We start from the raw sequence: 144,179 nt of genomic DNA, 5'->3' as shown, positions 1-144,179 counted from the left end.
AATCACCTTCAGCTGTCCCTGCTGCATTGGCCTCACCACTGCTTCAAGCCAGCCCAACATTCTGCTTAGGACAGAGAGAGCATCTTGGTCTCTCCTGGCTAAGGCATACAGTTTTGCCACTGATCTAAAAACAGAAGCTTCAGTGTTAAATCCACTCCTTTCCCTACCTATGGTTCTTGCTAATCCTGATTACAGAAACATTGAGTCCACTTGTCTATCAGACATTATTTGCAAGGTCAGCCCACTCCCCTCTGCCATGATTCTAAAGCATTCCAGTCAAGAATCTGTTTTGCATCTTACTGAAATAAAGAACTCTGAGTCTGAATTCAGTTACATGCCTGTTCTAACCCTGTACCCCCAAACCTGCTGACGAGTGCTGCGCTCAGCATCACACCGCTCAACATTGTGGGTCAGCGTATGGGGGTTCAAGAAGAAACAAAGAGGTACCAAAGTTGTCAACCGACAGCCATCCACAGCTTTGCTGAGACCTTAAAGTGTCACTGCAGTAGGTTTCTTCAATGTGAGTGTTTCTGCCTCCAGCACAGATTGATGAAAGTACAGAGCTCAGAGGCATTGTATCCAAGAGACAGCTTTGCGTTCCAGTGGCAGATGCAAAAGGACATGGAAAGATGAAGAAATGGCCACTCACAACTATGAGTAACTTCTGCCTTCAGTATTTGTAATAATGTTTGTCACTGATCCTGAGAATAGCCTGGTCACCAAGAAGGTGGTGGCGGAACAGACTAGAAGACCATCTGGGCTAAAACAAAATGCTGTTGATTGTCATTCCTTCTCTACGGGACTTCATGTGAACCAAGAAGCTCACACTGAGTAGTGTCCTTGACTGGAGAGAGACCATGTAATATGAAATCACTTCCTACAGTGTCGGCGACAGTTCCAGACCACAATCGTGGCTGCATGAAGAAGCCAGCCGTGCATTCTGAAAAGACTACACTTGAGACTGGCTGCTTGCTCAAGACTCAATCTATCCTCCAAGCAATAGAGTTTCCAAGGTGAAGCTCCCTTAAGACTTCTGGGAAACAACCAATATCCAGTATCCCGAAGAGAAGAGGATCCGGATCAGCCAATGCTGTCCTCCCTTTGCCGCATTTCACAAAATCCTTCCGGCTTGTGAAACGTTGCGGATTATATTCCTTGTTGGTACATGTTGGACACTAAGGGTGGAATTTTGGGGGGAAGACACTGTCAAGATTCTGCAATCCTGCCTATAGATGTCGCTCTTGAGGGCCGCTTGAGACCCATCCTTTACATCCATATAGAAAATGAAACATATCTATGCTTCACATACTTAGATTTTCTTCACCTTCCAGCCCTGGGTTTTTATCCCACTTGCTTGATGCATTATGGTCCTCATAATTCCCTCTATCATCAAACCCTTCCTAGATCACTTCCTGGTGGTGATGCTCTGTCCACTAGCTTGGTTGGTGGATCGAACAGGTATTCTGACCCTTTTATGTTTGCATTCTGGGCTTTTCTCTCTCTTGGCTCTGATACGTACTCCATTCCTCCGTTTCTTACGTCTCCTGGTTTTTCTAGTCTTCCCTTTTACAAGCCCCAGTTCAGCCTTCTCTTCCTTGGTGGTTTCCCAATTCCTTGCACCTGGTTTATTCTTTGCACCTAGGTGAGCCCTCCAGATGTGCTCCTCGAGGCTATTTCAGCCTGGTGAGCGCAGCGTACAGCAGCTCGCAATGACTCCGTTTTTGAGTCTGCTCATGTTCTGTTGTGTCCTTGCCGCTGTGTTTCCAGGCTTGCCTTTTGATTCAGTTTTTATCTCTAGCTTTCCTGACTCTTTGTTTCTGTGATAGTCATTTTTCTCAGCCTTCAGTCCTGAACCTGATCTTCTCAAATCTTGTATAAAATTAAAATCCACCCTATTAATAAAGATCCCTCTGTCGGGAGTTCCAAATTAAAAATTTGCTCCAAATCTCGGTTTCTTCAGACAGGGGGCATTGTAATTAAAGAAGTCCAACACCTCATCTGCAACAGTAACTTTCAACCAAATCCACCTTCCCTTGCTGTCCCTCGCGATCGACTTGACTCCTTGGGCTATAGAATTGGAGAGCACTATGGCCCCTCCCCGCACCCCCACACCAGCTGAGCCATGCAACGCCAGGGGGTATTTACCAGAGAGATAAGAATTGGGCATGTTACTTTTGAAATGTGTTTCCTGGAGGAAGATAGCCTCCGGATTAAAAGAGGGTAGCCGCTTAATCAAAGCCCCACTCTTCCGCCTATTCGACAGCCATTCACATAACAGGTCATCATTTTAATTTGTTGACCCCTTATTTCTAGCTGTTGCTGTCTTGATCCTTCGTAACACTCTTTTACAACCCGCGCTCCTGCACACTTGTTGCTTGATATTCATGGTTACATTAAGAAATGCAACCAAACCTGTATCCTGCTCACTTTCTCTGCACACCAAACCTACCCCATCACACATTTCCCTCCCCTTCCTTGGACCCGGGAATTACCTCCCTTCCCTTCCCAAGGCGCCCTACCCTCACTGGGGGACCTGTTGCTGCACCTGGGGTCCCACATGCGACCCTTCCTCGCTGACCACTGTGAAAAGAAAAAAACAAGGAAAAAATGAAATATAATTAAAGGTGGTGATGACCATCCCTTTGTCACAACACTCTCTACCCTCACACCGACGTCTTACTAAATATTAACATTTTGCAATTTTGGACATTTTGAGAGAAGAGCCTTTGCCTCCTCAACCACCATGAAAACATAAAATAGACCATCGGCAAGGACCTTTCATTTAGATTGCTGGTCTAGCGAGGATTGCACCCCAAAAGTTCACATTCTCAAGCCAGTCCGTGAAAGGTTTTTCGCCGTAGAGCGGATGTAATGGACAAACCCAAGAACACCCTCATATAAGTATTATCCACCAGAGGAAACGGCTTTCTTTCAATTGCTAAGGTCAGAATCTGTTCCTTAATTCTATAATCTGAAGTTAACCAAGATTGTTCGTGGATATCTCATGTCTGCAGATTGATGTGCCGCAACCCTACAAGCCCTCATGTTTGTCAGATCCACAGGGGCTTCGGGAAGACTATGTTCCCAAGTTAATTAATCTATTAGCTGCAACACACTCTAAACCGAGCCTTGGACTCACTGCCCTCCGGTATACCAGTAAACTGGAGATTTGAAGGCCTCGCATGATTCTCAATTTCTTCAAGTTTATTTTCAATCTGGCAGGCCTTTTCTGACTCAATCAGAGCTTCTTTATTAAATGACATCACTCTTCCAGGTCAGAAATTCTTTGTTCATCCTCTTGAAACCTTTGCGGCACCTGTCCAAGACTTTGCACGATCTTAGTCAGACTTTGATTTAGCATTTCAATCTAGTGGCCCGTTGCTGCTTAAGGCCCCTTATTTCTATCAATATTGTCTCAAACAATGCTTTAGTGTCTCAGGATGTAATACTGGGGCTCAATTGCTATCCATGTTACTGCAATTAGCAAATTCGGCAGACATGGCTACATCCAAAGGCAGGGAGCATCCTTGGTTCTCGCTCCCTGCAAGAGTTTTCACACCCAGGGCTACTCCATCGCTCTGGATTGCATCTGCCCTTGGGTGAACCAGTGCTTGACTGACTGAGTCCCCCGCTTGGGAGCTCTCTCCCTGCTCGACATTTGACTTGTTGGGTTGCTCCCTTTGCTTGTGTTGCACATTGGTTTTCTTCCCTCTCTCCGACTGACTAGTTACTGACATATGGAAAAGGGGGTATCCTTTAAGCACATTTGACGGATTTTGGCTCGGGACTGAGACGGGGCCTCGCTCCCCATCTTCAATTGTGTGAACTGATCCTAAGACACTTTGTTCTGGTCGCCCCGCCGTGCATCCTTCTGCTCACGATTAAACCCCCTCCAGGCGGCGAGTCGTCCCGCCAAGTTCCTTCCCACTGTTACCATCCACTGCGCGCTTTCCCTTAAATCACCGCTGACGACTTTCTTTGGTGCCTCAAAAGGTCGCAGTTTATTCAGCCACATAAAATTGTATACATAAAATATTTCCATATCAAACGTTCATGGTCATAACTTTGTTTAATGTCCATGTTCTATCTTTTCATCTATTGTACTACTTTCTTTCGTCCTGCGAGGGGGGAATGTGCTTTACTCGGGCCGTTGGCCCCGTTTTTAACCTCCCCCTCCCGCTTCTCCCCTCGCCCCCTGTTTGGGGGGGGTGGCTTGCTTTGTTTGAAGGTGGCCAATTCTGGCCCCCGCCGGTCCTGCCGGCATGCTGTGGGCCGAGGGTAGGGCTCCCGCCTCCGGTTGGCGTTCTACCCGGGCCCCTATTGGTCCGGCTTTGCCTTCCCGGCCCGGGTCCATACTGGTTTGCCATGGGCGCTTGCAGAGGAAGAACTGAATGGTGCATTACACTCAGAGGCGCAACTAGAGCTAAATTTCGGGGGGGGCTAAGAAAAAATTTCAGGGGGGGCTGAATCTTTTAAGCCATAGGCAGAGTGGAGCTGCAGGGGCTCTTAGAAGGGGTGAAACACCAGCGAGGCCTCATTAACATGCAAATGGTCTTTTAAAGACCCGTGAAGTGCTCGGGTGCGGCTGTGTGTGTGCCCGGGAAACTGTCTCATCCCGGGCTGCCACACACGACGGGGGGGGGGGGCTGAAGCCCTGTGAGTCCAATGGGTGTTGCGCGCCTGATTACACTCCATCTTATCTGACGGTTCTAGTTGGTCTTGGTGAGTCTCTGCATTAGAAAACAAAAGCTGTTCTGACATATTGAGACAGTCTTTCTGGCCCGCCTTTCTACGAGCCATGGTAGCCAGACGACCTTGTGTTGCCCGTTGCTTTGATTTCTGGGCTGCACGACTACTATGATTCGGAGTTGCCATATTAAGCCCTCGCCCAAACCAACACACATGGCTCTCTGAAATCTCTTGAACGGCTCTCTCTGCCACAGCTCCTCTTGGCCGACACTCCCTTCCTTCAGGTCATCGAGGGGGTTGGCCAGCTGTGTACTGTTGTTTACTGCCATTCACTGCTTCTCCACCCCATTCACAAGAAACGGAGACGCAGGGCCTACGCACAAGCGCTGGTCTCTCGACTGAGATGCCTGCCCTCCTCTTCTGCTCTGTGCCGAGTCCGGAGCCCTCTCTGCACCTCCACACCTCTAGGTAAGTTCCAAAGAAGCCAAAAGCTGCCAGGGCTCCGGGCTCGCAAACCGCCACCACCAATCAGCGAGTCCGGCAGCCAGTGAAGGCGTGCACGAGTGCGAGTACGAAGGGTGGGTCACACATGCAACGGACGCTAGCAGCAAGCCACGTCAGCTCCGCCTGCTGGTCCTGAACCTGGTCGTGATTCCAGTCCTGCTTTTCCCTGAGCCTAGGTCCTGTTTCTTCGTTCTTTTCTAATCTATTTTAATACATGCAAACTCATTCCCTCATATTCTGTATATTCCCCTTTGTCTTGTTGAGTTTTTATGTTATAATCTTGATTATCACTGCCAGTAAAGGTGCCAGCTCGATTTTGAGCCCTGTATATCTGGCACAGAGAACCGCTCAGTTCTCTTTTTCAATAGGAGCTGCTGGGTGCTCCCCCGAACTTTGTAGATTAATTTGCTCCCTGCTTTTAAGCAAGATCTTTTCATCTCACAGCGAGATCACTTATCACAAACAGGGACATCTTAAGGATTTTGGGGGCCCTGGGCCAAACATATTTTGGGGGCCCCTGTTCAGAACAGCTTTGAATTTATGATCCAATTTGAGCCCCTGTGTCCCACGCCGTTTCAGCTTCCGCTTCCTCAGCTGCGTTAGCGATCCATTTTGCATAATAGGCATTAGCCTATATATTCCTGATGTAAACAGATGCGCACAGCTGACAGCAGTAGGATTTAGTGTTTCCTGCCCTGCTACTAGGTTTTTAATACTTTTTAAATTGTATATGTGTGGCTGAATTACTCTGTGCTTTTCAACAATTTCTCCTACCTACGCGCACTTGCACTTTACGTGATTTTGCTTGCCTACACCTACTTAGCTGCTCTGATACGCAACTCGCTTTTCCTCCAGTCCTGGTCCGCCGTGGCTGATACACCGATTGTGCGGAGGGCTGGGGCTACTATCGGGCTCCTCACTTTTGCCCACGCAGTTTCCGCTTCCTCAGCTGCATTAGCGATCCAGTTTGCATCATAGGCATTAGCAACTCACACCTATTATCCTCCCACGCAACAATAAGTGTAAAAACAATAAGAAAACAGAGGACTTAAAGGTCACCCTTTTAAATTGTCGCTCTATGCAAAAGCATGAACCACACATTTATGACCTACTTTCAGACGAACAGCCCGATCTTTTATTTTCACTGACACCTGGCTGTCTCAAGCCTCCAACCCTATCACCTCAGCCATCCCTACGGGTTATAAAATCCTTAGGAGGGACCGACCGAGTGGGAAGGGGGGGCGGTGTTGCCATAATTTACAATCAAAAACTAGACTGCTCTCCCATCCTGATGGAAAACATCGAGGGTGCAGAGTCCTTAGGCTTCTGCTGTACCTTATCCCCCCATCATAGCATAGCTGTTTTTCTGATTTACAGACCTCCTGGTGCAATTGGAAATATTATTACTACACTTAATACAGCCACCACCTCCCTGGAATTAAAATATAACAACTGCCTTATTCTGGTAGATTTCAATATACATATGGACAATGGAAAAGACCCTCAAACAATTTCCTTGCTGGAGACACTGCAGGCCTGTAACATGTTTCCATCTATTTCTTCTGCCACCCATGAGAAGGACCACATCTTTCACAACTTTTACATATCAGTAAGCCTAGCTCTTCCCATTACCTGGTCTGACCACCTCCTATTAAAATTCGTCATTCCCAACTCTGCCACAGCTCCTTCAGCTAACGCAGGGCAGAGGATCCCTAATTACAGGATGTTCCATGAAATATCCATACCGATGTTAGCAGACGCCCTTGGTTGTTCCTCACCGGAGCTGTCAGGCTGCCCCGACTCGGACGCCCTCTCAATAGATTAATGGCTCCGAACCAACATTGGTGCAGCGGTACCGGTTGTTTCCCGCTCCTCAAAGAGGTTGGCCCCATCATCTCCATGGTTTAACGATTCCCTTAGATCTAGCAAATAAATTGTAGAAAAATGGAACGGAAATGGTGTAAATCCTATCTACCTAAGGACAGGAAGGTGTGTAAAGACACCTTACATTCTCGTGAAGGCAGCAAAGAAAAACTTCTTATAATCCAAGATAGAAAATGCCCAAAATAAGAGTAAGAAAATCATTAGCATAGTTAAATCCTTCACCGCCCCGAAAGCCGGCACAAAGAAAGGGCCATGCACGGAAGAATTGTCTAAGCAAAAAGCTCAATTCTTCCACAAAAAGATCTCTGTGATCCAACAAGCCTTAACTAACATCTCAGAGGAAGAACTGACCTTCTACCATAGTTCTAATAGCAATTTTCACCTCTTGGATCCTCCATCTTCACTAGCGTTCCCTGAGTTTCAGCTTGAAGAGTCACTGACCCTTCTCCAAAGCATTAAGTCTGGCTCTCCTACCAACCCATGGCCTGTGAATATCCTGCACCTATTAGCTCCCACCATAAACCCCACGGTAAACCAGCTCTTTAATGCTTCCCTCCTTCCCTCTCCTAAGTCAACATGCCGAAATTATGGAAGAATGCTAAGATTCTTCCACTGATAAAAAAGGCTAATGCCAAACCGACAGACCCTGCCAACTACAGGCCAAACTCCCTTCTTTTGACCCTCTCCAAAGTATTAGAGAAGCATGTAAACAAGGCCCTGCAAAAACACGTTAAAGATGGGAAGCTCCTTCATGAGTCCCAATCCGGTTTTAGGGCTAAGTACAGTACGGAATCCACTCTGCTGGAAGTGACTGAATTTCTTAAGGGTAAGCTGGACCAGGGAGGCAAGGCTGTTCTTTTACTGCTCGATCTGTCGGCGGCCTTCGATATGGTCCCACATGAGAGGCTCCTGGAGAGACTTGTTAACATCGGCCTGGGGGGGACCGCCTTAACATGGATGTCATCCTTCTTGGCGAATAGATCTCAGGCCATCTGACCCCTCCTTTCCCATCCCCAGATCTGGGCATGAATGTAGGTGTCCCTCAGGGCTCCATTCTCAGTCCTGCCCTTTTTAATATATATCTATCCCCCTTGCATTTCTGGTAGAGGAAGAGGGCGCCAAAAATGTTTCTTATGTTGATGACACTCAGCTGATTTTTACATGTGAAAAAGGAACCCACTTTGACTGGGCAATGATTAGGTCTTGCCTCACAAAGGTTTTTAACTGGCTTAAGATCAATCAGCTGAAGTGCAATCCTGACAAAACTGAAGTTGTTTTCTTTGGTAATCCAGAAATGCCTGACTGGAGCTCTTGATGGCAAAAAGATCTGCCGCCCCGCCCGTGGAAAAAGACGAAAGTAAAAAACTTAGGAATTGTCATAGACAAGACACTCTCCATGCGCTTTCAAATCCAAAATCTAACTGGCGCTTGCTTTGGCATACTCCGTATGCAAAATAAATTCCTGCTACTGTCACCGCTTGAGAGCAGAAAGATCGTGGTGCTGGCTCTGATGACATCAAAGCTCGACTATGTCAACAGCTTGTACCTCGGTCTTCTCAAATCCCTTATCCAGCTCCTAGAAGTGGTACAGAACGCGGCGGCCAGAGCCATCCTGAAACCTAAACCCAGATCTAGTATGACCCCTATTCTTAAGTCTCTAAACTGGCTCCGCAAAACAGAACAGATTGACTTCAAAGCGATGACCATCTTCTTTAACCCCTTCAGTGCTCATGACGAGCTGGACTCGTCATGGGCTGCGGTGGCGCTGTGCCCATGACGAGTCCAGCTCGTCATGAACTCCGCCCGCTAATGTTAAGCGCGGCACTGGGCGGGGAAAGGGGCGGGCATGCAAGGGGTTAAAGCTTTCCACGGCTTAGGAGCCGGCTACCTAAATAAGCGCTTTAATCACTACACAACATCTAGACCCCTAAGATCTTCCAATGCCAACCTGGCCATTGTGCCTAAAATATGCCGTGCCCGCACTGGATGCAGATCCCTCGGCTTTCTAGGCGCAAAATTGTGGAAGAGACTCCCTGAGTCTCTGAGACTAATCACAGACTCGTTCAGGAAGAACTTAAAAACCCGGCTTTTTAAGAACATATGGGTATTTTACGCACATTTTCCTCCTGCTGTCACGCGCTAGGACACTCTAGTCTGAGTAGCTGCGCGCTTTATTAAATACACTATTTCATTTCATTTCATTAGGTCCCTGACAGTGCAAAAGAACACTCGTCCAAATTCTAAGGGCCTTATTTATGAGGCCTTGCTTTACTTTTATGTCGCCGGTGCGTCACTTTTTGTGACGCACGGGCAGCGTCAAAAATGTGCCATGTTGCGCCCTATTTACAAAGTGACGCATCTAGGCAGATGCGTCACTTTGTAAACCCCTGCACCACATTATACCTGCGCCAGGTATAATGTATGCAGGGTGGGTGTTCCCCCGCAAAAAGCCTTGTAGAAGTGGTGCATTGAAATATATGAGAACTCAGTGCGCCACTTCTAGGACGCCATTGCGTCAATATCTTACACCTGCCTCACAGCAGGCGTAATGCAGGCCCTTTCACATGGGGCTTGCCCCATGTGAAAAGACACATTGCTGGAGTTGCGTCTATTTTCAGGCACACCCCAGCAATGCATCACTTTTGCACCAACAGATCCGTCAGAAATACTGACGTATCTGTAACTCCTTGCGACATGATGCGTCATACAGTAAATATGACGCATGTATCATATCGCAAGCAGGGCGCACTAAGAAGTGACGCATCCCTGTTTTCACACAGCAGTGCATCACTTCTCATAAATAAGACCCTAAATGTGTTTACATCTAATATTCAGGGATAGTTATGTGTGTTTTCAATATTGTAACACAGCAACAGCTCACCAATATTACTGCAAATAGTCTCTGTGATACCTTCCCATTTCTTATATGTTAGGCCTTGTTTTAATCTAAAAGAAACTTTTTTATGTATATTGCATGAAACATAAGTACAATTCTCTGCAAAATGGCTGTACTAGACTCTCACACATCAGGCACGTAAAAAATAAATTAAAGGAAAACAGTATTTAAAACAATCTGTTTAAGAAATATTCAAGGTCATTAGGGCAAAACTCTGGAGAACGTAGCTGACTCTGTCAGGGGGCCCCCTGAAAGGCTGGGGCCCTGGGCCAGAGCCCACTTTGCCCATGCATTAAAACGTCTCTGATCACAAACTATGAATTCTCTTGTACCTCATTATTGTAGTCTTCATGTTCTCTTTGCAGTCTTTAATTTTCCTGTTTACAACCTGATCCACTTTCCTAAGCTTCTGTCCTTCCTTCCTTTTCAGCTTTCCGGGATATCATTATGTTTAGCTCTTTTCTGGCCATTCCTTCCATTTCTGACAGCACACACCATCTGTTCTCCAGTCTTCGCCCCAACTCACCCAGCTAGTCCCCTGACAGCGGCAACAGTCGATCTAAGGATGAAGCAGCCTGGAGGCCCCTTACATGGATGATGTACAGAACCATGACCTGTGGACACATGTCGGCTACAGATGAGGAGGATCTGAGGATGAAGCAGCCTGGAAGCACTGTACATAGATACTGTGCAGAATCATGATCTGTAGACACATGTTGGCTAGAGATGAGGAGGATCTAAGGATGAAGTAGCCTGGAGGCCCCTTACATCGATGATGTACAGAACCATGACCTGTGGACACATGTCGGCTAGAGAGGAGGAGGATCTAAGGATGAAGCAGCCTGGAAGCACTGTACATAGATACTGTGCAGAATCATCATGACCTGTGGACACATGTCGGCTAGGGATGAGGAGGATCTGAGGCTGAAGCATCCTGGAAGCACTGTACATAGATACTGTGCAGAATCATGACCTGTGGACACATGTCGGCTAGAGATGAGGAAGATCTAAGGATTAAGCAGCCTGGAGGCCCCTTACATGGATGATGTGCAGAGCCATGACCTGTGGACACATGTCAGCTACAGATGAGGAGGATCTGAGGATGAAGCAGCCTGGAAGCACTGTACATAGATACTGTGCGGAATCATGACCTGTGGACACATGTCGGCTAGAGATGAGGAGGATCTGAGGATGATGCTGCCTGGAAGCACTGTACATAGATACTGTGCAGAATCATGACCTGTGGACACCTGTCGGCTAGAGATGAGGAGGATCTGAGGATGAAGCAGCCTGGAAGCACTGTACATAGATACTGTGCAGAATCATGACCTGTGGACACATGTCGGCTCGAGAATAGGAGGATCTGAGGATGAAGCAGCCTGGAAGCACTGTACATAGATACTGTGCAGAATCATGACCTGTGGACACCTGTCGGCTAGAGATGAGGAGGATCTGAGGATGAAGCAGCCTGGAAGCACTGTACATAGATACTGTGCAGAATCATGACCTGTGGACACATGTCGGCTAGAGATGAGGAGGATCTGAGGATGAAGCAGCCTGGAAGCACTGTACATAGATACTGTGCAGAATCATGACCTGTGGACACATGTCGGCTAGAGATGAGGAGGATCTGAGGATGAAGCAGCCTGGAAGCACTGTACATAGATACTGTGCAGAATCATGACCTGTGGACACATGTCGGCTAGAGATGAGGATATAAGGATGAAGCACCCTGCAGGCCCCTTACATGGATGATGTGCAGAACCATGACCTGTGGACACATGTCAGCTAGAGATGAGGATATAAGGATGAAGCATCCTGCAGGCCTCTTACATGGATGATGTGCAGAACCATGACCTGTGGACATATGTCAGCTAGAGATGAGGAGGATCTGAGGATGAAGGAGCCTGGAAGTACTGTGCATAGATACTGTGCAGAATCATGACCTGTGGACACATGTCGGCTCGAGAATAGGAGGATCTGAGGATGAAGCAGCCTGGAAGCACTGTACATAGATACTGTGCAGAATCATGACCTGTGGACACATGTCGGCTAGAGATGAGGAGGATCTGAGGATGAAGCTGCCTGGAAGCACTGTACATAGATACTGTGCAGAATCATGACCTGTGGACACCTGTCGGCTAGAGATGAGGAGGATCTGAGGATGAAGAAGCCTGGAAGCACTGTACATAGATACTGTGCAGAATCATGACCTGTGGACACATGTCGGCTAGAGATGAGGAGGATCTAAGGATGAAGCAGCCTGGAGGCCCCTTACATGGATGATATGCAGAACCATGGCCTGTGGACACATGTCGGCTAGAGATGAGGAGGATCTGAGGATGAAGGAGCCTGGAAGTACTGTACGTAGATACTGTGTAGAATCATAACCTGTGGACACATGTCGGATAGAGAATAGGAGGATCTGAGGATGAAGCAGCCTGGAAGCACTGTACATAGATGCTGTGCAGAATCATGATGGCTAGAGATGAGGACTGTCAGGCTCCATGATAGCATGGCCGCCGTTATTGTGTTCACGAGCGAATACGCCGCTATCCGGCGTATATGACGAGCAAAACTACATTTCCCAGAGGCAGGAGCGGCAAGACGAAGGCAGCACGCAGAAGCGGAAGGCTTCAAAGAGAGCTTCCGCCAGCACTGCAGAGCCGATTATTATCTGTACGTATCGGTACACGAGAAGGGAGAGTCGGGTGCATTCCGGCTTTGTATATTCATGACCCGCACCACGGATATTTGAAGACCTTGGCCCTTACAGACTTCTGGTGAGGCGGGAGCGGGAACTTCAGATTCCGGTGGCCTTTGGTAGTCCTTACGGTAAGGGGGCAGTGCACACGGTGTTCCTCCTCGTTGGAGAGCCACACGTTTGTCGGCTCATGCGAGTCGACGGAATACCAGTGCCCGTTTCTATGCAACAATATCTGGTGATTGCTGTATGAACCTTTGGGTGAGACAATAACTTAACCAGCAACACGGAAAGAGAGTGTGAAAAGCGAGGGCTTTAGGAAAAGCGCCTCGTTCAGGACCAGCTATTTTGTTTAGTTCACTGAGCATTCCTCATCGTTGGGGAGCCACACGTTTGTCGGAAGTGCGCGAGAGAATACCAGTGCTCAAGCTTTATATGTTTGTTGCTGTCTAAAAAACATCCCGATACAAAACGAACCTTGCTGAGTATAAACCCAGACTGATTGTGTGTTCTGCTTGTGTGGTACAATAACCAAGGGACGTTGTCCCGGTTCATCTACAAGGATGAGTGACACATAAACCTAATTTTCGTTATGTTTATTTAACAGAGGATTGTGGATGAGATGACGTAATCTCATACAACCCGTGTGATGTAAGGTCCATCATAAGCCAGGGTAGGTTTGACAAAGAAGCGCAGGTCACACAGGGGGCCAGAGTTAAGCAAGTACAAACCTGGTATTCACGCTGTTTCTTTTCATCTTAAAACTCTAAGTATGCAGTGACATTCTAGAGGCCTGGTTTACTCGGTCTCAGGTTCTAGGGCAGAGAGTGAGAGCCACGCCCAGGGGCCACACTTACCCTTCTTTTCTTCACAGGTAATTACATCCAAACACAATTATAGATCTTCTGGAGTAGGCTAGAAAGAGAGTAAAGGGGATGAGAGGATTATAACATTGTTGTTCTCTTGTGTCTTTTCAGGTCTCCCTCCCCGCTGTCCCCTTCCTTTCCTTCCATCGCTCGATCACTTCACTGATCTGCGCTATAATAGCTCACAGACTTGAAGCGATCGAGAGGTGGACCAAATTGAGCATCGATCCGATCCCGAGGAGTGGAGGAGCTCGACAGAATAATCGGCCCACGGGTTTTACTCCTCCTGATCGAATACTCAGCTCTAGGATGGCTACCCTCGAGGAAGTGGTGGCTGCTTTACAGATAGTGCAGCAAGAGCTAGCAGCCTCCAGAGTAGAAACCGCGAATCTACACGCTAAGGTAGATCGGATACAAAGGAATCCGTTTGATGCAGGAGGGACCTCCTTGTTTCAATCACATCCCATTACAGTTGAGGTACCCACTAAAAAAGGGGAACCCCTAGGTAGATGAAGGTAGAGCAGCAGGGGATAAATCACAAGTAAACACGAAAAAATCTGCTGTACCTATAATTATTTAGTTGATGCATCTAAGTCATTTTTTAAGGCAGAAAAACCACTCTGTCTAGACCGTGTAAAGATTACATTACAAGTCAAAATATGGTGTTAATCCATTTTTTTAATTTTGAAATTAATTGAAAAAACCTGCTTAATAAATACGCAGAATTTATAAATTACAGCAACAATTCAACAAAGCAAAAAACATAATAGTCCTACAAGACATTGGTACCCATGGACAGTCTGTGATATAAAATTATTCAAACATTCTCATTCATACTAAGATCCATTCACACCATAACAACAAATAACACATACACCCTAAAATCTTAAAAGATGAACAATATACAGGCCCAAAATGGTAGGCGAGTCTTCTTAGGCGTAAAGCATACACAAGTAGGTACAATCAAGAATGACCGAGTATGGAAAGAAGAATGGAACAACAAAGGGATTATTCTTGTGAAATTGTAGGGTCTTAGTGGATCTGTGTAACGAACAGTTCAGTTCGAGACGCCGACGGGCGTTTCGGTGTGACACCCCCTTTCCCTGGGGTAACACCTTCTTCAGGGTGAGAAATTATTCAAATGCGATTTCCATGGGACCTACCAAGTGATAAACAAAAATTATAAACGAAATACGCTAATTCTAAATATATACATTTGAGAATCTGATTTTTTAGACAATTACACATAACAATATTCATTCTGAATAGGCACTGGTCTAGGCAGATGAGTGGTTGAGCATCGGCTACATGATTTATATTTTGAAGTTGCACACATAATGAGAATGAAATAGACCAAGTGGAAAGAATACATGAAACGAAATAAAAAATAATTTTCTCAAAACAACAATCAAGAAAACTTCTAAATGTATTAATTCATCTAGGTAACGTTATACAAGATCTGAGGAAGGAAATTCAGTTGGGGACGGTTAATCAAAAGACACATACGTTGACCATAATTGTGTAACCAATGAAACAGTTAGGAGGATAGTTCCAAGCAGTCTGGAAGCAAGAGAAAAGGACAGTTTGGAGTAGAGTGCCAATGCATGAAATAAGGGCCCTACTTCTGTATGGAACTAATGGTTCAGCGAGAGGGAATAATAAACATGCTCACCAAAAAACCAGTTGAAAAGATATATATATATCCTCACGTTCAATGACACGACTTCGAAGGTTCTTACAGGGGGCGAGTATAACGATAGAGTGAAGCTCGTCCACTAGAGGGAGTGCTGGATCTAAAGACGAAAACAAACCTGAAAGGAGTTAGCATTTCAGTTATAACGCATATTTTGTAAGGCTTATGAGTGAAACATGAGCCACGTCCAATGGACCAGATCTACCTGGGGTTAGCGGTTCAAGGATTTTCTTTGTTGGTGCTTCTAGGTCGATAAGTAGAGATCATATGCCTAAAAACAACGAAGACACATGGACTGGTAAAGAGCTGTTCTAGCAGATGCTCCGGATGATGCACGACCGAACTAATTAGTGTGATGGATCACCTACTTGAATTAGGAAAAGGCATCTCGCTGCTCTGACTGGGCGTGCAACCTGCTGCAATGCTCCAGGGCTGATACGAAAAAGGTATGGACTTGGCCGCAAGGTCTGGGAGTGAAACAAAATAATTAATGTTAGCGTTCGAGGAGAACGCATGGGGTCGAGAATACTTATATTTGGACCATGACTCCGGTTTTCGAAGCGCTTACCGTAGAGAGGTTTCCTAATCGTTTCGATCCTTCGTCTTCGTCAGATTCTCAAATGTATATATTTAGAATTAGCGTATTTCGTTTATAATTTTTGTTTATCACTTGGTAGGTCCCATGGAAATCGCATTTGAATAATTTCTAGCCCTGAAGAAGGTGTTACCCCAGGGAAAGGGGGTGTCACACCGAAACGCGCGTCGGCGTCTCGAACTGAACTGTTCGTTACACAGATCCACTAAGACCCTACAATTTCACAAGAATAATCCCTTTGTTGTTCCATTCTTCTTTCCATACTCGGTCATTCTTGATTGTACCTACTTGTGTATGCTTTACGCCTAAGAAGACTCGCCTACCATTTTGGGCCTGTATATTGTTCATCCTTTAAGATTTTAGGGTGTATGTGTTATTTGTTGTTATGGTGTGAATGGATCTTAGTATGAATGAGAATGTTTGAATAATTTTATATCACAGACTGTCCATGGGTACCAATGTCTTGTAGGACTATTATGTTTTTTGCTTTGTTGAATTGTTGCTGTAATTTATAAATTCTGCGTATTTATTAAGCAGGTTTTTTCAATTAATTTCAAAATTAAAAAAATGGATTAACACCATATTTTGACTTGTAATGTAATCTTTACACGGTCTAGACAGAGTGGTTTTTCTGCCTTAAAAAATGACTTAGATGCATCAACTAAATAATTATAGGTACAGCAGATTTTTTCGTGTTTACTTGTGATTTATCCCCTGCTGCTCTACCTTCATCTACCTAGGGGTTCCCCTTTTTTAGTGGTTTTTCCTTCCCAGCCTTGCTTGTTGTGGGGTCTATTTATAGTTCTTTTTATTCATCTTGGGCAGTTGCACATATTCCTTGTCTCCAAGAACTCTTTTTTCTATATTAGCCCTAAGGAAGCATTTGTTACTCTTTTGTTTTTTCTTTTCTTTCTATATTCTTCTTATATTCTCTCCTTCTCTAACAGATTGTCATTTAAATTTTCTCTATGGACAGTATTAAAACCTTTGGTTTTTCTGATGAGGATTATGCACGCCTTATAGGCCAAACACCTAACCCTGATAGACCTTTCTCACTCTCTAAAGGCCCTAATGAAGATTGGGCTAAATTGTTTAACTTAAAGAAAAAAACTAAACGTACTGAGTCACATGCCAACTTTATGTTGGAGTATCTCAAAGCAGGAACTATCCCCATTGGCCTTAGAGTTAGGAACATACCCGGTTTATTTGTTGAGATTAGGCAATTCCTTGAAAAATGGGCCTTGATATCCAACAGATGTTCTAGGGACTGGATGATCCTTATTGTCGAAACAGCCAGGGAGGTAATCCAACTATTGAATAAGGAAATCCAGGACCTAGAGGACAAACTCAAAGCATCTAGCGCCCTCGAGGAAGGTAAGAAAAGATTGGAAGAGATTGCGATAGAGTTAGATTCATTTAGTGAATATCTATTCAAAAGAAAGACGGACAAGCTAAGAAAGGATATTAGACTCTTCTCGCAGGAAAGGGCCTACCCTTATCTATCCAAAAACTTCTATACCTCAACTAATGACAACCTAACTGGCAACCCTACTGTCCAGTGGAGCAGCAAACGTATCATAACATTCTCAGATACCACTGACTCAGACAGCGAGGGGCCATCTTACCAAACCCCCCAATATAGATCAGACGCGGAGAGATATCAAAGTGAGAACCGTTTTTTAGGGAACCGAAGGGGCGGATCCCGCCCACGATTTCAAAACCAATATCGAAATCAATATCAGAATACTCATCAAAGAAACCAGTACCAGGAACCAGTACAACAACAGAGATACCAGGAACAAGCTCAACCACAAAGGTACATCAGGACTCGCCAGAACCAATACTGGCGAACATAGCCAAAATCCCAGTGTTCAATCTATCAGCACATACGATGGATGACCCCACTGAAACACTACTTACCAAAGGACTTTCTTTCGTCCCTTCAGTTACAATGAACAAATTTGAATTCATGACAGACTTGCATGCTTTCTTCCGGAAAATCAGACTTAAAAAATTCTTCCAGAACAGAGGTATCACTGATGACAATGGGAATCGTTCCGGTCTCAAACCTCTGTCCAATTTTACACCTACCATTGACCAAATTGGTAAAGAAGTAGACCTTTTTGAGAAAGCCGTCCTCAACAAGATTGAAAAAATAACGACCTTTGTACCCTTTCCTATTAATAACATCACTATGGAAGAAAAGAACGCCCTATCTATCTTAAAGAAAAACAAAGATATCACATTGAAACCATGTGATAAAGGGGGAGGCATAGTCATTTTTGACACCGGTGACTATAAGGACAGAATGAATTCGCTTTTGAGGTCACCCAGGCACTATCTAAAAATCACTACCAACCCAGAACCAAGACTGAAACGCAGAATCCTTCAAGTGGTTGTGTCAGCCGTAGAGAGGGGAGAAATATGCGAAAAAGAAGCAGAGTATCTTACCCCTACTCACACTCGGATCCCCATCATTTATGGAGTTCCCAAAACTCATAAAAATCAGAAGGACCCCCCAATGAGACCCATTGTATCCACCATAGGATCGGCGACAGAACCACTTTCAAAATATATCGATCGGTTCCTCCAACCTTTGGTCACCACGCTCCAATCTTATGTTAAGGACACAGGACACTTCATCTCCAAAATAGAAGGCCTGCAATATGATCCTGAACGAGAGATATTAGTCACCATGGACATTGAGTCCCTATACTCCAACATTCCACAAGGAGATGCCTTGAGAGTAGTTAAGAACAAAATCGAATCAGTGACATCATTACATAACAACATATTCCTAACTCAATGTTTGGAAATAGTCCTGGAAGAAAACTTTTTCGAATTTGATGGTGATTTTTATCATCAAGTCCAGGGAGTCAGCATGGGGGCAGCCTGTGCGCCCAGTGTCGCCTGCCTGTATATGGGACACTTCGAAGAGCGAAACATCTATAACGAGGTGGCCCCCTTTTATGAGAACATTCGTCACTGGTCACGCTTCATTGACAATATATTCTTCGTCTGGAGCGGTGACCAAGAATCCCTCAATGAATTCATCTCCTGGATCAATCTAGCTGACTCTAATCTCCGATTTACGGCACAAAGCAGTGTTGAAAAACTAGAATTTCTGGATGTTTATGTTAAACATGAAGACCACCAACTACAGGTATCACTTTTTACAAAACCTACCTCTAGGAATACCCTGCTCCACTTTGAAAGCTTTCATCCCAACAGCCAAAAATCGAGTATACCATTCAGTCAGTTTTTACGATTGTGCAGAAACTGTACTTCAGTCAAAGATTATCTACTACATGCAGAGTCAATGAAACAAAAATTCATTCTAAGAGGATATCCCAACAGGCTTGTTAGGGATGCTCTCAAGAGAGCTAGATATTCCAATCGGGATACTTTGTTCACCCCCAAGGAGAAAGAAAACAAGGTGGAAAAACTGGTCTGTGTTATCAAACACTCATCTATAAACCATAAAGTACGTCAAATTGTTAATTCACAATGGCATCTTCTAAATCTAGACAATCAGATACCCAGGATACCCAAACCCATCTTTGCATTCCGTAGGAACAAAAACTTGAAAAACATATTGGTGAGGGCTAAACTTCCAGAACGAAATATAGCGACACAGAGATCCATCATAGGCAATACCCCTATTTTGGGACATTATCAATGTGGAGGCTGTCAGGCATGCCCTAATGTCATCGTCGATGACATCATCGTAATTAACAACAGGACAATCAACCTCAAAGAGATGACAAATTGTAAAACATCAAACTGTATATATGTCATCCTATGCCCCTGTGATATCCCCTATGTAGGAGAGACCGGCAGAGAATGCAAAATACGCATAGGGGAACACAAGTCTAACATCAGGCGGAATAACCTCACAGCACCATTGGTCAAACATTGGATGGAGTCCAACCACACCGAAAAGGACCTACGTTGGACTATCTTAGAAAAGGTCCGCACTCAAAAGGGCACTGACAGTACTCGCATTCGTAAAAAGCGAGAAGTCTTTTGGATTTATTTTTTGGACTCCAAAACAAGGGGGTTAAATGAGGAATTACCCTGGGAAAATGCTATTATATAAGCATCACTGTTAAATGGTAGCGGCAGTTTCAGTCGATAACCTTTCAAGTATTTGCCCGGCGGTAATCGCCTCTCATACCACTCGATAATTTACCAATGAAAGAGGCAGGCGCCGGAGACTGGAAGGCAGGAAACAAAGTTTTATTCCGTCGGAGCAGAACACATCAGATCAGACAGCAAGGTATCGTCACGAGGTGCTCTAACCGCATCTCTGAGACCTGGTCTCTTATACACCGGTTTATTGCTTTATTACTCATAGTACATTCTTGAGATTCTCTTGATGCATGAAAGAACATCCCCAGAAGCCCCGGCTCAGATCCGATCCCACACATAGTTACAGTAGAGGTTCCCACCCTAGCCGCAGTGGGAGATGGCTATCGCGCAGCAGGGAATTCCGCCAATTCCCGGGGGTGTGTGCGACCGGCCGGGTCTCAGGGGGTAGGGGCTTTGATCCACTGTAATCCCTTTGATGTGGGGTGTTTCCCTTACAGTAGGGGCAATAAACTGCATCCGCAGGGCTAGGTGATGGCCTGGGACCAGTTCGGACAATGGGGCGCAGAGGAAGGGGGTTATCACAGGAGAGGCATGACCATGTATGGGATGTCGGTCGGATGTGGTTCCGTAGCAGGGTCGCGCAGAAGGAGAGGGTTTATGGCCTGTATGAGAGAGCGGGGGTGGCCGGCGCGCGGGGGATGCTCGCAGCGCCAGGGGAAAGCGCTGGCGATCGAGAGTGAGCGGGGAGAGAGTGGGGTGCCTAAAATGGCGGCCGTGCATTCGCTGTGCGTGGCGCTGGGGAGAGGCAAGATGGCGCAGATAATGTTCAGTTTGCAAGCTAAATTTCCACAGTCCTCCCTTTTAACATATCTCGCCAGCTTGTCTAGTTCGGATTTATCCCCATAATACTGCGGACTTCCACCTCATAAAGGGCTTTCATCCGCTCTGTTTCAAAGTTCAAAGTCTTAGGGCAGATGCAGTTCATAAAAAGCGAACATAAAGGTGGCAGACACTGAATCCCCAAACAACATCCACATAGTATCACAATCGGTATTAGGATAAATGAAAACAGCCTCCATCCCCAACTTTTAATAGTGTCCCAAAACCAACTCCCCAGCGACCATTCTTCTTGCTCTTGATGGACCTCTGTGGACAGTCTGTGGAGGTGTTCAATTGCTTTGTAGACTGAGGGTGAGTTATCTGGTATGTAGGTACAACAGCTGGACCCAATGATGCGGCATGCTCCTCCACGATCAGCCAGAACCACATCTAGAACAAGGCGGTTCTGAAGAGCCACCAGCCGGACGGCCTGAAGCTCAGCGGTGTTGTTGGCGAGGGCGCCAGCTGTAATGTTCATTGCTGTTTCGACTGCCTGGGTTCAGTGGCGGATGGCACGGCTGTTTGCCATTGGACCCCAGAGCGGAACAAGACCTTTTACTGCGTCCATGAACTGTGCTCCGGCGGAGTCGGCTTATACAATGTCTTTGGCACGTTTCTGTCGGTGATGGTTTGCTGGAGCCACATATGTCGGGGGAAGGATGAAGGCGATGTAGCAGGTGCCTCCCCAACCTTTCGGGAGCCAGGTGTAGGCCTTAGTACCACAGACGAAGTACATATTCGGGGAGGCAACAAAGGAGGGTGGGTCAACTGAGTCCAATGTTCGGGTGATGAGGCAGGAGCTGTGGCCCACCAGCTGTGCCCCCAGGCCTTCGAGGCATACAGATCCAGTGATGTTGATGACGGACAGGGCCACTGTTAGGGTGGCGGCCGTCCGTTTTCGGAGGTAAGAGAAGGTGGGTCTGGCTGGATTGTTGAACACTTGCATTTCAACTCGTTCTTTGGCGGGGATGTCCATGTGAAAGGAAGTGTTCGATCTCAGAGGGCAGAAGAGGGCGGAAGTTCTACCAGTTTTGTTCAGCCAGAACCCATGGTAGAAGTGTGACATGGTTCTGCCGGAAGTGGCATTGTCCTTGTAACTCTCCTGCAGGAGGATCAGCCAGGCGAGGCAGGAACCATGGACAGAAAAAGGTGAAGGGATGAAAGGGATTGAGTGCCCAGTGGCATGGGGTAGCAATCCACAGATCCAGCAGTTAGTGGCGTTGGTGGCAAGATTGTGTTGGTGGAGCAACTGCACAAAAGAGTTATTCCAGAACTCCTTATGCCTTTCTCGGAGTTGGGGTGAAAGTGAGATCAGATGGTGTTCTTTCGTGGTGGTAGGTTGAACGGTGGTCAGCAATGTCTTATGAGGGGGTGTGCTCTCCTCCATGATCCAGAAGGTGACCACGAGGAGAAGGCAAAAGAGAAGGGTAATGAAAAGTGCTATAGTCTTAAAGCTGTGCATTCGGTCAGTCTTTGGGTTTTTGTAGTGGATCTTCGGACGTCCGGTTGCTTCCATCATCTTCATGTCGGGCGCTTCCATCACCTTCAAGAGACTCGGTAGCGGGCAGAACCACAGACTTTGTTTTAGTTTCTCTCCTGGTGGCCTTTGAGGTGACTAGGCTACCGCTCTGAGATTTCAACTTAGCCTGTGGTCTGCTTAGCCGAAGTTCTCTCCTTTCGTCGCAAGTTATACCCTTCTTGGGATGGCACAGTGGGATCGGGATATTCAATCAATTCAAGTGTCTCTGTATCCGGGCAGCGGCTCAGGGATGGTCGGTCTTTGTCCAGAAGTTCCTCTTGGGCGGCGATGTTGTCCGTGGTTGTCAGGGTCGGTGATACCTTCTTGCAGTGGTGTGCATGCAGCCAATTGCGTTTCCCCTCCACTCGAAGAGCTGTTCGGGTGGTGATCAGGACTTGCAGGGGGCCCGTCCACCGGGGCTCCAGACTCTTGGTGCGCTGGAAGTTACGCACTAAGACGAAGTCACCGGGTTGGATGTCGTGCCCGGGGCCCCTGGAAACATCGGGAATGGCGTGCAGCACCTGCTGATGGATAATAGACAACGTTTTAGTTAGATTGTACAGATAATCAGACATGAGGACGTCCGGGACGTCGTGGAGGGATGTCGGTTTTGGTGCAGTCCAAAGGTTCATGGGCCGCCCGAAGACGACCTCGTAGGGGGTTAAGTGGTGTTTGGTGGGGGTGGAACGCATCGATAGCAATGCTAGTGGGAGAGCGTCTGGCCATCTTAGTCCTGTGGTGGCGACTATTTTTGCTATCTTAAGCTTCAATGTGGCATTGTGTCGCTCAACCAGGCCTGCAGATTGGGGATGGAAGACCGCATGGAATTTCTGTTTTACACCCAACCCTTTTAAGATGAGTTGGATAACTTCGGCTACGAAGTGGGGGCCGTTGTCGCTCCACAAAATTCGACAAAGGCCGTATCGGGGGAAGAATTCCTTCAGTAGTACTTTTGCGGTAGTCATGGCGGTGTTGTCATGGGTTGGGTAGGCTTCCACCCACTTGCTGAAGGCACACACAACGACAAGTACATACTTTAAACCTTGGCACCTTTCTAGCTGGACATAGTCCATTTGTAGGACTTCAAAGGGGTGATTGGGGACCCCAAACCCTCCCCGGGGTACAGCAGTTCCTTTCCCAGGGTTGTGTTGGAGGCATACTAGGCATTGTTGGACCAGACGTTTGGCTGAGTCTGGTATTCTGTCGTTGTGCCAGACTTTGGAGATGAGTTCGATCATGGGGGCAGACCCTATGTGTGCGGCGGAGTGTGCCATGGTCAGCATGGGGATCAAGTATGAGTCGGGTAGCAACCATTTGTTCGAGTCTTTAGTTCGCCAACAACCGTCATCGTCCTTCAATCCCACCCGGGCCCATTCAGTTAATTCGTGTGGTGTGCTGGCTAGTTGGATATCCCTAATCGTTTCCCTAGCATCCTTCCATTTCTCAGTTTGTGACCTGGTCACGTACATGCGGGTCGTGGACCTATTCTCGGCTGTGGTTCGGGCAGTAATGTCAGCTAGTGCATTTCCCTGTCCTATAATGTCTGTCACCTTCTTGTGTGCCTGGCATTTGATCACAGCTAACCGTGTGGGGAGGAGGACTGCTTCGGTCAGGGCAGAGACTAGATCTCCATGCAGGATGGGTGTGCCATGAGAAGTCAAGAATCCCCTCTCTTTCCATAAGAGCCCAAAGTGGTGAACTACCCCAAAGGCGTACTGACTGTCTGTGTAAATGTTTGCGGTTGTCCCTGCTGCCAGGATGCAGGCTCGTGTGAGGGCAATTAGTTCCGCCGCCTGTGCGGATCGCTGTGTGATGCGGGCTGTCTCAACAACTGTTCGAGCTGTGGTGACTGCATAGGCAGCTGAGGTGGTGCCATCGGGGAGCTTGATGCATGAGCCATCCACCCACAGTTCTCCGTCAGGGTCCGGGAAGGCAGTATCCCGGAGGTCAACCCTACTCTTGGTTTGTTCGTCGGTGAGGGTCACGCAATCATGTATAGGGGATGCATTGGGGTCAGCGTCAGGGAGAGGTAGTAGAGTAGCTGGATTCAGAGTGGTGCATCGTTTCAATGTGATGTGGGGTGCAAGCAGAGTCAGTTCATATCCAGTCAGTCGTGCGCTAGTCAGGTGTTGAGTCTTGGTTTGGTTCAGGAGGGTATCAACAGCATGGGGTACCAATACTGTGAGGGGGTTCGAGAGCACGATCCCCTCACTTTGCCGGATAGAGACAGCAGCGGCGGCTACTGCTCGAAGGCAGGCGGGCAAAGCTCTGGCTACGGGGTCAAGAGTGGCAGAGAAGTAGGCACAAGGGCGTTGCTTAGGGCCTATGGACTGGGTTAGGAGAGACAACGCACATCCCTCCCTTTCGTGGGTGTAGAGGGAGAAAGGTTTAGTGTAGTCTGGGGTTCCTAGGACTGGGGCCGAGCAGAGGGCGTCTCGTAATTCTTTGAAGGAGGATTGACATTCGGGTGTCCAGGGGAGGGGGAAGGGGGTATCTTTAGCCAGCAGGGAAAGCAGAGGTTTTACGTATGACTACTTTGTTAACCTCTCGCAAGTCAACAATGAAACGGTAGGCTTTCTCATCCCCCTCGCCTTGCTTCTTTACAATGGGTAGGATAGGGCTGTTGCAAACATTACTGACTACTTCTTCTACCACTCCTGCCTCGACTAGGGACTCGATGATTTCCACCAATGCCTTCTCGCCTTCGGGTGATATCCGATACTGTGGAAGCTTTGGGAGCACTGCGTCCGGTCGGACGGTTATGTGTACCGGGTCGATCACCATGCGCCCTACATCTGAGTCGGTTTTAGCCCATAGATGTGAAGGTAATGTGTCGAGTAGGGACATGTCAGCATCGGTTATAGAGAGCATACGCCGTGTGTGACAGGGTCTGGACAGATCTGGGTTATCGTGTAGGATGACTCGAACTCCGTCTGGGGAGCATCTGATGGTAGCTCGAAAATGTTTTAGCAAATCAAGTCCCATAATAGCATCGGGGGTGTTGGAGGAGAGTAGAAAGGTCGTGTCAGTGGTGTTATCTTCTAAGTCAAAGGAGATTGGTGCTGATAAGGGGTTAGTGGAGGGCGTTCCGTCAAAGCCTATTGAGGTTACGTGTGAGCCAGACAAGGGTGCTCTAGGAATCAGTCGTTTAGATAACGCACTACGTGTCGCCCCAGTATCTACCAGGAATGGAGATTTTGTGCCCAAGACCTTAGCGGTGATGTAAGGACCTTGCTGGTCAACACGGAGTTCGACTGGATCCCTCCCTTGCCCCTGGCGGTCCTATGCGAAGTCATGAGTGCTTTCGTAGTCGGACTGCTGACACTGGTTTTGTCGGGGGCGATCAAAGGTGTTTGGTCTGCCTGGCCTGTCGTTGATGGCGTTGTTCGTGTGCCCTCGTCCCTGTCCTCTATTTCTGGGGTCATATGCTGTGTCTCTGGGGTCCCTATTTTTGTTCATTTCCAGAAGGACCGGGCACTGGGATTTCCAGTGCCCGAACCCTCTACAGAACGCACATTGATTCCCATCTAAGTCTCTCCGTCCGTTGTAGGGTGTAGGTGTATGGTCTCTAGGGGGTAGCTTTCTAGGGGCTGTTGGTTGGTAATTCTCTTTCGGGGGTTCCCTTCCCATGGTCACCCCTTGCAACTGTGCTATCATTACCCTCTCCTTTAATTCCTTTTTCTTCTTCTCTGATGCCCTATCGTTCTCGTTCTTCTGGTTTTCGTAGTATTGGGCCATCTGGAGAATTGCTGCGGGTTTGGAGGCTGCCCAACTACTCTCGCTGGTCTGTAGCTTCTGGGAAACTTCTTGTGACAGACCCTTTACATAATTCTGGACAAAGAGGTGGTGTCCGGTTGCGGTGGTCATGTCTTGGCCACTGTAATCGGAAAACACAGTCTCGAATCGGGAGAAGTACTCAGACACATCCTCCTGGGGTTTCTGGCGGCAAGCCGTCACTATCGACCAGTCTACCTTTCTTTCTGGGATTAGAGTCTTCAGCTTTTGTACAATCTTGTCTGGTAGTTCTAATATGGCTTTCGGGGGTTTCTATCCTGCTTCTCGCTGTTTATCTATGGTATCGAGTTGTACCCAGGTATATCCGAACGGCTCAGCGTGGTCAACTTTCCGGATTTGTTTCCACACATCAGCCGGCAGGCATAGCCCAAAGAACAAGTCGATATCTGCTAACGTCATTATCGTTGAGCCCAAGGCTGTACCCAATTCAGTGTAGAAGGCAGTCGGGTTCTTTCTTAAGTCGGGTAGAGTCTTTCTAAAGGTCAAAATATCTTGCCGGTCCCACGGCTGGTAGACCCAGTTATATACAACCCTTCCCTTCGCATCTTGGTGGTTGATGTCGTCATGTGTTCCCAGACCTCGTGGGGGGACCCAGTAGGGGGCAGCTTCTTTAATGGGCATCATGGCATCAGCCCTTCCTTCCTGGGGCTTAGTCGATATGGGGGTTTCTGCTTTGGTGGTCTGTCCATGTTCTTTAAGGTGTCGGTAGACCTCGAGTGTACGAGTGAAGAGGTTCGTAACGTCGCCCTCTCTTTCCTCTCCGATGTCTACCTTCCTATATAGGGCTGCTAAGCCTTCGGGACCTTTATCGTGGTATCTTTCCTCATATGCATTCAGGGCGTGATAACAGAGCCGTACGACGAAGTGTCGTCTGCGGCTGTCGGCATACGAGTTATACACGTCTGTTATATACTCCTCACTTTCTTTTCGCTCCACCAGTGTCCCTACTATCTTATCAATTCCTGCTCGTTCATCCTTTGTTAATCGATTCATTCTGGTGGACTCTTTCTTTCCCATCTCATGGTCATCTAGCGTTGTAACCGACATTGGGTTCAGTACAAGAGGCTCAGCCGGCGCGGGGGCCGTGAGGGCCGAGGCCCCTGTACTGCTTTCGATCGTGTTCGGGGGTTGTGGGTGTTGCACTACTGACTGGGAGGGTGCATATGGAGGGGGCATGTAAATGATCGGGGGACCTAACAGTAATTCATCATTTGTTCGCTGCTTGGAGGACAACTCAGGGTAGAGCAAAGAAGGGGTCCTAACAGCGTACTGGCCTGAGGTTTCGGGCTCCTGTCTTAGTTTAGTTTCCCTTCTCTCCTTTATGTCTTCTTCTAACCTTCTAGCGGCAAGGTGAGCTGCCTTTCGTAATTCCTTTTCTGCTTTTACTTCTTCCCTCTTTTTCCATTGCGTTGCTTCTTTGCGCCACATGCCGATACTGTCAAGCATAGTAGGCGTCGTCTTATTGCTACGCAGAGCTACTTCTAGCGCTTCTATCTTATGGTCGTCGAAGGATCCCATCAGTGGCCACTGACTCTCGGGGTCCTTCTTTGTATATTTATGCCATAGCTTGGTATAAGCTACGGCGACTAGTCCATATTTAGTGAACATGTCCTTATTAGGGGTGCCTTCCAGTGGAGCCGGGTGGTTCACCTCTAATAAGCGGTCCGGGCAGAACCAACTACCAATCAGTGGGGAGAAGATAGGCATGACGGGTTTCAACGGGGACAAAAGTCAGCACTACCTATCTTTTCACTGCTTGCAAAGACTAGACAGAATATCTCTATTCTTCGTTATTTGCAAGCAGAGAATACCTCCAAAGAACAATATCGAACAACTAGTGTTCGGACAATCAATCAATCAATCAATCAATGGGAGATAAAGATAGGCATGACGGGTTTCAACGGGGACAAAAGTCAGCATTACCTACCCTTCACTATTTGCAAAGACTAGACAGAATATTTCTATTCTACGTTATTTGCAAACAGAGAATATCTCAAAGAGCACTATTCTTCAAAACAATCAATGTTCGGACAATCAATCAGTGGGGTGATAAAGATAGGCACGACGGGTTTCAACGGGGACAAAAGTCTGTGTTACCTACCCTTCACTATCTGCAAAGGGAGAGAGAGAGAGTATTTCTACTCCTCCCCGTTTGTAGACAGCGAATATCTCAAAGAGAACAATCAATGAGCACAATCAATGAGCAATACTAGTATTCAAAAAGCTTCGGACAATCAATCAATTATTTCGCAATTTGTCGTGTATCACGACCTTACCCGGACCGCGTGGACAGTTTCTCGTCTTCCGCCTCCAGCGCCCGATCGTCCTCTACTCTCCGTATTTGCCGCGGCACTCCTGATGGTTCCCAGTCAGGACCGTAGATCACTCGAGAGAGGTCTGCTCGGAACCAGTGAAGTTCGGATGATCGGCTGCCAGACGAGGGTCTATTGGGCAGGAGCTCTCCCGATCGTTGCAGTCGTTCACTCTGTCGTCGGGACCTCTCCCACTGGATCCACGTGTCGCTGATGGGCCCCACGTTTGGGACGCCAATTGTTAAATGGTAGCGGCAGTTTCAGTCGATAACCTTTCAAGTATTTGCCCGGCGGTAATCGCCTCTCATACCACTCGATAATTTACCAATGAAAGAGGCAGGCGCCGGAGACTGGAAGGCAGGAAACAAAGTTTTATTCCGTCGGAGCAGAACACATCAGATCAGACAGCAAGGTATCGTCACGAGGTGCTCTAACCGCATCTCTGAGACCCGGTCTCTTATACACCGGTTTATTGCTTTATTACACATAGTACATTCTTGAGATTCTCTTGATGCATGAAAGAACATCCCCTGAAGCCCCGGCTCAGATCCGATCCCACACATAGTTACAGTAGAGGTTCCCACCCTACCCGCAGTGGGAGATGGCTATCGCGCAGCAGGGAATTCCGCCAATTCCCGGGGGCGTGTGCGACCGGCCGGGTCTCAAGGGGTAGGGGCTTTGATCCACTGTAATCCCTTTGATGTGGGGTGTTTCCCTTACAGTAGGGGCAATAAACTGCATCCGCAGGGCTAGGTGATGGCCTGGGACCAGTTCGGACAATGGGGCGCAGAGGAAGGGGGTTATCAAAGGAGAGGCATGACCATGTATGGGTTGTCGGTCGGATGTGGTTCCGTAGCAGGGTCGCGCAGAAGGAGAGGGTTTATGGCCTGTATGAGAGAGCGGGGGTGGCCGGCGCGCGGGGGATGCTCGCAGCGCCAGGGGAAAGCGCTGGCGATCGAGAGTGAGCGGGGAGAGAGTGGGGTGCCTAAAATGGCGGCCGTGCATTCGCTGTGCGTGGCGCTGGGGAGAGGCAAGATGGCGCAGATAATGTTCAGTTTGCAAGCTAAATTTCCACATCACGATATAGCTACTTATCTGTCTGAGAAGACGAATTTTTTCGTCATCATGCCCTACAGTGATCTGCAGTAATAAAACCCCTTTAGAATTTTTTTTTTTTTTCCCTGTCCTCTTCCAAGTTGATGGGCTTCAATAGAATTCCATTGGGAGGTTTCCCACATCTTTCATCTGAGCTACCTTCATTAGGGCCCTCAAGCTCCCCGTCATTGACCACGCGATCCGAGATGCCCCCACCTTGATGTCTGGCTAATGCTAGTTCCGACAGTACTATTTTTAGCAATCGCAGTTGCGAACTTAGAATACTCCGCTCCGATGTCCTTTGTGGAATCCATAGCCACTCTTTATATATTACACTATGACGTGGCTTGTGCACTGCCCCTGACGGTATTTAAGCAGCTGTGTTCTATCAGGCCGTTTCGTTTCTCTTTCTACGGAGAGGGGCCAACCGGTAGAGGAGAAGCTTCAGCCGTCCATGCATCCTGAACGAACTAAGACGAAGGATCGAAACGATTAGGAAACCTCTCTACGGTAAGCGCTTCGAAAACCGGCGTCATGGTCCAAATATAAGTATTCTCGACCCCATGCGTTCTCCTCGAACGCTAACATTAATTGTTTTGTTTCACTCCCAGACCTTGCGGCCAAGTCCATACCTTTTTCGTATCAGCCCTGGAGCATTGCAGCAGGTTGCACGCCCAATCAGAGCAGCGAGATGCCTTTTCCTAATTCAAGTAGGTGATCCATTACACTAATTAGTTCGGTCGTGCATCATCCGGAGCATCTGCTAGAACAGCTCTTTACCAGTCCATGTGTCTTCGTTGTTTTTAGGCATATGATCTCTACTTATCGACCTAGAAGCACCAACAAAGAAAATCCTTGAACCGCTAACCCCAGGTAGATCTGGTCCATTGGACGTGGCTCATGTTTCACTCATAAGCCTTACAAAATATGCGTTATAACTGAAATGCTAACTCCTTTCAGGTTTGTTTTCATCTTTAGATCCAGCACTCCCTCTAGTGGACGAGCTTCACTCTATCGTTATACTCGCCCCCTGTAAGAACCTTCGAAGTCGTGTCATTGAACGTGAGGATATATATATATCTTTTCAACTGGTTTTTTGGTGAGCATGTTTATTATTCCTTCTCGCTGAACCATTAGTTCCATACAGAAGTAGGGCCCTTATTTCATGCATTGGCACTCTACTTCAAACTGTCCTTTTCTCTTGCTTCCAGACTGCTTGGAACTATCCTCCTAACTGTTTCATTGGTTACACAATTATGGTCAACGTATGTGTCTTTTGATTAACCGTCCCCAACTGAATTTCCTTCCTCAGATCTTGTATAACGTTACCTAGATGAATTAATACATTTAGAAGTTTTCTTGATTGTTGTTTTGAGAAAATTATTTTTTATTTCGTTTCATGTATTCTTTCCACTTGGTCTATTTCATTCTCATTATGTGTGCAACTTCCAAATATAAATCATGTATCCGATGCTCAACCACTCATCTGCCTAGACCAGTGCCTATTCAGTATGAATATTGTTATGTGTAATTGTCTAAAAAATCAGATTCTCAAATGTATATATTTAGAATTAGCGTATTTCGTTTATAATTTTTGTTTATCACTTGGTAGGTCCCATGGAAATCGCATTTGAATAATTTCTTGCCCTGAAGAAGGTGTTACCCCAGGGAAAGGGGGTGTCACACCGAAACGCGCGTCGGCGTCTCGAACTGAACTGTTCGTTACACAGATCCACTAAGACCCTACAATTTCACAAGAATAATCCCTTTGTTGTTCCATTCTTCTTTCCATACTCGGTCATTCTTGATTGTACCTACTTGTGTATGCTTTACGCCTAAGAAGACTCGCCTACCATTTTGGGCCTGTATATTGTTCATCCTTTAAGATTTTAGGGTGTATGTGTTATTTGTTGTTATGGTGTGAATGGATCTTAGTATGAATGAGAATGTTTGAATAATTTTATATCACAGACTGTCCATGGGTACCAATGTCTTGTAGGACTATTATGTTTTTTGCTTTGTTGAATTGTTGCTGTAATTTATAAATTCTGCGTATTTATTAAGCAGGTTTTTTCAATTAATTTCAAAATTAAAAAAATGGATTAACACCATATTTTGACTTGTAATGTAATCTTTACACGGTCTAGACAGAGTGGTTTTTCTGCCTTAAAAAATGACTTAGATGCATCAACTAAATAATTATAGGTATAGCAGATTTTTTCGTGTTTAGTTGAGGTACCCACGCCTATTCCATTAGCTCCCCCTGAAAGATACTACTTTACAGCGCTTAGAGACCTTTGGGTATTAAGCGCTCAACAAATCTAAATTAACATAACATAACATAACTATGGTGATGCTAATAAAATACAGGTCTTCTTAACACAAGTTATGTTACACTTTAATTGCAAATCAAAGGCGTTTACCACCAATCAAGCACGAGTGGCATTCCTTATTTCATATTTAGCAGGTGATGCGGCACTATGGGCCGTTCCGCTAGTGCAGAGAGATGACCCACTCCTTTACGATTGGACTGCGTTTAGGGAAGAATTCGAAAACATTTTTGACCGTAGATCACATACCCTCTCGGCAGATCGAGAATTTCTCGAACTACGACAAGGAAACAAAGAACTGGTAACCTATCTCACCACATTCAGACGTTTAGTGGCAGAAACCAATTGGCCGGAAGAAAAACAATTCGCCATTTATTATCAAGGACTAAGGGACGATTTAAAAGATATCAACGCTCAAATTGACCCCCAACCCACTTCCTGCACAGAGCTAATCAATCTGACGTTAAGATTAGAACACCGTTTGAGTGACAGGAAGAGTGATACTCGAAAGAAGGAAAAAATCCCCCCTCGAACAGAGCGATTCAACTCCAGGGAGTCTCTCAGGAATTACCCGGAACCTATGGAAATAGGGACGGTACGGGCTCCTCTCACTACGGAAGAAAGAAACTCACGACGAAAGAATGGGCTAGGTCTTTACTGCGGGAAAAGCGAACATTTCGTTAGAGAATGCTTACAAAAACCTCAGAAACCTTGGGAAAGGAGAATGGAAGCCAATAGTTACAGTAAGAAAACTCCGGAAAACTAGAAGGCTCGGGAGACATTGGAGGGAAGCTCTCGAGCAGAACATACCTTCCCTCATTAAGTGCTGAAGACTTGGATCAATTCTTTTATATCCAAATACACATCCGAATTGGAGAAGACTGGAGAGCAGTCCAGGCCCTGGTGGACTCAGGAGCAACGGGGATATTTATGGATAAATCCGTAGCCCATACTTTGGGGGTTCGGCTATTGAAAAAGACTATACTAGAAATAGTGATCGCGGTAGATGGACGGGTGTTGGAGTCCGGACCCGTACAGTACATCACAGAGAAGGTGGAGATCAGATGCAACTTACACCATGAAGAAGCTATGGAATTCAACATAATCTCATCCCTACAACATGGAATCATCCTGGGCCTCCCATGGCTACAAAAGCACGACCCACGGATTAGTTGGGTACATAAAACACTTAGCTTTGACTCAGAGTACTGTTCCAAACATTGCTTCATCAACGGGACACCACCAACACGAGAACAACCAAACACTCACTGGGTAGCAACAGCAGCCGAAAAGGACATCACCCTACCCGAACAATACGCAAGTTTCCAGGACGTGTTCAACGACGAACACGCAGAGACCCTGGCACCTCATAGGCAGTACGACTGTCAGATCGATTTTCTTGCCGGAGCAGTAGTACCCTGTGGACGAATCTACGCCCTTACGGAAAAGGACAACTCCACCCTATTGCATACCTATCCCGAAAGCTGAACGAGGCGGAGATCAACTATACCATAGCCGAGAAAGAATTATTGGCGATTAAGGAAGCTTTCACCGAGTGGCGTCACCTCCTGTTAGGAGCCCAAGAAAAAGTAACGGTGTACACTGACCACCGAAATTTACAGTTCATGAGATCCGCCAGGCATCTAACACCGAGACAGCTTCGTTGGATGCTCTTCTTTGAGGAATTCGACTTCATCGTAACTTACAGGCCCGGTAAGGAGAACCGAAAGGCGGACGCCCTCACACGACAGGACTCCATTAGGGAAACAGATGAACGGGTGGAACATGCCATCATCCCCCCGCACAAAGTCGTGTGTGCCCTACAAACCAGTGATTTTCTACAAAAAGTGGTTAAAGGTATGCAAACGTGCACATGGAGAACATGGCTGAGATTCCACCGAGAGTGGAAAGGAAAACAAGGCATATATCTAAAACGACATATGATGTTGGTACCCACGAAAACCCTGCAGAAACAAGTGTTTGATTGGTGTCATAATATACCAAGTTCAGGACACAATGGAGTTTACAAGACCTTAGAGCGGATTAAACGACAATTTTGGTGGCCTAGCGTACGAAAGGATGTTACGCATTGGATCAAGGAATGTGCAACGTGTTCCAGAACGAAGACAGACCACACGCGGCTTAAGGGATTGCTCCAACCCTTACCCACACCCAAGTCTCCCTGGGACCACATCTCCATCGATTTTATCATAGGACTTCCTAAAGACCATGGCTATGATACAATAATGGTAGTGGTGGATTATCTTACAAAAATGGGTCACTTCATTGCTTGTCACAAGGTGCCCTCAGCAGGACTATTAGCAAAATTACTATTGCTTCACATTGTTAGACTACATGGCCTTCCCCGTCGCATTGTCTCCGATAGAGATGCGCAATTCACAGCTCGGTTCTGGGGGGTGTGGTGTAAGGCCCTACAGATTCAGGTGCCTCTCTCTACGAGCTTCCATCCACAGACAGATGGGCAGACCGAAAGGGTCAATCAGACCCTTAAACAATACCTAAGGTGCTATGTAGATTCCACAACAGAGGCCTGGGTGGATAAATTATGGTTAGCAGAAGTGGCGTATAACAGCGCCATTCACAGTTCCCCTAAGACCGCACCCTTTTATAACACATACGGGTTTCATCTCAGGTTTCTTCCTTTATTACACCCAGAAGAGGATACCACCTTGCCGGAGGTACATAATAGAGTGAAACACATTCAGGACACACTTCAGAGGACTCAAACACAGCTGCAGGTAGCCAAACAAAAATATAAACAGGGTGCTGACAAACATCGTAGAGAGGGCCCCACCTACCGATCAGGTGATATGGTGTGGTTATCCACAAAACATATCAACTTTAAACATCCTTCGATGTTCAATCCTAAGTTCATCGGACCTTATAAAGTGGTTAGAATGATCAATCCAGTGGCCGTAAAGCTAGCCCTGCCGCCCTCTATGCGCATACACCCTGTGTTTCATGTATCACTCGTGAAACCCTCGGTTACACCCATTAAAAAGAAACCACATCCTGTGTGGATAAATGACGAGAAAGAATACGAAGTTGCTAAAATCATAGACACTAACACCAGGGGCCGTAACAGGTGGTATCTCGTTTCTTGGAAAGGGTACGGACCAGAAGACAATTCTTGGGAACCGGCCAGCGCCATCCACGCCCCTAGATTACTTGCCGCGTTCCATAAGAAACATCCCCTACCCCAGAAGGGACGGAATCTCGCGTAAAGAGGGATGTACTGTCAGGCTCCATGATAGCATGGCCGCCGTTATTGTGTTTACGAGCGAATACGCCGCTATCCGGCGTATATGACGAGCAAAACTACATTTCCCAGAGGCAGGAGCGGCAAGACGAAGGCAGCGCGCAGAAGCGGAAGGCTTCAAAGAGAGGTTCCGCCCACACTGCAGAGCCGATTATTCTGTGTATGTATCTGTACACGAGAAGGGAGAGTCGGGTGCATTCCGTCTTTGTATATTCTTGACCCGCACCACGGATATTTGAATACCTTGGCCCTTGCAGACTTCTGGTGAGGCAGGAGCGTGAACTTCAGATTCCGGTGGCCTTTGGTAATCCTTACGGTAAGGGGGCAGTGCACACGGTGTTCCTCCTCGTTGGAGAGCCACACGTTTGTCGGCACATGCGAGTCGATGGAATACCAGTGCCCATTTCTATGCAACAATATCTGGTGATTGCTGTATGAACCTTTGGGTGAGACAATAACTTAACCAGCAACACGGAAAGAGAGTGTGAAAAGCGAGGGCTTTAGGAAAAGCGCCTCGTTCGGGACCAGCTATGTTCACTGAGCATTCCTCATCGTTGGGGAGCCACACGTTTGTCGGCTCGTGCGTGAGAGAATACCAGTGCTCATGCTTGTGAAGCTTTATATGTTTGTTGCTGTCTAAAAAACATCCCGATACAAAACGAACCTTGCTGAGTATAAACCCAGACTGATTGTGTGTTCTGCTTGAGTGGTACAATAACCAAGGGACGTTGTCCCGGTTCATCTACAAGGATGAGTGACACATAAACCTAATTTTCGTTATGTTTATTTAACAGAGGATTGTGGATGAGATGACGTAATCTCATACAACCCCTGTGATGTAAGGTCCATCATAAGCCAGGGTAGGTTTGACAAAGAAGCGCAGGTCACACAGGGGGCCAGAGTTAAGCAAGTACAAACCTGGTATTAACGCTGTTTCTTTTCATCTTAAAACTCTAAGTATGCAGTGACATTCTAGAGGCCTGGTTTACTCGATCTCATGTTCTATGGCAGAGAATGAGAGCCACGCCCAGGGGCCACACTTACTCTTCTTTTCTTTACAGGTAATTACATCCAAACACAATTATAGATCTTCTGGAGTAGGCTAGAAAGAGAGTAAAGGGGATGAGAGGATTATAACATTGTTGTTCTCTTGTGTCTTTTCAGGTCTCCCTCCCCGCTGTCCCCTTCCTTTCCTTCCCTCGCTCGATCGCTTCACTGATCTGCGCTATAATAGCTCACAGACTTGAAGCGATCGAGAGGTGGACCAAATTGAGCATCGATCCGATCCCGAGGAGTGGAGGAGCTCAACAAGGAGGATCTGAGGATGAAGCTGCCTGGAAGCACTGTACATAGATACTGTGCAGAATCATGACCTGTGGACACATGTCGGCTAGAGATGAGGAGGATCTGAGGATGAAGCAGCCTGGAAGCACTGTACATAGATACTGTGCAGAATCATGACCTGTGGACACATGTCGGCTAGAGATGAGGAGGATCTGAGGATGAAGCAGCCTGGAAGCACTGTACATAGATACTGTGCAGAATCATGACCTGTGGACACATGTCAGCTAGAGATGAGGAGGATCTGAGGATGAAGCAGCCTGGAAGCCCCATACATGGATGATGTGCAGAACCATGCCCTGTGGACAGATGTCGGCTAGAGATAAGGAGTATCTGAGGATGGAGCAGCCTGGAAGCACTGTACATAGATACTGTGCAGAATCATGACCTGTGGACACATGTCCATGACGGAGCCTGGAGCGCCACTAAGGGGATGAGGAGCGGGAGGGTGACTACTGGCAACCTGTGGACGAGGGTTGGGGAGGATGTAATGATGAAGCAGCTGGAGGCCCCTAGATGAACTGTGCACACTGTTGACAACGGTAGCCTCAGAAGGTGACAGACATACAGCCAGAAGTGACAGCCAGGCTGGCATGATTTTATTTATTTATTACTCTGCTTTTTATATGACAGCAAATAATATACAAGGAAAAGAGCAATCAAGAAAAGCAGGGAGGACAATAGGGAGAGAGGGGTGAGTCAATGGGAGAAGAAAAGTTCAGTAGGTGACAAGTTACATGTAGTCTGTAAAGAAAGTGCAAATATACACAAGCCTGCAGGTTCAGTGATAGTGAAAAGGTGTCCTGCAGTCTATAGCCGACTGAAACTTCACTCAGACACTTAGGGGAAGTGGTGTTCGGTAATATGTTAACTGGGAGAAAGTGTTTCAGTTCTTTCTAGAAAGCTGCCTGCTATTTCCGCTGGAACCCAGCCACGCGAGTGTTGCTGAATGTTTTTATCTTGTATTACTCTATATAGGATGTGATGTTCATGCATTTCAGAGAAGGAATATATCCGTGCAGCAATCGTTGTCCTCATACTAACTCCTAATAATGACACATACTAGTAGTGTGCTTTTTAGATGTGATTGCTGATACTGGCCTCCAATTATTTCCTGTTTTTTATCCATAAATTTAACCAGCTGTGGTTGTGCCAGGAATTTGAGTCATGTTTTGTTCCACATGCACAGGATGTAGCTTGTGTGTCCATGTTCATAGGAGCCACGGGAATGATGGTGGAATGGCCGGTGGGACTACGGGCCCCATAAGGATGAGAGTGTTCCCCACAAGAAAAGGGACTCTCTCCCACAGAGGCCTATGGTCAGCTAACCTTGACAGACAGTGTCCATAAACTTTGTGGGACTGCTCCCAACAACAGCAGGAGATAATGCATTATTATCCTTGATGCCTTTACCAGATGCCCTGAGGTTTCCAGAGGACCAGCTCCGCCAGCACTACATGCAGAACATGAATTGAACATGTCATATCCCAGGAATGAACCAGACAGGAACTTCTGGAATGAGAACAGGAGCCAATTCACCACCACAAAGGCTTGAGACCTCTGTGATATGCTGGTTGGCGATGACCTGAAGTCCTGCATCCCCGAAGTGAAGGCCATGTTCAGATGCTGAGCGGTGAGATTAAAGGGAGACGAGGCGATCACATGGAATTGTCTGAAGGCCACTGGGATTATGCAGTAGCCATTGTCCTTTCAATACTATACAACAACACAGTTTGTTGTAGAGGAGTCCTTCCCCACATCTGTAGCCTGCAGGTCACTGAGAAGGTCACCTCAACCACACCCCACTCAAGAATGAAGCTTGGACAGCCAGATGTTTCCCGTCGCCTGGTGGATGCAAGACCATGTTGTGCTCATTCCATGCAAACGTCTGTTTGATGTTGTCCTTTGCTCCAAGCCTTCTGGCCATCCGCTTGTCCAACTAATCTGTCATCACTGCAGTCAAGGCCTGGCTTCACCCTAAGCCCTTCCATGGCCAGGCTCATTCAGCAGCAGTTGCATGAGCCTGGCAAGGCTGACCAACTGGTGCCATCCTCTGGTGACACCGCGATCAGTTCATACATGGACTGATGCACCCTCCGTGGGACTCAGTGACCATATGATACGTATGAGTATTCAGAACACAGTAACCAGACCTGCGTGTGAGACTGGCCGGCCTAGGAAATGTCCACTGGCCCCAAATGCAAGCACAGACCCCTCAGGAATAGGAGAACAATGTGGACACTATGTATATCGCCACCTCCCCCAATACCAGCTCCTACTAAGGCTAAACTTCATACATCGCCACCTCCCTCGGTACCAGCTCCTACTATTACTAAACTTCATACATAACCACCCCCCCAGTACCAGACCCTACTACTGCTGGAGCAGGGTTTAGTTTAACATTTTTGTATACCCTCTCCATTTTGCATGTTTAGATTAATAAGATTAACCCTTTCACCGCGGCGGGAATTCCGCCGCGGTGCTGGGGGGTGCGGGGGGGCAGCGCGGTGGCGCTGTGCTCATGACGGAGCCGCTCCGTCATGAGCCACGGTTGGGCTGTGCTCATGACGGAACGGTTCCGTCATGACTCCGCCCATTTGCGTTGTCCCCCCGCACAGGCGGGGAAACAGCGCCGCGCAGGCGGAGCGGCCGCCAACGGGCGTGTCATGACGGAACCGTTCCGTCATGAGCACACGGCAACCGTGGCTCATGACGGAACGGTTCCGTCATGAGCAGGGAAGGGGTTAATGAACTAATAGTAATTGTATCAATAAGTTTGCTGTGGAAATAATCAATCTTACTGACATAAATAATACACGTGGGAATTGCATTTGTATGGCCAACAAATATGTAAACTAAAACGTGTACGCATATTAATCATAGATAAGTAGAATTTTACATGTTATATGTTGCTTTCGTGATGTATTTGTGAATCGTGCTTTAATAATGTGAGTATAACCCGCATTGAGTGTTGCCTTTGCTAGATAAATACATACACATATGGGAATTAGTAAGAGGATAACATTTTATTAGTCATTTCCATGTATTAATTACGTTTTTGTGTTTCTTTGCTTAAGTTGACCATTTGGTGGCCACAAAATGGCCGACATCCCTATTGAAAAGATGACTTCACCAAGAAAGTCTCTGAGTGAAGTGCGCATGCGTCACCATCAGTAGCAGTGGCCTCTGAACGACCCTAAACTCGACTGTACCCACCAAGGTCACTCTGGGATACCAGCCAGCTGCTCTGAAAGGACAATAAAAAGATACATATGTTCACAAAAATATGAACTACATGTAAAAGAGACATTCTCCGTATGAGAAAGAAGAGGAACGGATTTCGTCAGCCAATCAAAAGCATTCAAAATATTACTTGTAACTTTTTGGAATGTAATTTTACTATAAAAATGCCATAGAATAGAGAGGTAGTAACGCAGATGCTTAAGAGCGATTTCCTGACGTTATGCTGACGGAGAGGACGGTGACACTGCAGGACAGCTGTTTCCAAAGACAGACAGATTGAACTGATGACCAAGATTTTGACTTAGAGGACGACTTTTAGCCAGAATAGGTAAATATGATAGTCAGCTGCTTGATTAATTTCAATTTGATTTTCAATTATTAGATAAAGATTTAAAGATATTTACAAGAACTGTGTTGGGTCGTTATTATGAAAAGTATATATATTATGTAAATATATTTTAGATTGAGTGTCACTTTAACCAGCAGCTAAGCTGATCCATGGCCTATTCATGGGAGGAGTATTAAAAGTGAAGCTTAGGCCTTAATGAATATAGAAAGGTAGGGAAGTCTATGGTTCATTGGGAATAGGTGGGTACTTCCTCCCATCACAGCGAACGGAACAATCCCCTCCTTAGAAAACAGATTAATAGAGGATGAATGCTGGTGTTATGGGCCCCACCAGCGAGTGTAGTGATTGAATGTGTCTGTGTGATCTATGATCTGTAACGAAAGGGAGGGATTTTGCATTCCGCGCTGCAACACTACTGCCAGACTTCATGCATCACCACCTCCCACAGTACCAACTCCTACTACTACCAGACTTCATGCATCACCACCTCCCTCGGTACCAGCCCCTACTACTACCAGACTTCATGCATCGCCACCTCCCTCAGTACCAACCCCTACTACTACCAGACTTCATGCATCACCACCTCCCTCGGTACCAGCCCCTACTGCTGCCAGACTTCATGCATCATCACCTGCTGTAGTACCAGCCCCTACTACTACCAGACTTCATGCATCATCACCTCCCTCGGTACCAGCCCTTACTACTGCCAGACTTCATGCACCACCACCTCCCTCGGTACTAGCCCCTACTACTGCCAGACTTCATGCATCACCACCTCCCACAGTACCAACCCCTACCACTGCCAGACTTCTTGCATCACCACCTCCCACAGTACCAACCCCTACCACTGCCAGACTTCATGCATCACCACCTCCCACAGTACCAACCCCTACTTCTGCCAGACTTCATGCATCGCCACCTCCCTCAGTACTAGTCCCTACTACTGCCAGACTTCATGCATCACCACCTCCCACAGTACCAACCCCTACTACTCCCAGACTTCATGCATCACCACCTCCCTCGGTACCAGCTCCTACTATTACTAAACTTCATACATAACCACCCCCCCAGTACCAGACCCTACTACTGCCAGACTTCCTGCATCACCACCTCCCTCGGTACCAGCTCCTACTATTACTAAACTTCATACGTAACCACCCCCCCAGTACCAGACCCTACTACTGCCAGACTTCATGCATCACCACCTCCCTCGGTACTAGCCCCTACTACTGCCAGACTTAATGCATCACATTCTCCCACAGTACCAACCCCTACTACTGCCAGACTTCATACATCACCACCTCCCACAGTAAAAGCCCCTACTAATGCCAGACTTCATGCATCGCCACCTCCCTTGGTACCAGCCCCTACTACTACCAGACTTCATGCATCACCACCTCCCTCGGTACTAGCCCCTACTACTGCCAGACTACATGCATCACCACCTCCCTCGGTACTAGCTCCTACTACTGCCAGACTTCATGCATCATCACCTGCTGTAGTACCAGCCCCTACTACTACCAGACTTCATGCATCACCACCTCCCTCGGTACCAGCCCCTACTACTGCCAGACTTCATGCATCACCACCTCCCTCGGTACTAGCCCCTACTACTGCCAGACTTCATGCATCACCACCTCCCACAGTACCAACCCCTACTACTGCCAGACTTCATGCATCACCACCTCCCTCGGTACCAGCTCCTACTATTACTAAACTTCATACATAACCACCCCCCTAGTACCAGACCCTACTACTGCCAGACTTCATGCATCACCACCTCCCTCGGTACCAGCCCCTACTACTGCCAGACTTCATGCATCACCACCTCCCTCGCTACCAGCTCCTACTATTACCAAACTTTATACATAACCACCCCCCCAGTACCAGACCCTACTACTGCCAGACTTCATGCATCACCACCTCCCTCGGTACTAGCCCCTACTACTGCCAGACTTCATGCATCACATTCTCCCACAGTACCAACCCCTACTACTGCCAGACTTCGCGCTTCACCACCTCCCACAGTAAAAGCCCCTACTACTGCCAGACTTCATGCATCACCACCTCCCTCGGTACCAGCCCCTACTACTGCCAGACTTCATGCATCATCACCTGCTGTAGTACCAGTCCCTACTACTACCAGACTCCATGCATCACCACCTCCCACAGTACCTACCCTTACTACTACCAGACTTCAAGCATCACCACCTTTGTCAGTACCAACCCCTACTACTTCCAGACTTCATGCATCACCACCTCCCACAGAACCAGCCACTAATACTACCAGACTTCATGCATCGCCACCTCCCACATACCAGCCCCTACTACTGCCAGACTTCATGCATCATTAACTGCTGTAGTACCAGCCCCTACTACTACCAGACTTCATGCATCACCACCTGCTGTAGTACCAGCCCCTACTACTACCAGACTTCATGCATCATCACCTCCATCAGTACCAGCCCCTACTACTGCCAGACTTTATGCATCACCACCTTCCTCTGTACCATCCCCTACTACTGCCAGACTTCATGCATCGCCACCTCCCACAGTACCAGCCCCTACTACTGCCAGCTTTTATGAATTACCACCTCCCATAGTACCAACTCCTACTACTGCCAGACTTCATGCATCACCACCTCCCTCGATACCAGCCCCTACTACTACCAGACTTCATGCATCACCACCTTCGTCCGTACTAACTCCTACTACTGCCAGACTTCATGCATCACCACCTCCCTCAGTACCAACCCCTACTACTGCCAGACTTCATGCATCTCCACCTCCCACAGTACCAGCCCCTACTACTACTAGACTTCATGCATCGCCACCTCACACAGTAAAAGCCCCTACTACTGCTAGACTTCATTCAACGCCACCTCCCAGAATACCAACCCCTTCTCTCTACCAGATTTCATGCATCCCCACCTTTGTTAGTACCAACTCCTACTACTACCAGACTTCATGCATCGCCACCTTCGTCAGTACCAGCCCCTACTACTAGCAATGCTGAATGCCAGTGCAGAGATGCACCCGGTGTGTGAGGCTGGGAGGGGAGACTCTGCAGAGCTTTAAAGAGTTCTGGAGTGAGCTAGAAGACCTCAGGATGGTGGGTGTGGATAACAACATTGCATATCATGATATAGGAGTTTCCTCATTTTCTTACGGTTGACTAACGCAGTACCAACCCCCCCTTAATACACGTGGTTCATGCTGAACACCTGTATGAATTATAACAAAGTTTCTCAGTGCACTCGAGTATTCCTGAATGTTCTATTTTAGAATAATTTGTGTTGTGCAACAACATCTGTCGCACTGTGTCTAGCAGTGCCCTTGAACATCCAAATGTATGTGGGGCAGGAACTCCTTTCCCTTAGATGTGTGCACGTTCAAATTGAAACAAACAGTTTTTTCTTCTAATTGATAATCAAATTACTTCAATGTGAATCCTCATTCATTTCGTGAATCTTCACCATTTATTTTATACTTCAATTTCCTTCTTAAGTAAAGAACTTTTCTTTTTAGCATCTTATATCCTCAGATGCAAAAACATTCAATTATAATTCCATTTACACCCAATGCATTTCGGGTCATGTACGACCCTTCTTCAGGGGTCTGAAAACAAATACATGAATAGCACAGATCAAACATCATGTATAAATCGAATTCAAAACAGATCTAATTATGAACTTCATTCTTGTCAATAAACATAGACTGCTCAGTTTAACCAGAATATTAAGGTAAATAACGGTTCACATCAACTTAAACAGATAAGCAAAAAGGAACTTCATGCATTTCAAAAATTGTTCGCTATTCATTGTGGTTTACTAGTCTATGCGATGCATTAAACAAGCGCGAAAGGCCGTACGGTTTCATTGGGTTCAACATGCGATGTTTGCGAAAGCCACGGAACATAACTTAATGCTTTCACGATTTTGTGAAACATCTCAGTTACATTGTTTCACCTTTTCGTTAATCCACTTACTTCAAAAGATGCTGCTGTTCACGGTGGAGCGTGAGAAACTTCTGCCGATCGCGGCTACTCTCGCAATGTTCTGACATATTACGTGGATTCCCTCTCTCTCTCGTGTAACGATATTTAATATGTCCATACCCACGATCACTGCTCATACTCTTTTAGCCATAAGCCTTTGTTTTTTTTCAGGGGTAGCATGTGAAAGCCAATATATCATTAAGAATTAACCTCTGCGCCCAGACTGTTATTTATCGCGCGTTACATATATTATAGGGGCATATCAACAACAACCGGCGATAATTATCGCTCAGGGCTCTTAGCGTGAGGATAATTATCGCCGGCTAGCGTGAATTTTTATCGCTGAGATAGCGTGCTATTAGCAACGCTTATCTCAATAGCGATAAAAATCTACACGCTAACAGGCTAACGTGAGATTATCGCTGGAAACCCAGCGATAATCACACATTACCTTGTTGATAGGGACAGGCAAACTTAGCCATGATATCCTCCTTCCATAGGATATCATGGCTAAGTCTGAAAATTAGCAGACGTAAAAAAGCAGCGTTAACCGCGGTTAGCGCTGCTTTTTTTGTCTCTAACAGGGTTAGCGACATTCTTGATAATAGGAGAAATGTCGCTTAGCGACATTTCTCCTATTATTTTACTCTGGAACGCCCCCTTTGCATCTCATTAGAGATGCAAGGGGAAGCGTAGAGTAAAAGGGTGCTAACATGCAAATTTGCGTGTTAGCACCCTGTTGTTGATAGGGTGCTAGTTTTATCTCTGCTTTTTTGGCTTTTAAAGCCAAAAAAGCAGAGATGAAGCCCTTGTTGATATGCCCCTTAGTTAGATGCCTCATAGAGGTGCCAATCTTATAGACTCTGTAACCCATAAATCTAAGTACTTATACTAAAGTTAATGCACTTAAAACTCTGTCATCTGATGTATCAGTGTAATACCTCAAAAAGGTATCGAACACCATTAACCAAAAGTCTCTATTCTAGTGCTACAGTAAGTGCGCTCTATTTACCATAACAATTCCCTCATTACACACGCTGTGTTACTTCATGCTTTTCGTGCTTGGTGATCTGTGTATACACGATTAAACAAAGAGCTCAATAACAATAAACAATAAGCATTTGTTCAATACAAAACAGTACCATCAACTTCTGCAATTTCATCAAATTCTGCCATTTTATAAAAACCACGATAGTTCAATCCGATCATTCATTCTTAAACACCAACATCGAGCAGCGACTTTAAGCATGGCACTGACTTGCTATGAAGCAACACTTAGATATTTCAGCCTGGTGTCTGATTTTCCACAGTAGCCGCTAAAATGTAAATCTCACAGGTGGCCCATAAAATAAATTTTTGGTTCATAGTCCTCAATACAATATGTGGGTTTTCTGTATCTGTTATCCACATCATGTCATCACCACAGCCCCGAAGAAGGTATACCCTTCACGGTAGTCCACCAGATCAGGATGACTGACTCTGACGGACAAGCGATGATTCTTTTCAAGTTGCACCAAGGCCCCCTGGTTGATGGAGGTGTACCAGACAGTGGCGTGGTTTCCATAGTTGCATACAGTCTCCATGGCCTGCAGCAGGAGGATGTCCTTCTTGTAAGAGCTATGGTACGTATAGAGATGGCTGTATAGAGTCAATGAGCTTCCACTGCTCTGGCAGCTGTTGTTTCGGAATCCCACCTGGCAGTAAACGTAGTAGAACCCGGCACGCGGGATCACCAAGGAGAAGCTGTTGTCCTCTGCTTCGTGGTTTGAGAAGACCTGTTTCCACACCAAAGTCTTCTTGTGGTTTAAGTTGCTTGGGTCCATCCCTGGGAGAAAAGGAACAAAAGCAAAATGTTGTTCAATAAATTACATTTTCAGTGTTTCCCTCAAAAACTCCATGGTGATTAAATATGGAGTTACTGTGGGGGTGGGGGATGGCTCTTCCACAGCACAGGTGATGTGCAAGAGGGTGCACATGATAATGTGAAGTAGGGTGGTGCATTGATTTGCAGAAGGTGGGCACAGGGTGATGTTAGAAGTGTGTCGATTTACCCCATATCAGTCTTGGACATCACTGCCAGTCCTGATTTCAAGCTTACAGTAATGTCCCCATTGTAAAAGCAGGACCACAAGAACCAGAATGCAATGAAAAATACCTAGACTGGATAAGTAAGGTCACCAGATGACCCCTTGTCATCAAGGATGCAACACTCAAGTCCTGGACCATCATCTTACAAATCATTGCTTTTAGGTGAATTAGTTTATTTGGAATCTAAGTAAACGAGGACCGCGTCTACCACAATGCACTAGGGTGTTAAACTAAAGCAATGCAGTGGAGCACTGTGTGCTCAGTCATCTGATCATCTTATGGATAAATTACTCGCATTCTAAAATTTTGGAAGACCAAGAAGGGCACTCGGTAACATGGTTGAATGTTTTGTGATGGTAAAGACCCTATCCCGGTACATAGGCCAAAGTCGCGGTCCAGGACCTATAAAGAGGGAGAGGGCTGTTAACTACTTATATATCATGTGTCCTGGGAAATACAGCATAACATTACACCTATTAAGGGTTAAATTTCTAAATTAAATGTAGATAAATAGAACAATAAGCACGGCAGGACCCAGGACGGAGCGCGGTGGGGAGGCCGCCCTCCCTGGGGCCCTCAGGGGCCCCGGCCGGAGCTCCTGAACCCAGCCAAGCAAGGGGAGGCTCCCCGGCCACAACAGAACCCCGTCCCGGGTCTTTGGCAGTGCCACATGCCGGGGGACGGGGCCCAGGGCTGGAGCCCCCGACCCGGGGCCCGGTGGGGCCCCTGGACCCAGCTGGGGTTCCCAGGCCCAGAGGCACAGGGGATGCCTCCCCCAGCCTGCCGGACCCTGTCCCAGTGCTGTGGCGGCATCCTGGCGTGTCCAGCTGCCGGCTGAGGACCGCTAGGCCGAGAGGGGTCCCAGAGTACCCTGTCCCTAGTAATCCGGAGGAAGGCTCTCCCCCTTTCGGGTAACACGCGCACACCGCGAGGCTCAGGGGACCCTAGGCGCGAACGTGCCCGACCTCCTGGCGCCCTGGCTGGGATTCTGGAGGCAAATGAGCCCTCATCGGGACTTCCAAGCCGGCCCGGCCATCTGGTTGCCCCATTGGAAAGCATTGCGCACAACCTGATGGCTGAGGGGAGAGGTGCGACCAGATGGCCGGGACCAAAAGGACTCCCATCTGCCCACACCGAGCCTTCGCACGCTAGGGTTCCCGTCTGGCCACGCAGGGCTCGGGGGCTCCGCTTCCCAGGGGCTCGGGGACCCTGGCTGGGACTCAAGCCCGGGGAAGGACCACCGGAGCTCTCGGGCCCGAACGCCAGGGGGATAACTACCCAGGAACCATGGAGCCTATCCCGGGCACTTTGTCACGCAGCGGGCCATAGGAGGCAGCCCCGGACGCCTAGGGAGGTGTTGCCCAGGCCCCGCCTGAGAACGGCCATTCCCGGGAGGGGCGTCCCGGCATACCGTGCCCCTAGTAATTCGGAGAAAGGCTACCCCCCTTTCTGGTAAACCGTGTGCACCGAGTGATGGAGGGGACCCTAGGCGCGGAGGCGCCTGACCTCCTGGAGCCCTGGCTGGGATCGGGGAGGTGAATGAATCCCTCATCGGGACTTCCAGGCCGGCCCGGCCATCTGGTTGCCTCATTGGAAAGCATTGCGTGCAACCAGATGGCCCAGGGGATTGGTGCGACCAGATGGCTGGGACCAAAATGACGCCCATCTGCCCACCTCGAGCCTTCACGGGAGGGCTCCCGCCTGCCCTTGCAGGGCTCGAGGGCTGCAGGGCATGGGGACTGCAGGGCTCGATGGGCTTCAGGGCTCGGGAGCTGCAAGGCTTGGGGGCTGCAGGGCTCGGGGGCTGCAGGGCTCGGGGCTGCAGGGCTTGGGGGCTGCAGGGCTTGGGGGGGCTCGGAGACCCCACGCTGGGCCTCAGGCATGGGGAGGCCCGCAGGAGCTCCCGAGGCCCGGACGCCTGGGGACCCATGGAGCCCGTCACGGGCACTTTGCCTCGCCACGGGCTGGAGGAGGGAGCCCGGGACGCCAGGGAGGTGTCATCCAGGCTTAGCCCATCTGGTCCCTGCCTGAGAACCGCCATCCCCAGGAGGGGCGTCCTGGCATACCCTGCCCCTAGAAATCCGGAGGAAGGCTACCCCCCTTTCTGGTAAACCGTGCGTACGGAGTGACGGAGGGAACCCTAGGCTCGGACGCACCTGACCTCATGGAGCCCTGGCTGGGATTGGGGAGGTGAATGAGCCCCCATCGGGACTTCCAGGGCAGCCCGGCCATCTGGTCGCCCCATTAGAAAGCATTGCGTGCGACCAGATGGCTGAGGGGATTGGTGCGACCAGATGGCCGGGACCAAAACGACGCCAATCTGCCTGCCCCAAGCCTTCGTGGGAGGGCTCCCGTCTGCCCTTGCAGGGTTCGGGGGCTGCAAGGCATGGGGGCTGCAGGGCTCGGGGTGCTGCAGGGTTCGGAAGCTGCACGGCTCGGGGGCTGCAGGGCTCCGGGGCTGCAGGGCTCGGGGGCTGCAGGGCTCAGGGGCTGCAGGGCTCCGGGGCTGCAGGGCTCAGGAGGGGCTCGGAGACCCCACGCAGGGTATGGGAAGGCCCGCAGGAGCTCCTAGGACCCAGACGCCCGGGGACCCATGGAGCCCATCCCGGGCACCGTGGGCTGGAGGAGGGAGCCCTGGACGCCGGGGAGGTGTCGTCCGGGCTTAGCCCATCTGGTCCCCGCCCGAGAACCCCCATCCCCAGGAGGGGCGTCCCGGCATACCCTGTCCCTAGTAATCCGGAGGAAGGCTATCCCCCTTTCTGGTAAACCGTGCGCACCGAGTGACGGAGGGGACCCTAGGCCTGGATGCACCCGACCTCCTGGAGCGCTGGCTGGGATCGGGGAGGTGAATGAGCCCCCATCGGGACTTCCAGGGCAGCCCGGCCATCTGGTCGTCCCATTGGAAAGCATTGCGTGCGACCAGATGGCCGAGGGGATTGGTGCGACCAGATGGCCGGGACCGAAATAACGCCAATCTGCCCGCCCCGAGCCTTCGTGGGAGGGCTCCCGCCTGCACTTGCAGGGCTCCGGGGCTGCAGGGCTCGGGGGCTGCAGGGCTCCGGGGCTGCAGGGCTGCAGGGCTCCGGGATTGCAGGGCTGCAGGGCTCAGGGACGGCTCGGAGACCCCACGCTGGGCCTCCGGCATGGGGAGGCCCGCAGGAGCTCCCGGGGCCCGGACGCCCGGGGACCCATGGAGTCTGTCCCGGGCCCTTTGCCTCGCCGCGGGCTGGAGGAGGGAGCCCCGGACACCGGGGAGGTGTCGTCCGGGCTTAGCCCATCTGGTCCCCGCCTGAGAACCGCCATCCCCAGGAGGGGCGTCCCGGCATACCCTGCCCCTACTAATGCGGAGGAAGGCTACCCCCCTTTCTGGTAAACCGTGCACACCGAATGACGGAGGGGACCCTAGGCCGGGATGCACCCGACCTCCTAGAGCCCTGGCTGGGATCGGGGAGCTGAATGAGCCCCCATCGGAACTTCCAGGGCAGGCAGCCCAATCTGTCCGCCCGAGCCTTCGCGGGAGTGCTCCCGCTTGCCCTTGCAGGGCTGCAGGGCTCGGGGGCTGCAGGGCTCTGGGGCTGCAGGGCTGCAGGGCTCAGGGGCTGCAGGGCTGCAGGGCTCTGGGGCTGCAGGGCTCGGGGGCTGCAGGGCCCAGGGGGCTCGGAGACCCCACGCTGGGCCTCAGGCATAGGGAGGCCCGCAGGAGTTCCCAGGGCCCGGACACCCGGGGATCCATGGAGCACGTACCGGGCACTTTGCCTCGCCGCAGGCTGGAGGAGGGAGCCCACGGATACACAAGCAGAAATGAAATCCACTTCTACAGAAAAAATTCTGACAGCAGTTCAAACCGATGTAGCAAAAGAAAGTGGCCAAGCACAGGGGAAACGCATTATGGTCGTGACTCCTGTACCAGCCTTAGAGGCAGTCACTAAGGCTAGCATTCCAAATGCAAAAGCTTTACATCCAAGATGAATACAATGGGATAATTCTCTTTCTGCCAACTGATGTTGAATATGTTTTTGATCCTTATTTAAAAATACAAGCATTCCTGCAATATGAACACAAATGTCCTCTGCCTACTGAAATTCTACCTCTTGACCAGTACGAATTTATAATATATACTGACGGATCTGCACAGCACGCTACGGAGAGTAAACAAGCTTACAGTGCAGCGTGTGCTATCGTTAAAGGTCGCATGCGAGATGGCAAATTCAGACCAATGGTCACAAAAACACAATCTCTAGGAGATTGTACAGCTCAGCGAGCTAAACTACAAGCATTTAAGATGGCACTTGAAAATACAGATTGTGAATTCCCCACACTGATAGTGTGCAATTCTTTTACTGTGTTCAATCTTACAATTAATATTTACAGAATTGGATTCAAAATGGTTTCAAAGATGCAAAAGGTGGCATAATCAAGCACAAATTGCTTTGGGAACAAGTAGTTCAGTTGCGAAACGGACTACAGAACACTCACGTTATACACACGCTGAGTCACCAACGTGATGGTGTTCACGTTGAAGGGAATTCATTGGCTGATGAAGCCGCGAAAGGGGCTGTGCAAATGGCTTCCGCAGATGCAATCACTTGTTCAAAAACAGAAATAGATAGCGAAATATTGCTGGCTGTCACTGCATCAAGAAAAGGCAGCGGTGCGGCATTACCTAAAAGGTTTCCACTCAAATAGTCATATATAATTGATGCGAACAATGTTCCGTTTGCTCGAATCCCTGGAGTGGGGGATAGAGTCATTCCAAACATGGAACATAGACTAGGGCTAATCCTAGCAGCCCATGAAGGGCTCGCCTCTGCCCATGCAGGTGTTTCCGCCACAGTTGCATTATTAAAACAAAGGTACTGGTGGCTCGGCATTAGGAAACAGACTCGAAATTATGTTTTGAACTGTGAGATATGCCAGAAGATGAAAGTCTCTACTGTGAAACGTTCTGCGCAGACGCCTCTGTTAATTTCAGATAAACCATTAGCTTGTGTTTACCTGGACCACTGCGGTCCCTTACAAAGGGATGGTAACTATAAATATATCATGGTCGCAGTGGATTCGTACTCTAGATTCCTATGAATGTGGCCTCAGCGCTCGGCTGATGCTCGAACTGTTATAAAAGATTTGGAGTCTTTATCGGCACATACATAATAGGCACACTACGTTCTGACCGGGGTCCTACGTTTAGCTCTAGGGCTTACAAAGAAGCCATGGCCAGTCTGGGTGTAGCATTGCAGTATTCTTCTCCGTTTCATCCTGAGGGAAATTCTGTGGTGGAAAGAAAAAACCGGGACATAAAGCAGTCTATAACAGGTAGGGTATTAGATTTGGGTGATTAGTGGGTCAAACATTTATATGGGGTCCAGCGAGCATTAAACAATTTGCCAAGAAGTTCTCTAGGGGGTGTGACTCCATATGAGGTCCTGTTTGGGACTAGAATGTTGGTTTTGGACTTAGATATGAAAGGCACAGTGGTGGAAAACAAACAATTTGATATCAAAGATCGTTTGGCTGTTTTACAAGACTTAAATGATTTAAGAACACAACAGAGCAACGTGATCCTGAAGCCAACCACCACTGAAAAAAATCCGGCCATCCCAGCAAGGCCTGTCAAAGCTTGGGGATCTAGTTAGAGAAAAGATCATGGACAAGAAGGAATTTGGGCCTTCTTACAGACAACCAGTACCTGTCCGAGCAATCCCCGATTCAAGAACAGTACTTTTGCCGCCCCTTGCTGGTAAAAAGGAGAAAAGATTTGTGTCCATCGACCTGATCAAACCACACTATGTGGCCGATACTGAACAGTAGGCCATGTGGCCAATGTAGCAGACGCACTCCTATAGCTACAATCCAAGAGGTTAAAACTGAGAGACTCATAACCTTTGAAGATTCAACAGTACGAAATAGAGGACTAAGCAACAATGCTATGGACCTTGTACCTCTTGAGACCCAAATAACAGTTCGTCCTGATACACATGTCTACAACAAAGTAACAAGTGATCAACTGGTTCCAGTGAATTCAACAAATCCTGATGCAATTCCAACCATTGACAGAACTGCTTCTGGCTATTTCATGAACTTTGATACGTTTTCTGAGGATCCCAGCGAGCCTGAAACAAAGCCAGCTCAAAGAACTTTCAAAGAACAAGAAACAGACTTTTTTCATCTACTGAGAAAGACTTATCTAGTTTCACCATGGATTGAACTATAGATTGTTTTGTGAATATTCTTCTTTCTACTTTGGTTAGCTCTGGTAATAACTCTGGGTATGCCGATTAATGGAAGATATATTCAAATGGACACAGCAAGTAAAAGAGTGAACTTAATTCTCCAGCCATATAAATCATCCCATTGTGAAGCAAGAGACTTGTCAGCAGTGAACATCACAGCGATTCCTATACCTGATGGTATAGTTCGGGACAAAACCGAATATTACATTTTTGGTCCGTCTGAGCTTTTGAAGATTCCACATTTATTTAAAATTTCATTAAGTGACTTTATTACCTCCAGTACCTTTTCTGATGATTGGGACTTTGAGACTATTAATAATATGATGTCTGATCTAGAGATGTCAACTGCATTTACTAATAATGAATATTTACAAGGTTCATCAGACTATGAATAACTGTATTGTTATAACCACTATGGTCATCATTTCTTGCATAAAACTGCAACACCTAGAAATGTATTTATGTATAACCAATGGGAACATTGTCCTACGCCACCAAATGGTAGCTCGAAATCATTTGCAATGAAATTTCCATATTTTGCAGGGTTTAATATCTCAAATGCAGAGACATTTTACTTTAAGAATGTCAATAAGACAGGAAAGAAAAATATGTTAACGAAGACCAAACAGATCTATTCTACAGCCTTTATTATCCAACTGTCTAGACAGGGTTACAACTTTTGGAAAGACAACATTGAGACGAAAACTGTCTGGGGTACTTAAGATTGGCAAGTACAGGGAATAGAAGCTTTGTTTAGAGCCGTTATCATCCCTGAGCAAATTATGTTTTTGAACGACACTATCCATCAAACATCATGCCTTGGAATAGCCAAGATAAAAGAAATGAACACTCCGTCTATACCTGCACCTACATGTGAAAGCACTACACAGGGGAAGTTAGACGTACATAATATTTTGCATCACAACAGATCAGATCCTGAATGGAAAAAATGGTTGCTCTGGCCCTTAGACATAAACAACTGTCAAGATAGATTCCTGAACAAAAGACAAGGTTTTACCTTTTATAGGCCAGACCCACGTTATGTCCAAAGACAGCATCAGGGGGTAGTAACAACTTACAGTGTAGGGAAACTTTGCCTTGATTGGATACAGAAAGCTACACTAGAGGATGTAAAACAACACTTAGTTTTACTTCAAGAAGGCGGAGACCTTAGGGAATTCTTGCTAGGTCCAAGAAAACCGCGTCAAAAACGTTTCATATATGCCGGTATCTACGCTGCTTATAATGAAGCATGGAAGGTCACCCAAGCAGAGACTGCAGAACGAATACAAGAAATTGATCGTATTAATTTAGAGAAATCTCTCTCTGTATTAGACAATGGGTTAACGACTCTGTCGTTCAGGATATATTCTTTGGACAGCATTGTATCCTCTGTCATAGACATCATAGAACAAGACTTGGTCATGTTGCAACATGGTCAGTATCATGCTATTAGGCTGAACGCTTCAAAGCCTGCGTTCTGGCTATGTGCCTTGGCGTTTAATCAATACTACGTCACTGTTTGCAGAATTCAATCTCACTGATAGACAGATCAAACTGGCTCAAAGGGGAGCAGACTATACGGTGCTGAGCATTGAAAAACTGGAGAAATTACCATTCACGGTGGCAGAAAAACCAGCTGCTGAGTGGACCATGCATGGTAAGATTACTCTGCCTGTTACGACTTTCCATTTTCAGTATTGCCTAAAAAATATACCAGCAGGCAAATTTGAAAGGTTGGGTAAAGAATACATCAAGACATCCTGGGATTTACCTTACATATATAGATGTTGGAGTGGGAGAGGTGAAGTATTTCTTAGCGGTGAAAACTGTGAAAACGCACTAAGGGGTTCTCTCCTTTTTCAGGGTATTAACTTACACGGGGCCTGTGACGGTTTCACTACAAACTTATCCTGCCACCTGCACGGTTCACTGGCAGCAGTGATTAATCCAATCTTTGGTCAACTTTCAAATGGGAGTTACATTATGTTGAATGATCACAGATGATGTGGCATGCTGCCAGGTATTCCATATCTAGTAACGGTTACATCCAGGGTCACTTGCTGTATGCAAGTCTTGTTTCCACAAATAGACATAGTCAGGGAGTCGCCTTTATGGCCTTCACTGAATATCTCTTCTATACGAATTGATACTCTAAGCAGAATGAAAGCCATTCTTATACAAAAAACTGTGCCCTTGACCTCTGCCGAAGAAATCTATGATCTCCAAGCCGCAAGGACTTCTGCGGAGATACATACCCTTTTGTATACAAACTGCCCTGTGCATTTCTCGGAAATGTTAGGTCGTATCTTAAACATGTCTGATACGAGCTGTATTGTACATGTATTTAAGAATGTGTGTGCAGGACTGTTAAAACCTTTTCAAGCAGTCCTCTGAATTTTTCCAAACTTTGTGCACTCTGTGTTTGGCGGATTGCCGCTCCTTTTAGCACTCATTGCAGGGATACTATTTTTGCTCCTATTGCTACGATATGGCAAGCCAAATTACCAGTGACACCCAGTTCACCATGGAAAGAACTCTATTGGAGATGAAGTGTCGTGAGCGCATCGTCCAAATTCTGGGTTTACCTCATCTACGAGAATTAAACACCACTTGGTTTCTGTCATTCAGACCAATCTGGCAAGATTGCATCTTACCTGTTCTACGCTGCCTGCTATGCAGTGAAGACTGCGTGCTGGACATTTGACTGACACTCCCATCAGTCATGCCTACGGATATCTATACTCTGCTGGACCCGATAACAGCCCATGCTATGTGTTGTCCCCAGCGGCTACCAATCCTGACGGCGGCATTCATTGAGATCTCACAGACGCAACACACTACTGCTGAGGTACAAGAGGAAACACAAGGCGCGCAGGTAACATCCAATCTGGACATTGCTGATGCTTCCAATGCAGAAGGCGATAGTTCGCATCTCTGTGCTGTTGATCTTCTACACGAGGTATTCCAACTCTCACCCACAATGGTAGATGACTTGTTGTCTACAAGTTTAGAAAATGTTATGTTTTCTCCATCCCCACACACTGACTTTTGATTCAAGCACACAGTGTTCTGGAGAGACTCTGAATTTGGCCTTCATTCTTTTTCAACCATGCTACTGACTTTGGAACCTTTTTTTCTATGATTAATTTTTTTTTCCCTCCAAATTTGTATTTTGGGCATTTTTTGGCACAGTAATCTGCTTATAGTAGAACTATTCATAGAGAACAGAATTCTTTGATAACACTTCCAGGGACAGTATGCCGTCATGAATAACAATTTGACTTATGTGACCTGATATGAAATGGTTTCACCCCTTTTTTTCTTCTGTATTTACGAGCCATTTCATCACATGTATATATTTTGATTCATTCATTTAGCATTCCAATGTGATCCTATGCTTAGAATGGAACATTGCCTTTAATATGTACAACACTTTATGCTTAGCAATGGTTTTGTAATGTATTTTTAGAACATATGTTTTAGATATGTTTTTAGCTTATTTTAGCAAACCCATGTGATACTCTGTTTTAAGATATGTTTAGAACGTTTAGGATTTAGTAACGTCGTTCATACGAAACTGGAGTGGGTGTTGTGTGTAGATTTAGATTCCGTATATAGGTTTCCTGATTTATGCCCTTATATAGGTACAATTCACATTGCCCTTATTTGGGCATAGAAATCCGGCCCTTATTTAGACATTGTCCGTACAAACCAAATACAGGCCTGGCCACCTACATCCATCCATCCACGTCACAACGATTTCTTGGAAAACCAGACCCTTAAGCCTTTAGGAATTTCCCTCAGCTTGAATATTGATTTCTCCAAGAACTCATTAAGTATGCATGAACATCTATTCCTTAAGAGTTCATTCATGACGTTCCTCTGTCCGACTTTTACGTCAATACTGGCATTCCTAGACACCTTCAAGGTATAAATATACCAGCACTTGCCCTGGCAAATTGCGGTTCCCGGAGGATCCGATCCAACCCAGACTACGCGGTTTGCCACGGCAAGTTCGGAAGGAGATCGAGTTCCAGCCTGATGCACTGACCTGACGCTGCCATCCTCCTCGCAGAGAATCCAGCTCCAGTGCTTTCTGACTTCCCTTGTGGGGGGTTTGACTATCGAGTCCAGAAAAGAGATTCCAACCTCTCTCATTCTCAGGTATGGAGCTGACTAGAACTTAGAGAAACTTTTGGCAACTCTTGGCTAAACTAAAATATGGCTAGCTATACTTTAGAAATAGCACCTACTTCAAACCTCGTATTGCGCTTAGGTTGGGTACACTGGGGTAGAACAATTTAGAAGCATCAGATGAGTATCACATTTTAGCTTATGTTATTTATGTATGTAGTTTGATTAACCCCTTGCATGCCCGCCCCTTTCCCCGCCCAGTGCCGCGCCTTTCATTAGCGGGCGGAGTTCATGACGAGCTGGACTCGTCATGGGCACAGCGCCACCGCAGCCCATGACGAGTCCAGCTCGTCATGGGCACTGAAGGGGTTAATATATGTCATAGCTACAAACCATGCTATTGCAGTATTATTTTATCTTACTGCTAACCTCATACATATTGTACTTCGCAGTCTGTCTTATGATTGTAGCAATTCATAACTCTTGCATGAGAAATAAGACTGTTCAATAAACCCTTTTATTGAAATGCCCGTCTCCCTATTTCTGTGCAACTCTGTAGAAACGAAGCATGCACGATTGACTGAGTGAAACTGTTATCTATTGTTTCCACGATTCTGAGACTGTTCCGATTTTAAAGGTAAACAAAGTTGTCATGTTTATGCGGTTGTCAGAGACCAATCCCTTCTTGTATTTTCGAGAAGTTTCTAGTGACCTCTGAGTTAGCTGGCACACACAAGTAATTAAGTTTTATATACTCGATAGAGACATACTGACCTTAATCCTATGTCAAATCTATAGTGTATGTTATTCCAATGTGCAGAGCCTATCAGGTATATAGGAACTACACTACAATTCCTTCCTTAAGCCTGCCATCTGGCTGGGTTCAAAGAGTAGGAGTGTAAATGAAACTGGTTTCTCCTGCCTGTATCCTCCTTCTATTGAAGATTATTATTTACGACCCCTCCCCTTTGCTCTGGCATTCCTATGTAACAGAACCCTCTCCTCCCAGAATGGCACATTCACCCCAGGGCTGCTTATCACCTCATCAAAGCAGCCTGGCTAATCCACTTAACTCCGACCAATCAGGAAATAGCACTGGAAGGCTGAATTTTGCTTTGAGGCAAGAAAGTCTTATAACTTCTGGTCTGTACAGCTTAGGATAAATACAAAAATAGTACATTGTTTGATTTATCAATACCATTCTAGGATGAGATTTTCTGATTCTCCTGGCGGGAATTATTAATGAATAACTTCTTGCCATTTGAACCTGAGTGGCTGGGGATTCGCAATAGGGAAAATTACTTTGGCACTTTTTACAGCACCGGGGATTATAAAAAATCATTTGTAATTACCTTGCCTTGATCTACATGACCCCCCACCCCTGAAACACCTAGGGGAGACTAAGGGCTAATCCTAAGGGTGCCTGCATTGGGGCTAGGTAGCACTCTGTGCGTCAGCGCAGACAGAGAGCAGGACTGTGCCATATCGTAGTAAATATGGCTCTTGCCTGCTCTTTCCATTTGACACACGGCAGCGCAACAGGTCGCCTTGCACCAAATGTTAGTAAATCTGGGCGGACATGTTGATCCTGAATACGTCAGAATGACCCTCTATGACTCTCCATCCTTCCTGCTGATTCCTACAGTGACGACACAGTCACCCACATGCTCCATGATCCTGGTGAACCCTTTGTATCTGAACCGGTTTTGGATCCACAACTTCATCTATACCGTGGCACTCGCCTGTCACCAGCACTGGCAGAGACAACCTGAGTAAGTGGCTGCACTCTGCTCTCGATCGCTTGCTCACCTTGTACCTGAGATCCTGTCTTGTCGCGAAATGGAGCTTCTGAAGGTAACCAGTCTGTCTCACAGACTGATAGAGGGACTCCAAAACAAGAGACAGTGCTTAGGTGTCATCACTTGGCCTTGGCAAAGAACATCAAGACATGCTTTGATTGGTTCCACAACTGGAGTGGTCAGGGTTTCATGGGGAGTCCTTCATGTCAGACTGGAGTCTGTCATTATAACTCATATTCACAAGGTTTTCCTTGGAAAAGGCTGCAGTAAAGCATATTTTCTCTGAATTTGTAATTCACCCACCCCCCCCCCCGCCCCAGAATGGAGATAACACTCTTTATGAAACATAATTTATTTTAGATTGTGTTCCACTTGGATGTCACCTGCCGGTCAGCCACATGGGCTGCATTATATGCCATCGGTAAAAATTAGCCTAGAAAAGTCCGTGCATGCTCAGTTTGTCCAGACTGTAACAGTACTAGGGTTGCCTGTGCTCTGTACAGTAATCTTATCTATGAAGGAGGGGATATGTTGGAGATACCTGTAATACAAACTTGCAGGTACTCACTGTACCGACTCACTATAGTGACTTTTATATTGGTAGACCAGCCCCCTCCCTGAACTTGCAGGTACTCGCTGTACCGACTCACTATAGTGACTTTTATATTGTTAGACCAGCCCCCTCCCTGAACTTGCAGGTACTCGCTGTACCGACTCACTATAGTAACTTTTATATTGGTAGACCAGCCCCCTCCCGGAACTTGCAGGCACTCGCTGTACCGACTCACTATAGTAACTTTTATATTGGTAGACCTGCCCCCTCCTTGAACTTGCAGGTACTCGCTGTACCGACTCACTATAGTGACTTTTATATTGGTAGACCAGACCCCTCCCTGAACTTGCAGTTACTCGCTGTACCGACTCACTATAGTGACTTTTATATTGGTAGACCAGCCCCCTCCCTGAACTTGCAGGTACTCGCTGTACCGACTCACTATAGTGACTTTTATATTGGTAGACCAGCCCCCTCCCTGAACTTGCGGGTACTCGCTGTACCGACTCACTATAGTGACTTTTATATTGGTAGACCAACCCCCTCCCTGAACTTGCAGGTACTCGCTGTACCGACTCACTATAGTGACTTTTATATTGGTAGACCAGTCCCCTCCCTGTCCATGCACCTAGGTGAAAACGGAAAGACAAGGAATGAGGGCTGGGAGATGGGTGCAGGGGTGTCCCTGTGAAGCCATTGTGTTCACTTACCAAGTGTTTTGCTCTGCAAGCTATTTCTCAGGTCCTCCTGAGTAGCTATGGACAGCCTATGAGTCTGGTGGAGAGAAAGCTATGGGCTACCAGCTTTGTGCTCTACTACAGTGAGTAACTTGTGCTTTATTATCAGTTTTTTTCACAGTCAATGTTCAGGTTGTTCAATGTCTCTAGTACAATGTTTGTCACATACTTTTTTAACTCTATGTTTTATCTAGTTAAAACCAGCCTCAGAGGCATAAATCTCTGGGTCTTTGTACTTTTACAACACCGATATCCTCCACTATGGCAGGGGCATATACCTTACTCCTCATTTCTGTCCAAGGAGGAGAAGTCACGTCATACATTCTTCTTTTGTATACTGTTACATCACTCAGCCAGGAAACCTCACGTCTCTGGCAGTATTGCTGACATCACTCTTGCTGCACGAGCCCTTGCGTCCTGAGATCACGTGCTTCATGGATACAATCCCTAGGGCCTGAGTTAGCTTTTGTAACTGCAGCACTGAGGTCACACTTTACACAAATCCCTCCCTCACACACCCTGTCCCTCCATTTGCCTTTAGTACGAGATTGTGTGTGCTTTTCACCTAATTATGACATATGTCAGAAGAAAACAGAAGGTGCATCATAGGTACCTTAGGAGATGCTGTGACAGACAGACTAGAGCTAATCCTGTGATGACATTTCCCGCAAATCAAGGTGTGTGTCTACAGTTTTTGTTTATGCTCAGTGTTAACTTTGGCTTTTCAAAGCAAATTGGCTTTTTGTTTCACACACCCTCTGAGATTCATGTTTGAGCAGTGGTTGATGTGTCTCCCTTTTACTTACCCATTAAATGAACAGCTGGCTTGATCACATTCTTCTGCTGATGTCTTTCTCTCAAGTGGCTGTTGCTCCTACCTGGAAACAAGGGATACATACCTCTAGTTAGGGTGGAAATATGTATTTAAAGAATGGCTAAAAAAAAAAAATAGCAGGATAATGGTGAGAAGAAGCTTATAGATTGCATTGTAGACGATTAGAGCGCAATCGATAGATCATTTATAGACACAGAGTCCTTCTCGGGTGATTGCATTGTGTAAACTGACCCTTGCATTGGAAGGCTGTCCCAACAGCGAGGCTATTATCTGACAGGAAGTAAAGCAGTTTAAATTTGAACAATACAAAGGCATTGTATGAGCTTAAACTAAGATTGGAAAACAGCATTCCATGAATTCAGTCAACGATCCAGAGTTTTGCATTTATGCATACTTCGATTAGAAGAGCTAATTATACATTTTTGGGCCATACAGGCATTACAGGAATTTAAAACCTATTTGGGAAAGAGTATTGAAGAAACAAAGTATGATCTATTATTAGGAGTTTAGACTGGGATTGAAAGAGATGATCATACAGAGGTATTTTGGGATCATAAACCTACATTATTGGCTTTTAGATCAGCATCAGAAGCTTCTAATAGGCATGAATACTAGAAGCAAAAGACAGGCTTGTTCAAATGTTTGAGCCCAATTCCAAAGAATGTATTATAGAAATATGTACAGCACCCTTGACAAAGTTCTGAAACACCACCCCCAGGATGACCCCCTACACTGCCCAAACACCACTGCACTGCCCTAAACCCTGAAACACCACACCCAGCAAGACCCCCTACTCTGCCCGAATACCACTGCCCTAAACTAAGCCTGGGCAAAGCACTACGCTACGCTCGTGTAGTTTGCGAAGTTTGCGCTACTTCGCACTACACGAATTGCACGTAGCACTGTGCAAACACGCGTAGCGTAGTGCAGCGGTCATTTTTTGCTTGCTCGCGGTCCTCAACGTCAAGTTGACGACCGCAAGCAAAATGACATCCCGGCGAGACTTTTTCCTTGTTCGCGATCAGCAACATCAAGTTGCCGATCACGAGCGTGGAAAATAAACCTCCCAGCGAGATTCTCAATGCGGGGAGGTCAGGTTTCTTATTGCGAGTGGTCGCGTATGCTCGCGACTGCTCGCGATGAGAAACTACCAGTCCGCGTTGAGAAAGCTGCCGCTCGAGTAAAAACCTACTCGAGCGGTAGAAAACTACAGCTCGCACTGTGCAAGATGCCGTTTTCAATGATTGCACAGTGCCGGATGCTTGTCCGCACTGTGCAATCATTAAAAACAGCATCTTGCACAGTGCGAACAGGGTACTATGCAGTTCGCGAAGTGCTACGTGTAGCTCGCGTAGTGCGAAGTGCACTTTGTGTAGCTACGCGTAGCGCTACTTCGCGAACTGCGCACAGGGTTACCCTAAACCCTGAAACACCACCCCCTGCCAGACCCCCTACACTGCCCGAACACCACTGCACCACTGCTCTAAACCCTGAAACACCACCCCCAGCACGACCCCCTACACTGCCCGAACACCACTGCACTGCCCTAAAACCTGAAACACCACCCCCAGCATGAACCCCTACACTGCCCGAACACCACTGCACTGCCCTAAAACCTGAAACACCACCCCCAGCACGACCCCCTACACTTCCCGAACACCACTGCACTGCCCTAAACCCTGAAACACCACCCCCTGCACAACCCCCTACACTGCCCTAACACCACTGCACTGCCCTAAATGCTGAAACACCACCCGCAGCAAGACCCCTACACTGCCCGAACAAAACTGCACTGCCCAAAACCCTGAAACACCACCCACAGCAATACCCCCTACACAGCCCGAACACGACTGCACTGCCCTAAACCCTGAAACACCATCCCCGGCATGACCCCCTACACTGCCCGAACACGACTGCCCTACACCCTGAAACACCACCCCAGCACGACCCCCTACACTGCCCGAACACCACTGCACTGCCCTAAACCCTGAAAACACCAGCCCCAGCAAGACCCCCTGCACTGCCCAGACACCACTGCCCTAAACCCTGAAACACCACATCCAGCAAGACCCCCAACACTGCACGAACACCACTGCCCTGCTCTAAACCCTGAAACAAGACCCCCTGCATGACCCCCTACAATGCCTGAACACCACTGCACTGCCCTAAACCCTAAAACACTAGCCCCAGCACGACCCCCTACACTGCCAGAACACCACTGCATTGCCGTAAACCCTGAAACACCAGCCCCAGCAAGAACCCCTACACTGCCCGAACACCACTGCACTGCCCTAAACCCTGAAACTCCACCCCCACCACAACCCCCTACACTACACAAGCATCACTGCACTGCCCTAAACCCTAAAACACCACCCCCAGCACGACCCCTACACTACCCAAACACCACTGCACTACCCTAAACCCTAAATCTACCCCCAGCATGACCCCCTGCACTACCCAAACACCACTGCACTACCCTAAACCCTAAATCTACCACCAGCAAGACCCCCTACACTACCCAAACACCACTACACTACCCTAAACCCTACATCGACCCTCAGCACGACCCCTACACTACTCAAACACCACTGCACTACCCTAAACCCTAAAACACTACCCCCAGCACGACCCCCTACACTACAGCGACACCACTGCACTACCCTAAACCCTAAAACACTACCCCAGCATGACCCCTACACTACCCAAACACCACTGCACTACCCTAAACCCTAAAACACCACCCCCAGCACGACCCCCTACACTACACAAGCATCACTGCACTGCCCTAAACCCTAAAACACCACCCCCAGCACGACCCCTACACTACCCAAACACCACTGCACTACCCTAAACCCTAAATCTACCCCCAGCATGACCCCCTGCACTACCCAAACACCACTGCACTACCCTAAACCCTAAATCTACCACCAGCAAGACCCCCTACACTACCCAAACACCACTACACTACCCTAAACCCTACATCGACCCTCAGCACGACCCCTACACTACTCAAACACCACTGCACTACCCTAAACCCTAAAACACTACCCCCAGCACGACCCCCTACACTACAGCGACACCACTGCACTACCCTAAACCCTAAAACACTACCCCAGCATGACCCCTACACTACCCAAACACCACTGCACTACCCTAAAGCCTAAAAAACCACCCCCAGCTCGACCCCCTACACTGCCCGAACACGATCGCACTACCCTCAACCCTAAAACACCACTCCCAGCTCGACCCCCTACACTACCCAAAGATCACTGCACTACCCTAAATCCTAAAACACCACCCCCAGCATGACCCCTTACACTACCCAAAGACCACTGCACTACCCTAAACCCTAAAACGGTACCCCCAGCACGACCCCCTATACTTCCCAAATACCACTGCACTACCATAAACCCTAATACACTACCCCACGCATGACCCCCTACACTACCCAAAGACCACTGCACTACACTAAACCCTAAAACACTACCGCCAGCACAACCCCTACACTACCCAAACACCACTGCACTACACTAAACCCTAAAACACTACCCCCAGCAGTACCCTCTACACTACCCAAACACCAGTGCACTACCCTAAACCCTAAAACACTACCCCAGCAATACCCCCTACATTACCCAAACACCACTGCACTACCCTAAACTCTAAAACACTACCCCCAGCAGTACCCCTACACTACCCAAACCTCACTGCACTACCCTAAACCCTAAACCACTACCCCCAGCACGACCCCCTACACTACCCAAACACCACTGCACTACCCTAAACCCTAAAACACTTCAACAGCACGACTCCCTACATTACCCAAACACCTCTGCACTACCCTAAACCCTAAATCTACCCCCAGCACGACCCCCTACACTGCCTGAACACCACTGCACTGCCTTAAGCCCTGAAACACCACAACTAGCACGACCCCCTACACTGCCCGAACACCACTGCACTGCCCTAAACCCTGAAACACCACCCCCAGCAAGACCCCCTACACGGCCCAAACACCACTGCCCTAAACCCTGAAATACCACCCCCAGCAAGACCTCCTACACTGCCCGAACAGCACTGCACTGCCCTAATCACTAAAACACCACCCCCAGCACGACCCCTACACTACCCAAACACCACTGCACTACCCTATACCCTAAATCTACCCCCAGCATGACCCCCTACACTACAGCGACACCACTGCACTACCCTACACCCTAAAACAATACCCCAGCACGACCCCATACACGACGCAAACACCACTGCACTACCCTAAAGCCTAAAACACTACCCACAGCACGACTCCCTACACTACCCTAATACCACTGCACTACTGTAAACCCTAAAACACGACCCCAGCACGACCCCTACACTGCCTGAACACCACTGCACTGCCCTAAACCCTAAAACACCACCCCAGCACGGCCCCCTACACTGCCCGAACACCACTGCACTACCCTAAACCCTAAAACACCATTCCCAGCTCGACCCCCTACACTACCCAAAGACCACTGCACTACCCTAAACCCTAAAACACCACCCCCAGCACTACCCCTTACACTACCCAAAGACCACTGCACTACCCTAAACCCTAAAACGGTACCCCCAGCACGACCCCCTATACTACCCAAACACCACTGCATTACCATAAACCCTAATACACTACCCCCCGCACAACCCCCTACACTACCCAAACACCACTACACTACACTAAACCCTAAAACACTACCCCTAGCAGTACCCTCTACACTACCCAAACACCAGTGCACTACCCTAAACCCTAAAACACTACCCCAGCAATACCCTCTACATTACCCAAACACCACTGCACTACCCTAAACTCTAAAACACTACCCTAGCAGTACCCCTACACTACCCAAACACCGCTGCCCTAAGCCCTAAACCCCTACCCCCAGCACGACCCCCTACACTACCCAAACACCACTGCACTAACCTAAACCTTAAAACACTTCCCCAGCACGACTCCCTACATTACCCTAACACCACTGCACTACCCTAAGCCCAGAAACACCACAAGCAGCACGACCCCCTACACTGCCCGAACACCACTGCACTGCCCAAAACCCTGAAACACCACCCCCAGCAAGACCCCTTACACTGCCCGAACACCACTGCCCTAAACCCTAAAATACCACCCCCAGCAAGACCACCTACACTGCCCGAATACCACTGCCCTAAACCCTGAAACACGACCCCTGCAAGACCCCCTACACTGCCCGAACACCCCTGCACTGCCCTAAACCCTAAAACACCACCCCCAGCACGACCCCTACACTACCCAAACACCACTGCACTACCCTAAACCCTAAATCTACCCCCAGCATGACCCCCTACACTACCCAAACACCACTGCACTACCCTAAACCCTACATCTATTCTCAGCACGACCCCTACACTACCTAAACACCACTGCACTACCCTAAACCCTACAAAACTACCCCCAGCACAACCCCCTACACTACAGCTACACCACTGCACTACCCTAAACCCTAAAACAATACCCCAGCTTGACCCCCTACACTACCCAAACACCACTGCACTCCCCTAAAGCCTAAAACACTACCCAGAGCAAGACCCCCTACACTACACAAACACCACTGCACTGCCCTTAACCCTAAAACACTACCCCGAGCACGACCCCCTGCACTACCCTAATACCACTGCACTACCCTAAACCCTAAAACACGACCCCCAGCACGACCACCTACACTGCCCGAACACCACAGCACTACCCTAAACCCTAAAACACCACCCCAGCTCGACCCCCTACACTACCCAAAGACCACTGCACCACCCTAAACCCTAAAACACCACCCCCAGCACGACCCCTTACACTACCCAAAGACCACTGCACTACCCTAAAACGGTGCCCTCAGCACGACCCCCTATACTACCCAAACACCACTGCACTACAATAAACCCTAATACACTACCCCCCGCATGACCCCCTACACTACCCAAAGACCACTGCACTACCCTAAACCCTAAAACACTACCCCCAGCACAACCCCCTACACTACCCAAACACCACTGCACTACCCTAAACCCTAAAACACTTCCCCAGCACGACTCCCTACATTACCCAAACACCACTGCACTACCCAAAAGCCTAGATCTACCCCCAGCATGACCCCCTACACTGCCTGAACACCACTGCACTGCCCTAAGCCCTGAAACACCACAACCAGCACGACCCCCTACACTACCCGAACACCACTGCACTGCCCTAAACCCTGAAACACCACCCCCAGCAAGACCCCCTACACTGTCCGAACACCACTGCCCTGAACCCTGAAATACCACCCCCAGCAAGACCACCTACACTGCCCGAATACCACTGCCCTAAACCCTGAAAACCACCCCCTGCAAGACCTCCTACACTGCCCGAACACCACTGCACCACTGCTCTAAGCCCTGAAACACCAACCCCAGCAAATCCCCCTATACTGCCCGAACACCACTGCCCTAAACCCTGAAACACCACCCCCAGCATGACCCCCTACACTGCCTGAACAAAACTGCACTGCCCTAAACCCTGAAACACCACCCCCAGCACGACCACCTACACTGCCCGAACACCACTGCACTGCCCTAAAACCTGAAACACTACCCCCAGCACGACCCCCTACACTACCTGAACACCACTGCACTGCCCTGAAACCTGAAACACCACCCCAGCATGACCCCCTACACTGCCCGAACACCACTGCACTGCCCTAAACCCTGAAGCACCACCCCCTGCACAACCCCCTACACTGCCCTAACACCACTGCACTGCCCTAAACGCTGAAACACCACCCCCAGCAAGACCCCCTACACTGCCCGAACAAAACTGCACTGCCCAAAACTCTGAAACTCCACCCACAGCAAGACCCCCTGCACTGCCCGGACACCACTGCCCTAAACCCTAAAACACCATCCCCTGCATGACCCCCTACACTGCCCAAGCACCACTGCACTGCCCTAAACCCTAAAACACCAGCCCCAGCACAACCCCCTATACTGCCAGAACACCACTGCATTGCCCTAAACCCTGAAACACCAGCCCCAGCACGACCCCCTACACTGCCCGAACACCACTGCACTGCCCTAAACCCTGAAACTCCACCCCCAGCACAACCCCCTACACTACACAAACATCACTGCACTGCCCTAAACCCTAAAGCACCACCCCCAGCACAACCCCTACACTACCCAAACACCACTGCACTACCCTAAACCCTAAATCTACCCCCAGAATGACCCCTTACACTACCCAAACACCTCTGCACTACCCTAAACCCTAAATCTACCCCCAGCACGACCCCCTACACTACCCAAACACCACTGCACTACCCTAAACCCTACATCTACCCTCAGCACGACCCCTACACTACCCAAACACCACTGCACTACCCTAAACCCTAAAACACTACCCCCAGCACGACCCCCTAAACAACAGCGACACCACTGCACTACCCAAAACCCTATAACACTACCCCAGCATGACCCCTTACACTACCCAAACACCACTGCACTACCCTAAAGCCTAAAACACTACCCCCAGCACGACCCCCTACACTACACAAACACCACTGCACTGCCCTAAACCCTAAAACACTACCCCCAGCATGACCCCCTTCACTACCCTAATACCACTGCACTACCATAAACCCTAAAACATGACCCCCAGTATGACCCCCTACACTGCCTGAACACCACTGCACTGCCCTAAACCCTAAAACACCACCCCCAGCACGACCCCCTACACTGCCCGAACACCACTGCACTACCCTAAACCCTAAAACACCACCCCCAGCTCAACCCCCTACACTACCGAAAGACCACTGCACTACCCTAAACCCTAAAACACCCCCCCAGCATGACCCCTTACACTACCCAAAGACCACTGCGCTACCCTAAACCGTAAAACAGTACCCCGAGCACGACCCCCTATACTACCCAAACACCACTGCACTACCATAAACCCTAACACACTACTACCCGCATGACCCCCTACACTACCCAAAGACCACTGCACTACCCTAAACCCTAAAACACTTCCCCCTACACCACACAAACACCGCTGCACTACCCTAAACCCTAAAACACTACCCCCAGCATGACCCCCTACACTACACAAACAACACTGCACTACCCTAAACCCTAAAACACTACCCCTACACTACACAAACACAACTGCACTACCCTAAACCCTAAAACACTACCCCCAGCACAACCCCCTACACTACCCAAACACCCCTGCACTACACTAAACCCTAAAACACTACCCCCAGCAGTACCCCTACACTACCCAAACACCAGTGCACTACCTTAAACCCTAAAACACTATCCCAGCAATACCCCTACACTACCCAAACACCACTGCACTACCCTAAACTCTAAACACTACCCCAAGCAGTACCCCTACACTACCCAAACACCACTGCACTACCCTGAACTCTAAAACACTACCTCCACAATGACCCCCACAATACCCAAACACCACTGCACTACCCTAAATATTAAATCACTTCCCCAGCACGACTCCCTACATTACCCAAACACCACTGCACTACCCTAAACCCTAAATCTACCCCCAGCACAACTTCCTACACTACCCAAACATCACTGCACAACCCTAAACCCTAAATCTACCCCCAGCACGACCCCCTACACTACCCAAACACCACTGCACTACTCCAAACCCTAAATCTACCCTCAGCACGACCCCCTACACTACCCAAAAACCACTGCACTACCCTAAACCCTAAAACACTACCCCCAGCACGACCCCCTACACTACTAGTCAGTAGTGAACTAGTGAAGGAGAAAACTAGTGAGACTAGTCAGACTAGTGAAGGAGAAAACATTCAGGAAGGAAGTAGTGAAGTAGTAAACTCAGCACAGGATCAGACAGGGAAAGAATCTGAAGACAGGAATTATCACGTTGTGCCACAAATTTACGAAAACAAAAGAGTTTCTGAAGAAGGTACAAATGGAGTGCAAGCTAAACGACTTAGAGAAGGTGATAAGAGGCCAGGTGTTCTCAAAAGATTTAAGTATCACCTCAAAACAGTACCCGAAGAACCAGAGCAGGTAGACGAAGTATCCAGTTGGTCTGGGCAAGCAGCTGCAGGTTCAAAACAAAGAAACCGCAGAGCAAAATGAGTAAATAACAAATTCAAGGGTCTTGAATGGACATATGTACTTCTCGAAGATTTTGAGAATTTAGAGATAATTGAAGAAGAAATTGAAAATGTTGATGCAGAGCAAATTGACGAAGAAGTGAGACCACCTTGAAACAAATTTCCCCTCTTGTACCTCTGTTCCGAAGTTGAATCACTCAAATAAAGAAGAGGAATCTTCTTTTCCCGTAAGAGAAATGGCTGATAATAGAGCTGCTGGAAAACCGAATTGTTTTAAGAAATGTTGCAGAGTGTGTATATGTAGTATATTTCTAATACTCATAATATGGTTAATATTAACAGTGGCCATACCTTATTTTATGGTCAAAAGTGTACAGAATAACACTAACGCACATGAAAAGGTAGCTACTATTAAAGGAGATAGAGTAGAATTAGAAGCACCAGCTGAGTCAGATTTACATCACGCTGTGAATAAAAATGGCACTGATTTAAATGTTTTCACAAACTTATTAGTACAATATGTAGAAACTATGGGGCATATCAGCAACAACTGGCGTTAATTATCGCTCAGCGCTCTTAGCGTGAGGAAAATTATCGCCGGGTAACGTGGATTTTTATCGCTGAGATAGCTTGCTATTAGCAACGCTTATCTCAAAAGCGATAAAAATCCTAGCGCTAACTGCCTAACGTGAGATTATCGCTGGAAACCCAGCGATAATCTCACTTAGTGTGGCGTTAGCTTGCTGATAAGGACTCACAAACTTAGCCATGATATCCACCTTCCATAGGATACCATGGCTAAGTCAGTCCTGAAGCAGGCATAAGGAAAGCAGCGATAACAGGGGTTATCGCTACTTTTCCTGCCGCTATGCTTCATAGCGTGGGGCTTGATGATAGGAGAAATGTCGCTTAGAGACATTTCTCCTGTCATGTTAGGTCAGGAACGCCCACGTTGCATCTCATTAGAGATGCAAAGCTGGGCATTAGGAATCCCCATGCTAAAGCAAGGTTTCACGCGTTAGCGTGGCCTTGCTAATTAGGCGATAAAATTATCGCCGCTTTTTGCCCGAAAACGGCCTGCAAAAGCGGCGATAATTTTTTATCGCCAGCTTGTAAATATGCCCCTCTGGAAGTTAGTGATTTCTATGTCTGAATGAAATTACCAGCATCTGTAGCAGAGGGAGTTACTTATCATCATTTACCCTTAACCTCTAGTGTTTTAGCAAGTTTGTTTTATAAAACTGGAAAATTGCAATATTATTATTCTAACGTAGATGTGATTTTTTCTGAGGTTCCTATGCGTAAAAAAAAGTACCAGAGACTCAGAATTTATGGGTGAATATTTCTTAACCATGAAAGCAATAGATATAGCTGAAGCACATAATAACAATTTAACCTGTAAATTGCAAGAAGAAGAGAAAATATTTTTGAATTTAGTTCTGTTATGTTATGTTATGTTATGTTATGTTATGTTATGTTATGTTATGTTATGTTATGTTAATAAGATTTGTAAAGCGCAACGGTTACCCTGGGGTGTCCTGGCGCTATGTATTGCCTAGCCGGAAGAAGGAGGAAATCATTGGGTAAATAGCCAGGTCTTCAAACCCTTCCTAAAAAGAAGACTGGAGGCATTCCTCAAATGGAAAGGCAGATCATACCAGGCCCTGGAATTTAGTAGAACAAAGGAGACAGGATTTCCAACGTAGACCGTCTGAACCAAAACCTCAGATTCCAAAATGGGCTGCGGAAGAAGAGCATTTTGCAAGTGGAAAAACTCATGCTGCCATGTCTTTAGATTTTGAAAAGAAAGGGAAAATCTGTCTCCATAGGTTAAAAACAGAATATAACAATGTGTTTATTGGTTCCAGTGAATGTGAGCACAATTTCTTAATAATCGGGGGATGTAGACTAAAAGGAGGAACTGATCCAGTATTTCCTGGAGTTTATTATGTGTGTGGCAATAAAGCCTACTTTAGGCTGCCAGACCATTGGTATGGGAGTTCCTATTTTGGAATAGTATTCCCTAAAGTTTATCATGTAAAAAGACTCACTGGAAACAATAAAGATGAAAAATGGACTAACCCGTGTAAAAAGAGCTTGTTTTTCAGAAATTGTAGGTGACATTTTTGGTGCATGATACCTTCAGTGGGAGTTCTTCTGAATTCACGAAAAATGTGTCAGTTGTCTACAGTAGTTGATCGGTTATCTACTGACACTGCTGGAGGATTTCTGCTTATCAACACTGAATTAGTTGCGGTCAGATCTATGGTTATGCAAAATCGACTTGCCCTTGACATATTATTGGCAAAAGAGGGTGGAGTCTGTAAATTATTGAAAACGCAACATTGTTGCACGTATATTCCAGATAAAAGTGTTAAAATTGGAAAATATATTAAAAATATTACGGAATTTGAAGAAGAGTTGAAACCACTGGAAGTTGAAAATTTATGGAATAAATTTGCAAATAGTTTTTCCAACATAGGTAATTGGTTTTCTAATTTAGGAATAGGTATTCTAGGTCACATAATTCTACCCATAATGGGAATAACCTTAATCGTTTTAGCAATAATGTGTTGGCACAAGTGTTGTAAAGGAAGTAAGAAATATGAAGTGAATGAAAGGGCCAAGAAAAGAAAACTTGAAGAAATACAAATAGAAGAATTAAAAGGAGACTTTTATAAAAGAATACGAGGATTACAATGCAAAATGAAAAAGAAAAGAAATGAAAGGGTTGAGGAAGAGATTGAGATGTGCTAAAGTTGGTATCTGTTTAGTAGAAAATTTATGATGGCAATAAATGCCATCAGAGAGGGAATTGATGGAGCAAGGATTCATAAAAGAAACTAGCTTGGATTCAATCCTCTCAAATAACATGTAATAATCTAATCAATCTGTTTTGTGAATACGAAAACCGCAATTCATCATGAACATTTTTATCTAGGGGAAGTTTACCTATGTGCATTACTAACTCGCAACCAGAGTGTCCTAAAATGGCCGACAAAACGCGGGATTTCTATTGCGCATGCGTCTATTACATCTATGTAGCATAAATCTATCGCTTTTGGTGGGAAACTTTTGCAGCTGCGCAATGGCACTAAAATGGCGCTTTGAACTCACATGCTAATGCACCTGCTACTGCTAAACTAAACCTCGTAAGTTTTATTAAACACTAATGCAAAAGATTTAAATAAGTAAACAGGGATAGAGTAGAAATAAGAGTTATACAATTAATCATTTGTTTCTGTGTCCTAACGTATCCTTTTCTGACTATATTATTAGTTCTACTTGGGCCTCGTAGGGTGACTGGAATCCGTACCTCACATCAACTGTGCGCATGCGCATAGAAACTGGCCGGAAACAATGACGTCTTCCGTGTCACTTAGCCAAGGCCACCTTCAATGAAGAAGCATGAGAAGGTCAACTGATGACCCCTGCGAGAGCAACAATGTTGAATAAAATGTTTAATTTACTGAGTAATGTGAAATGTGTGTGGGAATACAGCTATGGGAAAAGAAAATTGAGGGGCGGGCACATAACAATGGTTCATAGAGAACATTTTTAATTCTAAGTGGTGTGATGAACTCACCTCCTCATCCTGACAAATCAGAATAAGGGAAAACATAAGAATTGATAAATGGGGGTGGTACACGAATCAAGAACAGTATAATTGAGGTAAGATAGCTAGAGACTTTGTCCGACTTGTCAGATCTGTCACTCCGACTCGTCACTGACCCAACACGTATGCTGCACCAGATTCTGTCCAAGGCTCTGTCTCAGACCTTGCTGCTATTAGAAACTCTGTCTGAGAGTTCGAGATACTGATCGATAATCTATTCATCTAGAGCACAGGTCTTCAAACTGTGGGGCGCGCCCCCCTGGGGGGGCGTGGATGGGTTCCCAGGGGGGCGCAAAGGCCTCTGCAAGCACATGTAAATGAAGAGGCCTGGAAGTGCAGCGATGTTTATTTGCTGCATTTCCAGGCTGTCTTCATTTACTCCGAAGCCTGCAGAGTGCCGTGGAGCCAGAGGTCAGTGAGTGTGCTGCTGGGGGCTCGGCTGGGCAGTGTCTGGAGTCTTATTAAGACTCCAGCACGCCTGAGTTTTTCACAGGTCTTTAAAGACCATTTGCATACCTTTGAAAACTGGTTCCGGAGGCCTAGTTTTTTTTTTCTTTTTCCAGTAACCCCTGGGCCCCGACTCTGCCTATTCCTTACATTTGTACTGTAAATTTACTGCTGTAGTGTGAAAATGCATTTCATGAAAAGGAATATAAAAAAGGGTTGCCAATAGAAGAAAGCCTGCAAAGACCTTGCTTTGACACTAAATAGGGTCTTAAAAAAGTGTGTATTCATTTGTAATTTGACTTTCTGTCTGTTCCTTTTATTTTCAGTCATGAAACATTCAGGCAGCCCTAGAACACATTTAAAAATGCTTTATATTTGCTTTTTGAAGTACGCACATATAAGTGCTGAAAATAGGAGACTGTTTATTTTTGTACCGTGTGCAACATCAAAATAATGAGCAGGCAACCCTAATCATAAGACTGGAAGTTTGTTGCAGGATCAGCACATTATTTATTTCCTTCACGCTGGATTCCCTGATTAATTCCATAATAGCAATAGTTTAACTTATATCTGAAATCCTGCGCCCCGTCAATCACATGCTGATTAACTTCAAGTGTCTGGGAATTCACCCTGCATTCAGACAACTCACTCCTCATTCTCACCCTTCACTTTCACGCTCACCCTGCACTCACAGCGCATAGTTATGGTTTTCCCGCATTTGCCACATAATCCATCGTCTGCTGCATAATTTGCAGATTGAAAAATGCAGCAACACATGTTACCTCACAGTGGAAGGCCCTTTCTAAAGGTTGACTGGTCACCTCTCTGTTGCTTATTGCTATATGTAGGTGTTAATGTGGTACTTATGAGCGGCAATAAAGGCCAGGACAATGTTAACAAGCGTAAAAATAGCAAAATAGTGCAGTAATGCTATCACAAAATATGCAGCATAATTTGCCTTTGCTTGCTGCAGAATTTAGTCAACCATGCTGCATAATTTGGCCTTCTCCTGCCACATAATTCCAATGGCCCTGTTTATAGTGCTATGAGGTCCCAGCCTGTGGCAGAAAGCACTGTGGATATGTAAGTCATTATTATAAAACAGTATTTACATACTCTAAACTAGGCTGCTGCAAAATGATGCAGTGATTGAGATAAAACAAGTTCTTACAAAACATACTTTTTAGTAATAAGTAATCAAACTGTATATAATGCAGACATTTTTGTAAGTGTCTCCACTATTCCAGATCCCAGCTGATAACTCCTGTACATTACATCTTAAAAAGAACAGATCTTTGCCACCATAAAGCTTTACGCAGATCCACTGGAATTATTCAGCAGAAGAGGACAACATTATGCGGCAGGTTTGACTAAATTATGCAGCAAGAAAAGGTAAATTATGCGGCACAATGTGCCACATTTTGTGGTTAGCATTACTTCATTATTTTGTCATTTTAACTCACGGTAATGCTGTCAAGGGAAATATTTCACCTCATTAGTACCAGTGTAGCACTCAAATACAGCAGTAAGCAACTACAAGATTACCAGTCAATCTTTGCAAAGGGCCTTCCACTGCTCCGGAACACTCTGTCATGCTTTAAGTAACTTTTGTTCCGTTTGAGCTAGAATCAACATTTTTTTGTTGAAATCTGCAGATTATGTAGCAAATACAGTACACTGGTAATTATGTGGAAAACGCTGCTGCTGCTGCAGAAACTCATAATTCCATGGTTTCTTTTTTAACTTTCTGCACTACCACCCACACTTCGATTTCAGGCACAGGCATCTCAAAGTCAGTATTAACCATTCAGGGGCAGTTTTTGTGTGAAAGCTGAGTCCATGGGGTAGCAGGTAGAAGGCCAGCAGGGTTGCATTCAGATGCAGAGCCCTAATCCCCTCAATCCCTGGGGGCCTCACAGTAATGGACTAGGAGACAGAGGAAAGGAGCGAGATTCATAGATATTGTCAAAGAGAAGGACCAGAATAGGGAGCACTGTATGCAGACTCATTTTTATGTTTACAAATGGCCAGAGACCGCTTCTTCAGAGAGATACCCCAAAGAAGGGGACAATATAAGTGATTTGTTGTTTAAGGGACATTCATTAGTGAAGCTGGCACTGCTGCCAAGTGTGTAAGTGGCCACTGCTGGTTATCATAAGGGAGCAGATGCCGCAGGACTGGGACCCAGGGATTTGGGGGGCCCACTGCATCACAATTATGACTGTCTACCTTTAAAAAAGGGGCATCGGAGCTTATTGTCCTTTCAAGCATTAGGACAGAGGTGATGATCCATCATGGAGGGGAAGAGGTAAAAAAGGCAAAGGAGATAGCCTGATACTCAGGACTGCAGTTATCATTAGTGCAGCAGGTATAGTTGTATTGCGGTCAAAGAGTGTGAGGGGCTCAACGCCCCAATTATGGGGAGCAGTTTGTTTGGGATATCTGTTTTTGTTTGATGCATTTGCTGTTTTAGAAGTCTCATATTTGGTGCAATTCATAAGCTATAGAAAAAGTATTCCTGAAATCATCTGATAAGCCCCGCTCCCTGCAGGCAGCCATGTCCCTCCCGCTTCCCCAATCCTTGTCATAAAGTTTTGGAGGGGGTCCCGACCTCAAAACATTTTGCTTAGGGGGGCTCAGAGTAAAAAAGTTTGAAGACCTCTGATCTAGAGGGATTGTGGAAAAGGGACACCCGAGGAGAGTAGAGCCAGAGAGGGGTGCAACGCTGGTGTTGTACTTTAGGAGAAGTTACCCTTCCAGATCTGAATCTGCCCATTCTTCTACCGGTGACCTGTCTTGGAGATTCTATCTGGCCCCCCATTACGGAGTTGGGTTCATCTTAGACCATAGGTAAATATGATCAGCAATTCTGTACTTCTATGCCTATTTTCCATTTTTCCCCCTTCTCCTTTTTCAGGTACCGTCATCATTGATCATTTTTGTTTTGCTGTGAAATTATTTGGTGTATTTTGCCTCTTGAAATGAAGGTGGTCACTGTAATTGAATTTTGACTCACAAATTAACTTAGATAAAGGTTTTCAAAACTTCTTGAGTCTGTGGTTATTCAGAGTAAAGAGATAAATGTCATTCTACCTTAAACTAACTCAGCAACCTGATTCATCGAGGAAATGAAACAAAATGTATTGAATTGGTAAGACTTGGTAAAGGTGAATAACAAAGTTACAGGTATTACTCAAAATTGATGCCAGCGGGGTTTATTAGCTTATTGTCTGAATGTGGTTTGGGCATAGGTGAGTATTAGGTGTATGAGTGACCAGAGCTGGTGACCCACGCTCCATCATGTGGCAGTCTGGAAAGGCGTTCACTAATATTCTGCTGTTCCCAAGGAGTTTCAGGCTCAGTTAAACACATATGAACAATCCAACTACCACTTCCAGGATGACAGAGAAACAACTGACCATTCAAACTGTTGTTAAGACATGTTGTGGTAAATGCGGGGCCATGACATAGCAGGTTTATCACCTTTTGAGTTCCCAGCGGTTGAGGGGAGAGTAAGTTGTTGAGGATAGCTTGATTCCAGTGAAACAGTGAGTTAGCCTGGCTGAGGAAGGGTGACATACCCTGAAACCGGTCCCAGAATGCTTGTTTCCGGTCCAGGCTTGGCAGTTCGGTCTGGACTGTTCTCATGAGGCACAGGGTCAAGACTGATTTGCATATGTCTGGGTCCAAACTGGGGTGGCGTAGTGGGCAAAAGAACAATGGATTTAACCCAGATCTCTTGACTAGGGGAGAATGTTTGAATCATTAAGAATTCTGTCCATCATTTGTTGCAGTTACACAGTCCAATCAGGGTTGTGCAATTTCATAACCTGTCAAACACTTGATTGACATGTTATGAAATTGCATTGATTACTTGATTGTAGAGAGGTATTCTTGTCAATGTTCTAGAACTGAAATATCTGCAGGGCATCGAGATACCCAGGGCACAAGTCAAGAGTACACGTGGGTAGACGGTGTCTATCCACTCTTTTCATAGGGTGGTCGCTGTCTCTCCTGCCAAGAAGTTGGGCCCCACTGAAATATGTTAAATTCGCCTCGGTGTAATTTTCAGACACCGAGACACATTCAGCAGTGCCTGTATGTTGGCTGCTTTCATTCCAAGCTGCAATGCGCAGGCGAGAGGGCTTTGTTATTTAAAATTCCATCTGAGCATAAAATAAAGACCGAAGTTAAGTGCTCATCAGGTCTTCTTTTCATTGAGTATCCTGGCTGGGAACTATCTGGAACCTCAAACCTCTGAGCAATTGAGGGGAAGCACACAGCTTATTATTTCACAAGTACTTAAGTGAGTCATGGTTTTGACTTTGTTCAGTCATTGTGTATATGAGATATGAATGCACTGTAAGAATGTCAGATGTGTTGGCCTGTCCCAGTATTTACACAAATAACAATTTAACTCCTTCCGTGCTCATGACGGAACCACGCCGTCATGAGCCACGGTTGCCGTGTGCTCATGACGGAGTGGTTCCGTCATGCTGCGGCCGTTGGCGGCCGCGCGGCCCACACGGCGCTAATTCCCCGCCTGTGCGGACGATTAGCGCTGTGGGCGGAGTCATGACGGAACCACTCCATCATAAGCACAGCCCAACCGTGGCTCATGACGGCGTGGCTCCGTCATGAGCACCGGGCCACCGCGCTGCCCCCCCGCACCCTCCAGCGCTGCGGCGGAATTTCCGCCGCAGCGAAGGGGTTAAATTCCACTATTTTGTTTTACTACTTTTATAGTGCTACTCATCCCAATGCAGGGTGTCAAAGTGCTTTACATCACACGTACACATTACACATTGACAATAAATCATATAAGTGTGTAAATAAATGTACAGGGCGTGTTACATAAGACAGTGAGAGTTATAAGACGTAGGAGTCACATGTCCTTTATGGCTCGCTGTGCTACATTAGAAGGATTACAATTTATGAACTGTAAGTAACAGAAAGATCCCTGTGTTAATAGCAGTAACCTACTTTATCCATCGCCATCAAATAAAAATGTGTCATCTGCATAGTACATGATGTTCTTTGAGGAAGACATATTAACCTTCTATGCTACTTTGATCCAAAACTGGGACTTGATGAAACATACATTTCTCCAACAAGTGCATTAACCTCCAGAGTTATCTCTCCATTATTATTATTCCCTGAGATTTACTGGGCACATGTAGACCTCTACAGCAGGCGCCTTAACTCCATAAGATATTTTAAAATGCAGACTTTGCAACCAATTAAGCAGAACAGATTTAGTGTCGTGTTTCTCCTTGTTGCCAATTTCTTTGTGGCAGGATTTTTAAAAATTTCTTAAATATTGTAAAGTGTTCAAAAGTACTCATGATAGACCTGCTAAACATATGTGTGAGGTCTTAATATCTGATGTCACTTCTTGTGATGTCACTTCCTGTGAGGTCATGGTTGTGATGCCACTTCCTGTGATGCTACGTGCGATATCACACTCTGTGATGTCACATGCAATGATGTCATGCACCATGTTGTCACTTGCATATTGCTTAACTTGGTTAGTCCCCCCACTGCTTTTTTAAGAGCTTGTGCCCTGGATACCATGTTCATCTCTTCCATCAGCTCATTTACGTGACAATTTCTGCCCTTTGCAATAATGCAGGGGTTTGACTTAAAAATCGGTACTCTAACACGTGATGCGTGGTACTTGTCAGAGCTGCATCTTACCCTGTCGAAATGCCTCAGCCGTGCCGTCCAGGGAAGTCGTTTCCACCTGCAGAATGTAAGAAATGACAAAAGTCTTACTGGGACCAGTGAAAAATGTAATGATTTCTTTTAAGCACTTGTAACCCCAACCGCGGAGCGCAGAAGTTTAAACACCCCCTGAACACCTAAACGGGGAGAAAGTATAGAGCCCGTAAATGAAGAGAGGGAGACATTATGCAGCCTAATGAGGCACATTTTGAAGTATTTCTTCATTAGTCATTTACACACGTTAACACACGTGCCAAAGGTTTTACCTCATTAGAACCAGGTTAGCACCCAAATACAGCAATAAGCAACTGAAAGATGACCAATCAATCTTAGCAAAGACCTTCTCACTGCACGGCAACCATTATCCCCATGTTTTTGGTAACTTTCGATCTGATTGAGCTAGAAACAGTTTTGTGTTCAAATTGTAAATTATACAACAGATGATAGATTGTGTGGCACATCCATAACTATGCAGAAAATGCTGCCCCACAGAATTCAATAATTCCAGTTGTCCTACTTATATGGAACCTGCTATGTTTCAGTTCATGGACGTGTTATACACCTGTTATAGTATTCGGTAGTGTTTAATATCAGTATAATGAGTTATGCCACCTAACTTGGTAAGGTGGGCTGCAGAACATTTGTAGGTTATGTTATATTGATCTGTTCTCGGATATGCGGTATTAGTAATGTGCCATTAAGACACTGAGGCACCATTAGAGAAGGGTCAGGGGGCATTATTGTTTTAGGGGTGCATACTTCCACCCAGGGGAGCTGCCTGCTGGCCGCCCCTGTGAATTAATGACAGAGACTTGGTGTTGCTGCCCTCAATTTAGTGCTGATTTTGAATGAACTTCATTTTCATGACCATAAGAACAGTCTTGGGGAAGCACGCGACATTATTGTGACTGCGTAAGACTCTGCCAGTGCACCTGTCTCTATGGCTGCTCATAGCTGATTGTGGAGATTTACTTTAAAATAAGAATGGACTTTGCAAGAGGGAGGATGGATGTTTCTAAGAGAAGACAACTTTATGCCCCAAATCTTCCTCCTATGCCCCTCTGAAAAGGATACTTGGAATGGAGCTTTGCAAGAAGTCTTCCTGAGGAGGAAGCTCTGTCCCGGCCAGATTAGATGAAGTGTGGGATTCACAGGACATGCCTGGCAGGGGGTTAGAGTGGTGCAGCTCGTTGACCCTCTCTGGACCTGCATGGACTCTGTTGCTATTTTGGATCCCTTGGTTGGATCCACCATGCTTCCCCAATCAAGTCTAGTACTAAGTCTGGAGGTCCTGTGGAGGTCTCCCGACCTGTCCTGCATCTGGACTCTCCAGCCCCTAGAATCACTGAGATGCTGAAGAAAGCTTGAAGTTCACCTCACCACGGGGTCAAAGTCGGGCTGTCCCAATAAAGACCTCAACATCTGGTGTTCTCAAAGATCTGCTGAGTCCCTCCAGCCCCTCGCCAGAGATGGAGTGACCTGCTTGTGTGTGTGTGTGTGTGTGTGTCCTTTGTGTTGTTTAACCATTCTCAAACCACATTCATGTTGTTCAACTTTAACTGTTACTGAATCCCTACAAAGTAGCTGCATTGTGTGGGTTCAGTGTTTTTGTACGGGGAACAACCTTTACAACGCAACTTTTACAACGCACTACACTTACAACGCATTTTTTACAACGCACAATCCATTATAACGCATGACATTACAACGCATGACACTACAACGCATTTTTAAAAACTACCTTTACAACGCATTCCATTACAACGCATACTACCATTACAACGCATACCATTACAACGCATAATATTACACTACACTATCCAACACTTACCCTACTGTTGCACCCCCTGGAGTTAGAATAGTAATTTTTACCCCTATACTATCCAACACTTACCCTACTGTTGCACCCCCTGGAGTTAGAATAGTAATTTTTACCCCTATACTATCCAACACTTACCCTACTGTTGCACCCCCTGGAGTTAGAATAGTAATTTTTACCCCTATACTATCCAACACTTACCCTACTGTTGCACCCCCTGGAGTTAGAATAGTAATTTTTACCCCTATACTATCCAACACTTACCCTACTGTTGCACCCCCTGGAGTTAGAATAGTAATTTTTACCCCTATACTATTCAACACTTACCCTAATGTTGCACCCCCTGGAGTTAGAATAGTAATTTTTACCCCTATACTATCCAACACTTACCCTACTGTTGCACCCCCTGGAGTTAGAATAGTAATTTTTACCCCTATACTATCCAACACTTACCCCACTGTTGCACCCCCTGGAGTTAGAATAGTAATTTTTACCCCTATACTATCCAACACTTACCCTACTGTTGCACCCCCTGGAGTTAGAATAGTAATTTTAACCCCTATACTATCCAACACTTACCCTACTGTTGCACCCCCTGGAGTTAGAATAGTAATTTTAACCCCTATACTATCCAACACTTTCCCTACTGTTGCACCCCCTGGAGTTAGAATAGTAATTTTTACCCCTATACTATCCAACACTTTCCCTACTGTTGCACCCCCTGGAGTTAGAATAGTAATTGTTACCCCTATACTATCCAACACTTACCCTACTGTTGCACCCCCTGGAGTTAGAATAGTAATTTTTACCCCTATACTATCCAACACTTACCCTACTGTTGCACCCCCTGGAGTTAGAATAGTAATTTTAACCCCTATACTATCCAACACTTACCCTACTGTTGCACCCCCTGGAGTTAGAATAGTAATTTTAACCCCTATACTATCCAACACTTTCCCTACTGTTGCACCCCCTGGAGTTAGAATAGTAATTTTTACCCCTATACTATCCAACACTTACCCTACTGTTGCACCCCCTGGAGTTAGAAAAGTAATTTTTACCCCTATACTATCTAATACTTACCTTAAATGCAATTTAATATTATGCGTTGTAATGGTATGCGTTGTAATGGTAGTATGCGTTGTAATGGAATGCGTTGTAAAGGTAGTTTTTAAAAATGCGTTGTAGTGTCATGCGTTGTAATGTCATGCGTTGTGATGGATTGTGCGTTGTAAAAAATGCGTTGTAAGTGCATGCGTTGTAAAAGTGTGCGTTGTAACGACATACATCCTTTTGTACTGAATTGTGTGGGTTCTGTGTTTTTGTACTGCATTGTGTGGGTTCTATATTTATGTACTGCACTGTGTGGGTTCAGTGTTTTTGTACTACATTGTATGGGTTCAGTGTATTTGTACTGCATTTTGTGGGTTCTGGGTTTTTGTACTGCGCTATGTGGGTTCTGTGTTTTTGTACTGCATTCTGTGGCTTCTGGGTTTTTGTACTGCATTGTGTGGGTTCTGTCTTTTTGTACTGCATTGTGTGGGTTCTATATTTATGTACTGCACTGTGTGATTTCTGTGTTTTTGTACTGTGCTATGTGGGTTTTGTGTTTTTGTACTGCATTATGTGGGTTCAGTGTTTTTGTACTGCATTGTGTGGGTTCTGTGTTTTTGTACTGCAATGTGTGGGTTCTATATTTATGTACTGCACTGTGTGGGTTCTACATTTATGTAATGCATTGGGTGGGTTCTGTGTTTATGTACTGCATTGGGTGGGTTCTGTGTTTTTGTACTGCATTCTGTGGGTTCTGTGTTTTTGTACTGCACTGTGTGGGTTTTAGGTTTATGTACTGCATTCTGTGGGTTCTGTGTTTTTGTACTGCACTGTGTGGGTTCTATGTTTATGTACTGCATTCTGTGCTTTCTGTGTTTTTGTACTGCACTGTGTGGGTTCTGTGTTTTTGTACTGCATTCTGTGGGTTCTGTGTTTTTGTACTGCACTATGTGGGTTCTATGTTTATGTACTGCATTCTGTGGGTTCTGTGTTTTTGTACTGCATTGTGTGGGTTCTGAGTTTTTGTACTGCACTGTGTGGGTTCTATGTTTATGTACTGCATTCTGTGGGTTCTGTGTTTTTGTACTGCACTGTGTGGGTTCTGTGTTTTTGTACTGCATTCTGTGGGTTCTGTGTTTTTGTACTGCACTGTGTGGGTTCTATGTTTATGTACTGCATTCTGAGGGTTCTGTGTTTTTGTACTGCGCTATGTGGGTACTGTGTTTTTGTACTGCATTATGTGGGTTCAGTGTTTTTGTACTGCATTGTGTGGGTTCTGTATTTTTGCACTGCAATGTGTGGGTTCTATATTTATGTACTGCACTGTGTGGGTTCTGTGTTTTTGTACTACATTGTGTGAGTTCAGTGTTTCTGTACTACATTGTGTGAGTTCAGTGTTTTTGTACTGCATTCTGTGTGTTCTGTATTTTAGTACTGCACCGTGTGGGTTCTACGTTTATGTACTGCATTGGGTGGGTTCTGTGTTTTTGTACTGCATTCTGTGGGTTCTGTGTTTTTGTACTGCATTGTGTGGGTTCTATGTTTATGTTCTGCATTCTGTGGGTTCTGTGTTTTTGTACTGCACTGTGTGGGTTCTATGTTTATGTACTGCATTCTCTGGGTTCTGTGTTTTTGAACTGCGCTATGTGGGTTCTGTGTTTTTGTACTGCATTATGTGGGTTCAGTGCTTTTGTACTGCATTGTGTGGGTTCTGTGTTTTTGTACCGCAATGTGTGGGTTCTATATTTATGTACTGCACTGTGTGGGTTCTGTGTTTTTGTACTACATTGTGTGAGTTCAGTTTTTCTGTACTACATTGTGTGAGTTCAGTGTTTTTGTACTGTATTCTGTGGGTTCTGTGTGTGTGTACTGCATTCTGTGGGTTCTGTATTTTAGTACTGCACTGTGTGGGTTCTACCTTTATGTACTGCATTGAGTGGGTTCTGTGTTTTTGTACTGCACTGTGTGGGTTCTATGTTTATGTACTGCATTTTGTGTGTTCTGTGTTTTTGTACTGCACTGTGTGGGTTCTGTGTTTTTGTACTGCATTCTGTGGGTTCTGTGTTTTTGTACCGCAATGCGTGGGTTCTATATTTATGTACTGCACTGTGTGGGTTCTGTGTTTTTGTACTACATTGTGTGAGTTCAGTTTTTCTGTACTACATTGTGTGAGTTCAGTGTTTTTGTACTGTATTCTGTGGGTTCTGTGTGTGTGTACTGCATTCTGTGGGTTCTGTGTTTTTGTACTGCACTGTGTGGGTTATAGGTGTATGTACTGCATTCTGTGGGTTCTGTGTTTTTGTACTGCACTGTGTGGGTTCTATGTTTATGTACTGCATTTTGTGTGTTCTGTGTTTTTGTACTGCACTGTGTGGGTTCTGTGTTTTTGTACTGCATTCTGTGGGTTCTGTGTTTTTGTACTGCACTGTGTGGGTTCTATGTTTATGTACTGCATTCTGTGGGTTCTGTGTTTTTGTACTGCACTGTGTGGGTTCTGTGTTTATCTACTGCATTCTGTGGGTTCTGTGATTTTGTACTGCACTGTGGGAGTTCTATGTTTTTGTACTGCATTGTGTGGGTTCTATGTTTATGTACTGCATTGTGTGGATTCTGAGTTTTTGTACTGCACTGTGTGGGTTCTATGTTTATGTACTGCATTCTGTGGGTTCTGTGTTCTTGTACTGAACTGTGTGGGTTCTGTGTTTTTGTACTGCACTGTGTGGGTTCTATGTTTATGTACTGCATTCTGTGGGTTCTGTGTTTTTGTACTGCATTCTGTGGGTTCTGTGTTTTTGTACTTCATTGTGTGGGTTCTATGTTTATGTACTGCCTTCTGTGGGTTCTGTGTTTTTGTACTGCACTGTGTGGGTTCTATGTTTATGTACTGCATTCTGTGGGTTCTGTGTTTTTGTACTGCACTGTGTGGGTTCTGTGTTTTTGTACTAATTGTGTGGGTTCTGTGTTATTGTACTGCATTCTGTGAGATCTGTGGTTTTGTACTGCACTGTATGGGTTCTATGTTTATGTACTGTATTCTGTGTGTTCTGTGTTTTTGTACTGCACTGTGTGGGTTCTATGTTTATGTACTGCATTCTGTGGGTTCTGTGTTTTTGTACTGCAATGTGTGGGTTCTATGTTTATGTACTGCACTGTTTTGGTTCTGTTTTTTTGTACTGCGTTCTGTGGGTTTTGTGTTTTTGTACTGCACTGTGTTGGTTCTATGTTTATGTACTGCATTGTATGGGTTCAGTGTTTTTTACTGCACTGTGTGGCTTCTGTGTTTTTGTGCTGCTACTGTGTGGGTTCCATGTTTATGTACTGCATTGTATGGGTTCAGTGTTTTTTTACTGCACTGTGTGGATTCTGTGTTTTTGTACTGCACTGTGTGGCTTCTGTGTTTTTGTACTGCACTGTGTGGGTTCTATGTTTTTGTACTGCATTGTATGGGTTCAGTGTTTTTTTACTGCACTGTGTGGCTTCTGTGTTTTTGTACTGCACTCTGTGGGTTCCATGTTTATGTACTGCATTGTATGGGTTCAGTGTTTTTTTACTGCACTGTGTGGCTTCTGTGTTTTTGTACTGCACTGTGTGGGTTCCATGTTTATGTACTGCATTGTATGGGTTCAGTGTTTTGTACTGCACTGTGTGGCTTCTGTGTTTTTGTACTGCACTGTGTGGGTTCTATGTTTATGTACTGCATTGTATGGGTTCAGTGTTTTGTACTGCACTGTGTGGCTTTTGTGTTTTTGTACTGCTGTGTGTGGGTTTTATGTTTATGTACTACATTGTATGGGTTCAGTGTTTTTGTACTGCACTGTGTGGCTTCTATGTTTTTGTACTGCTCTGTGTGGGTTCTATGTTTATGTACTGCATTGTATGGGTTCAGTGTTTTTATACTGCACTGTGTGGCTTCTGTTTTTTTGTACTGCACTGTGTGGGTTCTATGTTTATGTACTGCATTGTATGGGTTCAGTGTTTTTGTACTGCACTGTGTGGCTTCTGTGCTTTTGTACTGCACTTTGTGAGTTCTATGTTCATGTACTGTATTGTATGGGTTCAGTGTTGTTGTACTGCACTGTGTGTTTTCTGTGTTTTGTACTGTACTTTGTGGGTTCTATGTTTATGTACTGCATTGTATGGGTTCAGTGTTTTTGTACTGCACTGTGTGGCTTCTATGTTTATGTACTGCCGTATGTGGGTTCTATGTTTATGTACTGCTTTGTATGGGTTCAGTGTTTTGTACTGCACTGTGTGGCTTCTGTGTTTCTGTACTGCACTGTGTGGGTTCTATGTTTATGAACTGCATTGTATGGGTTCAGTGTTTTTGTACTGCACTGTGTGGCTTCTGTGTTTTTGTACTGCACTGTGTGGGTTCTATGTTTATGTACTGCATTGTATGGGTTCAGTGTTTTTGTACTGCACTGTGTGGCTTCTGTGTTTTTGTACTGCACTGCGTGGGTTCTATGTTTATGTACTGCATTGTATGAGTTCAGTGTTTTGTACTGCACTGTGTGGCTTCTGTGTTTTTGTACTGCCGTATGTGGGTTCTATGTTTATGTACTGCATTGTATGGGTTCAGTGTTTTTGTACTGCACTGTGTGGCTTCTGTGTTTTTGTACTGCACTGTGTGGGTTCTATGTTTATGTACTGCATTGTATGGGTTCAGTGTTTTTGTACTGCACTGTGTGGCTTCTGTGTTTATGTACTGCACTGCGTGGGTTCTATGTTTATGTACTGCATTGTATGGGTTCAGTGTTTTGTACTGCACTGTGTGGCTTCTGTGTTTTTGTACTGCCGTGTGTGGGTTCTATGTTTATGTACTGCATTGTATGGGTTCAGTGTTTTTGTACTGCACTGTGTGGCTTCTGTGTTTTTGTACTGCACTTTGTGGGTTCTATGTTCATGTACTGCATTGTATGGGTTCAGTGTTTTTGTACTGCACTGTGTGGTTTCTGTGTTTTGTACTGTACTTTGTGGGTTCTATGTTTATGTACTGCATTGTATGGGTTCAGTGTTTTTGTACTGCACTGTGTGGCTTCTATGTTTCTGTACTGCATTGTATGGGTTCAGTGTTTTTGTACTGCACTGTGTGGCTTCTGTGTTTTTGTACTGCACTGCGTGGGTTCTATGTTTATGTACTGCATTGTATGGGTTCAGTGTTTTAGTACTGCATTGTGTGGCTTCTGTGTTTTTGTACTGCACTGCGTGGGTTCTATGTTTATGTACTGCATTGTATGGGTTCAGTGTTTTGTACTGCACTGTGTGGCTTCTGTGTTTTTGTACTGCCGTGTGTGGGTTCTATGTTTATGTACTGCATTGTATGGGTTCAGTGTTTTTGTACTGCACTGTGTGGCTTCTGTGTTTTTGTACTGCACTTTGTGGGTTCTATGTTCATGTACTGCATTGTATGGGTTCAGTGTTTTTGTACTGCACTGTGTGGTTTCTGTGTTTTGTACTGTACTTTGTGGGTTCTATGTTTATGTACTGCATTGTATGGGTTCAGTGTTTTTGTACTGCACTGTGTGGCTTCTATGTTTATGTACTGCATTGTATGGGTTCAGTGTTTTTGTACTGCACTGTGTGGCTTCTGTGTTTTTGTACTGCACTGCGTGGGTTCTATGTTAATGTACTGCATTGTATGGGTTCAGTGTTTTTGTACTGCACTGTGTGGCTTCTGTGTTTTTGTACTGCACTGCGTGGGTTCTGTGTTTTTGTACTGCACTGTGAGGCTTCTGTGTTTTTGTACTGCACTGCGTGGGTTCTTTGTTTTTGTACTGCACTGCGTGGGTTCTGTGTTTTTGTACTGCACTGTGTGGCTTCTGTGTTTTTGTACTGCACTGTGTGGGTTCAGTGTTTTTGTACTGCACTGTGTGGCTTCTGTGTTTTTGTACTGCACTGTGTGGGTTCAGTGTTTTTGTACTACATTGAGTTGGTTCTGTGTTTCTCTCCTTCTAGGCGCATCATGAGTTTCATAAATATTTTGCTTTGCCAGCAGTAGCTCTTTATGAACCCATCATGAGTGTGCAGTCAGGGGTCCTGGTTTTATTTCCTGTTCAGTGCTATTCCCATCTGCTTTGCCCGTGTACCAGTTTCGATTTGACAGTCCCATTCTCCTCAGATTTACTTTGCGGTCACTGTGCTACACTTGTGTTTTGCGTTTCATGTACTGGTGACTTTCTGATTATTGCTCATCCCTGTGCATATATTTAATATATTACCAGATATTATTGAAAGTGTTGTCTAACGAATGGGCTGTACAGTACCTAGACTCCCACACATTACCTCCAATGAGTTAACCCTTCTCTATTCATCCACTTATATCTGTGATGCATTCTCTGGGCCCCATTCCTCCCCACCCCTTTGGGCTCCTGGGGTAGGATGTTTTACTCCCTGACGCCAGGGCTCAGTTAATGCACCAATTCGGATTAGAAATCCAATAGAACTGCAACCCATACACGACCCGCAGGCCTATGCAGAAGGTATTTTCTGGGAATGATCAGTCCCACAAGGTTAGTTCAATTAGTGACACACCAACTCCTCTTATGTCAATGAATAACACACTCAAAATAGCACTAAGGAACAGAGAGGTACTTTAAAATATGCATTTTAAAACCCTAGTCTAGTACATAAAATATGACCAGTAACCACACAGAATGCAAAAAGGAATGTAGCAATGCATGTTGTGGTCAGGAAAAACAACAAGAACATTTGTAATGTGTTTAGCGAGTTCTTAACATTTTAACACCCTAAAGCTATTTCTAGGTACTATGCTAATTTTTTGCTTAAATCATAAATAGCACGCCTGTTCTAGTTTCTTAAGATGGAGCACAAACCGTGTGTGACCTTTGGCTTGATAGTCCTAGGGCAAAGTCCTCTCCTGCCTAAGGAAGATTACCTGGGCTTTTAGGTCTCGCCTACGTAGCGCGCATGCGCTACTTAGGAGGAGACCTTTAGTAATCGATTGAGTTTTTGGCCCAAAAACGTGTACACGTTGCATTGCTATCAATGGCATCGCGTGCACGTTTGGCAATTCCCTTGCGGGAGCGAGCTTTGAAACCATCTGTTTGTAATTAACAGATAGTTCCTGCTTGCTCAGTCTAGGCAGTAAGTGGACATGGTGCTAGTCAGTCTAGGTAGTAAGTGGACACGGTGCTAGTTAGTCTAGGCAGTAAGTGGACATGATGTTATGTCAGTCTAGGCAGTAAGTGGATATGATGCTATGTCAGTCTAGGCACTAAGTGGACATGGTGCTAGTCAGTCTAGGCAGTAAGTGGACATGATGTTATGTCAGTCTAGGCAGTATGTGGGCATGGTGCTAGTAAGTCTAGGCAGTAAGTGGACATGGTGCTAGTTAGTCTAGACAGTAAGTGGACATGGTGCTAGTCAGTCTAGGCAGTACGTGGACAGGATGCTTTGTCAGTCTAGGCAGTAAGTGGACATTATGCTAGTTAGTCTAGGCAGTAAGTGGACATGGTGCTAGTAAGTCTAGGCAGTACCTGGACATGGTGCTGGTAAGTCTAGGCAGTACCTGGACATGATGCTAATCAGCCTATACAGTAAGTAGATTGGATGCTACATTTTGGTGCATATCTGAAAAACTTCACACTTTCTATAAAAAGAGATCAAAGAGTGTAAATAGGCCAGTGATGAAAATAAAAGAGTTGGGAAAGAAAAATGAAGAATCTGAAAGGGAGCGGCCTAGTGTTTATGGCGTCCCCGGATTAACTCCTAAAATAAACAATAACCGCTGGGTGCCTGAGTGCTCTCCCAGTCACTTGTTAAACATATGTAAACAAAACAGCAATGCGCATATTTAATTAACTATTATGACTGTATTTTACATAAACCAGATTATCACAACTTCATGACATATTTGCAGAGCTGAATATGCTAGAAAAATGCATTTTAATGGGCTCACAGTTATTCACTTGTTGCATGTTCAATAACACATTTTCGAATCAAAATGAAAAGGGCTCTGCATTGAAAAACGCGGAAATTACAACACCCAGAGAGACAGCTTGGGTCAGCGAGTCCTCCCTTCTGCTGCAGGTCTTGTTTGAGGAGCGGTGGTTATTAGAGGCGTGGATTTTGGGGTGCCTTAGTGGCTCCTACATCTGCGTACGCTGGGCACTGGTCGTGACCCTGTTGTTTCTGTGCACTACTGCCGTAGCTGTTGTCTGTGCGAGGGAAGCGTAAGCTCGCACGGTTGCACTGTGGCTCCTGTGCTGTGTGTGAGGGTGAAGCTTGCGCTTCTGCGCTTTTGTTGAATTTGAAAGTACTAGGAGATCTAAAGATTTTCAACAAAATATAAAGTTGTTACTATATGTCTGCCGGACGCAGAGGCCTGTCGCCTAATTCGTGCAAACTCTCCGGATGTGCAGGTGTGGAGGGGGTAGGGCGTAACTAATGAGGTTTGTGCTTTTGAGACTTCCTTGACAGCTCTGGTACTGCTCTCTGTGGATAGATACAGATGAGTAGGAGGCAGTGGCACGTGCGGCCACAGTCACATGAACATCTAGGTGCAGAGAGTGTCCTCCGTTTGCACGTCTGCAGGTCCACGATAGAAATGAACTGCCGGGCTCTTGGCGCCTCTACAGCGATGGGGAACCACACTCACTGCCATTTTATTTCATGAGAACCATTGATATTGCTAGAAGCAGAATTGTGATTTTGGCACTTAATTTTCAACAGATAAGATAACTAACGTACAGGAAGATACTATGATTTGTCCAGGATCACACAGTGTTTTTGAAGTGAAACTATATAATTCGAGCGCAGGCCTCTTGTTCCTCATCATAAAACTTTGCCCGTAGATGAAATGTTGCTACATTCACTGCACCCAGTGTGACTGCTTCCTGTGGTGGGAGAGCTGTGTGGAAATGTGGATTTTCCTAATCAGTTATGTCCCCTATCTTGGACCCCAACGGTTCTATATGCATGTTACAAGTACATGTATGTTCCCTCCAGTTCCAGTTTCTAAGACGCAAACATACGTGTGTCTACCGTCGACATGTTCTCTGTCAGATTCGCCATCGATGGGCTGGATATTCGATTCCTAAGTATGAAAGGCCACCGACTTTATATGGCTAAATTACTACATTTTTACAGTTCAGGCAAGTAGGCCCGATTCTGTCCTCAAAGCCTTTCCCTGCTCTCTATCTCTGACAGCTTCAGCTTGAGCTCGCATCTGTATCCATGAACTTTGTCCTACTCCCTGTGCAGCTAACGGTGCCTGCCTCGGCCAGTCTTCGCCTGCCTGCCAAGAAGCTGTATTTCACCTTCAAATTATCTATTTTGCTCTCCAGCCGATGCATTCCTGTCTAGTGATTTAGGTAAACATTTCCTTTAGCTCACAAGCAAAGGACTCAGCCTTTCCGTCCTCCTGCAAGTGATTCATAGCCCTGTTGCCATGGAAAGTTTTCTGCCCCTCGCATCTCATATAGACACTTAGACGCTTGTACACGCGCACACAGTTAGTATAGAATAGATTCTGTCCGAGAGTCCTTCCTTGTGGATAACATAGTTCTCTAAACATAGGATGTTAGATATGATTTGGGATTAGGTTGACTTGACCCCCCAGACTTCTCGTCTCCACATGTAGAGCTAAAATGTCAAGTCCCCTTCACCCCCTAGTTACACGTCAATCACACGTCATACTGCTGCGCACGCATCTATGTTAAGTATTATCGTATAGATCCACCTATGTAAGATAACCAGAGCCAATCATGTTTCTTTTTGCTCCTTATTACGCCTAGTTTCAATTACGTATCACTATGTTAATTTATCTTATCAATCGTTACGCCTTTTTTGCATTTGTTTCATTGTAAGGGTATGACCTATAAAAGTTACTTCTTGTCAATAAAGTATTGTACTTCACTTCCTGAACCCTCGTGGTGACGGAACCTGAAGGCCGCGACTCGAGTCGGCCATTTTTGATGGAATAAAGCCCATTTAGAAAACCTCTTATACCACGGATTCTGCCTCTTGTTATTCTGAGCTATTTTTATTTTATTTTAAAGATTCCGTATGAAATTCAGTATTAGGTAAAAAAGAATATTTACCACATAATGGCGCCCGAATAGGGACACTTTCTCATCTCACGCGCCGGCGGTGCGTTGCAGGCCCGGTCTCCTGCCACAACTGGACGGACCATAAACGCGTACCAGCAGGATTTCCTGTAAGCTCCCTCCGGTCAAGCGGGGGCGACTGAGGCTGCGATCAACCCAGACGAGGCGGTGAGAAGTGCGAAGTATCCCGACCAGAGCCTAGCTGAGAGAGCAAGATCCGAGGTATACAGAGGCCCACCAGGTTTCTCGAAATCCCGATGTCCAGAGGGTCCGCTGTCCGCAGTCATCGAGTCCTGTCCTTTCTCTGAGGCCTTCCGTTTCAAGGAGCTACTCGGTGAGTACCATCGCCGGGGAGGCGTGTTGACGCGCACATAGGTTGTGCCGGTCAAGACGGATTTGGGTACACAAATCCGGTCTGCACTGTTTAGCAGTGTATATGTACTGTTTAGCAGTATATCAAGTATTCCGAAGTATTCAGTTACTGTCAAGAATTCAGCGTGGTGATTAGTTAGGCAGACTGTCATCATTGTCGGTCGTTGTTAAAATGTTTAATGTTTAATGTTTAAAGTGTTCAAATATTGTGGTATGAATGATTGTTCATTGTTCACTGTTCATTATTGTGTTTTTTTCGTATTAAGTGAATTCAAGAGTAAGTATCAGATCAGTTGTCAATATGCCGCTTTTCTCGAAGTTAAGACAGATTACCACCAGAAAAGGGGTGCTTGAAGAAGCAGTTCCTATTCCTCCTAGGGACACTCCAGGGCATTTTATGTACCATAAGCATGGCTTAGATGCCATATTGTTTCTTGATCTATGGGTAGATTATACCAAGGGATTGCCGGAAAGTCAAAGGTGGCCCGCAGCGGGAACCTGGGATGCAGAGTGCATCATGAAAGTGGAGGAAGAGTTATGGAAAAGAAAGGTCAGACAGTCACAGAAAGACGCTGTTGAGTTATGGCGTAAAGAATCTCATAGACGTACAGAAAAAGCACGTAGACAAGAAGAGAGGAGTAAAGAAAGTTCAAATAAAGTTCAAGAAAATCTATTAATTGAGGAAGGTATCCGAGTGAAATCAGAACAAGTAAATAGACAAAGGAATGCTCTTATGAATGGTATGTATCCCCTTCTAGCCGAAGGACTGCCTAAGGCTGTTACAGAGATGCCAAAAGACTTGCCACCCCCATTATTTCCAATTAAGGTACATCAAAAAGGGCATCCCAGAACCGCAGAAGATGTTTTTCTTTCCTCATATCTAGACGATGCAGCTCCCGAGTATGCTAGCGCCACACCACATAGACCGTCTGGCGGAGGGGTTCAACGTCAGGATCAGGTATCTGTACCCGTGCAACAGCAAGTCCCGACGCAAGCTTCGGCAAGCACATCTGTTTCCGCATTTGTCTCCGCAGTCGATTCTACAGGGGCGTCGACGCCCATAGTTGCTGTGTCACGTTCGACGAACCCATTCACACCCGACGCCCCAGATGGGGCCACGGGAGGTGCTAGCAGTACCTTTACACCACCCAGAATAAATAAACTTGTTTTTCAAGAGTCAGCGCATTCACGTACACCTAAATTCGTAAGTGAACGTACGCTTAAAGAACTCCTTGTAAATTGTAGATATGACCCGGTGGTTGGTAAAGAGGATGAAATGGTCCTGGCATCATTACGTATCAGGCGAGCCGCAGAGTATTTAGCGAGGTTACCAGGGATGATTACGCATCTAGATAACATATATCATTTTGTTCAAACAGGACGAGATCCAGGATGTATTAACAGAGCTATGGAATTCCAGAAAGTAGAGATACAGGGGGAACTGTTACGTTTCCTCATAAACTGTGTGATCAGAAATCAAGACCGTCCGGGGGTAGACCCGAATGCAATGCTTATTCTTACAAGATGGAGTCAGAATATATCAGAAGGGAGACACGATAAGCAAAATTGTATAATAGCCATGTGCCGAAAAATCCGTAAAAGAAATAGAGCGTATTCATGAAGAGAGATTGGGAACAGACGAGTTCGAGCAAGATGAAGTGTCCGAATCAGGGAATTCCGCAAGACAGTCAGAGACCATAGCCTATGTAGGCAGAGGAAGATCCTGTGAAAATACTAGATGTTTTTCTGATCCCATACACTCTGTATGTCCAAATAATAGCAGAACGTATCCGACGCCTGTAATAAATCTGAAGTCTCCTGAACATTCGTTTCAAGCCGCAGATAAAATACTACGAGAACGAAGGGGTTACCACCTCCTCGATTCCATGGATGAGCAAGAATTAGCCAGATCAGCTGTTCACTGGATTGACAGTCCTGAAAAATACGGTGATGAGACCGTAGCACACACGTTTTTTAATCTCAGTACAGATGAACAACGTTTAGCTGGAATCTATATGATTCAGCAACTCCTCATATTATATAAGAGCCAACATGCTGACCCTGGTCCTTTACCTGATATATTAACGGAACTACTCACAAACAGATGGAGAGGTTCTAGTAACAAGCTAATTAAAGAGATATTAGTGTCACGTAAGCAGTATGTCCTTTTTGTAAGTCCGGATTCTCTCTCGCTGCCCCGCAGAGAAAGAGCGCCGTACTATATGGATAGACAAAATCCCTTACGAGAAGTGCACCCAATAAAAGGCGAAGACAATGAGTTTCACCGTGTATTTGTTTACACACCCATATCAAAAATGGAATTATTAGAAATGAAGAAAGTAGTACCTAGTCATGATAAAGACCCAGCGGGTTTCCACCGAGAAATTAAAGACATGTTACTAATGGGAGAGTACACCTTTCCTGATATTATGACGATATTAAAGGTGCTTTTGCCTGCTGGCATTTATGAAAAACTGAAAGAAAAAGAGTGGGAAGTGGGAGACCAAAAGATAGACTGGACAGCATTAGCAGAGGAAGAAAGGGCCCGAACTGCAGGTTCAGGGCTCGGGGATAAAGTTAAACTGTTACCAGGTTTACTAGTACAGGTACTGCCACGTTTATTAACTACAAAAAAGGAAGATTGGGGTGCAATCACAGCCTGCAAACAAAAGCAAGATGAAGACACAAGCGATTATTATGCTCGATTTGAAAAATGTTTTGGTATAAATAGTGGTATAAAAGCAAGTAGTGACTCATATCCACATCTATTTGTGACAAAATTAGTGGAAAATGCATTGCCCCCAGTGAAGAATAGAATATTGAAATTCGAGAGTACCTGGCAAAGTAACACTCCGTCGCAAATGCTACAAATGTTACAGTATCATCACAATAGAATTAGGGATGAACAAGAACACGAGCATAGACGCATGAAGGATACAAAAATGAAAATGCTAGTTTCTCAGACAGTACCAGCAGATGGTCACAAAAAGGGTGTGACACATTCTGGTGATTCTGCAGTTCCTGTAAAAGGAACCTGCAATTACTGTAAACAACTAGGCCATTATGTACACGATTGTCCAGTCCTGAAACGTAATATAGCTACAGGCATTGCAAAGGAGAGACCACGATTAGTTAGACAAGATCAGAATGAACAAGGAGCTATGCAGCATGGACAGTCCATGCCAGTTCAGCAACAGTCCATGCCAGCTTCACAGCAACCCATACAGTTTGTGCCAGCTGCACCACCGTTGCCTGCTACTGCCACACAAACCACAACACGACAAATGTATCAGACTGCACAGTATGAATATCCTGAGTATCAGCGTTACGCATGAACAAGCCTAGAGAGGGAAGTTGACTTACCGCTTATCGAGATTCCTGTGGATCAAGAAGGACCTTATGTACATAGTGAATTATTAGGTCAAGATAGAAAATTCTTACTCGATACAGGGGCAAGTCGAACAACTATAAAACGTAGTGAAGTTCCAGGGGCACCCCTCTCAGGCTCTCAAAATGTTTCCCTTGGTTTTTCAGGAAAACCTATTGTTAATGAAGTATCACAGCCTCTACCACTTACGATAGGACCTTTGACACGAACTACAGATTTACTGCTTACTAAATCATGCCCAGAAAATCTGTTAGGAATTAAGACTCTGAAAGCACTAGGAGCCATAATATGTTGTTCTCCGGAAGGAGTAAGGTTGTTTTTACGTGATTTTAAAGGTCACTATGTGTCTAGGGACATGGATCCCCGACTACAGACCTTACCAGTACATCTATGGGCACAAGGCCCTACGGATGTTGGCTGCATGAACATTACACCCTATCGAGTCACACTGAAAGCAGGAGTGGTACTACCACGAATGCGACAATACAAGTTACCGCATGATGCTGTAGTGGCTTTGCTGAAAATCATTGATGAGCTGATTGCCCAGGGAGTAGTTGTAGAAACAGACTCCAATGTATGTAATTCACCGATAATTCCGATTCTTAAACGAACTGATCCTACTGCCCCACCAGTATACCGATTGGTTATTGATTTGCGTGAACTAAACAAGTGTATTGTACCACAATTCCCTGTGGTCCCTGATATATCATCATTGTTGACAGCAATTGATTCCGAAGCAACATTCTTTACTGTAATTGATCTCAAGAATGCCTTCTTCAGCGTCCCAATAGATCCGGACAGCCAATATTTGTTCGGATTCAGTTTAAATGGGCGCAGTTTTAAATTCTCACGCGCTCCCCAAGGATTCACAGAAAGCCCCAGCATTTACAGCCAAGCACTGAAACGAGAAATTGACAGTATCCACATGCCAGTCAATACTGCACTGCTTCAATATGTCGATGATCTGCTGATCACCGCGAGAAGCGGACCTGAATGTGAAAAGGCTTCTCTGACAGTTTTACATTTTCTAGCCGACAAGGGGCACAAGGTGTCTCCTTCTAAGCTGCAATTCTGTGTCAAGCGAGTTATTTATCTTGGTCACTCGCTGTCCAAGGAGGGAAGGCAGCTTACACCAGATCGCATCCAGTTAATTGCTAACATGTCAATACCCCAGACACAAAAAGAGGTGCGGGCTTTCATAGGCCTCACTTCATATTGTAGGCAGTGGATCCCTCAGTACGCATTTCTAGCAAAACCACTCATTCAGTTAACCACACAGGAGGCAGCCACATCGACTGTTCTCCCTTGGACTCAGGAACATACACAAGCTTTTGAAAGCCTAAAGGAAGCTTTATGTCAAGCACCTGTTTTAGCAACACCATGTTATAGCAAACATTTTACACTCTTTGTCACAGAACGCGAAGGTACTGCCTTGTCAGTACTCACTCAGGATCAAGCAGGATCACGCAAGCCATGTGCTTATTTTTCCAGTACATTAGATCCCGTAGCTCAGGCTTTGCCTGCATGCCTGAAATCAGTGGCAGCGACAGCTTTAGCAATCAGACAAAGCGATGCCATAGTGTTAGGACATCCATTGACAGTACAAGTACCACATGCAGTAGAGGTTCTTGTGAACCGAACACAAACACAACACTTGACCATAGCAAGACTTACCGGTTATGAACTGACATTGTTTCAACCACACATAGAGATCCGACGGTGTAATACATTGAATCCTGCTACACTATTACCTGTAATTGGAACAGACCCACTAGCTCATGATTGTGTTGAAATCATTGAAATAAAGACGAAACCTAGACAAGACTTGACAGACGTTCCATTGTTAGATCCAGACCTGACGTTGTATGTAGACGGATCGTGCATGAGAACAAGTACAGGAGATTTAGTGGCCGCGTATGCAGTCACAACAGACACTGAAGTTATTGAGACAAATTGTATAGATACTTTGTCAGCCCAAGCAGCAGAACTTATTGCTCTAACGCAAGCCTGTATTCAAGCCACAAATAAGAAAGTTAATGTATACACTGACTCACGTTATGCATTCGGAGTTGTACACGACTTCGGCGTGCTGTGGCGAGAGAGAGGTTATTTAACCTCCCATGGTGCCCACATTCAGCACGGACCCCTCATTCATGCCTTGTTAGACGCAATACATCTACCCACTGCTATATCGATTATGAAATGTAAAGCACACACGAAGGTTACTGATATCATTTCTCAAGGCAATGATTTAGCTGACAGAACAGCTAAACAGACTGCTCAGAATCGCACATTAGACATGACAAAGCCAATAGTTCAGGCACCAACACAATGTATGACAATTAAGGATCCCGCACTTGACGTAATTGACATACAGACACATGCCACAGCAGAAGAAATAAAGAAGTGGACTGAACTAGGAGGGATCCAGACAGATCAAGGATGGATGACGAAGGAGAAATCTGTATGGTTTCTCCCTGATTCCATGGTTCAAGCCATTAAAGCTACAGTTCACAGTCCAGCACATTTAGGAGAGAAGGCTATGCTAGACAGCATTCAGCACATTTGGTTCAACAAACATTTACGAGCAGCAGCTAAACAAAAAGTTCGTACCTATATGATATGTTGTCAGTTCAATCCAGGAAAGGGTGTTCCCGTAGAGCAGGGTGGATTTCAGCCTCCTGACCATCCTTTTGAAGTCCTCCAGATGGATTATATTCAGATGGAACGTTGTCGAGGATTCAAATATGTTCTCGTAGTTGTCTGCGCTCTCTCCCGTTGGACAGAGGCGTACCCCGTATCAGATTACACGGCCCCGACTACTGCCAAACAGTTAGTTCGAGAATTCTTCCCACGGTACGGGCTACCACGTGTTGTATATTCAGATAACGGCCAGCCTTTCTCATCCGAATTAATGAAACATGTCTCACTTTTGTTGGGATATCAGTGGAAATTCCACTGTGTCCGACACCCCGAGGCAGCAGGTCTCGTGGAACGACATAATCAAACTTTGAAAATCAGATTGTCTAAAATATGTAAGGAGAAAGGTGTTGACTGGATAGTAGCCTTACCAGTTGCACTATTTTACATGAGAATGGTAGCACACTCTCGAGCAGGGCTATCCCCTTATGAAGTGATCTTTGGTAGACCACCGAATATGTGGGGGACGCCTATACCCCGTAAAATAACTGATGTTGACTGTAATATGCTGACAGATTACCTGGCTTCCTTGATGTCTGCACTACAATCTTGTCGTTCACAGGTAGTCGCAGCTTTTCCCGACAACACCGAGGTGAAACCTCATGATGTAATTCCCGGCGATTATGTTCTCATCAGGAATTTCGATCGGAAAACCCAACTGGAGCCAAGGTGGAGGCTTCCTAAGTTGGTCCTGCTGACGACCAGAACAGCTGTGAAGATCGAAGGAAGAAAAGGCTGGGTGCATTCCAGCCATATCAAGAAATTTCATGGACTTCCTCCTGACACAAACAGTACTCCCCGTGTGTCTTCCCCCATTGACTCAAAGCTACCCTTGGCTGAGGCCAGTAGCACCGAAATCTATAAGCAGAAACTCAGGTCCAGATCCAAACTGTCGGACGATTTGATTGTTTAAGTCCTCTCCAAGGTGAAGCGGTTGAATCTGTCCCGACATGTATCCCTTAGGTCTGAATGATGTAGAGTCCAGAATCATAATGAAACGACATGCTTATTGTAAATTACTGCGTAGCCACTGTATTGTGACTTTATTAATTTTGTTTTCCTTGAGTTTTTTAATAGTTACTGCAAGCATATTGTTGCATATGTATTATCCTGTTTCTAAACGTGCTTTCAATATAACTGATGAGCATTCTTTTAGTGATCTACCCCCACATGAGTTGTCCTATAGACTTGCGCTGCGCAATAACACATTCATTAGTATGTTACATCATTCCCATCAGACTAGTAATGCCACCAATTGTTGGGTGTGTGGCCGACTCCCTCCCTATCAGAATAACAAAGGAGTTCTGCCTTTCTTTCCACATCCGTTCACACACAATGGCTCCTGTGGAGCATGGTTTAGTTTATTAAATTCCATAGACCCAGACACAGCAGTTTATCAACAACATTGGATATGGGGAAATCTGAATCTAGTTTTATTCAAAGTCTGTCACCCCAATAAGGAGGGTCACCCCAGTAGAACAGGAACTGATTTAGAAAATGAAGTGTATAAATTAGGTAATTTTACGCCTAATCTTATGATTTTGAATGTCAAATCCGAAGTTGAACTAATTCTGCCCACTATGTCTGTATTTCCAGTTAAGGGTGAATTATGTGTGAGAAAAGTTGGTTCCATACATATGGGCCATAGCCAATGCGTTACTACAGTAGAATATAGTGATCAAGGTAAATCTTCATTTAGAGCTTCTCGCCATTCTTACTTTATATGTGGTCAGACGGCATATATGCGTCTGCCTCTAGATTGGGATGGTACCTGTTACATAGCATTCCTTCTGCCACCTGTTTTCCTAGCTCCCCCTGATTATTATCGAAATGTTCATTTAGTACACAAAAGAGAGCGTAGAGATCTCCCAGTTGTCGATTATACTGAGACGGCATGGGACAAGTATGTAGATTTCAATAAAGGTATCTTTCCCTATATAGGTACCGTATCAAATAGTAAGCTGATACGCAGACTCACCAAGACTCTTGAAGCTGTAGTAAACGAGACTATAGCCGCCCTAGGCAATCTGACAGAGGAACAATCAGTGATGAGAATTGTTGTTCTCCAGAATCGTCTTGTCCTTGACGTCATCCTGGCCGATAGGGGCGGAGCTTGCAGGGTCATCGGATCCAGCTGCTGCATATTCATACCAGAAAATTCGCCATCTGTATATAAAGCTATAACACGCCTTCATAAGATTGTAAGCCAGATACACGAAAATCCAGGCACTTGGACGTGGTCCGGGTGGTTTTGGAGTGTGGTATCAGCCTGGGGATGGAGAGTTCTATCCTTCCTAGGTATTGGCCTTCTTATGCTCTTCAGTTGTTGTTTATGCCTGCAATGTGGACCAGCGATTTGTGGTCTGTGTGCCACATCATGCATTCCATATCACAGTTCTCGTTCAAAATGCCGGAAGAAGAAGGAAGAAGAAATGATGCTCCATGAGCAAATCGATGGAATGATGAAGATTGATATCTCTTGAAGGGCAAGTAGGGGACAAGGAGGGAATGTGGAAATGTGGATTTTCCTAATCAGTTATGTCCCCTATCTTGGACCCCAACGGTTCTATATGCATGTTACAAGTACATGTATGTTCCCTCCAGTTCCAGTTTCTAAGACGCAAACATACGTGTGTCTACCGTCGACATGTTCTCTGTCAGATTCGCCATCGATGGGCTGGATATTCGATTCCTAAGTATGAAAGGCCACCGACTTTATATGGCTAAATTACTACATTTTTACAGTTCAGGCAAGTAGGCCCGATTCTGTCCTCAAAGCCTTTCCCTGCTCTCTATCTCTGACAGCTTCAGCTTGAGCTCGCATCTGTATCCATGAACTTTGTCCTACTCCCTGTGCAGCTAACGGTGCCTGCCTCGGCCAGTCTTCGCCTGCCTGCCAAGAAGCTGTATTTCACCTTCAAATTATCTATTTTGCTCTCCAGCCGATGCATTCCTGTCTAGTGATTTAGGTAAACATTTCCTTTAGCTCACAAGCAAAGGACTCAGCCTTTCCGTCCTCCTGCAAGTGATTCATAGCCCTGTTGCCATGGAAAGTTTTCTGCCCCTCGCATCTCATATAGACACTTAGACGCTTGTACACGCGCACACAGTTAGTATAGAATAGATTCTGTCCGAGAGTCCTTCCTTGTGGATAACATAGTTCTCTAAACATAGGATGTTAGATATGATTTGGGATTAGGTTGACTTGACCCCCCAGACTTCTCGTCTCCACATGTAGAGCTAAAATGTCAAGTCCCCTTCACCCCCTAGTTACACGTCAATCACACGTCATACTGCTGCGCACGCATCTATGTTAAGTATTATCGTATAGATCCACCTATGTAAGATAACCAGAGCCAATCATGTTTCTTTTTGCTCCTTATTACGCCTAGTTTCAATTACGTATCACTATGTTAATTTATCTTATCAATCGTTACGCCTTTTTTGCATTTGTTTCATTGTAAGGGTATGACCTATAAAAGTTACTTCTTGTCAATAAAGTATTGTACTTCACTTCCTGAACCCTCGTGGTGACGGAACCTGAAGGCCGCGACTCGAGTCGGCCATTTTTGATGGAATAAAGCCCATTTAGAAAACCTCTTATACCACGGATTCTGCCTCTTGTTATTCTGAGCTATTTTTATTTTATTTTAAAGATTCCGTATGAAATTCAGTATTAGGTAAAAAAGAATATTTACCACAGCTGTACAGTGGGGTTTGGGGGAGGGGATCTTGAACACTTGAGTAGACTAGTCTGTAAAGGACCCCAAGTCTATAGTCCAAGGTGTGCTGAAGCTGTGTACCCTGCACTCTCGAGGTCTTACCTCCGTGTTTCTTCCTCCTGATTTTGGTCAGGATTAGTAGCTGAATGAAGCTTTAATGACCGGTTTGCATATATATATATTCTGATCTATAGCGTTCAATGGCCTCATGCACTGAACATAGCGCCTTAAATGTGATGCTTGGATCCAGTACAAGAGCTCTGTTGGGTTTGGTGAGATGCGGTGTCTTTATGTTGAATTCAGGAAGAATCGCAGTGCCTGGTTCTGGATCCCGAGCGGTTCCTCTAAGTCCTTCACTGCTGCAATGTGGACGATACCGCAGAAAAGCAGATGGAATAGTGCGATGCTCTTGCCTTTTTCAAGTGGCAGGAAGTTTGCAGCTTTGGGAGGACCATCCTATATGTTATGAGCTTGTATGTGGTGCGCTTTACAACTCCTGATGTCTGATGACTGAAGGAGAGGCTTGGAATCCAAGTAATAACTGATAGTTCAGCTCAGGTGGCCATTCAAAGAGTCTCATTCCATATCTCGTAGGCTCCTTGACCAGGGTTGGGTAACTCTCCTTCGTACAGAAGGGGTTTAGAGCAGATGGTCGTCTGAAAGGTCCCATTGCACCTCTTGTCTCTCCTTCCTCCAGAAGGTAGCTCAGATGTTCAGTGAAGGGTCTGACTGCATCACTGGTGTCCCCTTTATCCTGAAGGTCTTTAGTACAGATGGTCATTCGAAGGGTCTGACTGCATCTCTGGTGTCCCCTTTATCCTGAAGGTGTTTAGTACAGATGGTCATTTGAAGGGTCTGACTCCATCTCTGGTGTCCCCTTTATCCTGAAGGTGCTTAGTACAGATGGTCATTCGAAGGGTCTGACTCCATCTCTGGTGTCCCCTTTATCCTGAAGGTGCTTAGTACAGATGGTCATTCGAAGGGTCTGACTGCATCTCTGGTGTCCCCTTTATCCTGAAGGTGTTTAGTACAGATGGTCATTCGAAGGGTCTGACTCCATCTCTGGTGTCCCCTTTATCCTGAAGGTGTTTAGTACAGATGGTCATTCGAAGGGTCTGTTTTTATCTCTGGTGTCCCCTTTATCCTGAAGGTGTTTATTACAGATGGTCGTTCGAAGGGTCTGACTCCATCTCTGGTGTCCCTTTTATGCTGAAGGTGTTTAGTACAGATGGTCATTCGAAGGGTCTGATTCCCTCTCTGGTGTCCCTTGTATGCTGAAGGTGTTTAGTACAGATGGTCATTCGAAGGGTCTGATTCTATCTCTGGTGTCCCCTTTATCCTGAAGGTGTTTAGTACAGACAGTCATTCGAAGGGTCTGTTTGCATCTCTGGTGTCCCCTTTATCCTGAAGGTATTTAGTACAGATGGTCATTTGAAGGGTCTGTCTTCATCACTGGTGTATCCTTTATCCTGAAGGTCTTTAGTACAGATGGTCATTCAAAGGGTCTGATTGCATTTCTGGTGTCCCCTTTATCCTGAAGGTGTTTAGTACAGATGGTCATTCGAAGGGTCTCACTGCATCTCTGGTGTCCCCATTATCCTGAAGGTGTTTAGTACAGATGGTCATTCGAAGGGTCTGTCTTCATCTCTGGTGTCCACTTTATCCTGAAGGTGCTTAGTACAGATGGTCATTCGAAGGGTCTGATTGCGTCTCTGGTGTCCCCTTTATCCTGAAGGTGTTTAGTACAGATGGTCATTCGAAGGGTCTGTCTTCATCTCTGGTGTCCCCTTTATCCTGAAGGTGCTTAGTACAGATGGTCATTCGAAGGGTCTGGCTGCATCTCTGGTGTCCCCTTTATCCTGAAGGTGCTTAGTACAGATGGTCATTCGAAGGGTCTGGCTGCATCTCTGGTGTCCCCTTTATCCTGAAGGTGCTTAGTACAGATGGTCATTCGAAGGGTCTGACTCCATCTCTGGTGTCCCCTTTATCCTGAAGGTGCTTAGTACAGATGGTCATTCGAAGGGTCTGACTCCATCTCTGGTGTCCCCTTTATCCTGAAGGTGCTTAGTACAGATGGTCATTCGAAGGGTCTGTCTTCATCTCTGGTGTATCCTTTATCCTGAAGGTGCTTAGTACAGATGGTCATTCGAAGGGTCTGATTGCATCTCTGGTGTATCCTTTATCCTGAAGGTGTTTAGTACAGATGGTCATTCGAAGGGTCTGTCTTCATCTCTGGTGTCCCCTTTATCCTGAAGGTGCTTAGTACAGATGGCCATTCGAAGGGTCTGTCTGCATCTCTTGTTGTCTCTGTCACCAGTTTTGAGAAGTCTCCTTCTTCCATGTGTTTAGTTCAGATGGTTGTTCAAGGATCTGATTGCATCCTTCGTTGACCCCATCACCAGGCTTTGGTAACTCTCCTTCATTCAGCAGTTGTTTAGATCAGTTGATCGGTTAAAGGATATGATTGCTTCTGCTGCCTCCTCTTCCTCCAGAAGGTGTTTATATCAGATGGTCATTTGATTGGTATGGTTACTTATCTTGTAGGCACTGTCACCAGGCGTCAGTATCTTTCCTTCATACAGAAGGTGTTTGGTTCAGCTGGGCATTAGAATGGTTTGGTTGCTTCTGTTGCACCTCTCTACCTGTGCACCTGTTTCATCCAGCAGGTGTTTAGATAAGCTGGTTGTTGAAGGCTCTGATTACTTCTGTTGCCTCTTCTTTATACAGAATGTGTTTAGTTCGGATGTATGACGTTACAACGCACACTTTTACAACGCATGCACTTACAACGCATTTTTTACAACGCATAATCCATTACAACGCATGACTTTACAACGCAGGACACTACAACGCATTTTTAAAAAATACCTTTACAACGCATTACCATTACAACGCATACTACCTTTACAACGCATACCATTACAACGCATAATATTAAATTACATTTAAGGTAAGTATTAGATAGTATAGGGGTAAAAATTACTATTCTAACTCCAGGGGGTGCAACAGTAAGGTAAGTGTTGGATAGTGTAGGGGTAAAAATTACTATTCTAACTCCAGGGGGTGCAACAGTAGGGTAAGTGTTGGATAGTGTAGGGGTAAAAATTACTATTCTAACTCCAGGGGGTGCATCAGTAGGGTAAGTGTTGGATAGTATAGGGGTAAAAATTACTATTCTAACTCCAGGGGGTGCATCAGTAGGGTAAGTGTTGGATACTATAGGGGTAAAAATTACTATTCTAACTCCAGGGGGTGCATCAGTAGGGTAAGTGTTGGATAGTATAGGGGTAAAAATTACTATTCTAACTCCAGGGGGTGCATCAGTAGGGTAAGTGTTGGATAGTATAGGGGTAAAAATTACTATTCTAACTCCAGGGGGTGCATCAGTAGGGTAAGTGTTGGATAGTATAGGGGTAAAAATTACTATTCTAACTCCAGGGGGTGCATCAGTAGGGTAAGTGTTGGATAGTATAGGGGTAAAAATTACTATTCTAACTCCAGGGGGTGCATCAGTAGGGTAAGTGTTGGATAGTATAGGGGTAAAAATTACTATTCTAACTCCAGGGGGTGCATCAGTAGGGTAAGTGTTGGATAGTATAGGGGTAAAAATTACTATTCTAACTCCAGGGGGTGCATCAGTAGGGTAAGTGTTGGATAGTATAGGGGTAAAAATTACTATTCTAACTCCAGGGGGTGCATCAGTAGGGTAAGTGTTGGATAGTATAGGGGTAAAAATTACTATTCTAACTCCAGTGGGTGCATCAGTAGGGTAAGTGTTGGATAGTATAGTGTAATATTATGCGTTGTAATGGTATGCGTTGTAATGGTAGTATGCGTTGTAATGGAATGCGTTGTAAAGGTAGTTTTTAAAAATGCGTTGTAGTGTCATGCGTTGTAATGTCATGCGTTGTAATGGATTATGCGTTGTAAAAAATGCGTTGTAATGGTAGTGCGTTGTAAAAGTTGCGTTGTAAAGGTTGTTCCCCGTTTAGTTCTGAAGCTCATTTGAAGGGCCTAGTTGCACCTCTCTGTGGTACTGTCATCTGCATGCCTAATTCTCCTTTACCCAGAAGGCATGTTTCTGTATTCAGTTTTTCCTTCTGATGCTTGTCCTACTTGTCATCGCTGTCCATAGGTATTTGCAGCACACCCTGAGTGATCACTTCTGCCTGTGGCCATGTATGGATGGAGAGCAGCTGCAGTGGGAGACATGTTGTGTGGGGCTTCCACTGTAGATGTTTGTGGTGGAGCCTGTATCAGTGACAATGTGGTGGTCCTGTCACTGTTCATGAGGAAGGCTGTGCTGGTGGCTTCAGCCCATTTCTCCAGCTGGTCTGTAGATCTTAAGGTTGATTGTATCATATGCTGATGATAAATGGCGCTGGATTAAGGTTTCAGGCTGATGCGCGTAAAGGACGAGAGGTGATCCTCTCCAATTGCAGTCATGATACTCTGTCTCCTGAGATGTCTATTTCAGAAATTATGATTATGGCAAATGTTGTGATTTTGCACTAAACATCTGAAATAGTGGTGTGCAAAGCCACATAATTTTTGCCACATAAAAACACATATTTCGTGCAAAGCCTAGACAAAAAAATCCATAACTCAGCATGATGGAAAAGCCAATCACGATAACGTCCTCATGCAAAATACTCAAGAGTTTCTGCACTACATGGTTGCAGACTACTTGAAAGAAAAGGCCAAGCGAGCTATGCACTCAGATACAAAATACTCAAGAGTGTCTGCACTACATGGTTGCAGACTACTTGAAAGAAAAGGCCAAGCGAGCTATGCACTCAGATACAAAATACTCAAGAGTGTCTGCACTACATGGTTGCAGACTACTTGAAAGAAAAGGCCAAGCGAGCTATGCACTCAGATACAAAATACTCAAGAGTGTCTGCACTACATGGTTGCAGAGTACTTGGAAGAAAAGGTCAAACAAGCTATGCACTCAGATAGAAAATACTCAAGAGTGTCTCCACTACATGGTTGCAGAGTACTTGAAAGAAAAGGTCAAACAAGCTAGGCACTTAACCCACAATAGGCCGATGAGTTTCCAGCAACCAACTCGAACTGGAGAGAGAAGACCCACAAGTGTGCAGGAGTAGGAAAAGCAGGAAAGTCTGCAAGATACAGCTAGGCCAATAATTGGGGACTCCACAAGACTGCGCTAGCCTGTACTTGGGGCCTTGCTGTGGAACCCCAACTCTATGTGTGGCACTATGTGTTTCTCTCTCTGTGTTCCACACGGTCATTACTTCTCGTGTGAATTTTGACTGAATTGTCATTCGTGTTCATGCACTTATATGTAGTGAATTTTCACTGCTCGCCCTTCCTCTTTAAGTTCACCAAACACAGTTAGTTCTACTTACAAAGGAGACGTGGAAGTAAATATGGACTACTATCCAGCCTCCATAATACGAATCACCAAATAAAAAGAATAGACTGAAAGTACTTTTAATGCTATTATAAACAAGCATTGGCAAAGCCAATTGGTCTGGCCCCGGCAACTGTGCAATTGTTTTTTTATTTGCTATTTTTTCAACGAAAGTAATATGCAAAACACATGTCAAAATAAAAGAAATAAACTGAAAGCATTCCACTCCTTTTCAAGAAGCTGTTCATATGTGATCTGGCAAAGTTATGTCAGTCACAGGTCAAGACAGACAATAGATGAAGTGGGCTGACCCATTGACACATGTTGCCTGCTCAAGTGAGCTGAAGCAAAATGTGAATGACACTAGAACAAATCAATGGATGAAGAGGGTTGGCTTAAATTCTTCATATGGATACATGTTTATGCTTTCATATTTGGAATACACGAAGCTGGAAAGAGCGCTAAAACTGTGTCCAGGCCAAACCTAAACATTACTCATTGGTCTTGGAACTTCTTTTGCCTGTGAAAGTGGCAATAGGCAGAATGTATGTGACTATATATATGGATGTGGAACCTCACCCACCAGATGGCATGCTTCATCAACACCCCTCGTCAATTCCAGACGCAAGCTGGATCTTTCTTAGAGTACCTGCGAGAACTAAACCACCCTTCAGAAAATTGATTGACCGCAACCCAGACGCCATTACACCGACGCCGACTTCACATGGACCGAACTTGATTCTTTCAGTGCTCACCAGACCATGGGTGCACCCCTAGATGTACCATTTCTCTTGGATTTTTTGCACACCAGTGCTTGGGTGCAACCCTTAATGTAGAATATCCGTGGACAATTACCTTACTCGACTACAGCACCAACAGATTTCTCTGTAATCTGGTCCTAATGATGGCCTGAATTACATACAGGTCGAAACGTCGTCCACCACTCAGAGCACTTTCTGGCGTTCATTGGTTCCTGAAACTTGTTGTGAACTCTGTGTTTCTTAAATTTTTCGGTTTTGCAACCATTTTCTGAATCATACATTTTGCCCCGTTTTCGCTGTTTCCTACTCTTTGTCACGTGTCACTTGCACGGTTCATTTACTGCTCAACCACTGATGTGCACACAACTGTTTAGTTTACACCTACATGCAATGTAAATGGGGCTGATATACCAATTGTATTAATTATTTTCTAAATATTTAGACCGTTCTATACAATTTATAGAAACTATTGATGTCTCCTGGTTTCCTTTCTGCTGTAATTGTTGTTTACACTGTACATAATTGCCTACAAACATTACCTGTTGAGACGTTGTTTGTTACTCATCATCACCGCTCTTCATAGACATTCACGGGGGTAGCGGGAGCTCCTAGTCTGGCTGGGAGCTCTTTAGAGCATCCAGCGGCTTGCAACGTCCCTGCATTAATGGGACAGGGATAAGCGATAGTCATAGCCTTATTTTTCTGGGAGTGCCAGGGAGCAAAATATCATTAAAATGGCCTAAGGTTAGACAAAAAATATTTGTATTGATGTCTTTCTAAAGTAAGATTACGAACTGAGTCTTCTGTGGCTCTTCAAATGTAGGTGGTCAGCACGTTTCTGTCAGTGTACAGCCGTGGGGGGATTAGAGACCCTGGCCCCCACAGCGCCTAATGTACTGTCATGAGGGGGTTAGTGGCTCTGGTCCCCGACACGTACAGCGCCTAATGTACTGCCACGAGTGGCTTAGTGGCTCTGGTCCCCGGCATGTATAGCGCCTAATGTACTGCCACGAGGAGGTTAGTGGCTCTGGTCCCCGACACGTACAGCGCCTAATGTACTGCCACGAGTGGGTTAGTAGCTCTGGTCCCCGACACGTACAGCGCCTAATGTACTGCCACGAGGAGGTTAGTGGCTCTGGTCCCCGACACGTATAGCTCCGAATGTACTGCCACGAGGGGGTTAGTGGTTCTGATCCCCGACACGTATAGCGCTGAATGTACTGCCACGAGGGGGTTAGTGGTTCTGGTCCCCGACATGTATAGCGCCTAATGTACTGCCATGAGGGGATTAGAGACTATGGTCCCCGACACGTATAGCGCCTAATGTACTGCCATGAGGGGGTTAGTGGTTCTGGCCCCTGACACGTATAGCACCTAATGTACTGCCATGAGAGGATTAGTGGCTCTGGTCCCCGACACGTATAGCGCCTAATGTACTGCCACAAGGGGATTAGTGGCTCTGGTCCCCGAAAAATATAGCGCCTAATGTACTGCCTCGAGGGGGTTAGTGGCTCTGGTCCCCGACACGTATAGCGCCTAATGTACTGCCATGGGGGGATTAAAGACTGAGGCCCCGACATGTATAGCGCCTAATGTACTGCCATGGGGGAATTAGTGGCTCTGGCCTCCGACACGTATAGCGCCTAATGTACTGCCATGGGGGGATTAATGACTCTGACCCCGATATGTATAGCGCCTCATGTACTGCCTTGAGGGGGTTAGTGGCTCTGGCCCCCGACACGTATAGCACCTAATGTACAGCCATGGGGGGGGGGTGGTTAGTGGCTCTGGTCCCCGACACGTATAGCACCTAATGTACTGCCATGTGGGGATTAAAGACTCTGGCCCCCACAGCACCTAATGTACTCCCATGAGGGGATAAGTGGCTCTGGCCCCAACATGTATAGTGCCTAATGTACTGCCATGGGGGGATTAAAGACTCTGGCCCCCGACATGTATAGCGCCTAATGTACTGCCATGAGGGGTTTAGTGGCTCTGGCCCCCGACACGTATAGCGCCTAATGTACTGCCATGAGAGGGTTAGTGGCTCTGGTCCCCGACACGTATAACACCTAATGGACTCCCATGAGGGGGTAAGTGGCTCTGGCCCCAACATGTATAGCGCCTAATCTACTGCCAGGAGGGGATTAGAGACTCTGGTCCCCAACACGTATAGCGCCTAATGTACTGTCATGGGGGGATTAAAGACTCTGGCCCCCGACATGTATAGCGCCTAATGTACTGCAATGAGGGGCTTAGTGGCTCTGGCCCCCGACACGCATAGCACCTAATGTACTGCCATGAGGGGATTAGAGACTCTGGTCCCCGACATGTATAGCGCCTAATGTACTGCCCTGGGGGGATTAGAGACTCTTGGCCCCACAGCACCTCATGTACTCCCTTGAGGGGGTAAGTGGCTCTGGCGCCCGACATGTATAGCGCCTAATGTGCTGCCATGAGGGGATTAGAGACTCTGGCCCCCGACACGTATAGCGCCTAATGTACTGCCATGAGGGGATTAGAGACTCTGGTCCCCGACACGTATAACACCTAATGTACTGCCATGGGGGGATTAAAGACTCTGGCCCCCACAGCGCCTAATGTACTCCCATGAGGGGGTAAGTGGCTCTGGTCCCCAACACGTATAACGCCTAATGTACTGCCATGGGGGGATTAGAGACTTTGGTCCCCGACATGAATACTGTCTAATGTACTGCTATGAGGGGGTAAGTGGCTCTCGCCCCCACAGCGCCTAATGGACTGCCATGAGCGGATAAGTGGCGCTGGTCCCTGACACATATATCGCATAATGTACTGCTATGAGGGGGTAAGTGGCTCTGGTCTCCGACATATATATCGCGTAATGTACTGCTATGAGGGGGTAAGTGGCTCTGGTCTCCGACATATATATCGCATAATGTACTGCTATGGGGGGGTAAGTGGCTCTGGTCTCCGACATATATATCGCGTAATGTACTGCTATGAGGGGGGTAAGTGGCTCTGGTCCCCAACACATATAGCGCATAATGTACTGCTATGAGGGGGTAAGTGGCTCTGGTCTCCGACATATATATCGCGTAATGTACTGCTATGAGGGGGCTAAGTGGCTCGGGTCCCCAACACATATATCGCGTAATGTACTGCTATGAGGGGGTAAGTGGCTCTGGTCCCCGACACATATATCGCCTAACACTATGTACCAGTACATCGGTGTCTGGCGGCTCTGGCCATATATGAGAGTTGTAGGAAGATATGCGCCGTGGAAACAGAAGCTGGACCCAAGCGGTACTTGTCACCTTGGTCTGTCTGGTTGAGGCATATTACTCTGGAATGCAGAGAGGGTCAACAGTGCATTCCACTGACACACAGATGCACAATGTGCAGGGACAGACTCATATGCGACCCGGGAGACATTATCTCTTTGTACAGTTCCCCCATCCTTAAATACATAATGAGGCTGCTGCGCCTCACAGACACCCCCAAATTCAAAACGTAGAAAAGCCCCTCCCATCCTTCTGGTTTCATGCTCACTCTTGGTCCTGTTCGGACGGTGCTTTGGGTGTTTGTTGGAAGGAAAGGCTTTGACACCCCTCCTGAACCAGAGCGCTGGAGGGTAGATGCACCAGAGCCACGTCTACACCCTCGCGGAAGCACAGGCACCATCTTTGGTTAAAGCTTGTAGGGTTGCAACATGGGGTACGCCCTCTACTTTTGTGCACTATTACAGAGTGATGCAGGAAGTAGACCAGAGTTGGTTTTGGGGTCAAAGAAATAGGGGAGGGTTTGATTCCAAAATACCATAACCTGAGCGATGCAGCAGCCCAACACACAAAGAGCCACCGCCCATCCACAGACCAGCAGCGCAAACCAGGGGTGGGCGGATGGGCGGAACTCGTGGACTTTCACTCCGCGGAATTCTGTGGAGTCACATAAAAACTCAGCGAGATTCAGCCGAGTTCTGCCAAGGGCCGGAGGATATGCAGCTCACGATGCAATTCAGCGCCAGTAGCGCGAGCAGTGCTGAAAATCAACATGAATGGCACCATGCTTTGTACAAGAGGGTGCAGCCATTTGAGTTAATTTTGCTGCCGCTCGAGTAGAATATCCTCCCAAGCTGCAGCAAATCGACTTGAACTGCAGCCCTTTGACCACGACTGCCCACAACCACGCGTGACCACCCTCATTAGAAAATCACACCAGGGGACTCCAAATCTCACTTGTGTTCGCAAGCTCAAATTTTCTGGAGTTTTGCTTGATAAAAATTCAGCCATGCCACGATTGGCGGAATTTGGCCAGAATTCTGCATTAAAGAGTAATGGGGAGTGACTAAAATGTCACCATTTCCGTGGCCGGGACATAACATTGCACCCGCCCCTCATGCAAACGCTCCTCAGTCTGCCACCCAAAAGTCCAGCAGTGCTGATACTCATGGACTCACCATACGCCCGTAGTCCTATGGCGTGGAAGACACTCACTCTATTTACCACTCAGACACAGATGCAGTGTCATGGGCACTCATTCGATCTAGCACTCAGCCATAGATCCTGCGGCACAGAAACCCCCACCCATGGTCCTGCGAAACAGCCGCCCTCTCCATTTACTTCGCATAATTTCTAATTTCTAGGTTTGGTGAAGCGCGAACAGCTACCCCAGCAATGGGGCGTCCCGGCGCTGAGAGACAAGCTCACACCTACTAGACGGGGGGTGGCTAAGAGCCTTGAAGAGCAGGAAAGAGGAGGGTCTTGATTGCTTTGCGAAAGGTTTGGAGACAGTCTAAGGAACGAATGCAGAGCGGGAGATCGTTCCAGAGTTTGGGACCGAGGACGCTAAAGGAGCGACCTCCAGCGCGGCAGAGCTTAGTTCTGGGTACTTCCAGAAGAAGTTGGTTAGAGGAGCGTAGTTCACGGCCAGGAACATAGGGTCGGGCCAGGTTTCGCAGCAGAGGGGGATTTCCCTGTTTGACGATTTTAAAAATCGTGGTGAGAGCTTTAAATTTAACTCTGTGTTCCACGGGCAGCCAGTGGAGTTTGTGGATCGTGGCTCTGGCTGAGCATCTGCGAGGGAGACCGACCAGCGTTCTAGCCGCCGCGTTCTGGATTCGTTGGAACCTAGCTGTTTCTGCTTTGTTTGCTCCCAGGAGAAGAGCGTTCGCGTAGTCCAGGCGTGACAAGATGGTTGCCTGGATAATTAGCTGGCGAGCCTCTGAGTTAAAGAGTCCTAGTATAGGCCTGAGGTTCCTTAGGAGACCTATGCAGGTGGCTGCCACTTTTTTAGTGTGTGACTGAAAGCTAAGTTTGGCATCCATCCAGACTCCCAGATTTTTTACGCAATTTTTAGGGAGTGGGGTGGTGCCAAGGGATGACGGCCACCAGTGCTCGTTCCATAGGCTGGTGTTTCGGCCAAGGAGGAGCACCTCAGTTTTCCCGGCATTAAGCTGGAGGAAATTATCCGTCATCCATTGTGCTACCGCTGCCATGCCCTCTCTGAACTTAGATGCCGCGATGGACGGGCTCTCCGAGAGGGTGACGACCAGCTGGGTGTCGTCGGCGTATGAAACCAGTGTGAGCCCCCACTCTTTGGCCACTCTCGCAAGCGGCTGGACATATAAGTTAAAGAGGGAAGGGCTCAGTGCTGAGCCCTGGGGGACTCCCTGAGCTATGGGATGGGATTTAGATAGAAATGGGGGGGCTGACACCTTGAAGGATCTGTCTTTAAGAAAGGATTTGAACCATGCAAGGGCGAGGCCAGTCACGCTGGCCATCTCCAGACGTTTCAGAAGAAACTGTGTCAAAGGCTGCGCTGAGATCAAGAAGGATCAGCGCAGCACTTTGACCGGAGTCTAAAATCCTCCGGAGATGTTCGGTGGTGGCCAATAAGGCAGACTCAGTACTATGGCCCGCTCGAAAGCCATTTTGGGATGGATCCAGGATACCGTGGTGGTCCACATGTTTCGAGAGGATGCCATTGACATGGGCTCCACCGTCCACCCCTAGACCCAGCGACATAGACTCTCAAAGTACCACCCACCCATAGACACCGGTGAAGACCCCACTAAGAGAACTCACCGCCCCTCCCTCAGAGAGCAGCCATGAGACAGTGACGCATGGAGAATAAACGCAAGGCTGTATTGTCCCTTAAGAAGACACGGACAAGTGTCCAAGAGAACACATGGGGCCAGTTCCCGGTAGCATTAATGAGCATAGAGAGTCGTGCTACAGAAGTTATATTTTAGGTACTCTTACACTTTTTTGTGAATCAGAGGCAAAACTTTCAACTCCCTATTGGTAAAAGCGCAGAAAAGGCACAGTCCTATCTGTTTATTTGTTTATTTTGTTGATGAATATTTCAAGAAAATTCCCATTTTAAACCAATTTTAGACAGTTGAGGCCAGATTACAGAAGCATGTGAGAGTTGGTAAAACAGAGCTACAGGAGTACTCCAGTACCTACTAATACATGCCTCTGTGGATTGGCCCATGTGAACAGAGATAAAGCGCTCCGAAGACTGCCCAGCGCCAAGAAGAAGGGGTAACAGCATGTACAGCACTAGGTAAAAATATGTAACGACATAGCATTTACCATCGCAATCAGAAACTGCCAGTTCAAGTAGAATGTTTCCTGCCTACAAATAACACATATGTACTGTAAACATGACGTGCCATGACCCATGCCAATCTACATGGCTTAGCAGAGCAGATGGAATGCATACACGTATCGCGCCTTAGCTCAGTAAACAGAGCACAGAGCTTTTTTTCAGCTGCCTGAGTCTGGGAACGTGAGATACACTCGCTGCATCTCACAGCTCTCTAGTAGGGGTGGGCGGAATTTGCGTCGTTGCGCTATGGAAAGCTCTGCAAAACGGTAAAAAATCTCAGCGAGCACGCAGAGTTCCGCAAACACACGGAATTGCTTGTTCCGCCCGTTCGCGATGATTTTTTCCTGTTCGCGAACGCTGTTTGCGTGCTCGGGGGGAAATATCTTGCGAACACGCATTTTGAAACCGCGAACAAGCAAAAAATTCCGCGAAGCCACGGATCACAGAATTTTTGGCAATTCTGCATTCTCCGCAGAACGCGAAATTACCCAAATTTCCCAAATTCCGCAAGCGGAATGGAATTTACTGCCCAGGCCTACTCTCTACTCTCTTTCGCGATAATCTCTAGCGCCTAGAGGAGATGTAGCTCACTCACAGCCTGGGCTATATGAAAAGAACTCTGTTCTACCAGTTACATATCTGTTCCTTCACAGCCCGCTGACACATTTAGTTGGTAAGGGCTCTATCATAAAAAATATAGCACCCTTGGCAGGCATAGAGGTGCATACTGGCTCCATCAGCGCTCTCTGGACAGTGCCCTACGTCACAGCACCCAGGCTGGAGAGGTGTTAGCAAGCTAGCCCGAGGGGACGTGCAGGTGGATAACGGGAGAACAGGGGCAGGGGGGAGGGATCTACCTGCGTCCACTGCTCTAACTGAACCGCTTCTGCCCAAGGTACCGCACACTGGGTAGGAAAGTAAGCGACGCTCCCCTCACCGGGTGTTCTCTACTTCCATAGGCACTTCCCGCCATCTCTGACCCTCGGCTGCACTGTGTGATCTTGTGCTTATTGAGCAGGAGCGTTACAGGCTCTCCTCCCTCCTGACCCCCTTCTTGATACCCACAGGCCTGTCTGCCCCGCTCACCTGGACCATCGCATTGCCCTGCTCGCCCTCCTGGCCGAAGTAAAGCATTAGAAAGGCCGTGGTGGGCACCGAGAGTGCCAGGGTGCTCAGCACGACGCAGGCCACCAGGGCCAATCTGGGGCCGCAGCGCCTCTCAGTCTTCATGTCACTCATCTGGGCTGGTGTCTTGAACTCTGTCCCAGGGCAGTGCCACTCAGGTGCGCTGCACCTCGCTTTTAGGTGCAGGAGGGGAATTTTCATGTACCCAGAGCAGCCCCCCCTTGCCCCCGCCTCATCACACCGCCTCGGCTTCAAAGGGACTCGGCGACTTCCTGCCTGCTCAGCGTCCCTCAGCCCGTGGGTTGTGAGGCTGGGTGGGCAGCAGGGAGGAGGCTGTGTGCGGCATGTCGTACTGGGCAAGGTAAGCTGGCACCGCAGTTCAGTGGGCTCTCGCACGCACCACAGCGCAGTGGGCTCGCCCACGCACCGCAGCTCAGTGGGCTCTCGCACGCACGGCAGCTCAGTGGGCTCACTCACGCATCCATCATAGACATGTGTATGGCACCTGAGGGACACCGGTTCGATTCTCAGCCTGTCTTTATTCTAAGACTGCTTAAGTACCATTGTCTCGAGTAATTATTAAGGCCTGTATAATAGCGCCTAGGGACCCGACACGTGGTAGACCGCGCTATGTTAAATTAACTAGTGCTTATGCACTATTACTTTAATATCAGATCAGAGGTTTTGTTGGCTTCTGGTATTGCGCTGTCTGATATCACTCACGGCCGAAGCGCTAAACGTGCAGGACAGATAGAAAGGAATGTCCCACAGAGGGTGGACATGAGGAAATATGCGATCGTCAGTGAGGGTGAATTTCCTAAAACCGCTCTTCCTAACGGGAGAGAGGGTGTCATCCACGCTGCCCCCCGGGCTCCTGGGCAGCGGGTAGGGACAAATGAGAAGGGTGGAGCCATAGGAGGGCAGACGGAGGAAAAATATGGAAAGCAGAGGATGAGCGGGAAGGATGGAAAAAGAGAGAAAGCAAGACAAGGGGAAGGGTGGAGCATGAGAGGTGGCAGAAGAAAAGGAGGCGCTACCTGTATGAGCAGCAGGAGGCGCCACCTGTATGAGCAGGCCGCCATATTTTAAAGCAAGGGAAGCCATTGTTGAGGGCTGGATCTTGCTTCAGTTGCTAGGATCAGTCGACGTCTCTGAGGAGCTTCCCCCAGGCAGGTACAGCAGTGCTTGCCCTCTGAGCAGAATCCTCCTACAGAGATACCCCCAGCTGCCCTCTTGCAGTACGCAAGGTACACTCCTCTCCAAGCAGACCCACAAGGTATTCAGCAGAATATTACAGAGTTATTACAGTGATGTTCCCAGACCAGGAAGCTCGCTAGCAAAGACACTGGAACTTAAGCAATTCTCCAACACCAGAAGTGCAGTGCTTAATTTGAGCCGGTGGTTTCCGGTGCTCGGCACCAGCACTTAATTGTCAGCACCAGCTCTAGTGACAGTCCACGGCACGGTGGCACTGTCTGCCTAAATGTGAGATGAGCACAGCAGCATGGTTCAATAAGTCAATAGACATTAACGAAGAACGGCGCCTGCCACTCGCCATTATTGCAGCTTTGGAGGGCCTGGAACGGGCTGATTTTTCACACTTGTAGGAATGCCATGGTAGGTAGTTCAATGGGTTCTGCAGGGGCAACGGGTGGTGCAGGCTGGAGGGGCCTCCCGAGAAGGGCCCTGGAGCTTACTCTTCATTTTTTTTTTTTTTACAAATTAAGCACTGCATACATGGCATTGCCTACGTTGGTCACTGAGAAGTTCTTGCTGACAAAGGTATGTCAGTCACAGGTCAAGACAGACAATAGATGAAGTGGGCTGACCCACTGACACATGTTGCCTGCTCAAGTGAGCTGAAGCAAAATGTGAATGACACTAGAACAAATCAATGCATGAAGAGGGTTGGCTTAAATTCTTCATATGGATACATGTTTATGCTTTCCTATTTGGAATACACGAAGCTGGAGAGAGAGCGCTAAAACTGTGTCCAGGCCAAACCTAAACATTACTCATTGGTCTTGGAACTTCTTTTGCCTGTGAAAGTGGCAATAGGCAGAATGTATGTGACTATATATATGGATGTGGAACCTCACCCACCAGATGGCATGCTTCATCAACACCCCTCGTCAATTCCAGACACAAGCTGGATCTTTCTTAGAGTACCTGCGGGAACTAAACCACCCTTCAGAAAATTGATTGACCGCGACCCAGACGCCATTACACCGACGCCGACTTCACATGGACCGAACTTGATTCTTTCAGTGCTCACCAGACCATGGGTGCACCCCTAGATGTACCATTTCCCTTGGATTTTTTGCACACCAGTGCTTGGGTGCAACCCTTAATGTAGAATATCCGTGGACAATTACCTTACTCGACTACAGCACCAACAGATTTCTCTGTAATCCGGTCCTAATGATGGCCTGAATTACATACAGGTCGAAACGTCGTCCACCACTCAGAGCACTTTCTGGCGTTCATTGGTTCCTGAAACTTGTTGTGAACTCTGTGTTTCTTAAATTTTTCGGTTTTGCAACCATTTTCTGAATCATACATTTTGCCCCGTTTTCGCTGTTTCCTACTCTTTGTCACGTGTCACTTGCACGGTTCATTTACTGCTCGACCACTGATGTGCACACAACTGTTTAGTTTACACCTACATGCAATGTAAATGGGGCTGATATACCAATTGTATTAATTATTTTCTAAATATTTAGACCGTTCTATACAATTTATAGAAACTATTGATGTCTCCTGGTTTCCTTTCTGCTGTAATTGTTGTTTACACTGTACATAATTGCCTCCAAACATTACCTGTTGAGACGTTGTTTGTTACTCATCATCACCGCTCTTCATAGACATTCACGGGGGTAGCGGGAGCTCCTAGTCTGGCTGGGAGCTCTTTAGAGCATCCAGCGGCTTGCAACGTCCCTGCATTAATGGGACAGGGATAAGCGACAGTCATAGCCTTATTTTTCTGGGAGTGCCAGGGAGCAAAATATCATTAAAATGGCCTAAGGTTAGACAAAAAATATTTGTATTGATGTCTTTCTAAAGTAACATTACGAACTGAGTCTTCTGTGGCTCTTCAAATGTAGGTGGTCAGCACGTTTCTGTCAGTGTACAGCCGTGGGGGGATTAGAGACCCTGGCCCCCACAGCGCCTAATGTACTGTCATGAGGGGGTTAGTGGCTCTGGTCCCCGGCATGTATAGCGCCTAATGTACTGCCACGAGGGGGTTAGTGGTTCTGGTCCCCGGCATGTATAGCGCCTAATGTACTGCCATGAGGGGATTAGAGACTATGGTCCCCGACACGTACAGCGCCTAATGTACTGCCAGGAGGGGATTAGAGGCTCTGGTCCCCGACACGTACAGCGCCTAATGTACTGCCACGAGGGGGTTAGTGGTTCTGGTCCCCGACATGTATAGCGCCTAATGTACTGCCATGAGGGGATTAGAGACTATGGTCCCCGACACGTATAGCGCCTAATGTACTGCCACGAGGAGGTTAGTGGCTCTGGTCCCCGACACGTATAGCACCTAATGTACTGCCATGAGGGGGTTAGTGGCTCTGGTCCCCGACACGTATAGCGCTGAATGTACTGCCACGAGGGGGTTAGTGGTTCTGGTCCCCGACATGTATAGCGCCTAATGTACTGCCATGAGGGGATTAAAGACTCTGGCCCCCACAGCGCCTACTGTACTGCCATGAGGGGGTTAGTGACTATGGTCCCCGACACGTATAGCGCCTAATGTACTGCCATGAGGGGGTTAGTGGTTCTGGCCCCCGACATGTATAGCGCCTAATGTACTGCCATGAGGGGATTAGAGACTATGGTCCCCGACACGTATAGCGCTGAATGTACTGCCATGGGGGATTAAAGACTCTGGCCCCCGACATGTATAGCGCCTAATGTACTGCCATGAGAGGGTTAGTGGCTCTGGTCCCCGACACGTATAGCACCTAATGGACTCCCATGAGGGGGTAAGTGGCTCTGGCCCCTGACACGCATAGCACCTAATGTACTGCCATGAGGGGATTAGAGACTCTGGTCCCCGACATGTATAGCGCCTAATGTACTGCCCTGGGGGGATTAGAGACTCTGGCCCCCACAGCGCCTAATGTACTCCCTTGAGGGGGTAAGTGGCTCTGGCCCCCAACATGTATAGTGCCTAATGTACTGCCATGAGGGGATTAGAGACTCTGGTCCCCGACACGTATAGCGCCTAATGTACTGCCTTGGTGGGATTAAAGACTCTGGCCCCGACATGTATAGCGCCTCATGTACTGCCATGAGGGGATTAGAGACTCTGGTCCCCGACACGTATAGCACCTAATGTACTGTCATGAGGGATTTAGTGGCTCTGGTCCCCGACACGTATAGCGCCTAATGTACTGCCATGAGGGGGTTAGTGGTTCTGGCCCCTGACACGTATAGCACCTAATGTACTGCCATGAGAGGATTAGTGGCTCTGGTCCCCGACACGTATAGCGCCTAATGTACTGCCACAAGGGGATTAGTGGCTCTGGTCCCCGAAAAATATAGCGCATAATGTACTGCCTCGAGGGGGTTAGTGGCTCTGGTCCCCGACACGTATAGCGCCTAATGTACTGCCATGGGGGGATTAGAGACTTTGGTCCCGACATGAATAGTGTCTAATGTACTGCTATGAGGGGGTAAGTGGCTCTCGCCCCCACAGCGCCTAATGGACTGCCATGAGCGGATAAGTGGCGCTGGTCCCTGACACATATATCGCATAATGTACTGCTATGAGGGGGTAAGTGGCTCTGGTCTCCGACATATATATCGCGTAATGTACTGCTATGAGGGGGCTAAGTGGCTCGGGTCCCCAACACATATATCGCGTAATGTACTGCTATGAGGGGGTAAGTGGCTCTGGTCCCCGACACATATATCGCCTAACACTATGTACCAGTACATCGGTGTCTGGCGGCTCTGGCCATATATGAGAGTTGTAGGAAGATATGCGCCGTGGAAACAGAAGCTGGACCCAAGCGGTACTTGTCACCTTGGTCGGTCTGGTTGAGGCATATTACTCTGGAATGCAGAGAGGGTCAACAGTGCATTCCACTGACCCACAGATGCACAATGTGCAGGGAGAGACTCATATGCGACCCGGGAGACATTATCTCTTTGTACAGTTCCCCCATCCTTAAATACATAATGAGGCTGCTGCACCTCACAGACACCCCCACATTCAAAACGTAGAAAAGCCCCTCCCATCCTTCTGGTTTCATGCTCACTCTTGGTCCTGTTCGGACGGTGCTTTGGGTGTTTGTGGGAAGGAAAGGCTTTGACACCCCTCCTGAACCAGAGCGCTGGAGGGTAGATGCACCAGAGCCATGTCTACACCCTCGCGGAAGCACAGGCACCATCTTTGGTTGAAGCTTGTAGGGTTGCAACATGGGGTACGCCCTCTACTTTTGTGCACTATTACAGAGTGATGCAGGAAGTAGACCAGAGTTGGTTTTGGGGTCAAAGAAATAGGGGAGGGTTTGATTCCAAAATACCATAACCTGAGCGATGCAGCAGCCCAACACACAAAGAGCCACCGCCCATCCACAGACCAGCAGCGCAAACCAGGGGTGGGTGGATGGGCGGAACTCGTGGACTTTCACTCCGCGGAATTCTGTGGAGTCACATAAAAACTCAGCGAGATTCAGCGGAGTTCTGCCAAGGGCCGGAGGATATGCAGCTCACGATGCAATTCAGCGCCAGTAGCGCGAGCAGTGCTGAAAATCAACATGAATGGCACCATGCTTTGTACAAGAGGGTGCAGCCATTTGAGTTAATTTTGCTGCCGCTCGAGTAGAATATCCTCCCAAGCTGCAGCAAATCGACTTGAACTGCAGCCCTTTGACCACGACTGCCCACAACCACACGTGACCACCCTCATTAGAAAATCACACCAGGGGACTCCAAATCTCACTTGTGTTCGCAAGCTCATATTTTCTGGAGTCTTGCTTGATAAAAATTCTGCCATGCCACGATTGGCGGAATTTGGCCAGAATTCTGCATTAAAGAGTAATGGGGAGTGACTAAAATGTCACCATTTCCGTGGGCGGGACATAACATTGCACCCGCCCCTCATGCAAACGCTCCTCAGTCTGCCACCCAAAAGTCCAGCAGTGCTGATACTCATGGACTCACCATACGCCCGTAGTCCTATGGCGTGGAAGACACTCACTCTATTTACCACTCAGACACAGATGCAGCGGCATGGGCACTCATTCGATCTAGCACTCACCCATAGATCCAGCAGCATGGACACTCATTCGATCTAGCACTCACCCAGAGATGCAGCAGCGTGGACACTCATTCGATCTAGCAGTCACCCATACATGCAGCAGCATGGACACTCATTCGATCTAGCACTCACCCATAGATGCAGCAGCATGGGCACTCATTCGATCTAGCACTCACCCAGAGATGCAGCAGCGTGGACACTCATTCGATCTAGCAGTCACCCATACATGCAGCAGCATGGACACTCATTCGATCTAGCAGTCACCCATACATGCAGCAGCATGGGCACTCATTCGATCTAGCACTCACACATAGATCCAGCAGCATGGGCACTCATTCGATCTAGCACTCACCCATAGATGCAGCAGCATGAGCACTCATTCGATCTAGCAGTCACCCATAGATGCAGCAGCATGGGCACTCATTCGATCTAGCAGTCACCCATAGATGCAGCAGCATGGACACTCATTCGATCTAGCACTCACCCGTAGATCCTGCGGCATGGACACTCATTCGATCTAGCACTCACCCATAGATGCAGCAGCATGGGCACTCATTCGATCTAGCAGTCACCCATAGATGCAGCGGCATGGGCACTCATTCGATCTAGCACTCACCCATAGATGCAGCAGCATGGGCACTCATTCGATCTAGCACTCACTCATAGATGCAGCAGCATGGACACTCATTCGATCTAGCACTCACCTGTAGATCCTGCGGCATAGACACTCATTCGATCTAGCACTCACCCATAGATGCAGCAGCATGGACACTCATTCGATCTAGCAGTCGCCCATAGATGCAGCAGCATGGGCACTCATTCGATCTAGCACTCACCCATAGATCCAGCAGCATGGGCACTCATTCGATCTAGCACTCACCCATAGATGCAGCAGCATGGACACTCATTCGATCTAGCAGTCACCCATAGATGCAGCAGCATGGGCACTCATTCGATCTAGCACTCACCCATAGATCCAGCAGCACAGAAACCCCCACCCATGGTCCCGCGAAACAGCCGCCCTCTCCATTTACTTCGCATAAGTAATGGTGCTGACACTCCCAGATCCACCGTCCACCCCTAGACCCAGCGACATAGACTCTCAAAGTACCACCCACCCATAGACCCCGGTGAAGACCCCACTAAGAGAACTCACCGCCCCTCCCTCAGAGAGCAACCATGAGACAGTGACGCATGGAGAATAAATGCAAGGCTGCATTGTCCCTTAAGAAGACACGGACAAGTGTCCAAGAGAACACATGGGGCCAGTTCCCGGTAGCATTAAGGAGCATAGAGAGTCGTGCTACAGAAGTTATATTTTACGTACTCTTACACTTTTTTGTGAATCAGAGGCAAAACTTTCAACTCCCTATTGGTAAAAGCGCAGAAAAGGCACAGTCCTATCTGTTTATTTGTTTATTTTGTTGATGAATATTTCAAGAATATTCCCATTTTAAACCAATTTTAGACAGTTGAGGCCAGATTACAGAAGCATGTGAGAGTTGGTAAAACAGAGCTACAGGAGTACTCCAGTACCTACTCATACATGCCTCTGTGGATTGGCCCATGTGAACAGAGATAAAGCGCTCCGAAGACTGCCCAGCGCCAAGAAGAAGGGGTAACAGCATGTACAGCACTAGGTAAAAATATGTAACGACATAGCATTTCCCATCGCAATCAGAAACTGCCAGTTCAAGTAGAATGTTTCCTGCCTACAAATAACACATATGTACTGTAAACATGACGTGCCATGACTCATGCCAATCTACATGGCTTAGCAGAACAGGTGGAATGCATACATGTATCGCGCCTTAGCTCAGTAAACAGAGCACAGAGCTTTTTTTCAGCTGCCTGAGTCTGGGCACGTGAGATACACTCGCTGCATCTCACAGCTCTCTAGTAGGGGTGGGCGGAATTTGCGTCGTTGCGCTATGCAAAGCTCTGCAAAACGGTAAAAAATCTCAGCGAGCACGCAGAGTTCCGCAAACACACGGAATTGCTTGTTCCGCCCGTTCGCGATGATTTTTTCCTGTTCGCGAACGCTGTTTGCGTGCTCGGGGGGAAATATCTCGCGAACACGCATTTTGAAACCGCGAACAAGCAAAAAATTCCGCGAAGCCACGGATCACAGAATTTTTGGCAATTCTGCATTCTCGTGTATGTATTGAGAGGGTAGCTGTTCCTAAAGAGGGTAGTGTGTGCTCTCAAAGTGTAGACAGATCGGGTAGAAAGTGGGGAATTTCTCCTTATGTATATAGTGCCCTCACACACCCTTTCGAGTGTCTTGCTTCATCATGGGGCGTTGCTCCTCGTGGGGGTGGCGCTGCAGTCCCCCACGGGCCCCGCGAGAGGGCTCTTTGTCGGAGATCTTTTATTCGGAGACGCCGCAGTTGTGCATGGGGGTGTGTGGGCCTATCTACAAGGTGGTGAGTGGTGTGTTTAAAAATTAATTGATAGAGTATTTGACCTTTATTCGCAACTCTACCTAGTAACGGTTAAAATGGTGATCCTGGAGCTCCTCTTGGAAAAGAAATAAAGAGGGCAGATGTGGTGATAACTGCTGCTCTCAGGAGGGTGCATGTGAGTCCTAATAAAAATTGGTCAACATGTTTCGCGCTTAAAGGTGGGTCCTTAAGGGATCCCGATGCACTTCGTCAGGACCGATCTATAAGTGAATAAAACAATAGTGAGTGTAGGGGAACAGGTTTCAAAAAGAGGTTTGTGTGTTGTAAACCTGTGATACCTCAATAGTAGGTAAATGCAGCGTCCTCGCGCTGTTAGGTAGTCCTTCTTGTATGGATAACCTTTACCCAACCCTGGAAGTATAGGGACTGGGCTCCATCAGCAGCGCGGAGTAGGCAAAAAGAGAAAGGGTGCTCTTACGCCAAGGGTGAAGTGACCTACCCCTCCTCCGAACAACGCTGGGATGAACAAAGGAAGTTGCTTCCTTCGTTCTCTTTTTGCCTACTCCGCGCTGCTGATGGAGCCCAGTCCCTATACTTCCAGGGTTGGGTAAAGGTTATCCATACAAGAAGGACTACCTAACAGCGCGAGGACGCTGCATTTACCTACTATTGAGGTATCACAGGTTTACAACACACAAACCTCTTTTTGAAACCTGTCCCCTTCACTCACTATTGTTTTATTCACTTATAGATCGGTCCTGACGAAGCGCATCGGGATCCCTTAAGGACCCACCTTTAAGCGCGAAACATGTTGACCAATTTTTATTAGGACTCACATGCACCCTCCTGAGAGCAGCAGTTATCACCACATCTGCCCTCTTTATTTATTTTCCAAGAGGAGCTCCAGGATCACCATTTAAACCGTTACTAGGTAGAGTTGCGAATAAAGGTCAAATACTCTATCAATTAATTTTTAAACACACCACTCACCACCTTGTAGATAGGCCCACACACCCCCATGCACAACTGCGGCGTCTCCGAATAAAAGATCTCCGACAAAGAGCCCTCTCGCGGGGCCCGTGGGGGACTGCAGCGCCACCCCCACGAGGAGCAACGCCCCATGATGAAGCAAGACACTCGAAAGGGTGTGTGAGGGCACTATATACAAAAGGAGAAATTCCCCACTTTCTACCCGATCTGTCTACACTTTGAGAGCACACACTACCCTCTTTAGGAACAGCTACCCTCTCAATACATACACGTGATTCTGAGGGAGCACGGGTACTGGACCTATCTCCAATTACGCTCCCGGTCCCCCCCTCTTTTTGTAGCATAATTCTGCATTCTCCGCAGAACGCGAAATTACCCAAATTTCACAAATTCCGCAAGCGGAATGGCATTTACTGCCCAGGCCTACTCTCTACTCTCTTTCGCGATAATCTCTAGCGCCTAGAGGAGATGTAGCTCACTCACAGCCTGGGCTGTATGAAAAGAACGCTGTTCTACCAGTTACATATCTGTTCCTTCACAGCCCGCTGACACATTTAGTTGGTAAGGGCTCTATCATAAAAAATATAGCACCCTTGGCAGGCATAGAGGTGCATACTGGCTCCATCAGCGCTCTCTGGACAGTGCCCTACGTCACAGCACCCAGGCTGGAGAGGTGTTAGCAAGCTAGCCCGAGGGGACGTGCAGGTGGATAACGGGAGAACAGGGGCAGGGGGCAGGGATCTACCTGCGTCCACTGCTCTAACTGAACCGCTTCTGCCCAAGGTACCGCACACTGGGTAGGAAAGTAAGCGACGCTCCCCTCACCGGGTGTTCTCTACTTCCATAGGCACTTCCCGCCATCTCTGACCCTCGGCTGCACTGTGTGATCTTGTGCTTATTGAGCAGGAGCGTTACAGGCTCTCCTCCCTCCTGACCCCCTTCTTGATACCCACAGGCCTGTCTGCCCCACTCACCTGCACCGTCGCATTGCCCTGCTCGCCCTCCTGGCCCAAGTAAAGCATTAGAAAGGCCGTGGTGGGCACCGAGAGTGCCAGGGTGCTCAGCACGACGCAGGCCACCAGCGCCAATCTGGGGCCGCAGCGCCTCTCAGTCTTCATGTCACTCATCTGGGCTGGTGTCTTGAACTCTGTCCCAGGGCAGTGCCACTCAGGTGCGCTGCACCTCGCTTTTAGGTGCAGAAGGGGAATTTTCATGTACCCAGAGCAGCCCCCCCTTGCCCCCGCCTCATCACACCGCCTCGGCTTCAAAGGGACTCGGCGACTTCCTGCCTGCTCAGCGTCCCTCAGCCCGTGGGGTGTGAGGCTGGGTGGGCAGCAGGGAGGAGGCTGTGTGCGGCATGTCGTACTGGGCAAGGTAAACTGGCACCGCAGTTCAGTGGGCTCTCGCACGCACCACAGCGCAGTGGGCTCCCGCACGCACCGCAGCTCAGTGGGCTCTCGCACGCACCGCAGCTCAGTGGGCTCACTCACGCATCCATCATAGACATGTGTATGGCACCTGAGGGACACCGGTTCGATTCTCAGCCTGTCTTCCTTCTAAGACTGCTAAAGTACCATTGTCTCGAGTAATTATTAAGGCCTGTATAATAGCGCCTAGGGACCCGACACGTGGTAGACCGCGCTATGTTAAATAACTAGTGCTTATGCACTATTACCTTAATATCAGATTAGAGGTTTTGTTGGCTTCTGGTATAGCGCTGTCTGTATATCACTCACGGCCCAAGCGCTAAACGTGCAGGACAGATAGAAAGGAATGTCCCACAGAGGGTGGACATGAGGAAATATGCGATCGTCAGTGAGGGTGAATTTCCTAAAACCGCTCTTCCTAACGGGAGAGAGGGTGTCATCCACGCTGCCCCCCAGGCTCCTGGGCAGCGGGTAGGGACAAATGAGAAGGGTGGAGCCATAGGAGGGCAGAAGGAGGAAAAATATGGAGAGCAGAGGATGAGCGGGAAGGATGGAAAAAGAGAACAAGCATTTGCAATGCAATAGGTCTCGCATTTATAAGAGTTTGAGCTATTGGCATTGTAAAATTACAATGCCTTTTATTTATGTTTTGGTTTTAAAACAAATAAAAGGCATTGTCATTTATAATGTCAGTAGCATAAACTTGCATAAAAGCAGTGTGCGGCGTGCAGCAGTGTGCGGTGTGCAGCAGCGTGCGGCGTGCAGCAGTGTGTGGCGTGCAGCAGTGTGAGGCGTGCAGCAGTGTGAGGCATGCAGCAGTGTGCGGCATGCAGCAGTGTGCGGTGTGCAGAAGTGTGTGGCGTGCAGCAGTGTGTGGCGTGCAGCAGTGTGTGGCATGCAGCAGTGTGTGGCGTGCAGCAGTGTTTCGTGAAGCAGTGTGAGGCATGCAGCACTGTGTGGCGTGCAGCGGCGTGCAGCAGTGTGTGGCATGCAGCAGTGTGCGGCGTGCAGCAGTGTGCTGCGTGCAGCAGTGTCGTGCAGCATGCAGCAGTGAGTAATGCAGCAGTGTGCAGCAGTGTGTGGCGTGCAGCAGTGTGTGGCGTGCAGCAGTGTGCGGCATGCAGCAGTGTGTGCAGTGCAGCAGTGTGTGGCGTGCTGCAGTGTATCGTGTAGCATTGTGCGGCGTGCAGCAGTGTGTGGCGTGCAGCAGTGTGTGGCGTGCAACAGTGCGTGGCGTGCAGCAGTGTTTCGTGTAGCAGTGTGCGGCATGCAGCAGTGTGCGGCGTGCAGCAGTGTGCTGCGTGCAGCAGTGTGTGGCGTGCAGCAGTGTTTCGTGTAGCAGTGTGAGGCATGCAGCACTGTGTGGCATGCAGCGGCGTGCAGCAGTGTGCAGCGTGCAGCAGTGTGCGGCTGCAGCAGTGTGCTGCGTGCAGCAGTGTTGTGCAGCATGCAGCAGTGAGTAATTCAGCAGTGTGCAGCAGTGTGTGGCATGCAGCAGTGTGCAGCATGCAGCAGTGTGTGCCGTGCAGCAGTGTGTGGCGTGCAACAGTGTTTCGTGTAGCATTGTGCGGCGTGCAGCAGTGTGTGGCGTGCAGCAGTGTGTGGCATGCAGCAGTGTGTGGCGTGCAGCAGTGTTTCGTGTAGCAGTTTGCAGCGTGCAGCAGTGTGCGGCGTGCAGCAGTGTGCGGCGTGCAGCAGTGTGTGGCGTGCAGCAGTGTGTGGCGTGCAGCAGTGTGTGGCGTGCAGCGGCATGCAGCAGTGTGTGGCGTGCAGCAGTGTGTGGCATGCAGCAGTGTGTGGTGTGTAGCAGTGTGCGGCGTGCAGCAGCGTGCGGTGTGCAGCAGTGTGCGGCATGCAGCAGTGTGAGGCGTGCAGTGGGAGGGGGAGTGGGAGAGGGGGGGAGGGAGAGAGGCGGGAGAGAGGTGGGAAGAGGGAGAGAGAGGGGGAAGAGGCAGGGAGAAAGAGAGAACAAGAAGAAGAAGAGAGAGAGAGTTAGGGCGAGAGAGAGAGAGGGAAGATGGAGGGAGGGAGCGAAAAGAGAGAGTGATTGCGTGTGTGTGTGTTTAGTTAAGTTATGCTGAATGTTTGCCCAGCACTTTATGCACTCTGTAAGATTAACTCAAAGCCTTCAGGAGGGACAGGCGAAATGAAACAGAGGAACAGAGACAGGGGAAAAGAACAGATATGGAACTGAGGAAGAAAGTGCAACCTTTAGGGATGGAGTGGTTTTCTCCAAAAAAAGGTATGGACTTGTCTGAAGCCTGGGTGTTGCTGAGAGTTTTGTTCTGCGCCTGCGTTTGCCTAGATCTTACACAGAGTGTTTTTATATCTGTTAATTAGTTCTTCTCATTAATACACTTAAAATGTTTCAGTGAAAAATAAATTATCATTTTATGAATCAGTTGTTTCCTAATAGACAGATACCCCAATAACATATGTGAAACAAGATATATACAATATTGCACGTGAGGTGATTACATAAGAAGGAAGAAACTACACGTACCCACAGGAGTCAGTAAGAAAAGTTCACTCGTGTGTGCATTAAACGTGGGCAAATCTATATCACAAGGATAGAAATCTGACCACTGTGCTAGGTTTTTACTCCGAAATATTTTTCGCGAGGGCAGTGGGGCGGGGGGGGGGGGGGGACAGTGAATTGTTGCACGCAGGGGGCGCACGTGATTAAGGACAGCTGGTAGGCTGCACTAATGTACGGTTTCCCCTAGTTTAATGTTGTACCTGATAATGTGAGACGGAGAACTCAGCTGCAGAGCCGTGCTCAGCACACCCCCTCCTCACCCCTCCCCCGGGCAGCCGGGCTGTGCGCACTGTGTGGATATACCTGGACCACGACATCGGTGTTTGTAACAAACTGAGACCGGTCATACACTTGTCACACACCAGCTGCCATTAAAATGCCATTATCCCACCTTGATCAACACTGATCAGCACGGCACGTGCTTCATTTACTTAACACAACATATAGCGCTGCCGCCTCTCGTCAGGGGTGCCAAGCGCTACATAACTGTAATTTTAATGCAGTTCAATGCAGCGCCTAGGCGGATGCCGTCTTATTTCAGGAAGATTTGGAAATATATGCTATTTCCAGGAAGCCTGTTGTAGGCATATCAATTTCAACTATATCATGGAACAAAGAGATGGTCACGAGACGTCCTCGGGAGGCGCGTGCTGCCTCCTACCTGGCGATGTATCCGAGTGTGGGAGAAGTCAGATACTGCAACGACGCACAACTTAAAAAATAGGAAGAGAGAGGCTTAGATGGAGGCAACGGGGGCCTGGATGGGTTAAACAGAGAAGGGCAGAGAGAGAAACAAAGCAAGGTAGAAAGGGGAGGTGAAAAGAGAGAAAAAAACGAGCGAGGCATGCAAAAAGAATGGGAGAAAAAGAACAAGGGAAGTAAGACAAATATAGAGCTCAAAGAAAAAGGAAAGAGTGTGAGACAGAGAGCGAAGAAAGAGTAAAATGGAGAAAGTGAAATACAACCAAAGAGAAAAACAACGAATACCAGCGAAGAAAGAAATATAGGGGTCAAAATGAAGAGAAAGCGTGAGACGGAGAAAGGAAAGTAATAGAGAAAGTGGAATATAACGGAAAGAGGATGGAGTAAGATACAAAAAGAGAACGGGGAAAGAAGATGCAAAGTTAAAGAGGAAGAAAGAAAACAAGCGCGCAATGAAGCTGACGGAGTGGGAGGGGGAGTGGGGGCGGGCACGCAGGCTGCCAAATGGTGCGATGAATCACGGCTAAAGTGAAAGCAAACAAGTGGTTCCAGGACTCCAAATGGTGCGCGCGCCCGGACGGGTCACATGCACTGTAGTTGGAGGCCTGCAAAGCCACTGTTTGCACTTCCAAAACGCGCTTACTATAAGTCTCGCCAGAGCAGCGCTAAAGCGCTGGTCAGGCGAGACCTAAAAAGCAGGACAAGGGGAAGGGTGGAGCATGAGAGGTGGCAGAAGAAAAGGAGGCGCTACTTGTATGAGCAGCAGGAGGCGCCACCTGTATGAGCAGGCCGCCATATTTTAAAGCAAGGGAAGCCATTGTTGAGGGCTGGATCTTGCTTCAGTTGCTAGGATCAATCGACGTCTCTGAGGAGCTTCCCCCAGGGAGGTACAGCAGTGCTTGCCCTCTGAGCAGAATCCTCCTACAGAGATACCCCCAGCTGCCCTCTTACAGTAGGCAAGGTACACTCTTCTCCAAGCAGACCCACAAGGTATTCAGCAGAATATTACAGAGTTATTACAGTGATGTTCCCAGACCAGGAAGCTCGCTAGCAAAGACACTGGAACTTAAGCAATTCTCCAACACCAGAAGTGCAGTGCTTAATTTGAGCCGGTGGTTTCCGGTGCTCGGCACCAGCACTTAATTGTCAGCACCAGCTCTAGTGACAGTCCACGGCACGGTGGCACTGTCTGCCTAAATGTGAGATGAGCACAGCAGCATGGTTCAATAAGTCAATAGACATTAACGAAGAACGGTGCCTGCCACTCGCCATTATTGCAGCTTTGGAGGGCCTGGAACGGGCTGATTTTTCACACTTGTAGGACTGCCATGGTCAGTAGTTCAATGGGTTCTGCAGGGGCAACGGGCGGTGCAGGCTGGAGGGGCCTCCCGAGAAGGGCCCTGGAGCTTACTCTTAATTTTTTTTTTTTTTACAAATTAAGCACTGCATACATGGCATTGCCTACGTTGGTCACTGAGAAGTTCTTGCTGACAGTTTGCGTATTCCATGGGTGTATCCTTGGGACCAACACTTTGTGTGTCCATTGTCAGACAGGTGATGGGGGTCAGCAGTGGGTGATGCTCGGAGCCTCCACTCTGAGAAACCCAAAATATAGGCACAAACGGATAGGAGACCCTGGGACCTCACACCAATCAACTATCCTTGAGCAGCAACCCCAGGGGGGGAAATGGAAGGGACAGTCAAAAGTCAAACATTATAATTCTAAGGAGCCAGGGGCGTCCAGTCTCCCACACCTGCCACCAATCTAATGGGGGCAGCACTGGAACGGGAACAAGGGCAGGGCACGGCAATGGCTGCCTTAGCATACCTAAAGAGACTGATGTCTCCATCACTAACACTCTGGAAACTGACTCCACACAAAGGCATACAAAACAATAGGGCAACCCAATTAACCCCAAGGATTTGGGTACAATACGATTCAACAAAAATAAACCTTGAGGATTTATTTAGCTTATATTTCTTAGTCAAACAGTCACCGTAGTGAACTTCATTTCACAAAGGCTGCAGAAACGCGAGCAACGCACAATGTTAGGCAGACAGGGTGTGTTTTCTGTGGCATGCTGCCAGCAGACATTGAAGATGGACTCACTGAGCTCATGGGCAATTATAACCCACACACTCCTGGTTCATCCTTCTATGCACACCAGTTCTACATGCATGCACCCAACCATGTATATGGAATTTAGCACAGGAGCCAGATGCATGAGTCTGGGCAGAAGGTTTGCTCTTCCAGGCAGGAGGCTGCTTGCCTTTTGGTCTGCCACAGGTAATAAAAGACCTGTCGTGACATTATCGTTGAACATGCGCCTCCCACTGCCAGGCTTGCGTCATCCAGAGACCTGGTGGGAGTCAGGCATGCTTTGGAGGACATACAGAGTGTTTCCATCCAGATGTCAGAGCCCCACTCTGGGTCTCAAGTCATAACTAAAGTGGTCCTCAGCTCACATGCATGATGGCAGGAGACTCTCCTCACATAGCGCACAATGAAAACAAATGTATTTGCATCCTTGTGTGGCACAGTACACAAGGACACAGATATTGTTTTTGTCCATTGTGGGGTATTTTTAAGAGGGCTCTGTCTTTTAGGGAGTATGAATAGGCTCCCTACCTTCATACCCAAACATTGAGGTCACCACTCTACCCCCTTGGCACCTCCTTCACTGTAGGAAACATGGAGCCGTGCTCCCCCGCACAGCAGGGCTGTGCCCACGCTGAGGGCAGTTATCATGATCGCAAGGAGGCACCCCTTTGATGAAGCATGCTACCGTCAGGTGGGCGAGGGATTCATCCTTCACGAGCCGAACTTCTTCACATATACCCGATTACACCATGACCATTATTGTCTAGTTAGTTAGGATAGCCATTGGGTACTTTGGGAGTGATATCATTAATGTAGGGGTGACACAACTTTTAGTATCACATTCCTCTTTTGTGAGAATAGTATTTTAATCGATAGGCTATCGATTGTGTTACAGGAGACGGTAGTTTCAGGATAATCCTGGGTAGGAGTAATTGCCAAACCGTGTCATTTATTGCAGAATTCTGTAAGGTGAACAAACTTTCCCTATGAATCTAGGGTCCCATAAAGACTTCCCACTGTCTCGTCTCATCTTCCCTCCCGTGATGGATTCTATCTGTAGCTTCTCAGTTGCTCACCATTCAATTTTAACAAATTTCAAATATGACAGCAGCTGTTGGATGGGGCTTACCGCAGGTAGCATCATTCAGGAGTCTGGAGAGGGTGGCATTGGGCACCCGTGGAGCACAGGGATACGACCTAGATACCTAGATCCACCCGCTTGCAGGCTGATCTGTCCAGAACACAGACATCAAGGTGATCGACTCCCCATCTGGCATGCCATGCTCTTCAGATCCCTTGTTTAGCATCTGAACAACATGAAAAGCACTGGAAACAGCCCCTCCCCCCTTATCAATACACCTTGTGACAGTTACCTAGCCAGGTATATGTTATGTTATGTTGTGTTATTTAAATTTGTAGTGTGCATGGATACTCCAAGGAGTGTCCCGGCGCAAGGCTTGAGGAATGCGGGGATCAAATTAAACAAAGAGAAATGTTTTTAGTTTTTTTTAAACAGAATGGGGTCCTGAATGCTCCGGAGAGTGAGCGGCAACGAGTTCCAGGCTAAAGCGGCTTTCAAGCCAAGGGAACTGCCCCCCATCCTTTGCAGCCGGAAACGCGGAACATGAGGCAAGAGTTGTGTGGTGGAGCGCAGATGTCTCGCAGGCGTATAGAAAGAGAAGCGCTTTCGTAGGTAGATATGGCCTGAGGCATGAGGAGCGCGGTGGCCTATAACTAAGGACTTGAATTTAACCCGTTCGGCTACGGGCAGCCAGTGAAGGGTGCGCAGATGTTGTTGCATGCTGCTTCTAATGGGAATGTTGTCTCACACTACATCTGGCGGGGACGTTGAAGCCTGGCTGCCGCATTCTGCACAACCTGCAGTTTGTTAAGCAGATATCCTGGGATGCCAACATCCAGGGCATTGGCATAATCCAACCGGGATAAAATCAGGGCTCGGGTGACTGTTTCTTTAGCGGCCCTAGGAAGAAGTGGAAGGAATTTCCGAAGGCTTCTAAGTAGCCTGAAACACATCCCAGCTCACTTCTTGATCTGGGTCGCGAACGTGAGATTCTCCTCAAACCACACCCCAAGATTCTTGGCGAGTTGCCCCATTGAGCCTGGCATAGCCAGGTCTGATGGCCAGAGTGTATCTCTAAACTGAGATGGAAACATTCCATACAGGAGGATTTTGGATTTCTCCTCATCACACTTTAGTTGTGCAGAGGCCAGCCGCTATAAGACCTTGTTCAAGCAGCCTTCAACGGAGGAGGTGGAGCACACCCATGTGAACAGAAGCTGGGCGGCGTCAGCAGAGGCAATGATTTTTGGCCCCCAAATCGTCCGCCGATTGGACCAAGGGAGTGACATAAATGTTATCTTGCAGGGTCCTCAGCGACTATGAGCAATTTCATGCTATCTGTCCGTCCAGCGCCTGGAAGCCACTTGTGGTGATTCAGCGCTTTAAAAAAAAATTGAAGAAACTGTAACATAACATATATTACAAATGAGGATCTGAATTATAGTTCATGTTTCACAAATTAGATTAGAAGATATGCCATGGATGTCACTCTTACGTATTATTTCTAATCAATAATACTTAAAATAGTCATTGGAAGAAGGAGTCTCGTGTTGCGTTGAAATTTGGAAAGCTGCAATGGCGGGTGTTGGTGTCGGGTAAGCTGCACGATAAGAGAAACACACCGCACTTCACGGGTGAGTCTCACTTTGTCAATGGGGACCAGGACAACTTATTAAAATTGTGCACATTGGAGTATGTTTGATAAGGGTCCGGCATGACAAGGGAATCAAACCACATTTCACTGGTGAGTTAATGTCAATGTTATGTTAAAGTAATTTTATTTATAGAGCGCAACGATCACCCAGAGGTGTCTTGGCACTAAGCTTGAACAGAATAAACCTCAACAGTGTCAAAGCTTGGAAGATGTGACTCATAAAGTCTTAAAAAGGCAGGTTTTTAAAGCTCTGCTGAAAACCAAGAGATTGCTCATATTTTTTAAATGGATTGTAAGGGTATTCTCGCCGGGAGGAGAGTCGGAATTTTGGAACCGCTACTTTGTTGGCCGTAGGGACCCTTAAGGTTCTCGGTGGCCTGTCCAAGTAAATCTCTTCTTCAGGTGGTCGGGTCCCATACCATGCAGGGCCTTGAAGACAAGGCAGGGGCTTTGAAGTCCACTCTGTGTCTTATGGGCAGCCAGTCTAAGTGCTGTAATGCTCCTGCGGCCGAGTTAAATTTGGGAATGCCCAGGAGGAGCCGCGCGGCCGTATTGTGTATAGTCACGCTTTGTCAACGGGGGGGATCTTATTGAAATTGATCTTGTTAGAGCCTGAAGGGAAGGAAGGAGGGGTTACATTTCAATCTCTTGCTTGAGCAACATTGTATTCTCTTAGTGGGTAAGTATTGAACTGTTGATTCTGTAAATGCTAATAAAAACTGATACATGGAAAAAAGTATTCAAATTGTTAACTGCGTTTGTTGAGGGCCCGTAAGGATAACAGAAACAAACCTCATTTCATGAGTGAGTCACGCTATGTCAACAGGGATTGGGACAACTTATTAAAATTGTGCACTACGGGGGCACGTTTGTTAAATTTGAGAGCCTAGTAGACCATTCTGATGCAATTACGGACAGAAATAGGAAAGCATGATACATATGTTCACATCATCACTAGGTGTTCAGACATTTTTGTGCATGGTTAACTGTTGACCATAATTGCTTAAAACAGAGCATTCGGTCGGTGCATGATGGGCAGTGGCGGCTGCTGCAAAACTCAAGTGGGAGTGCGGGGTGGAGGTGGGAGCGGGGGATTAGGGAAATAATTTAAAAAAAGTACCTGTCCTGCTGCTGCTGGCCGCCACGATGCTCCTCTGCTTTCCTGCTCCTGATGGTATTCAATTCAAAAAGAAGAACTTATGGACAGAATGCAGAACAATGTCATACATTCACCCCAGTACAGAGATCTGGGCCTAAATCCATCGTACCTCAACAGACGACTCAGCTTCTACACCCTCACCCTCCCCCGCCAGCTCAGCTCAGCCGACCTCGCCACCATCCCCCGCATCCAAAGAGCGACCTCCGGCGGCAGATCGTTCTCCCACCTCGCCACCAAGACCTGGAACACCCTCCCCATCCACCTACAGCAGACCCAAGACCTGCTGACCTTCAGAAGACTCCTCAAGACCTGGCTCTTCGAGCAGTAGCAGCACTCCCACCCCCCCCCCCAGCGCCTTGAAACCCGCACGGGTACTTTATTGTGCTTTACAAATGCTATGATTAATTGATTGATTGATTGGGTCTAAACTGTGGTGGCATGGTGAGCAAAAGAATGATGGATTTAACCCAGATCTGTTGACTGGGGGTGAATGTTTCACTTGCTTTGCATGCCGTCCATCATCTGTGTGTCTTTTGTTTTCTTGCCCTGATGGTGTCCCAGCAGTCCCTGGGACACCACCACAAGCTCCCCACCCAACCCCAGTGCTGCTCTCTATAGCATGAGAGCAGTGCCAGAATTGGTCTTTGTGGCCTGGTTTGTCGAACAGACAGTGCCTGGGAGTCTGTGCTGTTTCTCCAACCCGGCTGTGCATTACAGCTGTGTTGGAGAACCCTAAGTGCGCATGACAGTTTGGCCGGCCTAAGACGGCTGGAGAAACCTACATGCGCCCTTTACAGTGCACCTACCACTCCTCCTGCCTGCCATGGCTGGCACAGCCCCACCCAAGACTCCCTGGCTCAGTTAGTAACAGGAGGAAAAAAATATATATATTTTATTATCATTTTATTTTTCGCTGACTGACTCAGTCGGGCAACGCTCCTCCGCCATTACGGAAGTGCCATTCCTGATGATGGGGAATAATGTGCTGTGTTAAATAGTTCACACTGTTGGGGCACTGTTATATTTTATAATGGGATAAAAAAAGATTCTTTTATACACTGCACTTTATGGTTATGAAAGAACCAAATAAAGGACTTTTTGACTGACTGACTGACTGACAGCGTTGGGGTACTGTGCACCTTAGTACAAGCCATCCTTGGTTTCTTACATATCAGTGGGATTTATTTGCTTTACGAGTTCCCCTGGAGAAGGCTCAGTTGGTTAGGCTAGTGTGTGTTAAAACTAAGCCGCTGGCTATGTCTTGCTTTATTTAACGATATGTTTAAAGGCGTCTGATGCCGCTGTATGTGAAGGATGTTATGCTATGTTATGTTACTTGGTATAGCACAAATGACTCACTCCTGAAGGGGTATCGGTGCTCCAACGAATCAAGGCACGATGGCTCATCAGAGTACTTGTTAAAAAGTACTTCATTCGAAAGTGTCAAGATATTCAGTTCCAGGGCCTGTCCATATCTCTAGTTTAGACCCTGATGAGTTACAAATGGATGCTGGGATCTCTTTGCAGCAGTTCCAGCACTGTGTGACCTTTCGACCCTCTGCACTTTCCAGACGCACACAAGACAATTCACAAGTTCAAGCAAGAGAACTATTGAGTTGCGACTTGTTCTCTGGGTTTCTGCTTGGCAGCCACAGCTTCCTTAGTTTTTCAGGGTCTTCATCACTCTCCACCTTTAGGCCTAGCAGGACAAGGGTCTTTACCTTCTTTGGCGTCACCAAATTATTTGCACACCCATCTTTGGAGAATATTTCTTTTCCCCACCACCTGCCAGATTTGGCTCTCAACCGTTAGTTTGGAATCCAGCCAAACCCCGAGATTTTTTACTTCTGCTTTTGGGGCAGGAATTTGCCCCAGTGCCTCGGGCCACCATGCAGATGTCCATATAGAGGGGGTCTTACCCACTATCATGACCTCGGTTTTGTTGCCATTAAGTTTTAGGCAGTGGTTGGACAGCCATAAGGCTGGCTCCTCTAAGCATACTGATTAGCAGCCAACGCCGAGTCCTGAGACAAGGTGACGATAAGTTGCGTATCATCGGCGTATGATATGACAGTTACATTATGTTTTCCCACTAATTCTGCAAGGGGGCCCATGTAAAGATTAAACAGAGCAGGACTTAAAATCGAGCCCTGTGGGACTCCCTGCAACAAAGGGGTGCTCTTTGATCTGTGTGGGTGCTGAGCAACTTGAAAGCGCCGCGATGTGAGGAAGGAGGTCCATCAGCGTAATGCTGAGCCACTGACCCCACAACTGCATAATCTCTTGAGTAGTAGATTATGAGATTCAGTGTCAAATGTCACGCTAATGTCCAGCGGGATCTCTGCAACGGTCTGTAGGGTTTCCATTGCAAGGAGCAGCGCCGACTCTGTGGCGTGGGAGGCTCTGAAGCCAGATTGTGAGGAGTGAAACAAGTCAGTCAAATTCATATGATTTACAAGTTGCTTTTTCGCCTCTTTCTCTGCAATATTTGTGAAGAATGATAGTAGCGAGATAGGGCGCAAATATTCCAACAATGCTGGATCCGCTGATGGTTTTTTCTGTGAAGGAAGCACTGTCGCTTGATGCGATTCCATTTCTGAGGAAATTCACCCAGGTAAAAGGAACAAGCAATTAGCTGTGAAACACAGTGCAAAATGGCGTTTCCTCCTTGCATTAAGATCTTAGGTTGGGCTGGGACCAAAGGAGATCCGGATTTAATAGTCATCTCCATACCCATCAGATCTTCCAGGGCCGGCACCCTAAATTAATTAAGGGTATTCCCTCAAATGTTGTTTCAGAAAAGGTATCCAGATTAATGCCACCATGTGCTTCAGCTGGAAAGGAGTCATACATTTTTGCTGCTTTGGACACAAAAAAGTCAGCAATTTTATTGCATTTCTCAGGGGAAGTAGACACAGGGGCCGTTATGCGTTCAAGCGATTTCAGAGATTTCAGAATGGAGAACAATTCTTTTGAGGAGTTGTTCACACTTTCAATTTTTTTAGTGTAAAAATCACAGCGCGTTTTCCTAATTAGCGCGTGATAATGTTTGAGCTCGTTTTTTATAGTTATCCCTACTCATGGAACAGTAGTCCACCTACGCTCTAATTGTTTGCATTTTTTTTACCATAATTAAGGTGTTGTTAAACCAGGGTGCCGATATCCTCTTCCTTTTAGTGTTCAGAGTGGTCTGGGGTGCTATTTCATCCAATGCCTCTGATATCCAGTTTTCAACGCCCCTGTTAGCTATGTTAATATCCTCCTCAAGTTTAGGGCTGGTGTTCGAGAGCATCTAAGAGAAGATTTCCGGATCAAACCTAGTCTACTTGGCTTGGCTCAGTAGGAACAAGCCTACAAAAACACACAGAAAAGGCCACAAATGGTGGTCTGACCAGGGATCCGACAATGGCACCCCAACCTCAATCTCTGCGGAATTGGCAAATATCAGGTCTAAAATGTGTCCCAATTGATGAGTAGAAGAACCCAATTTTTGTGCCAGATTCAGGGACATGAGATCCTTATATAAAGATTGTACTTCAGGGTTGGCATTATTATCAAAATGCAAGTTAAGATCACCTAAGATTAGCAAATTGTTTTAGCGCAGTGCTGGCTGAACCATCTTCTCTACAAGGCTAAATATAAATTGTGCCGCGGGACCGGGTGGACGATAAATTAAAAAATCCGCTATCATATGATCTTCTGCTACAGAGAGGGTAAAAAAGAGGGCCTCACAGTTCTCAAGATGGTCTCCTTGATGCAGCTTTTCAATCATAGTTTGTGTATTATCACAATTCCTAATGGCTCTCAATGCCCATGTCGGGGCTTTGAACTCAACCCTCTTGGCATACGAAAGCCAATGAAGCTGCTTCAAATGAGGGGAGATGTGATGACGAAAGGGGACCTGTCGAATCAGCCTGGCTGCCGCATTCTGTATCATTTGGAGTCTATAAATCAAGAAAGCTGGAAGACCCAGCTATAAACTGTTAGTGTAATCCAAATGCGACGTCATCAACGCATGGATTATGATCTTTCGGGTCTCTTCTGGAAGAAAATGCAATAGCTTCCGGACAGATCTTAACTTCAAAAAGCAGGACAATGAAATATTTCGAATTTGGTAAACGAAGGAGAGGTCAGAGTCAAACATAATCCCTAAACTTCTAGCTGAAATAACCAGTGTTGGTGGAGGATTCAATTCAGAGGGCCACCAGAGGCTAGATGGAGGGGGAGCAATTTGACTGAAAAAGAGCACCTCAGTTTTGTCTGCATTCAGTTTCAAAAAGTTGGTGTCCACCCATTTGGAAATATCTTTTAAACAATCTTTGAAATTGAGAAAAGCTGCCTCTGAATGATCTCTAAATTAAAACACAAGTTTTGTGTCATCTGGATATGAAACAACCTTTACTCACCAGGTCTTAATAAGGGTGGCTAAAGGAGCCAAGGAAAGGTTGAAAAGCAGTGGACTGAGAGCAGAATCCTGTGGCACCCCACAAACCAAAGGTTTGGGCAAAGATGAGAATACAAGGTAGAATGTGCAACCCTGTCAAATGCTGCTGATAGATCAAGCTTCACTACCATGGCAGAGGTACCGCCATCCAGAGACTCTATAGCAGTCTCAGACACTACCAGTAGGGCAGTTTCCGCGCTATAGCCTGCCTGGAAGCCAGATTGAGTGTCATGAAGCAAGTCATTAGCTTCTACAAAGGAAGACAGTTGGCCATAAACCAGCTTTTCTAATATCTTTGTGGGTGCAGGTAGCAATGATATCGGTCTAAAATAGCTAAGCACCCCTGGATCCGCATTGGGCTTCTTTAACTCGGCAATAGGAATGCCTGTCTCCATAAAGCAGGACAAATGCCAGATTTCAAGGAGGCATTTGAGATCCTTTAAAGGATTTACACTGAGGCAGCCAGTTTAAGAAATTGAGGGGCACAGGGATCATCTGGGGAGCCAGAATTACATTTCAATAACTCCTCAAGAAAGTACTTTTCGGGAATTAGGTTAGATTCCAATAGAACAGATACTGGGCTATCAGAGGATGTTAAAGGTCCAGCTAATCAAACTTCTGATGAAAACATTGAGAATAGTATCATCGAAGAAATCAGAGAGACTAGTGTATAGAGCAGGAGAAGGATGAAAAGCACTTTTAGTTACTTCCGATGTGGTAAAAGATTTTAGAATTTGAAAAATGTCTTTAGACGAGTTAAAAGCATTCTTGATGCACAACGAGAAATGCTCTCTCATCTTTTGCCGTGTAAATTTGCAAAATATTTTAAGGGCTGCCTTATAGGCGTGTTTTGCTACAAGGTCATAGGAACCTCTCCAGCTACAGTACAGCCGCTTACTGAGGCTTTTCTCTGATCCAAGGTCAGCGGAGGACCAGGGGGCAGATGGCTTAGATCTATTAGCTGTTACTATTTTTAAAGGAGCGGGCGGGTCCAGTGCATTAGAGATCGATAGATTGAAAAGGATCGAATCACTGTTGGAATTGTCTGTAAAGTAGGCAAATTTGATTGAAGGGAGGACACAAAGGACAAGGATACACACCAGGATGGGAGGGTCCGAGGGAGGTTTAAAGACTAGTGTGGATATTATCCCCCAATCAACATATACAAAACCGTGATGTCCACGGGTCTAGAACAGCTACCTAGAGCTATAGTAGCATGTGTGCCTATAGTACAAAGAAGACTCTACCTACACAGGAAGTCCTAACTAAAGGACGGAATCCCAACACTCACCGAAGTGACATGATTCATCATCTGGGATCTCCTCCCAGCTGTAACTCCTAGTACAGCCGAGGGCTACAACCCACTCACTGTGAGGGAGGAGCACTGGGATGTTTTTGATGTTATCACAAAATAGGGTCATCTAAAACCCAAGATGAAGAGCTGTGTATGTTGTGTGAGTGATGAACGCAGTGCAACCAATTGTGGAACAGTGAAAAGTGAACTAAAACTAGCTAACAAGAGAGAAAAAACTTTTATTGGTTGTCTCTTGTTGTTAGGATTAAAAACAGTGCTAATGCAGTTTTAACATAATAACTGCAAAGTCGGTCTACATTTTTCGGATATCATGACCTAACAAGTGTCTAGCCTTACTCAGGACCTAGATGTTAATTGCTACTGCGTAGTGTGTATAGAAAAAGGGGGTGTAACTGAAAAATAAATGGAACAGATACAACCTACGACACCAAATATCTCTGCTGGAGGGGCATGCTGTACTGGTCAACCTATGTAGAAAAGAGATGGAAAACATCAAGTGCTTGTGTACTATTAAAAGTTATGCATAACTCAGTTGTACTCATTTGTTCGACTCTTAAGCATAAAATATCACAGAAAACTTACCTGTAAATTGGAGATTGGAAATTGGAGAGGCCCCCCCACTGGTCTCAGTCAGGAGCTCTCAGGACAGGGCACTGTGCTGAGGGGGCACCTTGCACCGTGGCGGCTGCGGAGACCTTTGTTATGCCACTACAGCAAACTCAGATGGCTTCATGGCCAATTCATTTAGGGGCATATGTATTAAAAATCATGCAGAATGCAGCACACATTGAAAGAGTAAGTAACTAGGGGAAATAAATATATGTCTCCACGTTATGCCTCACCTGGGGAGACGAAGCATTTTGATGCATTCCCAGGTCTATCCGTAATGATAAATCTGGGAATGCGTCCAAATCCATGGGTGGATGTGTGGGAACATTCACGTTCCACCCATGGAACGACTCCTGGGCAGAGTAACAACGCTGCGATTTGTGCTGCGTTGCGTTACTCTAGATTTATCAAGACACGCAAGACCATGCAAAGTGGGCTTGCGTGCTTGATAAATCCAACTTATGAGTTCCTCGCTTCTGTGCCCCAATGTGTGGCTCAAGTGTGACACAACTCTTTAATAAATCTGTGCCTTAGTAATGGTTTCATAAATGGTAGTATGGCTCCATTAAATAATATTTTGGAGCAGAACGTTCATATGATCTAGTCACCACTGTGCGAATGAGTCACACAGAATATTTAGGGTGACTGATGCTGGAGAAGTCTTAAGAAGCGCTAACATAGACATTTCAACCCTCTATTCTACTGAGGGGACCAAGACCCACCGAACGGGTTTATTTTCTAGCTGTCGGAAGTGGTCTCTGGCATGCCTGTGTCCCTCTGGTTCTCTGGGGCAAATAGGGATCAAGGGCATCTAGGAAATTCATGACAGATCTTGGGTTTGTCCTTGGAACCACTGGACCAGATACTACTGCAAGCACACTGAATTGCCTAATACCTTCATTTGTATATTGCATATTAAATTAATATTCTGGCAGGTATACCGTTCAAAAACATTCTAAGACTTTATTTATGTTGGGGGAAAAATTTGAGTAGCCCATTTTACTACTCTGTGTGGTGGCCTGCAGACCCACAGCAACACACAGGAGGTTTCTATGCCTACCTGAGCGGATCTTGCAAGCGAGAAGCCTCCGATGCCCAACAGCAGGTTTATAGACTG

General features: G+C 46.7%; 1 protein-coding gene across 2 annotated transcripts; it reads right to left on the bottom strand.

Annotated features, from left to right (window-relative positions):
* Positions 1-43,522: 43,522 nt before the first annotated feature.
* LOC146808814 (lymphotoxin-beta-like) lies at positions 43,523-127,251 on the bottom strand. 2 transcript variants are annotated; one of them, XM_085615644.1, is made up of 4 exons: positions 127,006-127,251; positions 79,352-79,397; positions 60,414-60,485; positions 43,523-45,888 (listed from the first exon to the last, which is right to left on the bottom strand). In XM_085615644.1, the coding sequence occupies exons 1-4, from the start codon at positions 127,243-127,245 to the stop codon at positions 45,473-45,475; spliced, it is 774 nt and encodes a 257-aa protein (XP_085471770.1). In that variant the 5' UTR covers positions 127,246-127,251; the 3' UTR covers positions 43,523-45,472. The 2 variants fall into 2 exon arrangements, with proteins under 2 accessions (XP_085471770.1, XP_085471771.1); XM_085615645.1 differs by lacking the exon at positions 127,006-127,251 and adding an exon at positions 116,321-116,550.
* Between the last annotated feature and the right edge of the window lie 16,928 nt (positions 127,252-144,179).

This window comes from Triturus cristatus, chromosome 7, assembly GCF_964204655.1.
Source record: "Triturus cristatus chromosome 7, aTriCri1.1, whole genome shotgun sequence".
In the NCBI taxonomy this organism is placed as follows: domain Eukaryota; kingdom Metazoa; phylum Chordata; class Amphibia; order Caudata; family Salamandridae; genus Triturus; species Triturus cristatus.
The sequence above is the reverse complement of the archived record's forward strand: the minus strand, read 5'-3'. Positions and strand labels throughout refer to the sequence as shown.

Excerpts from the sequence above, each read along its gene's own strand:
- LOC146808814 (XM_085615644.1), bottom strand. The coding sequence starts at position 127,245 with ATGAAAATTCCCCTTCTGCACCTAAAAGCGAGGTGCAGCGCACCTGAG. Across the intron at positions 79,398-127,005 it reads AGGGCAATGCGACGGTGCAG|GTGGAAACGACTTCCCTGGA; the intron begins GTGAGTGGGGCA and ends TACATTCTGCAG. Across the intron at positions 60,486-79,351 it reads GGCTGAGGCATTTCGACAGG|GTAGGAGCAACAGCCACTTG; the intron begins GTAAGATGCAGC and ends CCTTGTTTCCAG.